Source organism: Lepidochelys kempii, chromosome 3, assembly GCF_965140285.1.
Source record: "Lepidochelys kempii isolate rLepKem1 chromosome 3, rLepKem1.hap1, whole genome shotgun sequence".
Taxonomy (NCBI): domain Eukaryota; kingdom Metazoa; phylum Chordata; order Testudines; family Cheloniidae; genus Lepidochelys; species Lepidochelys kempii.
In genome coordinates, this window is record NC_136382.1 from 178,837,711 (window position 1) to 178,981,889 (window position 144,179).

Consider the following 144,179-nt stretch of genomic DNA (forward strand, 5'->3'; position numbering starts at 1 on the left):
ACTGCTGCAGGGTGTGGTGATCAGAGTCCACTATATGTAGAAACAGAAATTGATAAATCATGGCTCACAATGAAAGCTATTCATTCACTTTACCAATCTCATCATGCTTGACCCTGTTAATAATAACCATATTAATATCAAAAGGTTTTACAAAAAACGCACTAAGGCCTGTTTCTCATTTTACACTTATGAGACAAAAATTCCTAATGCATATGATCTGAAGGGTTTCTCTCTTATGTTGTGTCTGTGAGGAAGATAATTAGGGAAGAGGGCCTTAATACAATTTAGATTACTTCTAAAGAGCATATTTCTTTGTCTTTGGAAGACAGCATTTTGTATGCACCATATTTTCAAATATTTTCCAAGGTAGGTTATACCCATGTTCCTTTCTAAGAAGTCTGTCACTGTCACACTGTGTGACCTTGGACAAGTGACTTCATCTTTCTGCCTCAGATTCCCAAATCTGTAAAATGGGGATAATACTACTTATCCATCTATCTCACAGAGAGCTGTGAGGAATAAGTAGCAATATACCATACCATACTTTAAATGTGTGATACATTATATACATGCTATATATTATTATTACTGGAAAGGAAATGGGTTGGGTCTCTTCCTACAAGAGCATACAGCTACGTTTTAAATGCAAAAACTAATATTAGGGAAAAATAGGGTTGTCAAGCGATTAAAAAAATTAATCACATGATTAACCACACTGTTAATAATAGAATACCATTTATTTAAATAGTTTGGGATATTTTCTACATTTTCAAATATATTGATTTTAATTGAAACACAATACATGTACAGTGCTCACTTTATATTATTATTTTTATTACAAATATTTGCACTGTAAAAATACAAAAGATACTATTTTTCAATTCACCTAATACAAGTACTGTACTGCAATCTCTGTCATGCAGTGATGCACCTTTGTAAGACAGGCATGGGCACCTTGTCCCTCTAGGGCAGTGGTTTTCAAACTGTGGGCCACGACCCAGTACTGAGTCGTGGAATGTAAGGCACTGGGTCGCGGCGGCTCTGGTCAGCACCAGCAGCAGGTCCGGCTCCTAGGTAGGGGGACCACGGGCTCCATGAGCTGCCCCCGCCCCGAGCACCAGCTCTGCACTAGGAGCCGGACCTGCTGCTGGTTGCTTCCAGGACACAGCACAGTCAGCAGTGCCAGGACAGGCAGGAAGCCTGCCTTTGCTCTCCCACTGCGCCGCTGACCAGGAGCTGCCTGAGGTAAGCTCGCGCCCCAATCCCCTGCCTCCCCTTAAACCCAGAGCCCCTTCCTGAACCCCAAACCCTTCATCCCCAGCCCCGAGCCTGCACCCCCAGTCCCCTGCCCCAGCCCAAAGCCCCCTCCCACGACCTGAACCCCTCATTCCTGGCCCCACCCTGCAGCCCTCACCCTCACACCCCAATCCTCTGCCTCAGCCCTGAGCCCCTCCCACACTCCAAACCCCTCATCCCCAGCTCCCTTGGGTGGCGAGCATCAACAATTTTCTTCAACTGGGTCGCAAGAAAAAAAGTTTGAAAACCACTGCCCTAGAGGGACAAGGTGCCCATGCCTGTCTTACAAAGGTGCATCACTGGGCAGACAGGTGACCATGTATGTTTGAAGAAATAGAAGACAAAGCTTACTTTTACAAGACAGCATCTGTATTAGTTTATTTATGATGCAAACTTGCACCCTGTATAAAATTATGTATTTATACACAGGGTATGAGTATGACCCTGTGCATGGTTACTCTTGTAATATGGGCAAAGTACACCCTACTGATAAAGGATATGGGTCACTGGTTTAGATATAAATATTAGAATATACCTCAACATGAGCTTATGATTGCTCTCAAATCTGATTCAAGATCAATGCAGCATGTACTGGTACTCCCATCACCCGGTACATCTGCAGCATGGTGATACTGGCTATGGCCATGTTAGCTTTTGCTGCTGGTTGTTTTGCAGCAGACATTCCCTTCCGTTGCCAACTCTTGTGAGTTTTGCAGCCAGTCTTGCAGTATTAAGCGTTCTTTTAAAAACTCCAGCTCCTGAAGTTTTCGGGAAGTTTTCATTGAAAATAAATGTACATTTCTCATCTTCATGGTTGTGGTGCAACACCTGGAGGGAAAAAAAAGCCTTAAAAAAACCTCAAAAAACCAGAAGTCAAATTAAAAGACCGTAACACTTATTATTTTTTAAACCTCTCTTGATTTTGGAATGCTTGGGCTTGGCACTATGGGCTCCCCCCAGCCAGGGGAGTTGACCCGAGGTCTCCCGGGTCTCAGGAAGTGGGGGTGCCAGGCACGAAAGGATCTCCTGGGCACAAACGGGGGCCCTCGGCTTGCCGGGGGCTGGGCAACACTTGGCGAGAAGGTGGTTCTATGGCAGCAGGGCCGGCGGGACCGCGGGCGGAGAGGGATCGGCGACAACCAGGCTGGGGGCAGGGCCAACCCGAGCGCCCCGGGCGGCTCCCCCGCCCTACGGACCCGGCAAAACCCTCCCTGCGGGAGCCAGCCCCGCCCCCGGCGGTCGCCGCAGGAGGACACGGAGCAGGCCAGGGCTCCTCCCCTTTGATCGCCGCGCGGCCGCGCAGCACAGCGATCGGCGGGAGCGCCGCCCGCCTGGGGATAGGGGCGGGGATAGAACGCGGCACGCGGGCGCCGTGCGTGCCGGCCGCGCGGTGATTGGCGGAGCCGGGCGGGGAGCGGGGAGCGGGGGCGGCGCTGGCGGGAGATTGCAGCATGGCGGCGGCGGCGCCTGTCTCCGCGGGGGAGTCGCTGTGGCCGGAGGGCTCGGGCGCCGAGGGCGGGTTCGTGCGCGCGGTGCTGGCGCTGCCCGACAAGCCCGACACCACCGTGCGCTTCTTCGAGCGCGGCGAGCACTACACGGTGCACGGCGGGGACGCGCTGCTGGCCGCCCGCGAGCTCTTCCGCACCCGCGGCGTCATCCGGCTGCTGGCGGGGGGCCCAGGTACTGGCGGGGTCCGGCGGCGGGGGCCCGGCAGGGCGGCGGTGCGCGGGTCGGGGCGGCAGCCGGCCGGCCGGGGGGTAATCTCGGCTTGGGCCAAGGGCCGGGGCGCAGCCGGGTGGGCGGCCCTGTGCTTGGGGACGCTGGGGTCTCGTGTGTGACTGTAGCTGTAGGTTAGGGTGTGCTGGGCTCAGCAGTAGAGTCTCCCCATGTGGGCGCTGCTCACAGGGTAACTGTGAAAGGACGTGGGGTGGGTGTCCTGCCTAAAGCTTGCCCCCAGCTCAGTCCTGGGCTGTTCTCTGCTGGCCGCACAACTTCTACATACCCACTTGTTACCCGTATGTTGTTACTGTAGCCCTTTGCGTCCCTCCGGCGCCTCGCTGATTACGCGAACGTGCCCCTCTTCTCGTCTGGCGTGGGTTTGTTTTTGGCTCTTAAATGCGCTCCAGAGCCTTCTGATTAGCTGCCAAGGCCCCAGATTTGAACGCGCCTGCTGCTGGTGCATAGGATTCTGGGTCATGGTTGGCATTTGAGGGACTCTCTGTAAGAGAGTGAGCAGAAAGTGTGACCTCAGTTATGGATGCATTTTTAACTATTTAGGAAGCTTCAGCAGGTCCACAAATTTTTGCTGTGTCAGTATTGGGGACTAAACAATCATTACAACAGTGAGGATTTGTTAGTTACCATTATACAGTACTGTAATCATCGGATCACTCTATTTAACTGCATGTTGCCCTATTGCAGAGTAAGCTTCTTTACTGTATCTGCCATATGTTGTTTCTGGTGAATTTATTAAATTGAGTGAAATCTCAGATTACACATTTAGCAAACCACCTATGCAGTGACTCCCATTTAAAAGTACAACCGAGAAATACAGGACTGGATAGATTAGTTGGAGAAGTGAGAGCAATGTGTTGGGGGCTGCCACCTGGGCTGGCTCTAAGCAAGAAATGTATTGATGTTTTGGGTTCAGGAATGAAAATCTCTTGTATGGTTGCTTAAGGGGATAAGACTTGTGGTTTAATTATGTTCAGTTAGGTTTAAAACACTTCTGAAAGATCTTGTGGGCCATGGTTCCAAACCTGTATTCATATTAGACACACACGTTGACATTTGTCATAAATATAAAGGGAAGGGTAAACCCCTTTGAAATCCCTCCTGGCCAGGGGAAAGCTCCTCTCACCTGTAAAGGGTTAAGAAGCTAAAGGTAACCTCGCTGGCACCTGACCAGAATGACCAATGAGGAGGAGACAAGATACTTTCAAAAGCTGGGAGGAGGGAGAGAAACAAAGAGTCTGTGTGTCTGTCTATAGTCTTGTCTTTGTCGGGGATAGACCAGGAATGGAGTCTTAGAACTTTTAGTAAGTAATCTAGCTAGGTACATGTTAGATTATGATTTCTTTAAATGGCTGAGAAAAGAACTGTGCTGAATAGAATAACTATTTCTGTCTGTGTATCTTTTTTGTAACTAAAGGTTTTGCCTAGAGGGGTTCTCTATGTTTTTGAATCTAATTACCCTGTAAGGTATCTACCATCGTGATTTTACAGAGGGGATTTCTTTATTTCTGTTTACTACTATTTTTATTAAAAGTCTTCTTGTAAGAAAACTGAATGCTTTTTCATTGTTCTCAGATCCAAGGGTTTGGGTCTGTGGTCACCTATGCAAATTGGTGAGGCTTTTTATCCAACATTTCCCAGAAAAGGGGGGGTGCAAGTGTTGGGAGGATTGTTCATTGTTCTTAAAATCCAAGGGTCTGGGTCTGTAGTCACCTACGCAAATTGGTGAGGCTTTTTACCAAACCTTGTCCAGGAAGTGGGGTGTAAGGTTTTGGGAAGTATTTTGGGGGGAAAGACATGTCCAAACAGCTCTTCCCCAGTAACCAGTATTAGTTTGGTGGTGGTAGCGGCCAATCCAAGGACAAAGGGTGGAATATTTTATACCTTGGGGAAGTTTTGACCTAAGCTGGTAAAGAGAAGCTTAGGAGGTTTTTCATGCAGGTCCCCACATCTATACCCTAGAGTTCAGAGTGGGGGAGGAACCTTGACAACATTTAAAAGTCTAAGCACTTGTTTTAGACCAATAAGTGGTTATTTATAGGTCTCAAGTATCAGGGGGTAGCCCTGTTAGTCTGTATCCACAAAAACAACAAGGAGTCCGATGGCACCTTACAGATTAACAGATTTATTTGGGCATAAGCTTTCGTGGGCTAGAACCCGCTTCATCGGATGTATTTATAGGTCTCTGAGTTGCTGTAACTTGTGCTCACTGGGTATTTCCCCAGTGGACCGCGGGTCAGCTAGGAATAGCCAGAGTATGACACGCTCCCCCTAGCCTTGCACCCAGGGTTGTGGGAAGGGAGATGTTGAAACTTGTTGCGCTGGCTCTACGCATGCTTGGAATTTCCCTAATCTTAGGTATTTGTGGGTGGTTCCAGTTCCCCTAGGTCTGCAAAGTAAGTGTAATGGGACAGACTTTCCCCTAAATTATTATGTGGCACCTGACCTGTTCGAAATAAAATGTTTGGCTCCAAGCTAAGAAGGTTGGATACCACTGCTTTAGGTGTTTAACTTTAGATACCCAAGCAAGAAAACTTTGTCCTAAATTCATGTAAGCACTCCTCTTTGCCTTTCCCATAATCCTAGGGTGATAGGACACTTGGAATTAAATCGTTCCTAATCTGTCCAGCCAATTGTGTAGTGCAGTGTTACACCATGATTGGCAATATTTTTAATGTCCCTCCCCCCCCAAATTGTAATAACTAACCAACATGCTCTGAGGCATAGTGCAGTCCAGGTACTGTTGTCTCTAGTGGCTGTAACTGTGAATTCCCGTTTGTGAATTGCATTAGGCTGTTTGCCAAGTAATGCCTTTCAGCAATGAATTTAGCATGTTAATTATATAGTGCATATTTTTTTTTCCGTTTCCTCACTGTGTAACTTATATTGTGAGCATCTAGATAAGCCCAAAGAGAATGATATCCAGAAAAATACTGCAATGTGAGAGGCAAACTTAGGCCATGTCTACACTGACAGTTTTTTTTACTGAAAGTTTGGTTGATGATCAAAAATGTGCTAAAAGAAAATCATTGTTGAATGTTCACACTGTCTTCCTCTGTCAGCAGAGCGCATCCACACTTGGGGCAGTAGCATCAACAGTGAGAGTAATGCACTATGGGTAGCTATCCCACAGTTCAGTTGTCCGCCTTCTGCCGCTAGGTCTTGTGGAAAGGCGGAGTGGATCGCAGCACATCATGAGTCTGGGCTCAGTGTCCCATGATGCACTGCTTTCCATCCCAGCATTCCATGTGCTTCTGTCTTTGGCTCAAGGCATTTTTCAGTGTTGCTTGTTTTCTGCTCGCTCTGCCACCTGTCTGAAAGAATGGATCCTGCACTGCTATCAGATGCTCTTCTAGCTGTCAGTAGCACATTGCGAACGGCAGTGCAGTTAATTCGTGAAGTTCCAATCTGAGCAGGATTCATGGTTGCCTGACCTGCTGTGTGCCATGAATAGAAGCAATACACATAACTTTTGGCATTCACGGAAACACTGAACACGTGGACTGTCGCTTTTGGGCATGGGAACCCAGCACTGAGTGGCGGGATGGCATCGTTATGCAAGTCTGGGATGACTGCAGAACTTTTGGGTGAGGAAAGTCACCTTCCTGGAACTGTGTGCTGAGTTCGCCCCAGCCCTGTGGCGCAGGGATACCCAAATGAGAGCTGCTCTCAGTGGAGAAGCGCATGGTGATCAGTGTGTGGAAGCTAGCGACTCCAGATTGCTACCAGTTGTTTGCAAATCAATTTGGAGTTGGGCAGTCAACCGTTGGGGCTGCGTTAACAGGAGTGTGCAAGGCCATTAATTGCATCCTGCTATGAAAGACCGTGACTCTTGGCATGTGAAATAGCAGATGGCTTTCCCTAATTGTGGAGGAGCAATAGATGGTGCACACTTTCCAGTTTTGGTGTTGGATCATATTAAAGAAGTTCTGTATTAAAATCACAAATGAGTTTGATTCCCCATAGTTTAAATTCCAGGGTATTATTAATTAAGAGGTCTCTTGGTTTTTGGTACTGTTTCTCTCCCTCTGTGTGAAACTTGCAAGCTGCTAGTTGCCTTAGTACATTTTAAGACAGAGTCTGTTCTCAAAGCAATTCACACAGAGAGAGACTCAAAGCAATACTCTGTAACAACAGAAACAGCACCCAGAGACTCCCTGCCCTTTTGTTGTATTAACAATTGTGATTAAAATAGAGATAGAGGATGTATGTGGATGGATGCTTGGTGTGGATAATAACTGAACGATCAGGGAGGTGCCAGCCTAAGAATCCAGTGTCCATCGGCTGAAGAAGGCGTCAAGTGAAAATAATGAGAGGACCCCCTGGAGGGCAGACTGGAATCCACCCAACAGCCTCAAGAATGGGAGAACCAAAGAACAAGATAACATCTGGCAGCATGGAGCCGTCAGGAACGTGCTATCTGCTGATTGATTCAGCAACAGCATGATGAAGCAATTCCCATAGACTGGCATAGGAAGAAATTCCTATAAAAATGGACTCTAGAAAGCGAGAACTTTGGGGTCTGATTCTGCAAACCAACTTCCAGGAGCATCAGATGAGCATCTGACAAGGCCTTGCTCCCTCCTCATGTCCAGGTCACCTGGCCAGTGGCTTGGCATGAGCAACTCTAAGGCTGGTAACTATGATAACAACCTTGCAGAACCTGTGTGTGTGTGTGTGTATGAATGAATGTGTGAATAAATATGAGACTGAATGGAATGTTATAGCTATAACTGCTTACTATGATTCTTTCTGTATTCACAATACATGTGGTATTTTGCCTTTTCCTCTTTAATAAGATCCTGCTGGTTTTTAATTTATTGGTATAACATTGGCACCATACAACCTTGTGACGGAGTACATCAATAGTAAGGGGTACTTCTCCGTGGTGTTGCAGGCACTTGTGGATCACTGTGGGCGTTTCACTAACCTCAATACGGGGTGGTCTGGAAAGGTGCATGATGCATGTATCTTTGGGAGCACCAGCCTGTACAGAAAGTAGCAAAATGGGGCTTTCTTTCCAGACAAGAAGATTACAGTAGATGTTGAAATGCCCATAGTGATTCTGGGAGACCTGGCATACCCCTTAATGCCATGGCTCATGAAGCCTTACATGGGAAACCTAAAGAGCAATAAGGAGCGATTCAACAATAGGTTCAGTAGCTGCAGGATGACCCTGGAATGCGTATTTGGCAGATTAAAGGCATGCTGGCGATGCCTTTATGGCAAGTTAGACCTCAATGAGGATAATATTTCCACGATCGTAGTTGCGTGTTGCACGTTGCCCAATATTTGTGATGGTAAGGGGAAAAAGTTTGCTCAAGGGTGGACTGCTGCTTTTGAGCAGCCAGATACTAGGGCTATTAGAAGGGCTCACAACAGGAGACAGTTCAAATCAGGAAGGCTTTGAGGCAACACTTCGAAGATGAGAATCAGTAATGTATGTTGCTATGCTCTGGACTACAATGCTTAATGAAATCAAGTTTTGCAAGGAGGAACTTGTGATTTTTTGTGGCCTATGATTCAATATAAACTAATGATTTAACTGCTTGCTTGCTTGTTGCTGCCATGTGTTATCACAATTTGCAGGAAACAGAGTTCATATTAAAAAAAAAAACCCTTCGCTTTTCTTGTACAAAAAAATACAGCACCACCCGCACCCACGCCCACAATTGCTGTGGGGAGAGGAGGTATCAGAGGAGGGCCGACTTTCAGAGCTGTGCATAAGTCCAGCTGTCATTTGAAAAGATGTCTGGGGGGTGGAGTGAGCGGGAAAGCAAGAAGTCCTAGACAACGGAAAGGAATTCACGGGTGGAGTTTGGGGAAGTCATGGGAAAGAGTTCTGAATATGCTGGTGGGGAGGACAGACAGGCATCTGCTCAGTTTGGAGCATTATGAAGGATGGTAGCATCTTGGTTTGTTTCTCCATAACTTTTATCATCCTCTCTATTGCATCCCTGTTGTAAGCCTCATATTCTTTTCTGTCCTGCTTTTTGTTCTGTTTTTGCTTTTGTCCTCTTTTCTGTCCTCCACTGCCTGTGTTCCCTGTTTTTTGCATCTGAGCATTGCATGACCTCCTGGAATGTCTCTTCTTTGCTCCATCTTGGGTGCTTTCTTATCTGTTGGAGGTGCTCTGCTGGTGTGTACAGGGTGCCTTCGAAGGCCACATCTGCAGAAGCACAAAGAACAATACACAGAAGCATGATTAAGTACATGCAGAGGATTGAAACAGTACAGTAAAATACACCTCTACTAACACACAAATCACTTCCTCACTGACCAGCATGGTGAGTTTATCCCAGGAGGAGGTACGTTCTACATCAAGAGAAAATGGGTTCTACATCAAGAGAAAAGAGTCCATGGGGCCGGACGAGTTGCATCCGAGAGTGCTGAAGGAATTGGCGGCTGTGATTGCAGAGCCACTGGCCATTATCTTTGAAAACTCGTGGCGAACCGGGGAAGTCCCGGATGACTGGAAAAAGGCTAATGTAGTGCCAATCTTTAAAAAAGGGAAGAAGGAAGATCCTGGGAACTACAGGCCAGTCAGCCTCACCTCAGTCCCTGGAAAAATCATGGAGCAGGTCCTCAAAGAATCAATCCTGAAGCACTTGCATGAGAGGAAAGTGATCAGGAACAGCCAGCATGGATTCACCAAGGGAAGGTCATGCCTGACTAATCTAATCGCCTTTTATGATGAGATTACTGGTTCTGTGGATGAAGGGAAAGCAGTGGATGTATTGTTTCTTGACTTTAGCAAAGCTTTTGACACGGTCTCCCATAGTATTCTTGTCAGCAAGTTAAGGAAGTATGGGCTGGATGAATGCACTATAAGGTGGGTAGAAAGCTGGCTAAATTGTCGGGCTCAACGGGTAGTGATCAATGGCTCCATGTCTAGTTGGCAGCCGGTATCAAGTGGAGTGCCCCAAGGGTCGGTCCTGGGGCCGGTTTTATTCAATATCTTCATAAATGATCTGGAGGATGGTGTGGATTGCACTCTCAGCAAATTTGCGGATGATACTAAACTGGGAGGAGTGGTAGATACGCTGGAGGGGAGGGATAGGATACAGAAGGACCTAGACCAATTGGAAGATTGGGCCAAAAGGAATCTGATGAGGTCAATAAGGATAAGTGCAGGGTCCTGCACTTAGGACGGAAGAACCCAATGCACAGCTACAGACTAGGGACCGAATGGCTAGGCAGCAGTTCTGCAGAAAAGGACCTAGGGGTGACAGTGGACGAGAAGCTGGATACGAGTCAGCAGTGTGCCCTTGTTGCCAAGAAGGCCAATGGCATTTTGGGATGTATAAGTAGGGGCATAGCGAGCAGATCGAGGGACGTGATCGTTCCCCTCTATTCGACATTGGTGAGGCCTCATCTGGAGTACTGTGTCCAGTTTTGGGCCCCACACTTCAAGAAGGATGTGGATAAATTGGAGAGAGTCCAGCGAAGGGCAACAAAAATGATTAGGGGACTGGAACACATGAGTTATGAGGAGAGGCTGAGGGAACTGGGATTGTTTAGCCTGCAGAAGAGAAGAATGAGGGGGGATTTGATAGCTGCTTTCAACTACCTGAAAGGGGGTTCCAAAGAGGATGGCTCTAGACTGTTCTCAATGGTAGCAGTTGACAGAACGAGGAGTAATGGTCTCAAGTTGCAGTGGGGGAGGTTTAGATTGGATATTAGGAAAAACTTTTTCACTAAGAGGGTGGTGAAACACTGGAATGCCTTACCTAGGGAGGTGGTAGAATCTCCTTCCTTAGAGGTTTTTAAGGTCAGGCTTGACAAAGCCCTGGCTGGGATGATTTAACTGGGAATTGGTCCTGCTTTGAGCAGGGGGTTGGACTAGACGACCTTCTGGGGTCCCTTCCAACCCTGATATTCTATGATTCTATGATTCTATGAAAATCAATATGAAAGGGTCGCAGTGCAGTTGACTAGGGACAATATTCTAAATTTTGCACCCTTTTCCACAGATGGGGGTCATTGTAGCAGATATCTCACTCCTGAGAGTGAGCAAGCGTGCATCTACTACACACTTGCAGATTCCGTCCCAGTCCCTATGCCGTTTGCCTGTGTGCTGCTTTGGTCCCTGCAAGTGTTTGCAGAATGGCGTGGGAAAGTTTCCTTCAATGGGGGAAGGAACACAGAAGCTCTGCCAAGGAACCTTTGGCAGAGGATTGGCGAGTACATCCAGAAAAGTTTCCTAGAGATCTCTGGAGGATTCCCATGAAATCTCAGTGTGCATCAGCACCTTGTTCTGCCATACTGCTTAGCTGCACAGGGGAATGTCCAGCACACAGAAACACAGCCAGCCTTCTACATTTCTATGCCCTCAACCCACCTCTGCACTTCACAAAGCAAAACCACTTACCAGGGGTCTCGTCTCCTCTCATCCATGGGGCTACTGGTGGTGGAGGTGGGGTCGCCGCTGAAGATAGCATCCAACTCCCTATAAAAATGGCAGGTCTGGGGCTCAGCGCCGGGGCGGTGTTCTGCTTCCCTCGCCTTCTGGTACATGTGCCTCAGCTCCTTGGTCATTGCTCTACATTGTAGCATGTCCCAATCATAGCTCTTTTTTGCCCAAGCTTCATGAAATCTGCCAATGGGTATTGAAATTCCTATGGCTGGAGCGCAGTTGGGACTGCACAGCTGCCTCTCCCCAGATCCAGCGGCTCCGCAGTGGTCCAAGTGGGAGAGCGTCTGCTGTGTGGAACAAGGTCAGTTGGGAAGATGTGACGTGAGCTCTCCAGGCCGAGCGAACAGCATGTTGAATTTCAAAAATTCCCGGGGCTTTAAAGGAGAGGAGGGGTGGACAGTTGCTTGCCTGGCTGTAGGGCAGCAGTGTTGGAACCGCTGACCAGAGCGGTTGGGATGGGCATTGTGGGACAACCTCTCGAGGCCAATTACAGCAATAAAATAGTGTGGTGTCTATACAGGCACTTTGGTGTCAAAACTTTTGTGTAAAAAGCCCTATGACTCTCTTTGAGGTGGTTCTATTTTGTTGCTGACAGTGACATTGCAGTGTGTAAACCTCTACTGTTTCATTGCCAAAAGCTGCCTTTTGCTGACAAAACTGTGCATTGTAGACCAGGCCTTAGTATAAAGAAAAGGAGTACTTGTGGCACCTTAGAGACTAACCAATTTATTTGAGCATAAGCTTTCGTGAGCTACAGCTCACTTCATCGTATTGTGCTTGATCAGGAATTGCTTTAAATACAGTAACTCCTCATTTAAAGTCGTCCCGGTTAACATTGTTTCGTTGTTACGTTACTGATCGATTAGGGAACATGCTCATTTAAAGTTGTGCAATGCTCCACTATTATGTTGTTTGGCTGCCTGCTTTCTCCGCAGCTGGCAGCCTCCCTACGCCCCCCGCCCCAGTGCCTCCTACCCACCGGCAGATCCCGTGGATCAGCGCCTTCCCATTCCTCCCCTGCCTACGGCCCGTAGCAGTCAGCTGGCTTGCGGCATTGAGGAGAAAGGGGCGAGGCTGGAGGAGCAAGAACTTGGTGCGCAGGCTCCCACTCCCTCCCCTGCCTCCTGAACACCGCAAATCAGCTGATTGCCCTTGGCAGGAGGGAGGGGGGAGGAGCGAGGACGCGGCTTGCGGAGTAAAGGTGGGGGGAAAGAAGAGGCGGGTTAAGGGTATGGGTTTGGGCGAAGGGGTGGAGTGGCCGGGCCGAGGTTTGAGTCCTCCGCCCCTGGTGCTTGCAGAGTAGGGAAAGCTGCTGCTGCGCAACGTGCTTCTCTTAGCCCACAGCACCTTCAGCCTCCTTGCCCTGCCTCATTGTCTCCAGTACCAGTGGACTGTACCTGTGCGGGGTAAAGTAGGTGCACCTCCCAACTGTGGTACTGTACGTACAATAAGTTTGTAAACACCCAGCACATGCACACTACCCCCCCACCCCAGCGATTCACTGGCCCAATGGCCCTGCTCGGGAATAGGGCTCTACACCAAGTGCTTGCGACGCCACCGGCTGCCTGCAAAGCAGCTGCGGGCGGTGCACAGCAGAGGCCCTGCCTTGCTGTCTTGCTACAGAGTAAATCATGTTTTATCTGCTCCCCCCCCTTCGCTGGAGGGAGGCAAGAACACAGGGGGCGGCAGCCCGCCCAAAGCAAGTTCCAGGAGTAGCATTCCAGCTCCTGCTTCGCTGGAGCAAGGGGGAGAAGTGGCGCAGAGATGCACAGAACCTGGCCCTGCTCCCATGAAAGTCTGTGAAATGCACAGGAGCTTCGCCATTCACTTGGAAAAAAAAAAAAAGGGGTGGGGGGTGGGGGGGAAGCAAAACAATCATCTCTAATGTGTTTTTTCGAGTTCAGCAAGAGGAGCAGCCGGACAATCCACCTTCTTCCACTCTCTGACTCCACCACCTCAACCACGCTTCATACTCGGCAATGATGATTGTAGTATTAAATTGCTTGTTTAAAATGTATCTAATGCCTTTTGTCTGGCAAAAAAAAATTTCCCTGGAACCTAACCCCCCCCTATTTACATTAATTCTTATGGGGAAATTGGATTCGCTTAACATCGTTTCACTTAAAGTCACATTTTTCAGGAACATCACTACAATGTTAAGTGAGGAGTTACTCTACAGTGTAATGTTACTAGTTCACATTCAGTAAAATAAATCTGAATGGCACGGTCACAATAGTGATAGTAATTTTTCCCTCAATTGTGTCAAGAGGGAAAACATTGTTCTGTAATACATGCTAAACTTTGATTTTTTTTTATTTGCACTGTAAAGACTTATTGAGCTTGACAGTGTATTACAAATTTTAAAGCTCATAAAGGTTCAAATCCAGAAGATATTAAACATGCATGCATGCATTTATATTCTTCCTTAGTTCCAGGTTTAAACTGAACCAAAACTTAACTCTTGAGTATCAGCTACAGTATTCAAATGTCCTAAAGTATAACTTTTATTTTGAATGAAGGTCACATGTAAAACTTCATTCACACATTCTTCATGTGCTGCAGATGGTCACCTCTTTTAACTACTTTAAAACCAGACTGAACAAAATACTAAACATCATGCTGTATGAGCAATCCTGCGTTGGCAGAGAGAGAGCTTAACAGCGTGTGTTTCCATTTCCTCTGATTCTAATGTAACTCATTTGTATGGCTATTGGTTGAGTTCTGAATGAAGAAAACAATCTAAAATCCTGCTATAGTTGTAAGATTTGTAGGATAAGTGGGTGGTATACTTATTAAAGATATAAAAGGGAGAGAAAAGCTTCCAATTTGGTGGACTTAAGAGTAAAACCAAGAATTTTGTCAGCTACACATAGTTTCCTTAGGGTAGTGGGTTTTATGGTGATGTATAGGGGGGTTTTTTGAATTAATGTGCATGCTCTTAACTCTTTTATTTTATTTTATTTTTTATTGTGGCAGAATTCAGGTCACTATATAGCAGGAGGCCGCCCCTTGAATTAATGTGGACAACAGAGTTTTTCATGAGTTATCATTGGTAGTACTCCCCTGAAGAGAAAACTGTAGCTTGTTTCCACTCTCCTTGCTCAGAAAAACTATTGTGTAGTGCGAAAGACAAACTAGAAAATCTGAGGGTAAAACCCATATCAAGAGGGAAAAGTAGATCAATTTTATAGATTAGTGAAAATTTTTGAAATTGACTCGATTGCTTTCTGGGTCAATCAAGTTTTCTACAGAATCTGGAGCTGTTCTTAACACTTGGAAATCCGCATACTCTTTACAACGAAGTGAGATGTTTTTATTTTGGTTCTTGGAATTTGTGTGTGCTTCTTCCTTGCTTGTCAAAATAATACTGTATCCTCTAAAGGTTATTACATTTATCCTTTGCAGAGCTCTCAATTACAGAATGTATGTAAGAAAACCAATACTACATTTACCTTACAAATATTTTATTCACTTTTCCTCTTCCTGTAGGAAATCAGAAACTCGAGAGTGTTGTGCTTAGTAAAATGAACTTCGAATCTTTTCTGAGAGATTTACTTCTGGTTCGTCAGTACAGAGTTGAAATTTACAAGAACAAAGCAGGAAGTAAATCTACCAAAGAGAATGACTGGTATTTGGCATACAAGGTACAATTTTCTATCTCCATATGATTGAAGTGGAAAAAATGCAGATGTTTACTATGCTTCTATTCATCCAGTTTCAAACTTCCTTACAGACTTTCAGTGCCTCCAGTTGGCCACATGATTGGCGGGGGGAGGGGAGGTATGTCCATATTTTTCCGTATGTCGCAGCATTTCCCCGCTACTCCAGGGTGGGTGGATCCTGCACTGCAGGTGTGCCATATGATGCTCTGGGGGAGCTTCAGGACAACTGACTTACTGTATAGCTGGAGGTTTAAATTCATATTTTTTTTCTGCAAGTATAGTCTTAATAGTTTGAAAAGTTAGAACCCTGTCTATTTTATGTACTGTGAGCATGCAGTATTTCATTTGTCCCTTTGTGCCTTTAAAAAAAAAAAAGCATGTATATACAGCATATTATATTACTATGTTTTACAGCATCAAAAATCACTACACTACAGGTGCCAAAATGTTTCTATCCTCACGCCCCAAAGACAACATTGTATTAATCACATTTAGGCTTTCTTTGCAACCATTAGGACAAGAAATTTTTTTAAACCAAAAGCTAAAACTGTAGAATCTGAATGTCCTGTTGTCCACAAATTACAGGCTGGGTGTTTTGACACTTCTCGATTAGAGTAACATAATTTGAGACTAGAAAGGTAGTTCAAATTAATCTTAGTTTGAATGTAGTGTTGTAGTTGTGTTGGTCCCAGGATAGTAGAGAAACAAGGTGGGTAAGGTAATGTCTTTTATTGGACCAACTTCTGTTGGTGAGATGCAAGGTTTTGAGCTTACACGGAGCCTGGAAGAGATCTAAAGAAAAGCTCTGTGTATATTCAGAAGCTTGTGGCTCTCACTAACAGAAGTTGGTCCGGGTAAAAGATATTACCTCACTCCCGTTATCTTATTTTAAAAGCAGTTTCAGATTTCAGGATAGTTTGGGAATCCAGTTGCATTGGGAATGAATTTTATTGGATACAAATTTATGTAGTTAATTATCATATTTGCTTTTATTTCTATTTCAGATGATTTTAAAGTTTGAGAAATCCTAGAACACTGATTTCTCTGAAATGCAAAAAAAAACCCAATTTGTTCTACTAACCTGGACAGTGTTTGTTCTGCAAAAGATTAGAAAAAAAAATTGTAGGGCTGTTCTAAGTTTTCTTTCTCAAATAGGGTTCTCCAGGTAACCTTGCCCAGTTTGAGGAAATTCTCTTTGGCAATAATGACATGTCGACTGCCATTGGTGTTGTGGGTGTTAAGCTATATACTGCTGATGGACAAAGAATAGTTGGAGTTGGGTATGTTGACACTACGCTCAGGAAGCTGGGTGTCTGTGAGTTTCCAGATAACGATCAGTTCTCAAACCTTGAAGCTCTGCTGGTTCAAATTGGACCTAAGGAATGTGTGCTACCAGGAGGAGAGACTTCTGGAGATATGGGAAAACTGCGACACGTAAGTGGGGTGAATATGTGGACTGACTGATTTACATTTGTATTATTTGAGAATGGGAAGAAAAAGCTCTGAAATAAGTTGTGAACTAAGATAGATAAAGGCTAAGAAATGAACAGGATTAATATATTAACTTGAGGGAATTCTGGATGATATATACATCGCTTGTTGATTAAAACATGTAATCAACAACAAAAGATACTGTTAATCCTTGTCTATGCTTTCGAGTTAGATCTACGCAAGGCAGCTCAAGTCAACCTAATTCTAAGTGTCTACACTAAAATGTTGCTCCTGCTGATATAATGCCCACTGTGCCAACTTAATAATTCCACCTACACAAGAGGTGTAGTGGTTAGGTTGACATAGTTAGGTCGACGCAGTGTCTGTATAGACACTGTGTTGCTTACGTGGACTGTTGCCCCACACTGACAGTTAAATTGGTGTAAGCACTCCTGGTGGGGACATGCACCACTAACACAAGGAGTGTAGTGGGGACGTGCAAAAGTCTGTACTTCTGAGGGAATTTTGCTCCCACTCCCAAAAAATTCTGCACGTTTTATTTGTCAATAAATAAATGTGGCTCCAGCATGGCAGTCGGGAGTACAGGCACCTGGCTGCACAGAGGTGGGAGATCATCCTACAGGATCCAAGTATGGGGGAATCCATGTGTGGGGTGAGAGAGTTCTGTGTGGGGGGGAAAATGTGGATGTGGGCAGCTTGGTGGGAGGTGTGGGTGCCAGGGGGATCTGGATGCACAGGGGCTTGTTGGGGGGGGGGGGGGGGGGCTTGTGGGGATGAGACTCGGTGGTGGGGGGGGGGGGGGTCCAAGTGTGTGAGGCTCGGTGGAAGGGTTCTGGGTGCAGGGATGTGAGGCTCGACAAGGGTATGGATATGGATGAGGGGTCCACATGCACAGGGGTTGGGCGGACAGGGGCGTAGCTCCCTGCAACGTGACCCCTCCCCTGCAACTGAGGAAGGATGGGGGCAGGAAGTGGGGGGTGGGGTATGGAGCTTCCTGCAGCTGGGGAGGTTTCTGGGGGTGGGTCTGACCCAGCCTTGGCAGCTCCTTGCAGGGGAAGAGGAAGTCCTGTCCTCCTCCAGCCCAGCTGGGACTAGCAGCTCAGCCTGTTGCAGGGTAGGAGCCACAAGCCGAGGTTACCCCAGACCTGCAGTGATTGACATCTCCACCGGCTGCTCTGGGTCCCGAGAATGACGCTCCCTCACTGCTGAGGGAGGAGTGGGGGTTGCGTGACTGCTCTTTTGGCTTCCCTTTGCTTCTCTGTCAGAAAGCCATTTCTCTGTGGGGAAGCAAAGAAATCTTCAGGGGACATGAATTCTGCATGCACGCAGTGGCATAGAATTCCCCCAGGAATAAAAAGTGATTTAATTACTGCAGTGGCTGTATGGTAACGTAATTTAGGTCAACATAATTTTGTAATGTAGACATACCCTTAAAGTAAACACCTATCTTACTTCTCTCTGTATAGTCTAACAATTGAATACAGATTAACAACTTGTCTTTGAGACTACTCTCAGTAGTTCACTTTCGCTCTCTTGAGAACTGGAAATGACTTACTAAACTTATACACAACAGATCATTCAAAGAGGAGGAATCATGATTACAGACCGAAAAAAGGCTGAATTCACAACAAAAGATATTGTGCAGGATCTCAACCGCTTGCTAAAATCAAAAAAGGAAGAGCAAGTGACTAGTGCAACATTACCAGAGATAGAAAAACAGGTGAGTAACTTGTAGCTGCTGTAGATAGAGTAGCGACTGATAATACATATTTTTTTAAAAATGGAACACTGTCAGTTGTCGACTGACCACTCTGCTTTTACTGTATTCCTTTCTTCCTGACTTTGTTTGTTAATCGGACTGCAAACTCTTCAGGACACAGACTGCCTTTCTGTTTGTCCAATATCTGGCATATTTGAGCACCACCAAAATGTGAACAATACTTTTTAAATGAGATATAGCAATAGTGTATAATTTTGATTTCACTGTACTGGTGTCATGGCTTTCGTGATGCCAAATGTTTAGAGGGGAAGGTTGAAGTCTGTAAGATTCTTTTAAACCTTTCCCTGACTACTGAAACTACATCACCTTGTAGTTGATACTTTAATGGACACTTTTTAAAGGAAAACCCACTATTACTAGGGACTACTAAAGCATAAATTAAAAGTAACTTTAAATTTGCCATGGTGCATTTACATTTCTGTACATAAGGTGGTTATGGAATCCTACTCTTCTGCATGGGTTTATAAGTGGTTTTAGGTACTTATTCCTATGGTCTGAAACTTATCATAGAGACCTCTAAATTAATGCTCTCTGTTTTGGTTCCCCATGGAATAGAATCCCATTTTAAGGTCCTGATGTGACATTCAAAGCTCTTTAAGAAATTGGGCATAGCTACCTGACAGCACGTGTGCCCTCACGCTGACTTGCATAACACTTACTCTCAAGGAAACAGTCACGTTTTTATAGGAGGAAGCTTGTGATTGTAGGAGAGGGCACCTTCCCAAGAGTTGGAATTAGACTATAGAATTCTATCCCAGAAGGAATAGGAGTGACTGCAGGCCTTGTGCCTTCTTAACTAATTGAAAATCTCATTTCTATGACTTAATGTTCCTTAAATCTTTAATTACACATTTAGGTTAGTCATAGCAAATGGAATCGGCCAGCCAGTCCAGTTTCTGCATGGCTGACCTCTGCATATGTGAGAACATCCTGTGTTTTTTGTGCTGTGGCAACTGTGCAGTGACCTTTCTAGGCAAAAATCTCATGGGAGGGCCAACTTGCTTGTCACAGCTAGGCACCATAGACTATAATGCAGGTTAGGAATGGTAAGGATGGTAAGGAGTAAAATTCTGCATGGGTTACTTAATTTGTTTGTGACTTTTTGCAATAGGTCACAAGTGGGAGAGGTGGTGGTCTCATGTTCCATTAATGGCTTCTTCAACTTTATGGCATCTACGTGATGGGTCTTGGGGTCCCCAGCCCTGAGAGTCACCTTGTTACCCTCCTGCCTCTTTACATAGCATCCATACATACAGTTCACAATAAGTTTAGTTATCAGTGTGATTCTGGCTTTCATTTAATTTTACATGACCTCATATCTGGATAAGTACCATGAAAGTGGTGTGCTAGGTGTAGTGAGTTTGTCAGGCCTCTTAAGAGTTACTGTTACAGAACAGTGAACACTTTGCCTGTTGGCACTGAGGGTTTCCTAGGGTCACCGTTCATGTGTTAGGAAAAGGTATGGTTACTTCTGCGGCTTGAACAGCCTCAAGAGAGACAGAAGGATAGTTCTTTTTGGGTGGCTCAGGGAGTAAGCATGTATGATGGTACCATGGGAGCAGCAGTAACAGCTTCTTCCATAGTACTTCAGTGAAAACAGATGCAGACTTTAAACACCTGTATAAGCATATGCAGTATTAAGCAGTTTCTCCCAAAAATATTCCATTCCCCTTTAGTCTCATTTGGATTTGAGATGGGAGCCAGGGATAGTACCTTTATCTCCTACCTAACTACTTCAAGATACTCTGCTTTCGAAAGCTGGATGCACATGCAAAGGATACTTACTTACTTGCCAATCGTTCTTCTCAAGAAGTTTAATCCTGTACTTTATTTCCTAATTTTTTTATGGTTTGTTGGCAAACAGCCATAACAAATGTAAAAATTTTTTTTGTTTCTGAATATTTTGAACATATATTTAGCGCATGCTGTATTTATATACTAAAATACTTCGTATTTTGTAATTTCTAAGGTTCCTGGTAACCAGTTCTGTGGAAATGCATGAGACACATAGGCTTTATCTTCACATCTACTGGATTTTGTAACTCAGCAGAGGTTTGATGACCCTGAGTGTAACCCAAGTTCCCAGGGCATTATGAATTCCTGTTTTAGACTAAAGTCTCATCAGATAATCAGAATTTTTGTTTGCTTTTTGATATTTTTTTTACGTTGACGTGGCTCTGAGATGCTACTTTTGGATATTGTCATTCTATAAAAGCATCTGTTGTCAGAACTAGTTTGTTTTACTGTAACACACCTTTGTAACTTTAGGTTGCGATTTCATCCTTGTCGGCCGTTATCAAGTATTTAGAGCTCTTATTGGATGAATCTAACTTTGGACAATTTGAATTGACTAGCTTTGACCTCAGTCAATATATGATACTGGATAATGCAGCTGTTCGAGCCCTTAACCTTTTCCAGGTAAGAAACAAACATGTATTTAAACTAATGAACTTGCTTCCAGTTTAATTCACAAAAGTATACACTTTGCTACTTGCAAATACAGACTACCCCAAAAATCCTTTATAGCGGTGGTGATGCATAATTGGAGATTCTGATTTCTGGTTTCTATTTTTTTGTGTGTTTGGCCACTCTGATGCTGTGTAATTTCCTTGAAAAAAGCAAGCAGAGTGGGGGACTTTATCTAACCCCCCCCCCCCCCCCCCCCAGAAATTCCCAGCAGGCAGAGCCAGAGGGGTTCCCATCTCCAGTGTCTGCAGCTTAGTATTTTCGGTCTCATTTATTTGCATGCAGAATCCTACCTTACACTGGGGGGCTGAGGGAGGAAGGGGCTTGTCACAGTGCTCCTCTTATTGAGCAGGAAGTGATGCAAGATGCAGCTGAAAGCAGTCAGTAAACAGATTCCTCTGAAAGTTCTGCCAAAGAAACCTTGACATATTTAAATGGGCACTGTCAGCGTAGCCTTTTTAAAAACAAACGGCCGAATGTCGCTTTTGGTGTATTTGCTGACTATGCCCACAGAGAAATAGTTCAAACACTGGTGTATATACTGATTTCACCTGTTGTATTTTTTTCATACCAGATTCTGCTTAGTGCTCCTTGGCCTGAGTTACAAAGTATATGCATTTTGGGGCCCATGGAAGAAGCCCAGGGAGTAGAGTACTACTTCCCCACTCCACAAAGGAGAGACTCCTGGAGATTCCAGGGAATAAAGAACTCAGATCTGGCACCTAGGCTTGCTAGCTCAGGGAAAAAGGAGAAGCCTGAACATTTTTGCTGCCTTCTCCTGCTATACCCAAGAGTTTAGGGAGGGGAACCTCTGCTCCATTCCCTTCTCCAACTTTATGCAGGAGTTCTTGGGATTGGCACCCTCTAAACTCCTCTCCTTCCTGAGTTCCTGCCTGGGAGACTGGGACAGATGTAATTTTCTGACTAGATTCTTGGCATTGGGAGGACTCTTCCCATCTAATTTTAATCATTTGAAGATGGGCTTTTATTTAAGGGAGGTGTTGCATAGAGCAAGCTCAAAATATAGTCCTAAAAGTCCCCAATGCAGGGGATCAAAAAGTAGCTTAGTAAAATGGCACCTTGTTTACACAATAGATCTACTGACTTTAAAATGCAAATTCGCTGAAGTGGAATGTTTCACCAAATCTATTACAGATTTCACAAAAGTCTTGTTGAAACAGGTAGGTTTCTATTGGAAACTTGCTGGTGTTCCAGAGACCCTGCTGGGGCTGGCACTCAAGGTTTCTGAGCTCCCGTTTTCAAGCCTGGGCTTCCAGGGTCCCTGCTGTGGAGCTGGGAGCTTTGATTCCTAGAATCAGGTTCCAGAGCCACAGGTTTTGGGACAGCCCCTGCCATACAGACTACACCAGGGTCAGGCATTCTCAGGGCTTCCAGCTGGCCCAGGAGATTGGAAGTGCTGGGGTCACCAGCCTGAGGCAGTCTGTATGGTGGGGCTGCCTCTGTGCAGCAGACCCTGGGAATTGGTCCTATGACCTCCAGGCTCACAGTTTAGTGTCAGGGACCCTGGGTGACCGGAGAATCCTGGCTCAAACAGGGAGCCCATCAGGCCCAAGAGCTCCAGGGCTTATTGCAGTGGAATCCTTGTGAGTTTCATATCTAGGATTCAGTGAATGACAACATAGGGGCTTGGCTACACTTGCAAGTTAGAGCGCATTAAATCAGCCCCAAGTGCACTAACGCCTGAGGTGTCCACACAGGCAAGGCACCTAGAGCGCCTGGACTCTGCAGCTGGAGCACCCCTGGTAATCCTCCTGCACAAGAATCATAGAGCTTGTTGTGTCCTGGCTGAAATGCCGGGGTGTCAGTGTGGATGACATGTTGCATTACTGCACTGCGATTGGCCTCCGGGAACATCCCATAATCCCTTGAAGTCAAGTGGCCATTCTGGTCATTGTTTTGAACTTGGCTGCAGGCATGTGGATATCCCCTTTCAAAGCTCTGTTTCTGACAGCTGGCATGCTTATCTGCTCCGGGACACATAGCAAACCATTACTATGGAATTCTGCTGCTGCAGAGGGGTGGTGTGTGTGGGGGGCGGTCTGATGTTGATTTTCCCCCTGCTGCTGGAGCACACCATATTTTGGTCATTCCAAAATAAAATTTTGATCTCTGGCTTGCCTAAAAATTTCAGTAACTTTGCTTTAATTCCAGATTGGAACAAAAACAAATTCTGAAACAACTTCTCCCTAACCGAACACCCTGAGTTCTAGCCAGCTTTACTTGCTATATTCCTTATTTCTGTTAGCATTGCAGAGCAATATATCTTTCAGAGAACAAGATGGATTTTTTTGTCTTTTGCATCATAGTTGGTGTTAACCAAACTCCCAACTGTAGAATATTGTGACCACCCAAAACACGCAGCTTGTCATACAGATTTGCTTTTGAATTTGCAGAATGTCAGAGGAGTTGCCTCTCGTAAACCAAGCAGATTTGATTTGAAAATCACCTAGACACACAAAACAAGAATCTTGGCTATGACAGTTTTCAGATTAAAAATGTGTTTTAAATACAATTTAGCTATTTCTAAGACTTAACTTGTAAGTGATACATTAGCTATAACTTCAGAACCAGAGTAATTACAGGGTGAAAACAAAGCAGTTCAGACAGCAAAATGAAGGACTTGACTGCTTTGTTTTTTTCCTCTCTGTACTTACATCAGGGGAGCATCTTCAGTCAGTTTTTCATGGGATCTTTCTTTTACCCATGGTGCTCAAAGCTTTGTCCTGGTTCTCGCTGCTGTAATTAGTACAATGCAACATCTTGAGCTAGGATTGACAGGGTGTGTCTAAGTAGGTAAAATGAGCTGGAAACAGCTCTCTCCAAAGACAGTGGATGTGGCTCAATAAACAGCCTATGCATTTGCTGCCTTATGGGTAAGGCACTTCCTAATCTGTCCTTGGGTTGCCAGCCTGGGAACAAAGAGGTCTGCCACATGGCACTACTGCTTGAATGTCAGGCTTTTCTCTCTTGACTAGTGTTTCATCTAAATAGAAAATCTGTTATGAAGTCTGCTCTTACATGCTTTACAATTTGAGTCAATCGCTCTGTGAGGCAGGAAGTTTCTGACTGATAGCGCAGCTGATGTCATGTAGTTCCACATGGTGCCTGAGCCATACAATTGTAATGTGGATTGGCGAGTGCAGAAAAATAAAGTTTGCTAGGAAACTTTTGAAGAGATGCAAAACCAAATATCTGTTCTACTGTCCGTCAGTTGGCTAGGTATGTATTTTTAAACAAACGCTTTAGCTATTACATACAATAGAGTAAATGTTTCATATACGTGAAGTGCCAGTGACTGTTATATAAAGTATTTTGGAGTTGGCATGACAAATTTTAAAATAGTGTTAGGTCTTGGGTCTGCTTGCACTCAGCTTGATATTTCATTGTCGTATACAGTTCTCCGATATCTTGACTGTGGCTATTGTACTCTGCCAAAATAAGATTCTCACTTTCATTTTAAACTGATATTCTACCTTGCTGAATTCCATTTCTCTCTTCTGGACACTTTCTGCATTACTATAGTGTGTCTCTCTCTGATAGTGAAATCAGATCTGAGACTGGATTTCCATTTGAAGCCGTTTGATTTTAATTATAGGTGAGGGTGAGAGAGAAGAGATCAAAACTACAAACCCCTCCACCCAAGCTGAGACTTGAAGGCCTTGAAGCAGATGTATCAGCTATTTTTGAGTGTTAAATGTGTCTGCGAATTTCCTGCTGGCTGAATTTTGTATAGCTCATTTAAAAATATAAAGCTGTGCGGGTGCACACGGCAGGTCTGCAGTTAATATCTAACCAAGGACTGAAGATAGTGTACTATAATCTGAACAGACCTGGTTTAAAGGTTGTAGTGTATAGTACCACAAAGTGCCGTTATTCTGCTAAATTTCATTGGGTCAGAAATGTAAAACTAGAAAACTCAAATGTTCTACCAAGCTGCAGTCATCGGTTTTTTTTTTTGCCATATCCTCTATTTTTAAAATAATTTCTACATTTTTATTTCCAGAGTTCTGTTGAAAATGCCAACAGTACACAATCATTGGTTGGGTTATTAAATAAGTGCAAAACTCCTCAAGGACAAAGACTGATTAATCAGTGGATCAAACAGCCACTTACGGACAAGAACAGAATAGAAGAAAGGTAAACATACATATTGGTATGCATCTGATCACTTCACTGCAAATCCTTACACTATAGATAGGAGTCTGGTCATGCTTTTTTTTAGCAAATATATTATTTAGCCATATATTTATCAGAAACAGCTGTTCAAGGTTACAGTGTTGACTTTCTATTGGAAAATAGACTAACGAGCACTTAGAGATTTCTGTAGAGGATAATGTAAATTTGTTTACAGAATGTGTTAGGTGGTGCATTATACTTGGAGCAAAGGGCTTTTTTTCTCTAATCGATTTATATCTAATAGAAGGATTAATGTATCAGGTCACAGAGTAACAGCCGTGTTAGTCTGTATTCGCAAAAAGAAAAGGAGGACTTGTGGCACCTTCGAGACTAACCAATTTATTTGAGCATAAGCTTTCGTGAGCTGTAGCTCACGAAAGCTTATGCTCAAATAAATTGGTTAGTCTCTAAGGTGCCACAAGTCCTCCTTTTCTTTTTGTGTATCAGGTCACTAAGCTAAACCCTCCCAGTTATAATCGTTTATACTTAACCATATATCACAAGTTACAGGGGCGTGGAGCCACAGTAGGCTTTACAGTTTTGAACACTTGAGACTCAGGCTATGTAAATGCAGCAGCCACTTTCTGATTCTTATCTAAAAGTAAACTATACACAGCATGAATACTCCGGTCTCCCAGCCTATTCTGAAAATGCCTCCACTGTGTTAACAGAACATTTAGACACCTGAGTGATCACTTATATAGGATAGCACATCTAGATCACACCATTAGGAATGTTACCTTCTGAGTGGAGGGACTTGTCCACCTTTTATAGACGCTTACTATGCAGATCAAATACTCCACACACATAAATAGTCCGTTCTGTCTTGGGGCTTTATGCTGCAGCCCATCGCCATAGTATCTGAGTGCCTTTTATGTAAAATCAATAATAGTACCCCAAGGATTTTGATACTTCATAGAGCTTTTGGCACACTCCCACTCAGTGTGAATGGTTAGGTAGCTTTTATTTCCTCCTAGACATACAGGTTGAAGGTCAGAGGATGTGTTTGAAAAGTAACTTGTTTGCCTTGTGACATCTTGGTCATAATCTTTCTATAAGCAAACAAATGAAATTTTTGACACTTCCTAAAATAACTGAGTTATCCTTTCATGTTCTCAGATGGATAGCAGGTTTGTGGGTATATATGTACATTTTAAAATTATATTGCAAAGCACAGAAATGGAGGCCAGGAAATTCTGATTTTAACTTTGAAATGGCCCCAAAGGCTGGCTTTCATATGGTGCCTTGCCGATATTGCTTGACATACTTATATAAAACACTGTATATGCTGCAATTAGGGCTGTTGATTAATCGCAGGTAACTCACAAAAATAACTCAAAAAATTAATCACAAATTAAAAAAATTAATTGCTATTAATCGCACTGTTAAACAATAGAATACCAATTGACATTTATTAAATATTTTTGGATGTTTTTCTACATTTTCAGATACATTGATTTCAGTTACAACACAGTATACAAAGTGTACCCTGCTCACTTTATATTTATTTGATTACAAATATTTGCACTGTAAAAATTATAAACAAAAGATATTATTTTTCAGTTCACTTCATACAAGTATTGTAAGTTGCACTTTCACAATAAAGAGAGTGCACTAGGAATGTAGATTTTTTTGTTTTGTTTGTTTGTTACATAACTGCACTCAAAAACAAAGCAACATGAAATTTAGAGCCTACATTTTTTGTCCAGCCAATTGCTAAGACAAGTTTGTTTACATTTATGGGAGATAATGCTGCCCACTTCTTATTTACAATGTCACCAGAAAGTGAGAACAGGCGTGGGACTTTTGTAGCCAGCATTGCAAGGTATTTACATACCAGATATGCTAAATATTCGTAGGCCTCTTCATGCTTCAGCCATCATTCCACAGGACATGCTTCCATGATGATGATACTTGTTAATTAAATTTGTGACTGATCTCGGGGGAGAATTGTATGTCTCCAGCTCTGTTTTACCCGCATTCTGCCATATATTTCCTATTATAGTAGTCTCGGATGATGACTTAGCACATATTCATTTTAAGAACACTTTCGCTGCAAATGTGACAAAACGCAAGAAGGTACCAACGTAAGATTTCTAAAGATAGCTACAGCACTCAACCCATGGTTTAAGAATCTGAAGTGCCTTCCAAAATCTGAGAGGGATGAGGTGTGGAGCATGCTTTCACAAGTCTTAAGAGCCACACTCCGATGCGGAAACTATAGAACCCGAACCATCAAAAATGAAAATCAGCTTTCTGCTGGTGGCATCTGACTCAGATGGTGAAAATGAACATGCATCAGGCCGCATTGCTTTGGATTGTTATTGAGCAGAACCTGTCATTGGCATGTCCTCTTCAGTGGTGGATGAAGCGTGAAGGGACATATGAATCTTTAGCGCATCTGGCATGTAAATAACTTGTAACACTGGCCACAACAGTGCCATGCAAACTCCTCTTCTCGCTTTCAGGTGACATTGCGAAGAAGGTGCGGGCAGCATTATCTCCTGCAAAAGTAAACAAACTTGTTTCACTGAGCGATTGGCTGAACAAGAAATAGGACTGAGTGGACTTGTAGGCTCTAAATAAAGTTTTATATTTTGTTTTTGAATGTTTTTTTTGGACATAATTTTACATTTGTAACTTCAACTTCCGTGATAAAGAGATTGCACTACAGTACTTGTATTAGGAGAATTGAAAAATACTATTTTTGTTTTTTACAGTGCAAATATTTAATCAAAAATATAAAGTGAGCGCTGTACATTTTGTATTCTGTGTTGTAATTGAAATCAGTATATTTGAAAATGTAGAAAACATCCACAAATATTTATTTAAGTGGTATTCTATTATTAACAGTGTGATTAATCACGTTTAATTTTTTTAATTGCTTGACCATCCTAGCTGCAATGTCTTTGGAACAAGGGGTAGTATAACTACATGGAGTAGTATAAGAATGAAAGTTCTAAGAACTCTTATTTTAATAGGAGAAGTCAGACCTCCAGTGTATGCTGTCTAGGAACTTGCTTAAAGCAAGCCTCCTTCATAAAAATGTTATATTAAATATCTGTCTGAAATATTTGTCCCTAAGTTGCTTGAACGTCAGATGATTTTCATAGACTATCTGCATGAATTTTGGATTGTACCTGTAGCTGAAACCTCATTTTTTATTTTGGCCAGTTGCAAACCAAGATCCATTTTGACCCTTTGGATTTGTGTCCTTTTTAAGAATGGTGGTGCCAGTCACAGTTCCATAGCTAAGGTTGAATTCCATTTTGCACTGAAAGAGGCTAAATTCTTTTTCTGTCTGAAAGTCTTTCCCACAGTCACGCTGAGTACAGAATGACTTTTTTTCTGATAATATACAAGCAAATAGTTGAGTTAAAATTTGATATTCTAAGAAATTTAGCATCTATGGGAATCTCTTCTTTGCCTGAGTGACTCTGATGTAGTGGTTCTCAACCCTTGGGCTGCTTGTGCCCCAGTCAGCAAACAGCTGTGGCCCATGTGACATTCTCAGGGCCATACAGATAGTGTGTGTGTGTGTATGTGTGTGTATATAAAAAAAATTGTGTGGATGCAGCCCCACATAACACACAGAGAGCTACATATGCAGCCCACAATGGTAAATAGGATGAGTCATACAAAGATACTAAGAGCTAATACATAACTGATTATAGTGTGTAACATTACTAACTATAAAAATAGCCTGTGAAAGTCCTTGCTGTTTGGCAGACATTTGAAATCCCGAGAAACTAGAAATTCTGCTGACTGAAAAGTAGAGGTCGCTGTATCATGCTTCTTGGTGAGCTCTCATACATGGTATATTTGGCTCATTCCTTGAGTCTGGGGTGCATCCACATCTTTCTGAAATATCTCACTGTATAATTTCTGTTCATCTTTCTTAAACAAAAATGTTGATTCCACTGACCTATTCAGTCCTACATGTGTATTGTCTTATTGTGGTAGTCTCTGGGACCTGATCTGGGCCCTATTGTGCTAAGCATTGTACAAACACATAAGTGTCCCTACCTTGAAGAGTTTAGTCTAAATATACTGTAGAATTATGCACTTTAACATTAGTTACCTGGCTGGATTATTCTGAGATGCTTCTAAATTTTGCTTTGCTGTCTCTGCTGTTTACCTTGGTTAGGGAAATTAATCCCCGCTCTTGCAGCCTCAAACTATTGTTAATCTGACTACTAGATGTTGAAACTTTATACCACTCAGGGAGATTTGGATGATGAAATCAAGGGGTTCGGGTAGAATTTCCTTGTTCACTGAGCTTCTAGTGATTCATTCAAGACCTTTTCTAGACTAAAAAGGTTTTAAAAAAAACTCTGCTAAGCTAATGGGTTTTATTTAAGGGTTTAAAAACTTGTTGCTACCTAGTGCAATGGGTTTTAACACCTTTCAAAGTATTTTAACTAGTCAGGGTAACGCTAATGGTTTTATTAAGATACTCTGTAGTAGTTTCTCTTAAACTTTCTCTCAGAACAGGAAAATATAATTTATCCCTGCAAAGTATTGACAGTTATCACTGTGGCTAGCAGAAGTGTTAGTGTAATGATGCTCTGGAACAGTTGTCAGTCAAGGTTGAAGTTGGGACCTTTCAGTTTTTGTTTGAGATCAGCCTTCAGTGTTGAGGTTGAAAGGTATTAGCCTGCATCTACACCATGGAAAAAAATCCTGGTTAGGTTGGAGGTAGCAAACTCTGACCTAAACTTAGACCCCTTTTGAATTTGGACAAACTGTGAAAGTGCACCTAATGGCTACAGGGAAGTTTCCAACATATAGATTGATCAATGGACGTTTCACATCAGAACGTGACTTGTGATTGGTTTACAGGACAAGCTACTATAAATAGTGCAGGTGAAATGAGCGGTCATTTTACTGACATGAATAGGACTTGCTGGCTTTTGCAATAAGCCTCTAGTTTAAAATATAGATATACATTTTTATCTGATGACAGGGTGACATAGTAGCACTTAAAACTGTTTGAGCATTTGCATTATAAACCCCTTTTCAAGAATGCTTAATACAGTAACTCCTCACTTAACGTCATCCCAGTTAACGTTGTTTTGTTGTTACGTGGCTGATCAGGGAGAGAACATGCTCGTTTAAAGTTGCACAATGCTATTTATAATGTTGTTTGGCAGCCACCTGCTTTGTCCACTGCTTGCAGGAAGATCAGCCCCTTGGAGCTAGCTGGTGGGGGCTTGGAACCAGCCTGGACCAGCAGCCCCCACTATCGGCTCCCCTAAGTTCCCTGTGCGGCAGCCGCCAAGCAGGCTATCAATTGCCGGGCAGTTCAGCTGTCCCTCCCCTCCACTACCGTGTGCTGCTCCTGCCCTCTGCCTTGGAGCTGCTCCCGGGAGCCTCCTGCTTGCTGTGCGGGAGGTGGGGGGAGGGAGAGGGGTGTTAATGTCAGGGTGTCCCCCTCCCCCTGCTCCTGTACCTCATCTCCACAGAGTGGGCTTGGGGGGGGAGGGGGGACACGATACAGCTCAGGACCGAGGGAGCTTGCTTGCAGCAGCTGCTGTCTCAACTTGCTGATGTACTTAAAAAGGCAGTGTACTTAAAGTGGGGTCAGTGTACTTAAAGGGGCAATGTGCAACACACACACTCTGTCTCTCTCTGTCTCTTCCTCCCCCCACAGGGTGTATGTCTCTGTCTCTCTGTCATGCTGTATCTCCTACATTCCTGCTGCCTTGTAGAGTATGAGGCTACATTAATAGCAATGAGTTAACCCTTGAGGGCTCAGCTGAGTGCTAGTTCATCATTTAGCAGTAACGCATTCCTTGGGAAATATCCCACCCTCTTCCACTCTGACTCCACCACCTCAACTAAGCTTCGCAATCATCATTCCTGTGTACAGTATTGAATTGTTTGTTTACAACTGTGTGTGTGTGTGTGTGAGTGTGAGAGAGAGAGATGTCAAAGTAGTGTTTTTTGGGAACATAACTACAACGTTAAGCGAGGAGTTACTGTATTCTAAAAGTTGCTTCTGGGTCACTTACATTTTCATAAACTTTGGTTTTAGAAGCAAAAACCAACTAAAGACATGGACTTCAAGTGTTTTTAAAAAAACAACAAAAAATCCTACTAAACAAAAGCTTCATCAGCCCAGCACAAACAGATCAAACTAGTCACTTTTATGACTGTCCTCTACAAATCACTGATTTTAATTTTTGCATGTGCTACACATGGATTTAACTTTTTTAAATGATTGTCAAGTGATTTTACCTGTATTAATTTGGTTGGGCTGTAATATTCTAGGGAATAAACAAGTAACTTTGAACAGAGACTCCTTCTAAAACCAGTAGTTTGTGCCCAAGGGAGACGTATCAGTGTTTGGGTTGGATATGTTCCTGAAAGCTGTTTGCTTATCCACACTTATCCAAACTACTTTGGTCCAGAAATTAGATAGCCAATCTGATCTAATTTAGGTGGGAAACGCTGTTAATTTATCCAAATAGACTTGACCATCCTTAGTATGACCCTCAGCACTTCTAATTTTGTTATGCTTTCAATAGTATTTTCATGAAAGATGTAAATGGAACATTTTAAACATTTAGTATTTTTGATTGTGCACCAAAACAAATAAATGAAACTTTAGCTTAAAGCCCCAAACTCTGAGTTAAAGTGTAAATTGTCTGACCTGTCCTCTTGTTTGATATTTTGTACAAAAGTAAATAGGGTTGAATTGTCTTTTTCTTAAAAAGCCTGATAGCTTAAATAGGTACTACAACATGCCCATACCCAACCAATATTGAAGAATAAGTAGACTTTCATTGAGATTTCCTGTTCTAGCATTGCTCAGTACATGCCACCACTTCAGTAGCAGGTAAAAGCTAATAGAACTGTATGAAACTAATGGGCTTCGTTTCAGAAATTCAAGGAAACCTTTCTTTTCTCTTTTTCCACCCACACTGTTCTGCACCTGAGTCTGAGGTTCAAAGAAAATAAAACAGGAACTTGGCTGAAACGGTCAGGTTTTTGTCTGGCTTTTAGGCTTTGTTATAAAAATTTCACACCTCTTTAATAGACTAGGGACATCATACTGCCCCTCTTCTTTTGTTCTCAGCCTTCCAAGGTTAAGGTATAATAACTTTAAAAAAAAATGGAGGCTTTGCTTAAGATTTGTTTCTGACAAATCAGGAACTAAAACAGACTTTGAACGCCCCTGCCCTCTCTTTCTTAAATGACAAAAGTCTCCAGTTAACCTTTTAAAGGCTGAATGACTTAACTGTGTGTTCAAATAGTAAACAGTAATCATTCAAAGATAATTGCTTTTTGTCATGGTGTCCTTCTTGATTAGAAATTTGAGCTCATTCACTTAATGTAAAGGCATAGGAGCCCTGCATAGTTTATAGATTATTGCAACTGCTCTACTTAATCAAACACTGGATGAAAGTTTGACTATCCTAAACAACTAGAGTTGCCAGTTACTAGGGCACTGACAAGTAGTTGAATCTAGATTACTTTTAATTTTTATAAGTCCTGATAGAAACATTTTCATTAAATCTATGGACCAGAAAACCATTCTCCTCTAGGATTTGCAATATATATATGGAAACATTGTGCTAGTGCAGTAAAACCAGAATCTGATCTGGTTAGTTTGTTCTTAAATTGTACAAGCTCAGTGAAGTGCAAAGAGTAAAAATCAAAGGAACACAATTATCTTTGGAGAAGTAAATTTAGATGATTAAAATTCAATTCTAAAAGTCTAAAGTGCTTTGCTTAGTAATACAGGTTTCAGTGACACTTCTTTGCAAACCTGTTTCTCTAAACTGTCCCAGCAGTTTGAAGAATCTGTAGTTATGATTTTGTTAGGCTTTAGTATTTAACAAAATGAAAACTGGCACAAATCACCAGGAATCCTAGAAAAGTATGATACTGAGAACCAGTTTCAGCCAGTTCAGGATTTTTCTCGAAGAGTTAAGGGTGGGGCAGTTTCAATATGTGAAATGATAAACTGGCTAGTTACTGTACAGTACTTTGCTGCTTGTTCTTTATTGTAATTATGGAGAATAAAAATAGTCTCCGCTGTTTTGTCCTATGAAAAATGTTGCTTTTAAAACGGCTAATAGGCTTGGTTTTTTTTGTTGTCTTTCTGTCATGAACATATTTAGGTTTCAGTGGACAGGCAAACGTCATTTAGGTGTTTCCTTTAACAGGAAACTGTCTTCCCGTCAATAACTCTCATGCACGACTAAGAGTTTCTTGTATATGAATTGTTTGGTATTCAGTGGTCAGGATTCAATGTGAAACTGAAGGCTCTTCGTTTGAATCCTAAGTATGATGACGACGATCTCTCTGCTTTGACGCTGTTCAGCAGTACTGCTTGCAGCAGTCCGAACTAGTTGGTGGTGTCATAAACTAACTGAGTTATATAATTCAGGGTTAAACTCATTTTATATTATTGTACCTGGTTCATAGTATAGTGGGGGCAGTTTACATTTCCATGGTAATTTATACAAATTTTCAGTGATAAAGACTGAACAACTGTTGTTCCGTCAAGAACTATTTTTATTGTTTAAATTAGACATTACTCCTGGGGGGATTCTGTGCCCAAAAAAATCAAAATTCTGCATATTTTATTTGTCAAAATGTAATATAATCACACCAGTTTCAATTGTTTTGAAAATTTATTTAAACTACGATACAGAAAAAAATTCACAATAAGTATTTAGCATTTCCTAAACACATGAAAGTTAAGTTACAAACATTTGGTAACTAATACTCTGCATTCCAGTTATAGTCCTGGATTTTCATTTAAATTACAGAATATCAAACAGCACAGGGAAAAAAAAACAAGTAGAATGTCATTTTAAATTGCTCAGACTTTCACACATGAGTCATAGTTTTGATGCTCATTGTCCTGGACCTGGCTGGGTACCTTGGGGAGTGCTTGGTTTTGATTGTCCTGACATTTTGACTGCTTGGTAAATATTTTATTTGCCCTTTTTTTTTTTAATTTATTAAATGGATCTGTAAATTAAATCCTGAGCTGTAATCTCACCCCATTGTGCCACTTTGGCACAGGAAAAAAGTGATAAAGCTCATAGATCTTCCTATCTGACAGGTTTCAGAGTAACAGCCGTGTTAGTCTGTATTCGCAAAAAGAAAAGGAGTACTTGTGGCACCTTAGAGACTAACCAATTTATTTGAGCATGAGCTTTCGTGAGAAAACCTGTATTTGTGCTGGAAATGGCCCACCTTGATTTTCATACACATTGTGAGGAGAGCAGTCACTTTGAATAAGCTATTACCAGCAGGAGAGTGAGTTTGTGTGTGTGGTTTTTGGAGGGGGGTGGAGGGGTGAGAGAACCTGGATTTGTGCTGGAAATGGCCCACCTTGATTATCATACACATTTTAAAGAGAGTGGTCACTTTGGATGGGCTATTACCAGCAGGAGAGTGAGTTTGTGTGGGGGGCGGGCGGAGGGTGAGAGAACCTGGATTTCTGCTGGAAATGGACCAACTTGATGATCACTTTAGATAGGCTATTACCAGCAGGAGAGTGGGGTGGGAGGAGGTATTGTTTCATGGTCTCTGTGTATATAATGTCTTCTGCAGTTTCCACAGTATGCATCCGATGAAGTGAGCTGTAGCTCACGAAAGCTCATGCTCAGATAAATTGGTTAGTCTCTAAGGTGCCACAAGTACTCCTTTTCTTCTTCCTATCTGAGTATTCCCTTGCTGTCATTTATAGTAAGGCTCCTTTACATCTCTCTGGCAATGTAGGGGCCTTAAAAGTTTTACAGGTTTTATGCTCCTAGGAGAATTGACTGAGAATGGGAATAGCTAACTAACAATAGGAACGTTAACAATGTTACTACACAGGCAGGCTGCTACATTTCTGCCTACCTTGTGCATAATAAAGTTATTTAAGAAATACTTTATTATAGTAGTCTGGAAACCCAGATAAACAAAAATTTTCAATACCTTTTCTTCCCATCCTCTACTCTCAGTAAGAAATTAGTTTTATTGAAGACTTTTTGGAGAAAGAAGGGTTGGAATGAAAGTTTCATTTCCATAAAAACCAGATATCTAAGTGCCTAATATAAAATAATTTTCTAAATCTTGCAATTTAAATGTCAATACAACAATATAAGGAGCCTGGGGGATTACAGTGGATGAGAAGATGGATAAATTGTTGGATATGTTGTTGCCAAGAAGCCAATTGGGCTGAATTAGTACTTGCAGTGGCGAAGGTCTAGGTTGGATATTAGGAAACACTATTTCACTAGGATGGTGGTGAAGCACCTAAGGAGGTGATGGAACCTCCATCCTTAGAGGTTTTTAAGGCGGGCTTGACAAAGCCCTGGCTGGGATGATTTAGTTGGTGTTGATCCTGCTTCGAGCAAGGGATTGGACTCGATGACCTCCTGAGGTCTCTTCCAACCCTAATGTTCTATGGTGGTAAAGTACTGGAATTGGAAAGTAGCCCAACAAGTAGAGCCCTGTGCGATTGGCGATCCGCAAAAATGATCCACAGATATCCGCATCTGCTGATGCTGTTATCTGCGCATATAAAGCGGATATCTGTGGATTTCCAGGGCTCTACCAACAAGAATGTTCTGAAATTTGTTTGCTTTGTATCGTATCATTGGAGGATACAGGGTTGATGTCGGAAATGTCTGGTTTTTACATGTTGATAAAGAAACTGTGATTTAAATATGTTCTTGCTTATTGAGATGTCAGAAATCAAGCTTACTGTTCAAATGTGTAGAGGAGCCTATCACTGTGAACCAAGAAGTTAGCTGCTTCTTTCTCCTCCCATAACTTTCATTCTCTTATCCGCCAAAAAATATCATTTGGTTAGGGCCCTACCAAATTCATGGTCCATTTTGATCAATTTCACAGTCATAGGACTGTGAAATTTCAGGGTTTCAGATATTTACATCTGGGGCGGGGCGGTCACGGTATTGTCACCATTCTGCATTGCTGTTGACGGAGGTGCTGTTTTCAGAGCAGGGTAGCTGGAGAGCAGCAGGCAGCGCAGACCCAAGGGTCACATGGTCGGGGGTGGGGGGCAGGGCTAACCTTATGTGTGGGCGAATGCCCTGGGTTCAGGTGGTGGTGTGGTCCCTCCCCACACACAGCCAGCTCAAGGCCCTTTTACCCCCCAAGCGCTGGACCAGGAGCTGGGTGCCAGAACCTTTGTAAAAGTTCGGGGGGGAGGACACCGGTGCTGGAACTGGGAGGGCTGGGGGACATGCCCCCCACTTTTAAGCATGGGTATAGTTTGGGAGTGCGGGGGCAGGGTTGTCCTCCCAAACTGCAAGCCTCAGGCTGGCACAGAGTAGTGCCAACAGGAGCTGCGCTGTGTGGCAGCGTTGTCCCTCCAGTTGGCAAGCCTCGGGTAGGTATGGATTGGAGCCTGCAGGGGCTGTGCTTTGTGCTGGGGGAGCCGCACAAGGCAGCACCTGCCTGAGGCTTGCAGTTTGGTGGGGGTGAGAGGCAGTGTTACCCTCCCTGAACTACACCCATGTTAAAAAAGTGGGGGGAACTTGGCCCCCCGTCCACCTGGTTCTGGTGCTATCAGCTGGGGGCGCTCCAGCAATAGTTTGATGCCTCCTGGAAGGAAGAAACATCACACTAGCCTGCAGATTTCCCCCCTTTCCAGCCAGAGTTCAGTTCTATTGTCTACTTGTTTGGACCTTCCTGTACAGCCACCTTGTTTACAAGCTGCTCCAGAGTGTTTGCCTGTTGTGGCTACCACTGGCCTCCTTGCCAGCGACGGGCTGTTTCTGACCCCAGCTCCCAAGCTTGTTAGGGTTTCTCACCACAGCCAGTTCCAAAACTGCTGCCTCCAGCCTGCTCTGACATAGCCTCGCTGTGTTTCTGTCCTCCTGGGCCAGGTATACCCAGGTCCTCTCTTGCCTCTGGCTCTATTCTATTTTTCTGTGCTGGAAGGATTATGAAGCTCTCTGCTGGTAGGAGTTAACACAATGCCCAGTAAGGAGCTGGCATGTTCATAACAATTCGATACTTGCAGTAAGCTATGTTAGAAGGGTATATTCTGTCAGTGAAATAGTCTGTTACCTTGGTTTAAATAAAGATTTAAAATATCTAGGTTTAGCATTTATCCATTGTAATAAATCATATATTCTATGTAAATGGCAAATTTAGCCTGTGTGTGTATCTTTGTTCATCAGCTTGTAAATGAGCTATCTGGTGTAATTTGAAGCATTTTTAGCCTAGAGACTAACACCTGCATTTAATGAAAAACTTTCATGAAAAAACTTTCTGAATTTTTTCTGATAGAGAGGGCACATAGTTAAACTGTATCTAATGACTAATGGCAGCGGTATTGCATGTGTCTTTAATGCTGTATTTCATTAGCTGAAAATTAATATTTAACACTGTTATCCTGCATTTATGATTTTGTTATTGTAGGATTACGTTAGCTAGTTCTTGGTGGTATTGACACTTGGCAGTAACTAGTTGGAGGGTGGACCTGAATAAAGCACGTGTTCTTCTACAAGCCTTTTTATTTGAGGAGTGGAGGAGGAGAATATTGTTTTCTTCCTCCTTTAGTGCATCCTTTTTTTCCAGATTAGTTCAGGTCTGTCTTTCTATTAAAAAAATTACTTTATCTGGAAAATTTTTCAAACCTTCCAGCATTTATCACAATTCCCATTCCTCCAGCTTTTGAGATGAGAAAGTGAATCACCTTCAGATTATAGTCACAGAAGCTACAGTGGATGGGCTGGAGTTAGTGATTTTTGCAGTGTTGCAAACCCGTAGTTTCAAACTCCACACCTAAAATAGCATACTTTAAACATCCAATTCCTGATTTATTAGTGCATATGTTTTCTTTGTTCTGTTACCTTGCTTTGTTTTTCAAAATTGTTTTCTGTAAGCTCGTTAAGTCGTCTTTCCTTGACTTTTCTTACATCATACTAGTGGCATTCCCTGAAAATTGCATACTACAAAAGCACTGGGAATTTGTCATGAACTGGGGAAATAGTGGTGACCTTGTAGTAAGTAACATGCTAAACTAGGAATGCAAGTTCTGAAGAATTTTATCTCACTTAAGACAGTTTCCTTCAAAGCTTTGAGCAAGTGTGTGGGGAGCGGGGAATGGCAGGAGAATTTTGTGGGGAGAACTTAGATGGCCTAGAAAGCTTCTAGGAAAATTGTGGAGTCCTAGATTGCACAAATTGTTCTGTGGTAATGCCTCTAGAAGGGAACTTTATTTACCAAAGTGGCTGAGCAAGCCTACTGTAGGATGTAAGACTACCTATCCTCCCACAGTCATTTGTATCTACATGTATACATTCACACAAAATATGGGCCAACACATTAAAGAGCTTTAGAGTGAACTGAGAAACTGCTCTGTACAAGCTCAGCCCTTAAGGATGCACAACGTGAGAGACTAAACTTCATACACTTTTTCTTTTACTTGCATAAGTATTTACATGTCAGTCTAGAGACACAATATAATAACTTTATCTTTAGTGGTGGATTCTGTTAGTGCATACTGAAGAATTTTGTCAGCACTAATGAAATTTGGTTTTAACTTTGTAAAGTCTTAGAGGCAACATTTTGATATCCTAAATTGACCACGTAGAGTGTATTTAGAAAACAGTATTTTCAGTTGTTGGTATAAAAAACTTAAAATAAGTAATCTTAGTAGAGAACTAATACTCAAGTGTTTCACCTTCAAAGTACTCAAATAGCTAATTGATACTATATTGTAAATACTGCATGAGGCTGATATTTTACCTTTTATGTAAATGGCAATGTTGCCCTCTGCTGGAGATTCCAAACGCCATCAGAAATTAGAGACACGTATTTCAAAGCACAAAACTTTAGATAATATTTAAGGACTGACTGTAGCAGCATAGGTGATGCATAGGAGTGCTTCCCTCTGGCTTGAAATGGTTTCTATCATATACAGGGTTTACAGTTTGGTTCAGTGGCTCTCAGCACCCTCACTATACAAATTGTTCCAGCACCCTGTGTAGCAGTGGTGTCACAGAATAATGGTGTAAAATCTATTGGCATCATGCAACAAATTGTAATGATTTTTCTTGTATTGTTGCTTTTCATACTTTTTTTTTTCTTTGTAGAAAATAGCTTCTACATACAGGTCTAAGATTGTCAGTGTTTTGTTACAACTTGTATTTACAAAAAATCCTTTGCAGGTCATCATTTAAGATCAAATGATTACTGATTTGGGATATTAAGCAATCTTTTAAGATTTGTGCGTTGGTTTTAAAGTGTATGGGACAGGAATGAAGCCTCCCACAGCCATAATAACATGATCAAGTCCCCATTTATGTATGATTGATACCATCAATATCACAATTCAAATTGTATAGTGAAAGTAACATTTCCAGGTAATTTTGACCTGTTCCAAGTAAAAATATAGGTATACAGAGTACATTCACAGTTCAGTTGGGGGTAAGGGAGCAAAGAAGGAAGTGAAATGGCTTGATTCAACTTCAGGTCCCAATCTGGTATAAAGAGCAATACTGATCAGAAGTATAGTTTCCGATCATCGAAACACCTTAGCAGCCACTAACTAAGAAACCTTTTGGTTAGAGAGAACACATTTTTACAGAGTGCAACATTGACCAATAAGAGAAGTTAAGATTTGGCAGATCTGCCCATAGTGGGGGCTATCCTAGGTTGTAACAATATGGCAGGATAACGAAGCTTACTAGTTTAAAAAATGTTCTGTCATCTGAAACAAAAGTGTTAACCTTTAAGTTGCATGTGTTCATGCTGAAAATGCTCCCATAGGAGGGCTATTTTATGTATTACATACAAATTTGACATCAAATAAGGACTAGGAATACTAGTCTTTCCTCAGATGCTGGGAAAGGGAAAACATACTGAAGAGGAGTAGTGATCGCTTGACTTTACTCCTGAGTTTTTTCAGAAGGACACGAAACTGTATGAAATGAAAGTTGGGAGTGCTGGAGGAAATGGTCAGGAATGGGGAGCAGTAGCAATAGGAGGGAATGGGTAGATGGCTGACAGGATGGGAGATAAAAAAGGGAAGGAGGAGGATCCTGGGAACTGCAGGCCAGTCAGCCTAACCTCAGTCCCTGGAAAAATCATGGAGCAGGTCCTCAAGGAATCAATTCTGAAGCACTTAGATGAGAGGAAAATGATCAGGAACAGTCAGCATGGATTCACCAAGGGCAAGTCATGCCTGACTAATCTAATTGCCTTCTATGACGAGAAAACTGGTTCTGTAGATGAAGGGAAAGCAGTGGACGTGTTGTTCCTTGACTTTAGCAAAGCTTTTGACGCTGTCTCCCACAGTATTCTTGCCAGCAAGTTAAAGTATGGGCTGGATGAATGGACTATAAGGTGGATAGAAAGCTGGCTAGATTGTTGGGCTCAACAGGTAGCGATCAATGGCTCCATGTCTAGTTGGCAGCCGGTATCAAGTGGAGTGCCCCAAGGGTCAGTCCTGGGGCCGGTTTTGTTCAATATCTTCATAAATAATCTGGAGGATGGTGTGGATTGCACCCTCAGCAAGTTTGCAGATGACACTAAACTGGGAGGAGAGGTAGATACACTGGAGGGTAGGGATAGGATACAGAGGGAGCTAGACAAATTGGAGGATTGGGCCAAAAGAAATCTGATGAGGTTCAACAAGAACAAGTGCAGAGTCCTGCACTTAGGACAGAAGAATCCCATGCACCGCTACAGACTAGGGACCGAATGGCTCGGCAGCAGTTCTGCAGAAAAGGACCTAGGGGTTACAGTGGACGAGAAGCTGGATCTGAGTCAACAGTGTGCCCTTGTTGCCAAGAAGACCAATGGCATTTTGGGATGTATATGTAGGGGCATTGCCAGCAGATAGAGGGATGTAATCATTCCCCTCTATTCGACACTGGTGAGGCCTCATCTGGAGTACTGTGTCCAGTTTTGGGCCCACACTACAAGAAGGATGTGGAAAAATTGGAAAGAGTCCAGCGGAGGGCAACAAAAATGATTAGGGGACTGGAACACATGAGTTATGAGGAGAGGCTGAGGGAACTGGGATTGTTTAGTCTACGGAAGAGAAGAATGAGGGGGGATTTGATAGCTGCTTTCAGCTACCTGAAAGGGGGTTCCAAAGAGGATGGCTCTAGACTGTTCTCAGTGGTAGCAGATGACAGGACAAGGAGTAATGGTCTCAAGTTGCAGTGGGGGAGATTTAGTATGGATATTAGGAAAAACTTTTTCACTAGGAGGGTGGTGAAACACTGGATTGCGTTACCTAGGGAGGTGGTGGAATCTCCTTCCTTAGAAGTTTTTAAGGTCAGGCTTGACAAAGCCCTGGCTGGGATGATTTAGTCGGGGATCGGTCCTGCTTTGAGCAGGGGGTTGGACTAGATGACCTCCTGAGGTCCCTTCCAACCCTGATATTCTAAGATTCTTTGCAATTCTGCTTCATAGATTAAAACAGACTACTCAAATTTTACCTGGAAGCTTATTAGAATCCTGAGCAGATCCCAGAGCACGGGAAAGAGGTGCATCTGACAACTCCACTTAATAGATGGGCTGTAGCATTCTGCACAAGTTTCATTTTCCAAATATTCCCAAAGTGGAGCCCTGTGTAGCGTGTATTACAGCAATCTGTGTATTGGTTCATCTCTCCTTTGGGAGATAGGGCCGAAAGGAGAGGGCTGTGTGTTGCTCCTCATATTCCTTTCAGTAATTCCAATCAAGTGCTCCTGTGAAAGAGGCAGGGCTGCTGTGTGTCTGAAATGTTTGTAAATGTGCCATTTGTCTAGAAATCTGCTCCCCCCCCCCCATTACACATCTGTGCACTTTAGATTCTCATGTTTTTTTAAATTTAACTGTTGGGATGATAATGGACAAAATGGCCTGGAATGGACTATTCTCAGTAAGTGTTGCTTTGTGCTGTTAAAACACTTGCAGTATGTTGACCCCAGTCCACCCAGCAAACTGACTACAGTTTAATGGCAGATAAAACTATCCTAGTGTATAGTCTGCCGATACATTGAAGTTTGTAAAACACATTGGGTTCTCCCAGGATGAAAGGTGCTTTATACATGTAAGCTTGGTGTATATTGTTTGTTCAGAAGTTTAACAATTGGGCATGGGTTCAATCTCTGTACTGGTTTTTCAGTTTGTAGAGTGATTAAATAGCAAAGTAAAACAGCCAAGATGTTTTGTAAGACTATATTTACGTCAATTTCTGGATGACTCGCAAAAAAATTGGTTGGGTGCAGGTGCAGTGAGTCCATGGAATAGTTTGTGATATTTGCTGACAGCTCAGCAGAAATGCAATGTTCTGAGGTAAGTCATCTTTGAAAGAACTAGCTTATGACAAAGTCATGCCAGTATAAAGAAGAACCCTCATTCAGTCTGCCATACTTATTATTAACATGAGAGCTAAAAGTATTAATCACTTAATTGAAAAGGTGTAAAAAAAACCGTAAATCCACAATGCCAGTCGTGTATTTAAAGATATTATCCTATTGCCTTCTTAGCTTTGAATGAACTAATCTTTAAGCTAGTTGAATACATTGCAATGAAGAAAATATTCCCTTTACACCTGCAAAAGAGGCTACTACTATCGAACACTTCAAAAAACCTGAGCTCTATCTGCTTGGCCAGTGACCTCAGAAAGTTCAGTGGTTTGACTTTCTTCAGACCTTAGCAGCAAACATGTATGGCTTATTTTTGATGTGTTGAAATTGTTTTAATAGATTATAATTTAGGTCTTAACATAGGTTGCCATAATTTCAAATATAATTTTAAATAGGCTTATTTTTTAAAAAGAGTTAAATTTAAATCAGACTTTTACTTTAAAAAATCTGATGTGATTTTCTTTTTTTAAATCACCAGTTTTTATCTACCCTGGTCAAGCCTATTAATGACCGTTGGGCATTTTTTTTACCAGACACTTCCACACGTGCTGCTTTTTACATTCACGCAGAAAACCACAGTATCTATTACTACAGATATATCTTTATTTCTGTAAGGCAGTCTTTTTAACCTTGTGATTCTGTAATTTGGTTTGCATACATATCAGTCTTGCTTAATGCTTTCTTGTCAACTTAAGAAACCTTATCAAACTGTAAAAGCTTAGAAATTGTGTTGAAAGGTATGCCTGTTACGTCAGGATTGAGTCTGATACCATCAACATTGTAATTAAAAAAGGCCCATTGGCATAGCAACAGAGGAAGCAATCTGTGTGTGTAGGGAGAAGCTTGCAGACCTCCTCTCAATAGAGACAAGACATGGAAATAAGCATATTGAATTCATCATGTCTTTTCATGGTGTTCTGTGTTTAAATTAGTCATGATTTTGTAGTGGTACATCAGAGTGGTGGTTTGTAGGAACAGGGGTGAAATGGTAGCAGTTGAGTTGTGCCAAAAAAGTGGAGATACTGATTTCCTTTAGAGATCTACAAGATTAGTACCTATTGATATTCAAAATAGAAAGAATTAATTTGGACTAGTGAGAGGAAAAAACTGAGAAAGAATGGTGCTGAAAGCCCTTTCTAAATTCAGGGAGAATGACTTTAGTCCATAACCTTAACTAAAGAAAACTGATGTGACTTGAAGGTTGTATTTAAAAAACAAACAAACAAAAAAACATTCTCCTGGTTTTTTTTACTAATGACAAATAAACCACGAGCTAGGTACCAATGCAGGACATGAATTCTCTGTTTAGTACCTTTTCCTGTTAAATCAAAATTGTTTCCCCAGTTCTGTGGTGAGAAGCATGCTTTCACCTGCCCTCCCCCTCTGAGGTCTGGTCTGCACTACAAAGTTAAGTCAACGCAAAGTGGTTTATGGCAACCTAATGATAGTCATAGACTTTTTAAGGTCAGAAGGGACCATTATGATAGTCTAATCCGAACTCCTGTACAATGCAGGCCACAGAATCTCACCCCCCCACTCCTGTAATAAACCCCTAACCTATGTCTGAGCTATTGGAGTCCTCAAATCATGGTTTAAGGACTTCAGCATCTACACTACAATGTTTCTCCCGCTGATGTAAGTCTCCTGCTACATCGACTTACCACCACTTAATGCTTAAGTCAACATAGATAGATCACCGCAGTGGTTGTGAAGACACTGTGTTGCTTGCATCGACTTAAGTGGCCTTCAGGAGGCTTCCCACAATGCTCCATTGCGACCACTCTGCTCACTGTTTTGAGCTCTGCTGCCCAGCGGCCAAGTGTGCAGAAACGAGCCCCATCCCTTTTAAGGCCTACACATTTTTAAAATTCCATGCACTGTTTGTTCAACATGGAGAGCTCACCTAGCAACTGTCGAGCATGCCAGCTACAAACTCCACATGCGAACCTGCCTGGAGCGTACCAGAGGTGGTGGATCTTCCGCATCTGTGGGGAGAAGAGGCTGTGCAGGCACAGTTCAGATCCAGTTGTAGAAATGTGGACATCTATGAGCAGATCGCTTGGCGCATGGGGGAGAAGGGCTACAAGAGGGACCCACAGCAGTGCAGCATGAAAGCCAGGGAGCTGCAGCCGGCATGTCAGAAGGCCAGGGAGGCAAGCAGTCGCTCTGGGATGGTGCTGCAGACATGCCGTTGTTACAAGGAGTTACATGCTATCCTCTGTGATGACCCCGCCATCACTCCCAAGACCTCTGCGGAGACATTGGAGGAGTCAGAATCACGGGCCACCACACTCAAACCTGAGGACATGAATGGGGGACAGGCGACCAGGGAATCCAGTGTCATGGCAAGTCAGGAGCTGTTCTTAACCCCAGAGCAGTCCAGCTAGTTGCAACACTCCAGCATAGGCGAGCATGATGCCAGGGAAGGAACTTCTGGTAAGTACGTGGTTTGCACTGATATTTCGGGGACACATCTTCTCATTTACTAGTTTTTTATTTATTACAAGAGGTAGTGAAATAGCCACTCTACCTCCGCTGGTTACCTGCTTCTCATTGTCTGGCACAATTAGGCAGAGGTGGCCCTGTGAAATATTTTGTTTGTGTGCACCATGATGTCTCCTGAATCATCCAGAGAGATCTTAAGGAGACTTCCCTGGAGGTACTCAGCATTCCATTGCCAAAGGTTCTGTGGAAGGCTGCCTTATTTCTGCCACTGCGGTAGGACATTTTCCCATGCAACTCGGCAATTAATTTGGCAGGCATCATTGCAGCGCACAGGCTAGCAGCATACAGACCTGGTCTGAAACTGGACACGTGCAGCAGCTGTTCCCTTTTTGCCTCCATTACCCTCAGGAGTGAGATCAGCGAAAGTTACATCAGCCTGTGGGGAATGGTGCCAGTAATCAGTTCAGTTGTCTGAACCTCAAACACTAGTGCTCTTCTGGCTGCTCCTCTCTCCACCCCCGCACCATAGTCACCATGGCTGGGATAGCCATCACAGTCCGTGAATACCTGATCGAAGTGAAAATGTACTGCTTTAAACTTGCATGGATTAGGGAGTGATTTCAGTATAGCAGGTCTTCCATATACCTTGACTATGCACTCACAATGGCACCTCTATGCATTCTCTTTTGCCACTGCAAATGTGGCCTTCCCCTCTCCTTCAACACTAGTGAAGCGACTGAGCCAGATAAGAAGAGAACTCGGGATGACAAGTCTCTGGAGCAGCGGACACTGAGCAGAGGATGTGGAGGATCACACTCTGATTAAATAGACAGGGACATTGAGGACAGAAGAAAAGCTCAGAAGGAGTGATGTGCAGCAGGAGATGATAGTGCTTCTGAAAAAGCAAACAGACATGCTGAGGAGTCTGGTTGACCTTCAGGTGCAAAAAATTCAAGCTCACCTCCCTCTGCAGCCTGTCAAATTGTATTCCAGCACCATCCTATAGGGATGGAGATGTGTGTGTGTGTGTGTATGTATATATATATATATATATTTATTTTTACTGAGGTGTAACTTGGTGAGTAGATTGCACCAGTGCCTTTTTAAATGGCCAAAGGCACTTTCAACAGTCATTCTGCACCTGCTGAGCCTGATGTTGAAGTGCTCCTTGCTGCTCTCGAGGTGTCTGGCTTCATGAGCCATGGAAGTAAGGGGTAGGCTGTGTCTCCCAGGATCATTATTGGCATTTCAACATCTCCAGTGATTTTTGTGGTCCAGAAAGTCAGTCCCTGCTTGTGGCTTTCTGAACATGTTCTTAAAGATGTGTGTCATGCACCTTCCTGGACCATCCTGCATTTGTCTGTAAAATGTCCCCACTGATCCACCAGTGCTTTCAACACCATAGAAAAGTAGCCTTTCTGTTGATGTACGCGGTGGCAAGATGGTCTGGTGCCAAGATAGAGATATGCATGCTATCTATCACCCCACTGCAGTTTAGGAATCCACTATGTCTTGCATGTTGCCCAGAGTCACAGGCCTTCTTAGCAGAAGGCAATTAATGGCTCTGCATACTTGTGTCACAGCAACCCCCATGGTGGATGTCGCAATGCCAAATTGATTGTCAACTGATTGATAAGTCTGGCATCACAAGCTTCCACAGATCAATCACCACTTGCTTCTCCACCATCAGGGCAGCTCTCATTTTGGGGTGTCTGCACTTGAGGGCTGGGGCGAGTTCTGCACACAGCTCCAGGAAAGTGGTCTTGCACAACTGAAAGTTCTGCAATCACTGCTCCTCATTCCATACATGCTTCACAATGGGATCCCATCAGTCAATGCTTGTTTCTCAAGATCAGAGCCGATGCGCCACCATTTTCAGCTGCTCTGCGATTGCCAGCAGCAACCAGGAATTGTTTCTTTCCATGGCTTCCAGCAAGGCTACTTGAAAGGAATTGTCATATTCTGCATAGTGGCTCTGGAAATGCTGCAGGATGAGGTGCATTGTGTTCTCAATGCTCACCACAATAGTGTAGAGCTGTGCAGGATCTGTGCTTCTCTAGGGATGGCAGATGTGCAGGTTTGGTCGGCTTTTGAAAAGAGGCATGAAATATTATGGGGCATAGATAAACTTAGGGAAGGGGAAAAGTGCATCGTGGGTCATTCATGCCATGTTCCCAGTCACCCCTGCATGAATGTTCTGCCCCCAGGAGGCATTGCAAACACTTCCCAAAACATCCTGCGCTAGATTGTGGTGAGTTGCACAGTGGGATATCTGCCCACAGGGCACTGCACTCTGCATTGATGCAAGCACTGCTAATGAGAAAGCAAACTGCTGACACAAGGAGTGTAGTGTGGACATGCACAACCGACTGAATTACTGTGGCAGCTGTATGCCGACATAACTTAAGTTGACTTAATTTTGTAATGTAGGCATACCCTTAGTGGGAGACCATATGTCCTACTTTCCACTTTTCCAGTGTGCCTGAACACTGTTCTCATCTGGATCAGAGTAATGTCCATCCACTTGAACAATCTATCCTAAAATGTAGATCTTTATTGAAATCCAGAAATTTTCACTTAAAAATGTTGGCTGTGGAACCTTTGTGTGGGGGCAGTGCTGCTCTTTTGGATGTACGCTGTTTGGTCTTTACCCAGGAGCAGATTGAGGCAATCCAAGACCCTAGACACACCTGCCCCCATGCAATGGCCCTGCCTCCATTAGGAGTAACAGTGGCAGAATTTCCCCTCCCCGCTTTTCCAAGAGGCTGGGGCAGCAGCATGGGGATCCCTTCTTCCCCCTGGGAATAGTAGTAGGGAATCAAGGCCACCCTTTGCCCCTCCCTGTACTTACACCAGCTGCTGGGTCTGCTGGAGACGAAGATAAGACCTAATGTAGGGGGCAGATCTGCCTACTATGGGGTTCTTACATCATGCTCTTTAGCAGGGGTGGCCAACCTGTGCTTGAGAAGGAGCCAGAATTTGCCAGTGTACATTGCCAAAGAGCAACAGTATTATGTCAGCAGTTCCCCCCACCCCGCCTGCCAGCTGCCCCGCTGATCAGCACCTCCCCTCCATCCCTGTGCCTCCCGCAGCATGCAGAAGGCTCTGGAGGGCAAGGAGAAGAGTGAGGGCGTGGCAGGCTCGGGGGAAAGGGGTGGGAAGGGACAGGGCCTAGGGGAAAGAGGTGAAGTGGGGGCAGGTTCTGTGGCAGAGGCAGGGGTTGACCAGTAGAGCATTGGAGAGTCGGCACCTCTAGCTCCAGCCCTGGAGTCGGTGCCGATGCCAGGAGCCGCATGTTAACTTCTGAAGAGCCGCATGCATCTCTGGAGCCACAGGTTGCCCACCCCTGCTGTTTAGTATCTGTATTAGCCGCTATCAGACAGGATATTGGACTACATGGACCTTTGGTCTGATCCAGTCTGGGGTATCCTGTGTTCCGAAGAGTAATTCAAGTAGGAGAAAAGTCTTGTAGCATTGTGTAGTGGTTTATAACATGGGCATGTTTTCACTTGTGACGCTGTAGGATAAAATAGCCAAATTAGTTTTCAGTTTGGACTTAAGCAGGAATTTTTTACCTCTTGTAAAAGGACAGATTAATGTATCCATCTCATACCCTCACTTGTATCCTTAACAGTGGTTTTTATGAAGAAAAGCTCAGCATTAAGCTAAAGCTGAGACAGTTTCCAGATTAATGCATATGAAAATGTTTGTTTTGAGTTCTGTCTACTCAGACTTTATCATTATAGCACAGAGGTGGGCAAACTACGGTCTGTGGGCCGCTCCTGCCCGGCCCCTGAGCCCCCGGCCCCTCCCCCGCAGCCTCACTCACTGCACCGCCGGTGCAATGCTCTGGGCGGCGCAGCGGGGCTGCAGAGCCCAGCCTGATCCAGTGCTCTGTGCTGCACGGTAAGGGAGCAGGGCAGGTTGGATAAAGGTCATGGGAGTTCGGGGGGGGTGGTGGTCAGGGAATGGACAGGGTTTGGGGCAGTCAGAGGGTGGGGATTAGGGGGGTTGCATGGGGGCAGGGGTCCCTGGGGGGTCAGTCAGGAAGGAGGGGGGGCAGAATGGGGTGGTGGTGGGCAGTCAGGGGCAGGAGTCCCGGGGGGGGGGGGGCAGAATGGGTGCAGGAGTCCCAGGGGGGCAGTCAGGAATGAGAGGAGGGATTGGATGGGGCGGGGGGGGGGGCGGGGAGTCGGGGCAGAGGTTCCAGGGGCGGTCAGGGGACAGAGAGAAGGGGTAGTTGGATGGGGCAGGGGTCCCCGGTTGGGGGAGGGCCGCCTGTCAGGGAACAGGGGGGGCTGGATGGGGCAGGAGTCCCTGGGGGGGCTGTCAGGGGGTGAGAAGCAAGGGGGGGATAAGGGGGAGGGCTGGCCCACAGCCCCCTCCCCTAACTGGTCCTCCATACAATTTTTGAAACCCGATGCAGGCCAAAAAGTTTGCCCTACCCTGTTATAGCAAGTCAGGTTAATTCTTAGAGTAGTGACAGATTTAACAGAGAGACCTTAATGGCTCCCAGTCTACTTCCCAGAGACTGTCTCTGGCTATGTGCTTCAGTTTTTAACCTGGGGGGGGGGGTGGAAATGACCATGTAATTAACTGGTTTATTTCTAAATAAAAAACGTGAACGAACTTCCCCCGACACACCCCTTTCCAGGATATCTAAGAGCTTGTCCTCATTTAAAATCTAGTGGCCTAGATCTTAAGTCATTGCAAATTTATGAAGAGTAATAGTTGAGTCAAGAAATAGAAATGAAGGTTAAGAGTTATTCCTTAAAATGGCTCGTTGATTTTGTTCAGTATAACACTTTGGCTTTATAGGAACACTCTGAATAGAACGCTTCGTACAGCACACAAATATCTGCATTGAAATTTTCAAATATAAAAATTAGCGATGTCAAGTGATAAATATTAATCATGCGATTAAAAAAGTTAATCACAATTAATTACATGATTAATCACACTGTTAAGCAATGATAGAATACCATTTATTTACATATTTTTGGATGTTTTCTACATTTTCAAATATATTGATTTCAGTTACCACACAGAATACAAAGTGTACAGTCCTCACTTTATATTTATTGTTGATGACATATTTGCACTGTAAAAACAAATTGTATTTTTCAGTTCACCTAATACAAATACTGTAGTGCAATCTCTTTATCATGAAAGCTGAACTTACAAATGTAGAATTATGTACAAAAATACCCTGCATTCAATAAAACAATGTAAAACTTTAGAGCCTACAAGTCCAGTCAGTCCTACTTCTTGTTCAGCCAATCACTCAGAGATAATGCTGCCTGCTTCTTCTTTACAGTGTGACCTGAAAGCGAGAACAGGTGTTCGCATGACACTGTAGCTGGCATCACAAGATATTTACATGCTAAATGCGCTAAAGATTCATATGTCCCTTCATGCTTCAACCACCATTCCAGAGGACATGCATCCATGCTGATGATGGGTTCTGCTCAATAACAATCCAAAGCAGTGTGAACTGACACATGTTCATTTTCATCATCTGAGTCAGATGCCACCAGCAGAAGGCTGATTTTCTTTTTTGGTGGTTTGGATTCTGTAGTTTCTGCATCGGGGTGTTGCTCTTCATAGCCCTGGTCTACACTGGGGGGATCGATGTAAGTTACGCAACTTCAGCTATGTGAATAACGTAGCTGAAGTCTACATACTTAGACCTACTCACCGCAGCGTCTTCACTGCGGTGAGTCGACTGCTGCCGCTCTCCTGTTGACTCCAGTACTCCACTGCCACGAGAGGAGCAGGCGGAGTTGACGGGAGAGCGCTCGGGTGTCGATTTATCGTGTCTAGACTAGATGCTATAAATCGACCCCTGCTGGATCAATCGCTGCCCACTGATCCGGCGGGTAGTATAGACATACCCTAAGACTTGTGAAAGCATGCTCCATACCTCGTCCCTCTTGGATTTTGGATGGCACTTCAAATTCTTAAATCCTGGGTCAAGTACTGTAGCTATGTTTAGAAATCTCACATTTGATATCTTCTTTGCATTTTGTCAAATTTGTAGCGAAAGTGTTCTTAAAACTAACAACATGTGCTGCGTCATCATCCGAGACTGCTATAACATGAAATATATGGCAGAATGCAGGTAAAACAGAGCAGGACACACAGTTCTCCCCCAAGGGGTTCAATCACAAATTTAATTAACACATTATTTTTTTAATGAGTGTCTTCCACATGGAAGCATGACCTCTGGAACGATGGCTGAAGCACGTGAAACTTAAGAATCTTTAGCTCATCTGGGACATAAATATCTTGCAACACCAGCTACAATAGTGCCATGCGAATGCCTGTTCTCACTTTCAGGTGACATTGTAATTAAGTGGGCAGCATTATCTCCGGTAAATATAAACAAATGTGTTTCTCTTAGCGATTGGTTGAACAAGAAGTAGGACTGAGTGGAGTTGTAGGCTCTAAAGTTTTACATTGTTTTGTTTTTGAGTGCAGTTATGTAACAAAAAAAACCCTATATTTGTAAGTTACACTTTCATGACAGAGAGATTCCACTACAGTACTTGTATGAGGCGAATTGAAAAATCTTATTTCTTTTATCATTTTTACAGTGCAAATATTTGTAATAGAAAATATAAAGTGGGCCCTACAACACAGAATACAAAGTGTACAATTGAAATTGATACATTTGAAAATGTAGAAAAACATCCAAAAATATTTAATACATTTCAATTGGTATTCTATTGTTTAACAGTGTGATTAATCATGATTAATTTTTTGAGTTAATTGCGTGAGTTAACTGCGATTAATCGACAGCCCTAGTAAACACCTATATTCCCTGGACCTTGGGTTTTCCAGCAGCTCTTGCTCGAGAAGCTAAGCTTTATTTAAGAAAGTGACGTTTCTAATACTGCTAGCTGCAAAGATATCTATTAATGTGTAATTCAAACCATTATAGTCTGTTGCAAGCCTGCAAAACAATAGCAGTAATACAGTGAAAGTTCTGTTCCTTTCTCCTCCCACGTGCCTCCTAAAGCAGCACTAATGCTGAAGTCTAGTCACTGGCCACTTACATGTTGATATGATTTAACAAGAAGCTCGGACAGCTGTGTTATGTTTCAATAGCGGGTCCCTATAAGTAGTTCAACTCTCTCCTCTTACGTAATTATAAATAAAACGTTACATAGCTCAAACATATTAGAGCAAAGAATTATACCTAACATTATTAATGTGACCAATGAATAGTTCAGTGTGCAGGGAGGAAAAATAGTTTTTTTTTTTCATTGCAAATGCAAGAATATACAAAGTATGGAAAGATGTTAACGGGGAGTGACAAGTACTACAGTAAAAACTATTCTCAGAAGGAACTCATAGATACTATATTACCTTGTGTAGAAAAATATAACTCAGTACTCCATCACTTGTCATGAAGATGGCAGAACCTCTACTGTGGCTTTACAGCCCATTAAGAATATTTTACATATTTTTACAAAATTTCAAAAAGGGGGGGGGGGAAAGGAGGAGGACCTGGTTTTTGGAATTTCATTTTCTTGTTCCCAGATATTGTGCTGATAAGAGGATGGAAAACACTTAGTTACCTTGCTGATTTTCCAACGGTCTTGTATGAGTACATGTTAATTGGTCACACTTTAAATGAAGACTACTGTGACAATAACAGACTTGTCAGTGGACATGCTAACTTTACACAGTTAAAGTGTGTGTCAGACTAAAATTCTTTTTATATGAATGCAGTTAAGCTATTATGAAATTAAATCGCCAAAAAAACAGCTCTTTTGCGGATTAAGGTTCTGTAAAATCTTTGAAACACTGACAGTAATTTGGGAAAGTAAATAATGTTGGTTGAGTAATTAAACTACAAAGGTGAAGTTAGTAATGATCTTCCAGTTGCTCTCCATTTTAATTTAACTGAAAAGGATTTCCCAAAAAGGGGATTGTATCTTTGTTTTACTGCTTTGTTTTATGAAGAAGGCTTAAGTTTTGTTTTGTGTTCAAAGTGGCTTTTCCCCTGCTTATTAGAAATATTAGGAATGACAAGTCTTGTCTTCCCTAATTTTGCTGGAGGACTACTTTTGTGTTTTTGTGGGAGTAAGGGTTGATCTCAGGTGTATTGTGAGCTTTCTCACCTTTATTGCAGAGGGGAAATCATAGGACTGGAAGGGACCATGAGAGGTCATCTAGTCCAGTCCACTGCCCTCATGGCAGGACTAAGTATTATCTAGGCCATCCCTGACAGGTGTTTGTCTAACCTGCTCTTAAAAAGATCCAATGGTGGAGATTCTACAACCTCATTGGGGGATGTATTCTACTGCTTAACCACCCTGACAGGAAGTTTTTCCTGATGTCCAACCTAAACCGCCGTTACTACAATTTAAGCCCATTGCTGATTGTCCTATCCTCAGAGGTTAAATGAGAACAATTTTTTTTCCTCCTCGTTGTAAAGACCTTTTATGTACATGAAAAACTGTTGTTATGTTCAGGGGTGTTTGAACTTCTAAAGAGATCCCCTCTTTCAAACATTTACTAGATATTGAATTGTACTTTTTTTTTTAAGCAGTTTGGACTAAAAAAAAAAAAACTCACTTGCTTAGCCTTGTCTTATGTAATGTCATAATTTCACTAGTTCTGCCACCAAACGAGTGTTGGTATTGGGTGTAACTAAACTAAAAGAGCCTTCTACACTTCCATTTTTGCAGTTCAGTAAAGCTTTCCATTATGACCTACTAATAACAAAGGCTTGCCAATTTGCAATAATTCTTCTTTTGATCTTTTATGTAGGTTAAATTTGGTTGAGGCCTTTGTGGTAGACACAGAGCTACGGCAGTGCCTTCAAGAAGAGCTTCTACGTCGTTTTCCAGATCTCAACCGGCTAGCCAAGAAATTTCAAAGACAAGTAGCAACCCTGCAGGACTGTTACCGAATGTATCAAGCTATTAACCAACTACCTAATGTTGTACAAGCACTGGAAAAACATGAAGGTAACATGCCTCCCGCCTCTTTTATACATGTTTTATGTCTTGTGACATACTGATATTGGCAAGAAGTAGAGAATGGATTTCAAAAGACGACTGTGGTAGCCTGTTTTGATGAAGGGAGTAAAACTGAAAGGGAACTTGAAGTGTGTTATAATTCTAGAACATCAGAGATACTTTTCAGATGAATTTAGCAAGTGAATAGAAAATAAAATGTCTCAAATGGTGTAGTATCCCTTTTGCAAAAACACTTTATAACTGATAGGTAGCCAAGATGGAAAGTTCAATCCTGTCTGCTAGGGAGAAATATCCCATAAGCCAGTCTGTCTTTAGAATTCTCTCTTGAAATCGAAAAATAAATAAAAGAATGTAAGTTTTCTTCTTTGAAAGTAACGCTGTAGTTAATTTATTGTTGACTTTTTTGAAGGAAATATTTTAGTTGTAGAATGCAGTAACTCTTTAATAGTCTGTGTTTAAATCCAAAAATCAGCTTCCCAGGAACTGAAAATGTTAGTGGAATAACTGGTAACACTTTTTTTTTTTTTGCTTTCTGTTAAAAATTAGTGAGGCAACATGGTAAAGCTTTCCCACATCTTAAAGCAATAACAGCTGGGTAGGCAGTCTCTTTGATTTTTATTAGAATGGAATCTTTTATTACTTCAGGCAGAAAATATGGCTACTTATAGGGCATAATGAATAAGAGAAAAATGAAATTGAGTATTTCTATCTGATTTTAGCTGAAGGTGTTCAGTACCCATAAACAAAAATAGGTTTCTCTTTCTTGATAAATTGTTGTACTGTGTGAAAAGGGAAGGAGAATACCATAAAATAAGGTATATTGTCACAATTGTGGAAAATGGGCTTCCAGATCTGAGCCTAGCATGCAGTGTAAAATGTAATCCATTGTAAACCTCTGTACAAGCATAGAAAATCCATATTGCTACTAAAAAATTAAAATCTGATTATATAGAGCACCATATATAAAGGTAGGTTTTGGCTCAGAATCTCACTAAAAATGTCCTTGTTACGGAACAAGGCCTTACAAAATGGTGGTAAAGTCCTTGTAATATGTATATTAATGCATACTGTAGAGGTGAAAGAGGTGTTTTGTTTTTCAGAAATGCTGAACACCAAGTAATTTGATCCCCAAAATTACTAAAAATCTGTAGTCTGGAAAAAGGAGAAATAGTGGGCCAAATCTTAATTGCCTCTATTGATGCCAGTTAAGGGATGTGGCCCCAACTGTTTTAATCTCCTGGAGGTCTTACCATGTCTTATGGGATACCATGACTAAGACAAGTAAAATGCTCACAATTAATAAGTGAGTATTTTAATAAAGAAAGGAATAAAACCAAAACACAAGTAAGCAGTAAACAGTGGGTCCAGAAGAGTTACAATTTCTCCTGTATGTCTCTCTGTAGAGAATTTTCAACAGAGATTACACCGTTGAGTGGGTCTGCCCTGGTGGGGACATCCTTCTCTCGGTAAATTTAAGACCACAGTATATTATTCCACAAATCAGTTGAGTCCTATCTTAGTTTATCTTAGAAAACAGTTGACAGAAAGCAAAGTTTCCTAGGAGTTCCTTTAATTAGCTTGAATATCTCATTTAATAAAATAAAATAAGCAACCAAAAACAAGCATCTGAGCTATTATTCTCCAAGTAATATGTGTATGAAAGTAACTGTTTTTACCAAATTTTAGGAGATACTTAAACAAGTTTGTAATAAACTAAAATTACCATAATAAATTATATTTTTTATTAATAAAATCATTTTTGATCAAAATTTAGGCTTCTTATCCTCCACAGTACATGCACAGATCAAATTGGGGGCGGGGGGAATAATTCATGATCTCTTCTACAAGGTCTGTCCACAACCCAAGTACTGCCAAAACTCGATACTGGATTTGTGGTCTTGGCCCCCTCTGGCAAAGATCTTTCACTTAAAGCATGTGTGTATTAAGATGAACAAGTAATGCTTGTTAACTTGTTTTAAAATAATATTAAGCCAATTTAAAACTCTGCTAACGTCACATCAGTTTAGATTGTATTTAGTTTACACCCCATAACGAGATTTTTCCTCTAAATTAGAGGCGCTGTACTTGAGCCTTATATTCACTTGCAAGGTACTGTAGCAAAATATACTCTCAATGTACTATGCAAGAACTAAAGATGGAACTAAATATTGTTCAGCACTATCCAGCCTAAAACTGTTGCTCTGGCTGAATTTACCCGTTGTGGTGCCACCTCTTCCAGGCTCTTCAGGCACTTACTCCTTATTCTAAGGATTTATTCCTACCTCTGGGTGTAACCTCAAAGTCAGTGTTGACCTTACTTAGCAGCCTGCACTTGCCCTTTCTCCCTGGGATGGAGTGTGCCTTTGCCTAGACTATCTGTCAGATGTAGCTTTCATCCGCTTTGAATACTGTAGTTCTGTGCATTCTGTCACTGTTTTATTTTTGTTTTTCACTATTGGCTTTTTCTTTGAATCAACAGTATTACTCTGACATCATTACAGGTGAAAATCCATACATATGAAATGAACTGAGGAGCAAATTATATGGCAAACTCCCAAAACTACAAGGAGTCCAGTGGCACCTTAAAGACTAACCGATTTATTAGGGCATAAGCTTTTGTGGGCTATAACCCACTTCATCGGATGTATGGAGTGAAAATTACAGATGAAGGCATTATTATACTGACACATGAAGAGAAGGGAGTTGCCTCACAAGTGGAGAACCAGTGTTGACTGGGCCAATTCAATCAGGGTGGATGTAGTCCACTCCCAATAATAGATGAAGAGAGGTCAATTCCAGGAGAGGCAAAGCTGCTTTTGTAATGAGCCAGCCACTCCCAATCTCTATTCAGGCCCAAATTAATGGTGTTAAATTTGCAAATGAATTTTAGTTCTGCTGTTTCTCTTTGAAGTCTGTTTCTGAAGTTTTTTTGTTCAAGTACAGCTACTTTTAAATCTGTTATAGAATGTCCAGGAAGATTGAAGTGTTCTCCTACTGGCTTTTGTGTGTTACCATTCCTGATGTCCGATGTGTGTCTGTTTATTCTTTTACGTAGGGACTGTCCGGTTTGGCCAATGTACATGGCAGAGGGGCATTGTTGGTACATGGTGGCATATATCACATTAGTAGATGTGCAGGTGAATGATGGTGTGGTTGGGTCCTATGATGGTGTCACTAGGGGAGATATGAGGACAGAGAAAGCAATGAGGTTTGCTACAGGGATTGGTTCCTGTGTTAGTGTTTCTGTGGTGTGGTGTGTAGTTGCTAGTGAGTATTTGCTTCAGGTTGGGGGGCTGTCTGTAAGCGAGGACTGGTCTGCCTCCCAAGGTCTGGAAGAGTGAGGGATCGTTTTCCAGGATAGGTTGTAGATCATTGATAATGTGCTGGAGAGGTTTTAGCTGTGGGCTGTACGTGATGGCCAGTGGTGTTCTGTTGTTTTTCCTTGTTGGGCCTGTCCTGTAGTAGGTGATTTCTGGGTACCCATCTCTCTCTGTCAATCTGTTTCCTCACTTCCCCAGGTGGGTATTGTAGTTTTAAGAATGCTTGATAAAGATCTTATAGGTGTTTGCCTCTGTCTGAGGGATTGGAGCAAATTTGGTTGTATTTTAGGGCTTGGCTGTAGACAGTGGATCCTGTGATGTGTCCTGGATGGAAGCTGGCATGTAGGTAAGTATAGCAGTCAGTAGGTTTCCAGTATAGGGTGGTGGTTATGTGGCCATCACTTATTTGCACTGTAGTGTCCAAGAAGTGGATCTCTTGTGTGGACTGGTCCAGGCTGAGGTTGATGGTGGGATGGAAATTGTTGAAATCATGGTGGAATTCCTCAAGGGCTTCTTTTCCATGGGTCCAGATGGTGGTGATGTCCTCAATGTAGCGCAAGTAGAGTAGGGGCATTAGGGGATGAGAGCTGAGGAAGCGTTGTTCTAAGTTAGCCATAAAAATGTTGGCAAACTGTGGGGCCATGCGGGTACCCATAGCAGTGCCGCTGACTTGAAGGTATAAGTTGTCCCCAAATCTGAAATGGTTGTAAGTGAGGACAAAGTCACAAAGCTCAGCCGCCAGGTGTGCCGTGGCCTCATCAAAGATACTGTTCCTGACAGCTTGTAGTCCATCTTCATATGGAATATTGGTGTAAAGAACTTCTACATCCATGGTGGCCAGGATGTTGTTTTCAGGAAGATCACCAATGTACTGTAGTTTCCTCAGGAAGTCGGTGGTGTCTCAAAGATAGCTAAGAGTGCTGGTAGCATAGAGTCTGAGGAGAGAGTCCAAATAGCCAGATAATCCTGCTGTAAGAGTGTCAATGCCTGAGATGATTGTGCAAAAAGTTTCTGATTGTTTTATATGAGAGTGACAGTGATAGGATATTTCATTTATTTGCAGCATACCTAAATGATCATTTGTAGTAGGTGACCTTGTTCTAATTTTTCTCACTACTCGGCTGCCCTTGCTGAAAAATATTGGTATGGGCCTAATGATTGCGGATAGGTGTGATTTTGTTATGATGTTGTCATTCAGTCTTGATCTGATTATTTTCCTATCCATTTGTTTATTGAGACCGGAAGAGCTTTTACCTCATTGAGAGATTTGACTCATTGTCAAACTTTCAAACAGTTTCTGGTAAGTTTGAGAATCTGACACATTTCAGGACTTTGTTTCCTGATTAATGATTCTTGGGAAATATATCAACCATATCATTAAGTTGGCATCAGTGACTACTTTTCCCTGGAGGATTTCTTTATATTGCTGGTCTTACTTTTATGAATTATGTAAGTTATTAGTAAAAATGCTGTTTCTAGCAGCAAAAAATTTAATTTATAATATTTCTTGATTTGAGATGCAAAGTGCTCTTACCTTTCAACTTTCTGTGTAGTAATGCAGTATTTTTAATTTTGAGTTAATAGGTATAATAAAACCTTTTACTACAGTAAATTGAAAATCGTGGCAATTGTGAAATAGTAGTTTAATTTAAAAAGATGAGAGCAGAGGTGGGTGTTGCAATGGGTTAATTCCTTTCCTTTTCACCTTTGGAGATGTTATAGGTCAATTCTTCTCTTCCTCTGTATGTGCACAGCTTACTTTAATAACAATGGGAATTACATGCAGAGAATATGTTGATAGGGTGATAAAATGAATGGCCTTTGAAATGAAGCTGTAAATGCAACAGTGTGACAAATGGAGTTGAATTTGGAGCTTCTTGATAAAGCTTAAAGAAAAGGAGTATTTGTGGCACCTTAGAGACTAACAAATTTATTTGAGCATAAGCTGTCGTGAGCTACAGCTCACTTCATCGGATTCTATCATTGATTCATTAATATGGTGCATTATGCGTATAAAGCAGTGATTCTCAAACTTTTGTACTGATGACCCCTTTCAAATAGCAAGCCTCTGAGTGCGAGCCCCCCCCCCCCCTTATAAATTAAAAGCACTTTTAAAAATATATTTAACACCATTATAAATGCTGGATGCAAAGCGGGGTTTGGGGTGGAGGCTGGCAGCTCGTGACCCCCCCCCCCATGTAATAACCTCGCGACCCCCAGTTTGAGAACCCCTGATATAAAGAGTGTGCATATGAAAACTCAGTGTTCACTGTGTCTTAAGCCTTGTATCACCGTGCCTTAGATTTAAGTAACAAAACTAGAATGAAAATGAATTTTCATTTAAACTAATTTTAAAAGTATCTGTTTTGATATGATTCATATGCAAAAGAAATCCAGTATTTTCTTAATCTTAAATTTGACTTTTTTTGTGAATTTATATATTTTTTGCATTTAGACTTTTGGAAAACATGTTCATCTAAATTCATTATTTAAGTTGTATCATTAAACTTCCTTCATTCTTTTAAAGAAGGTGAATTTTTACTGCTACTTAATTACTATAATTTATCAAGTAGTCAGGTATATATGAGATTATTGCACTGTATGTGCCCCAGCTCTGTTAATCAGTGCATGAATAACTGATGAGTCCACTTTCAGAGAAGAGAAATTATTTGACTCTATTTATCTAATCCCTGCCACCTCCTTAGTGCAGCCCGTTTTTCCAAATTAGTTCATAGAATCATAGAATATCAGGGTTGGAAGGGACCCCTGAAGGTCATCTAGTCCAACCCCCTGCTCGAAGCAGGACCAATTCCCAGTTAAATCATCCCAGCCAGGGCTTTGTCAAGCCTGACCTTAAAAACCTCCAAGGAAGGAGATTCTACCACCTCCCTAGGTAACGCATTCCAGTGTTTCACCACCCTCTTAGTGAAAAAGTTTTTCCTAATATCCAATCTAAACCTCCCCCACTGCAACTTGAGACCATTACTCCTCGTTCTGTCATCTGCTACCATTGAGAACAGTCTAGAGCCATCCTCTTTGGAACCCCCTTTCAGGTAGTTGAAAGCAGCTATCAAATCCCCCCTCATTCTTCTCTTCTGCAGGCTAAACAATCCCAGCTCCCTCAGCCTCTTCTCATAAGTCATGTGTTCTAGACCCCTAATCATTTTTGTTGCCCTTCGCTGGACTCTCTCCAATTTATCCACATCCTTCTTGTAGTGTGGGGCCCAAAACTGGACACAGTACTCCAGATGAGGCCTCACCAATGTCGAATAGAGGGGAACAATCACGTCCCTCGATCTGCTCGCTATGCCCCTATTTATACATCCCAAAATGCCATTGGCCTTCTTGGCAACAAGGGCACACTGCTGACTCGTATCCAGCTTCTCGTCCACTGTCACCCCTTGGTCCTTTTCCGCAGAACTGCTGCCTAGCCATTCGGTCCCTAGTCTGTAGCGGTGCATTGGATTCTTCCATCCTAAGTGCAGGACCCTGCACTTATCCTTATTGAACCTCATCAGATTTCTTTTGGCCCAATCCTCCAATTTGTCTAGGTCCTTCTGTATCCTATCCCTCCCCTCCAGCGTATCTACCACTCCTCCCAGTTTAGTATCATCCGCAAATTTGCTGAGAGTGTAATCTACACCATCCTCCAGATCATTTATGAAGATATTGAACAAAACCGGCCCCAGGACCGACCCTTGGGGCACTCCACTTGATACCGGCTGCCAACTAGACATGGAGCCATTGATCACTACCCGTTGAGCCCGACAATCTAGCCAGCTTTCTACCCACCTTATAGTGCATTCATCCAGCCCATACTTCCTTAACTTGCTGACAAGAATACTGTGGGAGACTGTGTCAAAAGGTTTCAGAGTAACAGCCGTGTTAGTCTGAATTCGCAAAAAGAAAAGGAGGACTTGTGGCACCTTAGAGACTAACCAATTTATTAGAGCATAAGCTTTCGTGAGCTACAGCTCACTTCTTCAGATGCATATCGTGGAAACTGCAGCAGGCTTTATATATACACAGAGAATATGAAACAATACCTATTCCCACCCCACTGTCCTGCTGGTAATAGCTTATCTAAAGTGATTTCCAGCACAAATCCAGGTTTTTTCACCCTCCACCCCCCCACACAAATTCACTCTCCTGCTGGTGATAGCCCATCCAAAGTGATAACTCTTTACACAATGTGCATGACAATTAAGCTGGGCTATTTCCTGCATAAATCCAGGTTCTCACATCCCCCCCACCCCCATACACACACAAACTCACTCTCCTGCTGGTAATAGCTCATCCAAACTGACCACTCTTCAAGTTAGAAACAGATTGATAGAGCCAGAAGAGTTCCCAGAAGTTACCTACTACAGGACAGGCCTAACAAAGAAAATAACAGAACGCCACTAGCCGTCACCTTCAGCCCCCAACTAAAACCCCTCCAACGCATTATTAAGGATCTACAACCTATCCTAAAGGATGACCCAACACTCTCACAAATCTTGGGAGACAGGCCAGTCCTTGCCTACAGACAGCCCCGCAACCTGAAGCAAATACTCACCAACAACCACATACCACACAACAGAACCACTAACCCAGGAACTTATCCTTGCAACAAAGCCCGTTGCCAACTGTGCCCACATATCTATTCAGGGGACACCATCACAGGGCCTAATAACATCAGCCACACTATCAGAGGCTCGTTCACCTGCACATCCACCAATGTGATATATGCCATCATGTGCCAGCAATGCCCCTCTGCCATGTACATTGGTCAAACTGGACAGTCTCTACGTAAAAGAATAAATGGACACAAATCAGATGTCAAGAATTATAACATTCATAAACCAGTCGGAGAACACTTCAATCTCTCTGGTCACGCGATCACAGACATGAAGGTCGCTATCTTAAAACAAAAAAACTTCAAATCCAGACTCCAGCGAGAAACTGCTGAATTGGAATTCATTTGCAAATTGGATACTATTAATTTAGGCTTAAATAGAGACTTGGAGTGGCTAAGTCATTATGCAAGGTAGCCTGTTTCCTCTTGTTTTTTCCTAACCCCCACCCCCCCCAGATGTTCTGGTTTAACTTGGATTTTAACTTGAAGAGTGGTCAGTTTGGATGAGCTATTACCAGCAGGAGAGTGAGTTTGTGTGTGTATGGGGGTGGGGGGGATGTGAGAACCTGGATTTATGCAGGAAATAGCCCAGCTTAATTGTCATGCACATTGTGTAAAGAGTTATCAGTTTGGATGGGCTATCACCAGCAGGAGAGTGAATTTGTGTGGGGGGGTGGAGGGTGAAAAAACCTGGATTTGTGCTGGAAATCACTTTAGATAAGCTATTACCAGCAGGACAGTGGGGTGGGAATAGGTATTGTTTCATATTCTCTGTGTATATATAAAGCCTGCTGCAGTTTCCACGATATGCATCTGAAGAAGTGAGCTGTAGCTCACGAAAGCTTATGCTCTAATAAATTGGTTAGTCTCTAAGGTGCCACAAGTCCTCCTTTTCTTTTTGTGTCAAAAGCTTTGCTAAAGTCAAGAAACAATACATCCACTGCTTTCCCTTCATCCACAGAACCAGTAATCTCATCATAAAAGGCGATTAGATTAGTCAGGCATGACCTTCCCTTGGTGAATCCATGCTGGCTGTCTTCAGGTTTGTCTTCCGAGTTTTCTCTTACATATTAGATTATTTTTTTTAATCACAATTCATGTTCCTTCAGCTCTTGGGAATGAGAAACGTAATTGCCTCCATATTAGTCATACTGTAGGTGGACTGGAATTTGTGACTTTGCAATGTCACATAAATCCACAATTTTAAACTCCACACCTGAAATAGTAGCACACTTCATACTTCCAATTTATTGGTACGTATTTCTTTTCTCTGTTCTGCTGTGCTCCCTTGCATTGTTCTTCAAAGTTATTTTCCAGAGACTCGTTAGATTTAAAATGACTGTCTTCCGTTTCGGCAGCTTCAGCAGTCTGCTAATGAAAGGATTTAATCTTTTACTCAGGAATAGATATTGATCAATTTTTTAAATAAAAAAAAATTTAAGCAAAAATAAATCCAGAAGAGAAAAGGAGAACAAAAAACCCAGCTTTCCCTTGGTCAGTTATGAAACTCTAGGATTGAAAGCAGAATAGCTTAATCTCTGAGCCCATTCTATTCTTGGCCTGCCAGTGAGAGTTGTGTTAGTGATGGTACTTGATGTAGCTGTATGCACACTGAGACCAACAACTTATGTTGCTTAGCCCATTAAATAGCCTTCAGATGGAAATGACAGGTCACAAGGTACTTGATATAGAATAAAGAAAAGGAGGACTTGTGGCACCTTAGAGACTAACAAATTTATTTGAGCATAAGCTTTCATGAGCTACAGCTCACTTCATTGGATGCATTCGATGAAGTGAGCTGTAGCTCACGAAAGCTTATGCTCAAATAAATTTGTTAGTCTCTAAGGTGCCACAAGTCCTCCTTTTCTTTTTGCGAATACAGACTAACATGGCTGCTACTCTGAAACTTGATATAGAATGGAGTTCATGATTTAGGATTGAAAGGCTCTATAATGCTGATAGTGATCACCTGAACTGTCTAGTCCCCTAGCTTGTGCATTTTTTTTAGCCTTTGCTGGCCTGGGTTGCGGGGAGAGTCTTTATGTTTAAAAAAAAAAAAAAAAAGTGTTAAACACGACTTGGCACCTAGATTACACAATGTCTCACTCCTTTTTAAAAAAGTATAAGAAGCAAATATTTACTACTGCTTCAAAGACTTGTGCATTATTAAATAATACAATTTGTGAAAAAGGTTAGGATGGCATTCTAGCATTTTGAAACCTAGACCATTTAAAATTTTGGCATGTTTTAAGCAGAATCCTGACAGTGGAGGTCTGCAGAGCTCATTAAGTTAACAGAAAATGGTGAGAACTTTGCTGATGTTCACCTTCCTGCTTCAGCATGTGCTTTGTGATGCTAAAGTCCAGCAGTCTTTTGGAGCCTGAGAATATTTTTGGAATAGTAACTTTTAAGAAAAGTTCCCCTGCAAGTTGAGGAGCCTGACGGTCTTAGCTTTCCCTTTGCAAGTCCTGCACTGCTGAGCGTTGGAGATGCATGAAGGCAGAAAAAACAGGGATTGGAGTGCACTAAGACACTGTCTACTATCTCAGTTCATGCCACTGTTATAGGCAGAAGTAGATGCAGAGAATATGCTCCCATTTTTCCTTACTGGAAGTGAGCTGCTGCTGCTGTTCTGCACTGTGCACCAGTTTGGAGGAGGGAGGGGAATTAAAAGGAAAACTTCAGGCAAGTCTTGAAGATAATTTCTGTAGACAATTCCCAGGGAGGTCTCCAAGTCACGGATCAAATACAATTCAGTACACAAAATCAATAAATCCTTAGATGCACTCCATTATGCTAAAAGCTGTCCAACACCTAATGGGATCTGGAGTGTTCAAACCAGGGAACAAACACTGAAGAAGTGTGTATGTTTCTTCCCCCCAGTATGGTTCCAAAGAAATCAGGAGATGAGAGAGTGGTGTTGAGTTTTATGGAAATGAAATAATTTACCTCTCCAGATACCTGAGGACAAAAAGATGGGTTGTGGTTCATGTCAGTTCATACCTAAAAAACCTTTAAAATAAATAAATAAATAAAAAAAAATTCCAGATTCTAGAATTGAGAGAGAGGGCATCAAAACAGAGCCAGTAGCCCACTCTTTTCAAATGGAGGGTGTTCCAGTCAAGTGTTTCAGATGTTGGCAACTGGAGTACTATTATAGGGGAGGGATGATTGTGGATAAACATGTCCTAGACCTAGACCATTTAGGCAGTAGTCAGTTACTTCTCAGTGGTTAATATTGGTGAGGTGAGGCGAGGGGTGAGTGTGAAAGTGAAATGGAGGGGAAGAGACAAGGGTTTCTCTAAACAGGTTGGTAAGGAAATGCGAAGTTCTGGTAATAGCCAGTACATAGTACTATCTTTACATGTTAATGCAGAGGGCAAACTATGGCCTGCGGGCCACATCCGGCCCGCGGGACCCTCCTGCCTGGCCCCTGAGCTCCCAGACCGGGAGGCTAGCCCCTGACCCCTCCTCTACTGTTCCCCCCTCCCCTGCAGCCTCAGCTCACTGCACTGCTGGCTCAATGCTCTGGGCAGCGTGGCTGCGAGCTCCTGGGGCAGCGCAGCTGCAGAGCCGCAGCCTAACCCAGCGCTCTGTGCTGTGAGGTGGTGTGGCTGGCTCCAGCCCGGCGGCACGGCTGCCTGTCCTGGTGCTCTGGGCGGCAAGGCTATAGCGCCGCCAGCAACCAGTGCTCCAGGCAGCATGGTAAGGGGGCGGGGGGGGGGGGGGGGGGGGGATAGAGGGCAGAGGAGTTTGGGGTGGTGGTCAGGGGGAGGGGGAGTGGACAGGGGTTGGGGCTGTCAGAGGGCAGGGAACAGGGGGAGTTGAATGGTGGCAGGAGTCCCGGGGGGTGGGGGGCACAGTCAGGAAGGAGAGGGGGGTTGAATGGGGCAGCCTCCCCTAACCGGCCCTCCATACAATTTCAGAAACCTGATGCAGCCCTCAGGCCGAAAAGTTTGCCCGCCCCATGTTAACGCATTGAGGTTACTTGTGAACATGAAAGGTGTAGATTATGTTCAGAAGTAAACCTCATAACCTTATAATTCTATACTTAATCAGCTGCTGCAGTGTTACAGCCTTTGATTCATTTTGAAGAATTCTATGATAATTCCTATTATTAGTAATACTGATGTAACTTTAGCTGCTATGATTAAATTATACCTCATGGTTGCAAAAATGTAAACATTTATTTACTGATATGAAGTGTTTGCAGTTGGCTATTGTATAGGCTCACCGTTGCAGCTCAGAAAATATGCTGGTTTCACAGAACACAGTCTGCAAGTGCTAACAATAAATCTGGAGTCTTATGTTTTTGTTTTTCATTGCTTATGGATTATTTTATACTTTGAAAATTCTATACACTTTTGTGTGAGATGTGGAATCTTCTCGTATGACTATTGTATTCAGTGTTAGGTCATGTATACAGGACATACATATAGAAAAATAGATGATATGTTTTACAATTCAGGTTTTTTTAATGTTTAATGAATTGGCTTCCCATTTGAAATTAGTATTAGCAGATGTAAAGATCTGATGCAGAGTGAAGAAGAGATATTTTAACAGTATTTCCCAGTGATGCCCAAGGTCTGAGTTACAACTTGTAATGTCGGAAGTTTCCTAACTTGTGGGATTTTATTTTTAATACAAACAATTCACATGGGGCAAAGATAATAGAAGTTTTCAAATAATTTCAATTAATACATCTTAAAAATTGGTAACTCTAGAGGTTAAAATCTCAGCAAAAGCAGTTTTCAAATTTCTGCATCCCCCAGCAACGCTGCGTTGTATTGAGATGGCTGATGATCACTTTACCTATGCTATGCAGCACTCAATGCAGTTTATTTAGATCACTTTGGATATGAATAAAGTGCATGTAATAGCACCAAATGATTCTCTAGAGCATTGGTTCTCTACCTATTTACCATTGTGGGCCACATATGGAGCTGTCTGTGTTACGTGGGCCACATCCACACACTATATATATATATATATATATATATATACACACACTACCTGTATGGCCCTGAGGATGTCGCATGGGCCGCAGCTATGTGCTGACTGGGCCGCAAGCGGGCCGTAGGTTGAGAACCACTTGTCTAGTGAGAGGCAAATGGTTAGTCTCCACCCTAGGAATGAGGTAGATAAGCTAAAAGTAGGAAGAATTTCTGAAGTAAGTGCAGTCTGTGAAATAACTGTTGTCACATCTCAGTGAAAACTAACAACTCATTAGTTGTGTACTGGTGCTATTTTGCTTCAGGCTGGTAAGTTCAACTGAATATTTAGAGAAATAATGACTATCACATTTTTTTTCTTTGACAGGAGCACACCAGATGTTGTTGCTGGCAGTATTTGTAATGCCTCTCAACGATCTCAACTCTGACTTCTCCAAGTTTCAGGAAATGATAGAAACAACTTTAGACATGAACAAGGTATGGGATAGTATCAGGGGGCAGCCGTGTTAGTCTGTATCCACAAAAACAACAAGGAGTCCGGTGGCACCTTAAAGACTAACAGATTTATTTGAGCATAAGCTTTCGTGGGTAAAAACCTCAGAACTGGAGCCGGAGGAAGCTCCCGGAGGTGGAGGTGAGTCTGATCTTCCACGTGCTGCTGGGAGTGTCCCAACCAGAGGCTCCTAGCTGCTAGTCCCCACAGGTTGGGGAGGGACAGGACTTGCTCTTCTCCTGCACAGCCCCTTTCAGGGCGGGGAGATCAGACCCACTTCTGGGTACCTCCACAGGCTGCAGGAAGCTCCACAGCTGGGCAGCAGCCCCAGAGCTTCCTGGAGCTGGAGGAGGTTCCCGGAGGTGGAGGTGGATCTGATCTCCCCCTTGCTACTGAGAACACCCCATCCAGGGGCTCTTAGCTGCTAGTCTTGGCCTCACTTCTGCCCTGCCTCTAGAAGTGGATCAGAACTCCCCGTCGAGAGCGCCTGTGCAGGGGATGGACAAGTTCTGTCCCTCCCCAGCGCGGACTAGGACCGAGGAGCCCCCGGCTGGGGTGCTCCCAGTAGCATGGGGAGATTGGATTTCATGGGGAAGGGAATATTTAATGGTACATAATAAATTTTTCATGGCTGTGAAATTGGTAGGGCCCTGGAGATGACGTAGAGGTTTTTCATTGAACTCAAATAATAGGAAAATGCTGGAAGAATTGCAAATTGGGGTTTTGGAAATAAAATATAAAATGTTTAAATAAACCACTTTATTGCATGAATGTGCTTACTTGCTTGAAATCCAAAGCCTGCAGCATTGCTTCTCATCCTCAGAGCAATAGCCAGCTCTAAGAGTGTAAAGATCAATTTAAAAAAGTTAGAAATTTCTTTCTTTTTCCATTTTAAAAACACTTTCACCCTAAATTCACGTAGAAGAGAATATTTCCAGGGGTAACTACTCCCGCCAGGTAACATGGCACACTTGAGCAAGCTGTACAAGAACTTTTTTCAAATAGAATAGCTGATTATATAAAGTCTGTTTTTAGACAAGTTTACACAGCTGTGTTTCCATACTCATATGTGGCGGACTGCCAGGTTGATCTGCCTACACTTCCAATTTATTTGTTTTTGTTTTGTATTTTGCAGTGGTACTGTAACTTTCCAAACTGAAGCTAATTTACTTATTTTTAGTTCCCTGTTCAAGTTTGCAGCAGCTTATTCAGAGGCAGTGGTTGGTTACTTCCCAAATTAAAGATATATTAGAGGGGTTTGAATTTGTAAACATGACTAAATAGATTTTGGTTCACCCCATCTGATCCATATATGTTCCTTTAAATAGTTATAGAAACATGTTTCTCTGCTTCCTGAACTAGTGCTTAATTTCTGCAAAAAAAAATTCCCACCGAAGATGTATTCTTCTGCTAAATTGTGTACAGATGCTACTTTGGATGACTAGAGCTATTCTGATGCTATACATTCAAATTCCTGCTACTGATTTAGCATTTGTTAGGGTTTTAGATGCGCAATTTTTCTAAAATAAAGCTACCTAAATCTTCTGTTGATAGTATTACAAGTTACTTAGATTGTAAGCTCTTCTGGCACAGTAGAGTCCTCGTCCATAAATTGGGCTCCTAGGTGCTACAAATAATAAATACATGCTTGCACATGGGAGCCTATCCTAAATACTGAGGTTGAGATTTTCAAAACTATGTAAGAAATTTGTCATTCAAGTTAATGGGGGATTTTGTCTAAATCCCCTAAAATGCTTTGAAAATTCACCTCTGGTATTTAAAGTACCAAGGCTAATATGGGAGAGAATAACTGAATTTGTATTTTGTGTATTGGAACAAATTTTGAAAGAGAAAATAGCTAAGGACAAAGACGTAAATGGTAATTGGGATAAAATACAACGTGGTTTTACAAAAGGTAGAATCATGCAAGAACAGCCTGACCTCCTTTTTTGAGAAGATAATTGATTTTTTTAGACAAACAAAATGCAATAGATCTAATCTACCTGGATTTCAATAACATATTTGATACAGTTCCACATGGGAAATTATTATTTAAATTGGAGAAGATGGGGATTAATATGAGAATTGAAAGGTGGATAAGGAACTGGTTAAAGGGGAGACTACAACAGTTCATACTGAAAGGTGAACTGTCAGGCTGGAGGGAGGTTACTAGTAGAGTTCCTCAGGGATCAGTCTTGAGACCAAACTTATTTAACATTTTATTAATGACCTTGGCACAAAAAGTGGGAGGGTACTAATAAAATTTGCAGATGACACAAATTTGGGAGGCATTGCCAATACAGAGGAGGACCAGAATATCATACAAGAAGATTTAACATCCTTGAAAACTGGAGAAATGGGATGAAGTTTAGTACTGCAAAGTACAAGGTTATGCACTTAAGGACTAACAACAAGAAGTTTTGCTGTCAGTTGAAAGAGACAGGAGGAGGAGAAAGATCTAGTATTGGCTGGTCACAGGATGACTGGGCTGCCAGTGTGATGTGGTTGTGAAAAAGGCTAATGCAGTCCTAGGATGTATGCAAGGTATTTCCAGTAGAGACAGGGGAGTGTTAGTACCATTATGCAAGGCACTGGTGAGACCTCATCTAGAATACTGTGTGCAGTTCTGGTCTCCAGTCTTTAAGAAAGATGTATTTAGACTGGAAGAGGTGCAGAGAAGGGCCACTAGGATGATAAAAGGAACAGAAAACCTATCTTATGAGAGAAGACTCAAAGAGCTTGGCTTTTTTAGCTTAACCAAAAGAAGGCTGAGGGGACACAGATTGCTCTCTATAAATACACCAGAGGGATAAATACTAGGGCGGGAGGAGAGGAATTATTTAAATTAAGTGCCAGTGTGGACACAAGACAAATGCATATAAACTGGCCATCAGCAAGTTTAGTCTTGAAATTAGACAAAGGTTTGTAACCCTCAGAGGAGTGAACTTCTGGAAGACCCTACCAAGGGGAGCAGTGGGGCAAAAAACCTAACTGACTTCAGGACGGAGACTGATAAGTTTATGGAGGGGATGGTATGGTGAGGCTGCCTACAATGGCATATAGCTGATACATGACTTCTAGCAGCAAATATCTCCAGTGGCTGGTGATGGAACTAAATGGGAAGAGTGACTGTTAAGATAATTCTCTCCCTGTTGTCTAGCTGGTAGGTCTTGCCCACATGCTCAGAGTTTAACTGATCACCATATTTGGGGTGGGAAAGGAATTTCCCCCTAGATCAGATTGGCAGACACCCTGGCAGTTTTTCATCTTCCTCCGCAGCGTGGACCATGGTGTCACTTGCAGGTTTAAACTAGTGTAAATGGTGGATTCTCTGTAACTTAAGTCTTTAAATCATGATTTGAGGACTTCAGTAACTCAGCCAGAGGTTATGGGTCTATTGTAGGAGCAGCTGGGTAAGGTTCTGTGGCCTTCAGCGTGCAGGAGGTCAGACTAAATGATCATCATGGTCCCTTCTGGCCTTAAAGTCTATGAATCTATGAATATTCATAACTCTTATGGACTCCTGTGGAATGTTATATGTGAGGACGTATCTGGAAGAGACACATCTGTAAGCCCCTGCCTGTGCCACTCTGTCTCATGTCTTATACTTAGATTGTAAGTCCCTTGGGGCAGGGACCATTGTGTTTGTACAACATGGCACAGTGGGGTCCTGGTTCATGACTAGGGTCCAAAGGCACTATGGTAATGCAAATAATAAATAAAGCAAATGTTTTACTCTAGTACTAGGATATGTATTTTAATTGTTTTGAGGTAAAATAAAATACAAATGACAAATTGACAATACTGACAGAAAAAAAATGACTGGTAAAGCCTCATTAATAGATGGGTGTTGATTAATGGTCAGTCTTTCAGACTGTAGTGTCCAGCAAATGTTCGGTCTCTTTATGCCCACAACATCAGGAAGATTATCCTTATCATGAGAATGAAAGACTGTAAGAACACATGACAGTGACATCAGAAACATTCACAAATAACTACCCAACTGTTTTATTAATAATTTTGTTATGCAGCTAAACAGTGCCACAAGCACTGAAATATGACAGCGGATAGAAACAATGCAAAGTGTTTAGCCCTATGACTGCTATCGCTCACATCTCCTGCCCAGGAACCCCAGAGTGTCAGTCATTACTTTCTCCTCATCATCTGTAGTGGTCGTCCTAGCGTCTCCTGGTGCGTTCCCCATCCCCACTTCCACCCCCGCACATAGGTTAGGCAATATCTTTTATCCTGAGTTACCCTACTAAGGTTATATACCGTTTCCAACCCCTTTTTCCTTATCCATACTTCCACACCCCACTAATTTAGGGATCTCCCATTTCTCTTTGGCTGTAGGCCCTGTGTTGCAACATTGGTTAATGTTTTGTATTCCAACTCTATATCCTAAATATACTTTACCTTCTATTCTTGGGTATATTGGAAATGTACAGTTCATTCACTAATATCAAAATTGCAGTAAGATTATCACCTCTTGAGCAACTGTATAAGCAAAAGAAGGAAGTTAACAAGTTTCTGCCACACATTTGGCTTTAAAGATCGTTGCAATTCTGACTTTCTGAAGAGGCCAATGAAGTTTTCCTAAATGGTATTAAATATTGTTTGTCCTGTAGCCTGAATACTGTGTGACTTCTACATCTGTTTACTGACCAATAATTGTCAATAACAATTGTTCTGCATTTCTTAAGTCTGAAACTGTTTTTCCACAGAGACTTGTGTAGAACCACTAATTGGCCCTTGTGAAGTGTTTCTAAATCCCATAGTTTTGGTGCTGTCAGGGAACCTGTTCCAGGACTCGTAATTCTAGCATGTGACCAGTTCATGATACTTTTCTCTACTGCTGTAATGTCAAGTACACGTAGCATTATTTGATTGAATCAAGTGTGCATCGCTAATATGTTGCCTCTGTGGCAAATAATTGATCCAGATATAAAAGTTAACTTTCCTTCCCAGCATAGAGAAGCTTTTTCTTATGAAGAAAAAAAACAACCTGTATTAACTTTGGTTAAACTGTTACATAACTTCATTGTAAGATACCGTAGATCACAGGTCTAAGATTTTTGGCAAAACTTTCTATTTTATGTCAGATCACTGAGGAAGACTTGAAAGATGCAATTCAATAAAGACGAGTGCAAAGTACTTCACTTAAGAAGGAAAAACCAAATGCACAATTATAAAATGGAGAATAGCTAGATGGTAGTACTACAGGAGAGGATCTGGGTGTTACAATGAATCACAAAATAAATGAGTCAAGTGTGATGCTGTTGCAAAAAAGGCTTGTATTCTGGAATACGTTAACAGGAATGTTGTATGTAAGACACAGGGCGCAATTGTCCTCAGCTGGAGTACTGTGTCCAGTTCTGAGCTCCATACTTCAGGAAAAATGCAGTCAAACTGGAAAGAATCCCGAGGAGAGCAACAGAAATGATTTTAAAAAAAGGTTAGTTTTTCAAATCTTATGAGGTAAGGTTCAGAAAAGTGAACATGTTTAGTCTTCAGAAAAAAAGACTGATTGGGAGGGACTTGATAAGTCTTCAAATATGTTAAGGGCTGTTACTAATAGTTTGGTGATCAATTGTTCTCCATGTTCACTGAAGGTAGTACAAGAAATATTGGCCTTAGTCTGCAGCAAGCAAGATTTAAATTGGACGTTAAGAAAAACTTTCTAACTGTAAGTGTAGTTAAGTTCTGGAATATGGTTCCAAGGGAGGTTGTAGAATCTCCATCAGTGGAGTGTTTTAAGAACAGGTTAGACAGACACCTGTCGGGGTTGGTATACATTTACTTGGTCCTGCTTCAATGCAGGGGGCTGGATGTGAGGACTTCTCTAAGTCTCTTCCAACCCAACGCTTCTGATTCTGAGAGAGAAAACCCTGACCTTTTGGTCTGTTTCTGAAAGTAAGTGGCAATAATCAGTTGCGATTATTGTAGACTATGTTCAACAGTCCTGAAAATTCAGAGTTGACATCTTCATGTCCTTTCACTAAAATAGGTCCTATGCATTTCTGTAACGGTAATCTTTGAAGTGTAAAATAGCAAACATGATTCATAGATGTCACTAATTTCCCCAGGTGGTTAGTACTATATATTAATATTCTGTTCACAATATATTTTTTCAGTCATTTCAGGAAAAGCTTTTATTACTGATAATTAAGGCTGCAAGTCTGTCACGGAAGTCACAGATTCCATGACTTTCTGGTACCTCCGGGGCTTCTGCAGAGGCCGGTGTGGCTGACCCGGGCGCCGCGTGAGCAACTCAGGAAGCCCTTAGGTCAGCTGCACCAGTCGCTGCTCAGGCAGTCTTGGGCCACCACACCTCCCTCACCCCCAGCAGCAGCAGGAGTTTGGGTGTGGGAGGGGGCTCAGGGCTGGGGCAGGAGGTTGGGGAGGGGGTGGGGGCTCTGGGTGGTGCTTACCTTGCAGGGACGGGGGGCTCCCTGGGAGCGGCAACATGTCCTTCGGCTCCTAGGTAAAGGTATGGCCAGGCAGCTCCGTGCGCTGCCGCCGCCCCTACAACTCCCATTGGCTGTGGTTCCCGTCCAATGGGAGCTGCGGAGCCAGCACTCAGGGTGGAGGCAGCATGCAGAGCTCCCTGGCTGCGCCTGCGCCTAGGGACATGTCGCCACTTCCGGGGAGCCGTGTGGAGCCAGGTAGGGAGCCTGCCAGCCCTGCTAAACACCCTCCCCCCTTCCCCCCCCCAAGCAGTAGTGGGGGTCCCAGGCTGCACGCTGCTGCCCAGCACCATGGCGCCCCTGGTCTGCCCTGCCCCCGAGCACCCAAGGGTTTTTTTCATCTGTGTGCCGTTTTGATGGTATAGCTTAATAATTGGCTTTCACTCTTTGTTTGAAGGAAGACAGGTCGATTGACAAAAATCCTAGAATTTACAATATATGCTAATAGAGATTTATAACCTTACACTAGTTGGAGACCATCTGTTGATTTAGTTTTATGCCTTGGGACATCTTCTGTTCTTTTCCAACAACTGTGCTAAGCTCTTACCCTTCAAATCACATTCCAACTTGATGTAAATGTTTTTATTGCACTTCTGCTAAACAAAATAATGAATTGGATATTTGTAGTAGCACCTTATAAAATGCACTATGTGGGATTTGTTTTCAAGTCATAGGAGTTAATTAAAATGGTGGTTGATTTGCCAGCTGTGGTTGTACTGGAACAATAACCTTTCCTCAGTATGAGCATTAAAATTTATGCCTTCCGGCTTTGCATTTTGTTAGGTTTTTATAGGATTTAACTATAATGGCTGAGTCTAATAGAGAATAAGGTATGACAGAATTACAAGGTGTCATAGCAACCAAGTTTTATCAGTAATCCATTCAGAGTAAGCTTTCTGGGGTAGGTATCAAAGAACACTATTTGAAAAGCAGCATATATATTTGCAGTCCTAATAATGACTTATTCACTTAAATAGCTGTAATAAATATTGGTAACTGGATAACTCTTTTTCCATTCCTGTATTTGATTAGTTATCACTTTTTTCCATAGGCTTGATGCTCTGTACGTGTACAAAGAGTGTATTAGACTACAGCATTGCCTAGAGGGGTCCAAATGGAATAGATTTTAATTAGTAATGGGTAAATATATGTACCTACTTAAGTGTTTGCAGCATTTGAGCTGTATCTTATTTATTATCCACCCATGTACATTTTAACATAGCCAAATGTGTCGGAGTATTTATTAATATACACCAGCAGTCCTGAGAAAACTAAATCTTGGCAAGCTGAAAAAAGGGCTTTTTTGGGTGGGAGGGGGGGTGAGATGGGAGGGGGCTAGCTAGTTCTTCTCTTGTTTAGTCAGCACTGAGTTAGGAGATTTGCATTCAGTCTAATGCCCTGGTAAGTGAATGCATGTGGATTAAAACAATGTGACAGAGATACATATGGCTTAAAATGGAACAACTCATGGCTATTTGATCTAGACTTTGCTGATGACATTGCTCTTATCAGTGAAGATGCCAACGGACTACAAAAATGCACAAACCAAGTAAAAAGTAATGGAGAAAGGTTTGAGATACGATGCAAAAAAATGAAAAGTCATATTAATGGGGACTACAGGGATAGAAATCAAAATTGAAGAGAAAACGGAAAAGGTGGACAGTTTTACGGATCTTGGAAGTACCATCAGCCAATATGGTACTAGTTCCGCAGAAATAAGAAGAAACTGGAAGGCAAATGCTGCATTTGGAAGACTCAAAAACATCTCCCTCAAGACAAAACTGAATGTGAACAAAGCAATTGTTATCGCCATCACAACATATAGCAGTGAGACATGGCAATTTACCAAGAAAGATATGCAAAAGCTGGATGCATTTAATCACAAATGTCTGAGAAGAATATTGGGAATAACATACAGAGATAAGAAGACAAATGAAGTCAGAAAAATTAGTGGACAAGGCACCCTCTCACAAATCATCTACAGAAGACATTAGTGGTTGGGACATGTGCTGAAAATGGAAAAAGCGGTCACCAAATACTGCCCTTGAATGGAAGCCAGAAAATGCAAGAAGAAAGAGAGGAAAACTTTGAATAACATGGAAAGGAACAATTCTGAACAACATCAAGCACCTCAACATGAAATGGGAAGATTTGGAGAGAAGGGCAGTTGACTGGCAAGGATGGCAAATGTGGGTAGCCCAATGTGCAAAAGCAGAAGATGGTCTAAGGGAATGCCCTGGTATGTGTTTGATACAGCAATCTGTCCGTTCATGACTGTTGTTCATCTACTGTTCCATGCCCGGAATGGAAATCAAAATCTTTGATCTGTTATGGCAGATTCCATTGAAACTAACTGCATGTTTGTACTCCTTAATCTCCGAAGCCAGGTGGACATTTGGCTATACTGGAATAGGAGAATCCTTTATTTTAGAATTCAGTATCCATTTCAACAATGAAAAAATCATTGATGTGCTCTTAAAGCTGAAAATGTGTGCATGGTGATGGTGGCTGACTTTTTATTCCTGCTCTTATGTGAAGCCCAGGAGAGAATAAATCCAGTCCTTCAGTGTTTTCCTAGGTTCTGGTGGATTTTTCCATAGTCATATGGCAGAATGTTGCCATAAAAAAGCATTTTAATGTCTGAAAACTATTGGGATTCACAATTCCACATGTTCTTTCTAAAATTTCTCACACCAGATTGGCAGCTGCACATGGAATGAAGAGAGACTTGGTGAAGGAGAAGAGAATAGCTTCTGTGTTGGGCAACTTTTCTAAATACAGTTAGGGCTACAGTTTGTAAAAAAAATTAAAGTTTAAACTTTCCAATGTTCTATTTTGGGATAATAGATTGATTATTTTATTATTCTGAAAAGTTTTATCCGGAATGGCAGATATGATTGATTGGTTTTTTTGCTTGTTTGGTTGGTTTTTTTACCAAATAGTTTAGGAACTCCTTTGTGTGTGTTTGTTAATAAGCTGCATCATCTAGTAAGTTCAATTTTCACAGTTAAGGTTTATAAAACATTAAATATTAGCTTAATCAGCTTACCTTGGAGAATGTGGTCAAATGTAACAGTTCTGTTTCAGCATCTGCTAGTGAAGGATAGTTGAGTATAGTCTTCAAATACTTGAAAGTGGCACAGGTGATAACAGATCTGTTTACAGGAGTTGGAGTAAGCAATCAATTTGCTGGCTCCTACAGACTCTTACTGGAAGCAGTGCAAACTGGGATACACACTTCTAGGTGTCTATGGATATAAATGCTGAAAACTTATTTTCATGTTTTGCCTTTTTGTGATTACTGGCTTTGGAGCAGAAGGGGGGAACTGGATTTGGTTTGAAATGGAACATGGGAGTCTTTCAACCTTCAATTTGTGAGTCTGTGTGTAGTCCTAGTTGGCAGGGAACGAGAATCTGTAGCTCCTCATAGCTGTTTGGTCTGTGTGAAATTAGTTTCTGTGATGTGGCTCCTGTTCTTGTAGGTGAATGGATCGGTCTTCTTGATATGTCAGGCAGGTGATAGTCAATCCAGATGCAGGATTTTTTTCACCAAGTTCAATGCAGGAAAGCTTTCTTGGTGCACAGCTTTCAGATCTGGGGGTGGAAAAACTATAGTCAGGATAGTGTAGGCTACCTGTCCAGTAGTTTTGCTTGAGCACTATTGTTAGGTAAGGAGAGAGAAATGTGCATGCTTTTGTAGTGGGTGGTCCTGTTTAACTGCAGGACCAGCCAAGGTCAGAGAGACTAAGCTGACTAAATGGATCTTTGATCTTTGAACTTTGAAAGCTCACTTTCTTCTTTAAGCTTCTTGGGTCTCTTGCTTTCGACAGGCTCCTTTATTCTGTTAGTGTGAGCACTGACCTCAGTGCTGTAATACTTGCAGTGCAATGCATTCTCTTCGTTCCTGTCTTTACTTTTCTTGGAAATTTCTAAGCACTGATTTTCTTGTTGGTATTCAGGCATAGATTTGTGTTTTCGCCCCATGTTTACCTTTTTACCTCATCTTTATCTGTGGAGGATTTCTGGTTTGAATTCAGTACTGCGCTAAATGGATACAAAAAAATAGCCGAGCAGTGAGCCTATTGTAGTGCAGTATTAATATTGTTTGTTTGATTTTCCAGCCACCACTTTGTGTGTGTTCTGTGTATTATGTTGGAACTGCTTGAATCACAGAGCTGCAGGACACAAGAAGCAGTGTTTAACAAAAATAAGTACCTGAAAAAAACATTGAGTGGATTGATAAACAGGTGTAAATCAGTAAAAACCGAATTCCTTTAATAAAAAAACGGGTAATTTTTCCGTGAAAATAGGTAAAAACTGAAAATGCAGAACACTACATATCCCTAAAGAGGTAACTGTAAACCCAGAGTTCCCATGAGGCTGGAGTTCTGGGAAAAGGTGTATTTAAGCTATGGGGAAGTCTGATGAGACCACACTAGTCCCAGGGGCTAGGCAGTTGAAGCACAGGGTGCCAGGTCTCAGGAGGGACACTCTAGCATGGGATAATGCTTAGAATGTGTTTAGATTCAAAAAGCTTAGTGTACATGGGACCCAGTGACAAACACAGCAGCCTGCAGAGTGTCCAGCCAGATGGGGAGCGCTACCAGGCTTTGTATGTGATTCAGCTAAACTCTCACCAGCTAAGAATATAATCTGACACAAACAATACTGAATTATGAAATGTTGAACAAAATCTATTAAACCAAATCAAACTAAATGACTAATGTAAAAACATTGAACATCTGCATAACAAATGTATGCAGCAATCAAAATAGTTGTATTCATTCTCATTCTTCTTTTCGTAGGTGGAAAATCATGAATTCCTTGTGAAGGCTTCTTTTGATCCTAATCTGACAGAGTTGAGAGAGAAGATGAACAAACTAGAGGAGAGCATGCAGTCTCTTCTAAAGACTGCAGCCAGAGAACTAGGTACGGTGGGGTAAAACTCTCTTTAATACTTTCTTCATAAAGTGCTTTGAGCTCTACTGACCATTTAAGAGTAAGGTATTTTTATCTTTAGTTTAATTATTTAATTATTTGTTAGACTGCTGGATGATTTTAATGGTGTTATTTAGTATGGTACATGGAGAGTAACAAGCAGCTTTATGTCCAAATTGCTTTTTGTGAAAGATGGTGTTTCAGAACGTTTACCCAGTTGCTGCATACCTATTACAGGGTTGTACAGAGTTTATTTACTGTAACTGTGTCTAGCCTTCTCCACTGATTTTATTTTTATTAAGATCCTTGGGGAATGTGTATTCAAATATCCTGTCCTTATCTATTCTTATGGGTGTCCATTCTGGAAATGCCCATTTCTGTGGTATGAAGGTGCATATAAAATGGAATACAGAATTCTACTGAGCAGAATTAAAGATTTAAAGACTACAATTTCTTGTGTGTACAGTCAGTGCAAATCTCACACTGATCAATAATTAAATGATCTCTTTTAATGAAAATAAAGTGGTAAGAAACTGACAAAATAAATTAATCTAAATTAGTTTTATATTTACATCATGGTTTTGCTCATGTGTCCCTGCTGCTTCTTCTGGAGGTTCCAGATGTACCCTACACACACACTGCTATCAGAATATTCAGTTTTTCTTTATAGATCATCTAGTTAGTCGACTACTTGAGTGAATGAAACTCTGCTTAGTTTGCTGTTTTCCAAAAATGGAACTAAACTTATTTCTGGCTACTTTGATTGGTTTTTGGGACACAAGTAAACCAAACTTGTTTTTACTTTGTGCTTCTAAACAAAATACCTGGATGAAAGGGAGCAAAAGACTTGATTGGCTAGGAGTGGAACTGGGGTTTCCACCTCCAGAAGCATGTATCAATTGAGATAAGCAGTTCTTTTAATACAAATGAGCGTAGCTCTATATGAGGGCTTCTCAAACTTCATTGCACCGTGACCCCTTTCTGACAACAAAAGTTACTACAGAACCCTATGAGGGGGAACTGAAGTCTGAGCCTGCCCGAGCCCCACCCCCTTAGAATCATAGAATATCAGGGTTGGAAGGGACCTCAGGAGGTCATCTAGTCCAACCCCCTGCTCAAAGCCGGACCAATCCCCAATTAAATCATCCCAGCCAGGGCTTTGTCAAGCCTGACCTTAAAAACGTCTAAGGAAGGAGATTCTACCACCTCCCTAGGTAACGCATTCCAGCGTTTCACCACCCTCCTAGTGAAAAAGTTTTTCCTAATATCCAACCTAAACCTCCCCCACTGCAACCTTGGGCGGAGAGGGCGCAAAGCCAAAACCCAGGGGCTTCAGCCCTAGGCAGGGGTCCTGTAACCTGAGCCCCACCACTTAGTGCTGAAGCCCTCAGGCTTCGGCTTTGAGGCTCAGACTTCGGCTTCAGCCCCAGGCCCCAGCAAGTCCTAAGCCAGCCCTGGTGACCCCATTCAAATGGGTTCGCGACCCACTTTGGGTTCCTGACCCACAGTTTGAGAACCGCTGTTCTATACTGATAGTTGTATAGACAATACTTGTAATTTGCTTTGTACACATCATATTAAGTCTTAGTTGAATATGGAGGGAGAAGGAGGAGTGAGAAAAATTGTTAATTGTTAAAAATTAATCCTCTTAATTGCTGAGGATAGGACAAGAAGCAATGGGCTTAAATTGCAGCCAGGAAGGTTTAGGTTGGATATTAGGGAAAAACTTCCTAGCTGTCAGGGTGGTTAAGCGCTGGAATAATTTGCCTTGGGAGGTTGTGGAATCTCCATCATTGGGGATTTTTAAGAGCAGGTTGGACAAACACCTGTCAGGGATGGTCTAGATAATACTTAGTCCTGCCATGAGTGCAGGGGACTGGACTAGATGGCCTCTTGAGGTTCCTTCCAGTCCTATGATTCTATGATGTGATGCTTATTTTGTATCCAGCAGCAGGATGGAGCTTTGAGTTAGATAAATGTGCCATTTGATGGTTTACTGAATTAATGGTGGAGGTGAGCAATACATTTCCGTATAAAGTTCAGATGTTTCCTGTCTGTAGCACCAAAGACAAGAACATTGAACATGGCGTGCCCAATATAATTTAAATGGCAACCCAGTTGACAGGCAGCATTCAGAGAATAGGGATAATATGGTGACATGTATTTCTAATGGTGAAATCATTCATTTCTCTTTTCTTTCCCCACCTTCCTCCTACTGAAAAGGCTTGGAAGCTGGCAAGAACATCAAACTGGACTCCAATTCACAGTTAGGACATTACTTCCGAATTACCTGCCGGGAAGAAAAAGTTCTCCGGAACAATGCAAAATATAAGATCTTAGATACCCAGAAGAATGGTGTGAAATTCACAAACAGGTATTTGGCAAACAGAATTAATCTTTTCAGTTGTTTGTTTTGAGATGCTAATTCATCCCTTTTTGTGTAGACCTATGGGGGTCGTCTTTCAGAAAAATACTGTTCGCATATTACTCCTGGGGGAATTCTGCACCACTGCGCAATGCAGAATTTTGCATTAACTTGCATGCAGAATCCTCCCCCCCCCCCCTCCCCGAAATGGTTTGCAGTCCTGCTAGCCACCACTAGGGGCAGCTGGACCTGGCAGTGTCTAGCTCGCACATAGAAGACACCACGGGGGAGGAGGGGGCGGGAGGTAGAGGGTTCCTGGCAGCTGCAGTTCCAAGCACGCCCTGAGGGAAGGAGACAGTGAGCAAGCCTGGGACCCAGCACCAGACTGTTTCTCCCTCTGTATCCCTGGGCTCTGGGCGGGAGAGGGGGCGGGGGTATCTGGGCAAGGGGGGGCCCCGTGGCAGGGGTTGGGGGGAGAGGATACAGGTATCTGGGCCAGGGAGCGTGGCTGGGCTCTGCGGGGAGGGGGGGGAGTGGGTTTGGGTGTATTGGCTGGGGGGGGCCCTGTGGCTGGATTGGGGGGGAGGGGTTGTGGCTGTCTAGCCCCCCCATCTGGGCTCTGGATGGGGGTGGAATGGGGAAGAGAAACAGGAACTGGGTTGTCATAGGGGTTTCTTTAACTCTCTACTCCTGGGGGAATTTTTGCCTGTCTGTATTGTTATAGACGTACTTGCCGACAGGTATTTTGAAATAAATTACCAAAGTAATTGAAACTGGTGTGATTATGCAGTGTTATTTTGACAACATCTGCAGAATTTTTAATTTTTTGTTGCAGAATGCCCCCAGGAGTAGCCTATTTACATATTGAATTGCTTGGTTTCCCCCTCTTCTGTGTAATCATTCTGCTCACAGACTGAAATGTTGTTGAGATAGGCGTGAGGGAAGGGATGCTGGTGCAGGCATGGCTGTCACGACCACACGTTCCCCTTGTATCCTGCTATAGATTTTTGCTGCTTTGATTTCAGTCCATTTCTCTTGGATGATTTGGCTGCAATTGACCATAGTAACAGCTGCAGTGAAGGCATTCTTGCAGGCTGTTGTAGAAAACAGCAAATTCTAGTTATCCCTGAATTTTATATGCTGCTATTTGAGGTAATCGTTTCTGTCCTCTAGTGTATTTTGCTTAATTAATTTTCTTGCATCTTGGCCTTTCCAAATATGCTGGCTTAGTTTTTGTACATTTGTGTAGATGATCAAAACAAGAATGAGGAAATAAACATTAATTTGATTGAAAGATTACAATGATCTTCAAAACATCCCTAAAATGTAAAGCAGTTATCTTTTGTGCTCTTAGTTGTTCTAAATCTTGTTTCATTTCACAATCCAAAATTGATGTTAAATACTGTTAATCAGCTATTGAAGATGCTAAATTTAACAAGGGAAAAGAATCCCTTAGAAAAACTGAACTTTTTTGTAACATTTTTGTTGTGCATAAAGGCACCCAGATAGACTGAGGTGACAGTCATGGAGCTGAATCTCCTCTATTCATAGAATAGGCATAGTCGCAGTGCGTGCTTTCCTATACGGCCCCATAGAACCTAACCTGGAGAGCGGAGATTAAAAGGTAGCTTAGAGTTGTATGTAGATATATATTTGTTTGAACATCATGTTGTGAAGCTGCTTGGAGTGGCTCAGAGCATGAGCACCAACCTCAGGGCAGACTGTTGAGGAGGAGGGCACACATCCCAAATTGATTGAGAGTTCTATACTTAGATTTCACCAACGAATTACCAAGTGTGAATTCCTCAGGCACTGCGGTAGCCTTAACATGGAGTCAGACAGTTCCCTTAGGTACTCCAGTCTATCTTGCCTCCCAGATAAGCTTGCTGTTGTGATAGATGGTCCCTTATATCAAAAATCAAATATTCAGGTTACTCTCAGTCCCAAAGGACCAGGCACTTAGCCCAGGTCAGTTGTACTTTAGGTCCTACTCCAAGGACGACAATTGTAGCTAATTCTATAATAAATTAACTAAAAATGTATTAACGAAGAAAAAGAAATAAGTTATTTACAAGGTTAGAGCAAGTAAACATACCCTTTGGAACCTAAGATTAACTCATTTGTGTGTGTATTGGAAGCTGCTACAATATGCAAGCTCTATAAGTCCTTTAGGGTTAACCCAGGCCAAGCACTGGGGATCCCTTGTGTATGCTTAGAAATCTTGCACCTTCCAAGTCCAGGCAGTGAAGAGATGCGGTTTGTTCCTGTCAGGGATTTTTATTCCCTTCCCGCAGAGTTCAAGCTGATTTGACAAGTCCCCATGCACATCTCCTCTTCATAGGTGTGGGGGGGAGCAATCAATGAAGTCTTGTCCTTTGATGTTCCACAATGATTTGTCTGGTGTCTGTGGGCCTTCTTTTGTTGGACAGGAAATAATACTTCCTGTGGTGAACTAGTATTTAGCACATGCTAGTGCTTCTCTCTTGACCCTGGGGGTTTACAGTTTCAGAGCAAACACGTAAATATTACCTTATAACATGGGATGCAGATATGTGAGATTACTGCCTGCATCAATTTACAAGCATTTCATAAAGTCTAACACTAAACATGTTTTCATAAACCTAATACCTGTTGTAACAATGCTAACATACAGGTGAGCCAGACTGGTTTTCAGCTATGCATTTGTGAATGTTCAATTGAAGCCTAGGGGCCTTGGAATGAGCTGTCTCCTGATCTGCCAGCATCACACATCCATCTGAATCCACCTTATCTGAAGACTATGAATTGTTCATAATGTGCAGTAGCTACTTGAGACTTTATGAATGAAAAAAGTAGACTTCTCATAGTATACATTGCTTTCTTCAACTGTGCACAGCTCTAATATGGACCTCTCTACGTGTTTGGACAAATCAGTTTGCTCAGTGTCAGGTTTTCCCCCATCAGATCTTCCACACATCACAGTTCATTATAGAGTAGCCAAAGTTCAGTTCTGCTTCTGTCCTTTTAAAAAATAAATCCATTCTCATCACACACACACATAGCAAACAGGTACATTGCTAGATTTTAAAAATAGCAGTGTACAGATACATTAAACTGCTGCTTAGGGTCACAGCAGTGATCTTCTGTTGGACTGTAGTCTAAACTCTGATCCATTTGTTCAGACCAACATAACCTTAGATGTTCTGCATCTTGATTTTTGGATTGTCCTCCCCAAGTTGAACACCCAGGACAATATCTTGCCATTAACTGAAAAAACAAAAAGTGATGTATTGTAGCAAATGGTAGTACAGACTGAGAGAACATCAACTTGAAATATTGTGATTTTGTTCACAGTAAATTGAGCTCCTTCAATGAAGACTACGTAAGAAGCAGAGAAGAGTATGAAGAGGCTCAGGAAGCCATTGTTAAAGAAATCATTAATATTGCTTCAGGTAAATAGGGCTCTGTTAACAAATGAAATGAGCTGAAATGTTTGGAGAACTTACTATAATCTTTCTTTTTTTTCCTGTATACACAATGATCTATTGTTTGCAGTTGGTTTCAAGCTCGAGTCCCTTAACTCCCAAATTGTTTGAAAATGGATTGGTCACCTATTCAGGTGGCCAAAATGTTTAACACTCCTGGATGAAGAGTTATAGCTTACCTGGAAGCGTAGTTTCATGCAAAGCAATTCTTAAATCTTTAGGGGACAAATTAAAAAGCTCGTGGACATAAATCCCAAATCTAGGGGGGAAGAAAAAAATTCTGCTAAGCAAGCTTTATTTAAATGAGCCACTAGCCCAGTAAGGAAAGAGCTGACAGTTCTGCATCTTTAAGCCAAAGAATAGTAAAGAAAATTGTAGAAAGCAACACAGTATAAGTGTCCTGTGTCTTTATGAATACTTTCTTGACTGCTTTAAGTCGATCAAAGAAATGCTGGTAATTATTTATGTGAAGCACTGCTCCTAAGAACTGGCTTTGCAGTGGGTTTTGAATAATAATTGGCAAACTTGCAAGTGCATAAAAGGGAGAATGAGTAACGAGGAAAAAAGCTGCTGATAGGAGGCAAAAATGTTAGGTGCAGAGGGATAAATAATCAATTAGCATTGCAGCACCCACGTGTGTTTCACACTCTCTGTAGAACTACAGTAGGTGCATGTGTGTGTGTGTGTGGCAACCGTCACGTACTTGAGACCAGTCTGTTGCAGCAGCCTTGTCCTAATGTTTTTTCTTTCTTTAGCTTGTCTCTCACAGCAAATGTATTTTGGGAATAGATAGTTAAGCACAGATATGATGCTGAAACAGAAATGGAAATTACTCAAGATTTCTCATTCTGCCACATAAACTGTTCCGGATTATAGGAACTGTAGGTCCTATTCTGTATCTGGGTACCATAATTAAAGAAATACAAAATGTTTAGAAGACGACTGAATCTCTTGCTCTCCACTGAAGTTTTATATTACATTTTGTTTACTTATATCTGGAGTTAAAGGCAGCAAAATCCCCCATAATGATTTTTTTGCATAAAGCTTGTTTAACTTTTATTCTCAATTTCTGTTGTATTCATTTGCTTAACTATAGTCAGTTGCAGTGGCCGCTTGCATACACTACTATGTATAGAATTCACTCACACATTGCAAAGCCAGCATTCGTTTGGCTTGATTGGATCGTATTTTCATAGTTTGCATCATGCAGTAGCTATTCGTTATGTCTTTTGCTTTAATATACATGGTGCAGCTGCGTGAAAGCAAATTAGGAGGTTTGTAAAAATGGCATCTTCTACAATAAACATCCAGCAGACATAAAAGTAGGTCTCTCTTGACTCATTTGAAGACTTCACTGGTGTGTTAACACAAGCCCACAGATGTATAATCCTATATTTAAACATAATTTTTCTGTCTTCCTTCAGTGGAGGCAATACAATAAAGAAACTTTCTACAGTCTGGATTGGGTATACGATTCTTAATTGGAAGTGATCTTTTAAAAAAAAGCCTTCATGCTGTTCTGTACCCTGCTGTTCAATGAGATGTCAGTGGAGCTAGTTAAAACCCAATGAGAGAGTTCTAATTTCCCAGTGAAGATTGCCTGGTAGAATGTTCTGGAATGAAATTTTTTTGCACTGCACTAGTCACTTCTTTTGACATGTTATACCACTTGTAAATATTAAAGTAATTACAGGTTTGTAGTTCAATCACTATAAACACCCCCAACAAACATTTAATGCTATTAACACAGGTTATAGAATTTAAATAACTGCACAGTATGTGTTCTCACTCGACCTTGTTTTCGCGACACATCCAAATAGTGGTCATCAGAGATTGTGTGGGAGGAAAATATTTCCAGCTACATTGTCATTCTGACCATCTATTTTTCCATATTAAAATAAGCTTCCCCCCTTCTCTAATGCCAGTAAGAGGCAATTAGTAATGGTCATGCCTCCTCCCTATTATAGACTGAGAGCATCTTATCTTTGTGGCCCAAGTGGAGGAATCGCATCATGACGTCTTAACTCTCGCTTCAAATATGGTGTGTGGTGATTTGTCACTTAAGCAGCCAAGTACGCATTTGTATTATCACATACAATTCATTCAGTTCAGATTTGTCACTATCATCTGCAATAGGTGGTCTGCAAAATGAATGGAGTTATTTATCAAAAATGTCTTCATTATTGGTTTCCATATTTGCTTTAAAGCAAAATTTAATTAAAAAAACATGGATTTTGTGACCAGATCATAGTAATTGAGTGGAAAGTATGTGAAAGATAAGTTGAACTCTGATTTGAGATTTTCCATGCAGCTTTATTGTAAATTGCAGTCTTTTGTTTTTCATAGTGTCCACAAAATGCTGTTTGCTGCACAAACACAAAAGGAGGGACAGTCCCTGCCCTAAAGAACTTACCCTATTTTAGTTCAAATTTATGTTAAAAGTTCCCTTGTTTTTTATTTCTATAAATATAAATTCAGTACAGTTATAGATTAATTGTTCTGCTTTTCTTAAAACAGGATATGTAGAGCCAATACAGACAATGAATGATGTGATAGCTCAGTTAGATGCTGTCGTCAGTTTTGCTCATGTATCAAATGGAGCACCTGTGCCATACGTACGTCCGGCCATTCTGGAAAAGGGACAAGGAAGGATTCTGTTGAAAGGTTCCAGACACCCTTGCATTGAAGTTCAAGATGACATAGCATTCATCCCCAATGATGTTAACTTTGAGAAGGGCAAGCAGATGTTCCATATTATTACTGGTAAAAACTAATTTATATGCAATATTTTCAGTTTTCATTTAAACTCAAGAAGCAATGTCAATTTTGCAGTATTTCTTGTGGAAGATGTTTTTAAAAAATAAGTCTGTCAAAACCATTCAGTGCTTTATAGGTGGGGGGGGGGAGGGGAAAGAGTGGGGAAAGAGACCATTTAGTAATTTACTTATACCAGTGTTGGCATTTGGGGTAGGTTTTGAAAAAAAGATGAGACTGGCTTTTATAGGCCAGTTTCAGCACTGCTTTATTTTTGTGATGGTTATGGTTAATAAGCATGTGTTTTAGAACAAAAAGTGGCCATGATGTACTTATAAAATGTTTCCTTCTGTGCTGGGTACTTCATACACATGGACTCAGCAGTCTTCAAAATGACTAGTCTGCATGATTTTAGTAGAGGTGCGCTTGTGGGAATGCTGGTCATGGCATTTGGGGTATGGTAACATTTAAACAGGATTGTTAGGGTAGAGGAGAGAGAGGTCACACAAGATATTTATAAATAAATACTAGAACATTATTAAATCCCATAGCACTTTAAAAGACCGTGTATGTGTTCACGATTTCTGTGGAGTTGCCATATGCTTGAGTCAGAGTTATAAGTTAACACTTAAGGGAATGTTAAATTTCTCTGTTAAATTAATGTACAGTGGACTACTTTAAAAGGTAGTATGACTTAATAAATTAGTGATATAATAAACTCTTGTTTTGGTAACAAATTATAAGGTGAAATCATTCTTAACACCAACAGCATGATTGCCACTGTACATACATGGAGGAAACCGTGGTTTCTGCCTTGAAAGATCCCAGGATCTAACTTGAAATGCATCATAATTCATTGCATTATATTGCCATTCTTGTTATGATGATTAGATAGGTCATTCTACTTGAAAATTTTGTCTACAGTCCTTGTTCAGAAGTTGTTGCTAATGTGACTTATCAGTGGAGATGTATAAACGTCACATTAATAGTGTAAGTGTGGATTACTTTACAGGCAGGCTTTACAGGAGCAATATATTTTAGTATGTCCAGTAGACAGTGTAGTTTCTATACAGTGTATAGATGTGTAGTTTGTCTAAAAAGTATTTACACTGTATATATATATGTACATTTCCTGTAAAAGTTCATCTTTAATATGAATAATCTGCTATACCTTCATACTCTTCTGTTATCAGAGTGGATAAAAATTGATGATTTAAAAAGTGTGTATGGGTGGGGGTTGGGGGGGAATGTAAATTAAACAGTTCTATTTTTAAAATCTGTTTAAATTTGAAGTTGACAACCGATGTTAAGGCCTAAACTTACTATAAACTCTTACAAACATGCACATAAAGAAGTGCTGCAGCAATGAGCCCTCCTCAGATTTTGGTTTGTTTGTCTAGCAGGCGCAGAGAATGTTTTTCTTCATTTGGAGGAGTTAATTCGAAGATGAGAAACTGACTGGATGTTGAAAAATCAGGAGAGCCTGTTTTCCTCTTCCAGTCTACTAATAAAAATTAGGTGGGGGAGGATGAGGTCTGTTAATTCTGAAAACTTGAGGGACATGGAGCCAGATTTTCAAAGGTGTGTGTGTGTGTGTGTGTATATATAGGCACCTAAAGATGCAGATAGATGTCGAGTAGGATTTTCAAAAGCTCCGGAGCAAGTTAGATGACCAGAAACAATCACCAATTCACTAACTACAGTTGATGTTTCCTTCGTTTAATAAATCATTTTTTAAAATAGTTTTATATGGAGCAGATTGTGGAGGAAATAATTGATCTTGTAACTTAAAACAGACTGCATTCATTGTTGAAAGGAAACACTATCAAGACTGATGAGCATAAAATTAAACCCTTCTACCTTTGCTTTAGTTTACAGGTATGTATGTGTGCTTCAGATTGTTGCTCATATTCTTGAGAAGTTGGGTTAAAAAAAATCTTCTTTAGGAAGAACTGCAGTCAAGTATTTGCAGTTGCAAGCAAGTCCATCCATGAAGTTGTGCTACTTGTTGCAGCTGTTGGTTATATAGGGAGGAAGAAGTTTTTAAAATATCAGTTTTAGGTTAAATTTAGCTTCAGACCCATTAAGCTGAAGAATCCCTTAAAGCTATACATAATGTACCAAGGAGAGGAAGCTAACTTATTAATTTCTTGTCAAAATTCATTTCTTAGGCCCTAACATGGGAGGGAAATCAACATACATTCGTCAGGCTGGAGTGATAGTTCTTATGGCCCAAATTGGGTGCTTTGTACCATGTGACTCAGCAGAAGTGACTATTGTGGATTGTATTCTGGCTCGGGTAGGAGCAGGAGACAGTCAGTTGAAAGGTGTCTCAACTTTCATGGCGGAAATGTTAGAAACTGCTTCAATTCTTCGGTAAGAGTTGTACCTGCGTTGTTTCATCAAAGCGGGAGGAGGCTACTTCAAAGGATTTCTTTATATTGTACCATTTTTGTTTCTATTACTTAGAAAATATCTAATCTATCACCATAGATACTGGTGCTCCTAGATAAGGACAGCCTAAGTGTTATACTTAATGAGTGCTCATCTTCATTCACACATTGTCATGAGTCTGATAAACATGTCACTTGCATAATCTCATTTCTTTTTCTGTGTGTGTACACAATTAGCTATTTGCACTTGGCATTAGACTAAATTTTGAATTTCAGAGCACTTACACTATCTAAACTTTGAAAAAATGTTTTTATTTTTAGGACAGCATCTGAAAATTCCTTAATAATCATTGACGAGTTGGGAAGAGGAACTTCAACATATGATGGATTTGGATTGGCATGGGCTATTTCAGAATATATCGCCAGCAAAATTTGTGCCTTTTGTATGTTTGCCACACATTTTCATGAACTGACAGCACTTGCTAACCAAGTGCCAACTGTGAATAATTTACATGTTACAGCACTAACCACTGATGAGATGCTGACTATGCTTTATCGTGTCAAGAAAGGTAAGATCTTTTAAATGGTGAACAAGATAAAACTATCAGATGCCGTGGGAGAAGAAGAGGGAGCCTTTCCTGCAAAAAGACCTGAAACTACCTTTCCTATTCTGATACTAGGTCTCAAGCTGTTCTTAGCCATCACTAATGATTTGGTCCATTTCTCTCTGAAATCGGATACCTACAGAGAGCTGCATCTCTGGGTGAATACAGATGAAAATCAGTATATTTTGTAATGAAATGAGTTGTTTTGATCCCCAGACATAGTTCTACAACACAAATTAAAGCTTTTTGTCTTGTTTTTAATATTGGATTATCAAAAGGAGAAACCCTTCCCAAATTTCACAGCTCTGCATTTTTCTAATTAACATACTACCTATAACTACTCTGGCATATTTCATGCCTTATAATTTTGTTTTAGAGCAAACAATTGGAACCTATTTCTACAGGGAGGATAGGTGTTTAGAGTTTAGCAGAACAGTTCAGTAAGATAGTAAAAAGAAATAAAACCGTAAGCTCCAGATACATATATCTTAATTAACAAATGGTTCAATGTGTGGAGGCGTAATCACTGAAGATATTGGCTAACTTATTTCTGCAACAATTCATATCTAGGAAAAAGGTTTTGCCCTTTTTAAAAGGAACTGGCAAATGAAGTTGCAAGCCCAAAAGCAAGGATTTTTAATGAATCCATAAACTCGGGTACTGTATCACTGGAGAATGCAAATATAGTACCTATATTTAAGACAGGAGGAAAAAATTAATTCAGGAAACTACAGGACCGAAAGTTTCACCTCAATTGTATGCAAGGCCTTAGAACAAATTTTGAAAGAGAAAAATAATTGAAGACCTACAGCTAAACAGTAATTGAGGTAAAATACAACATGTTTTTTATTAAAGTTAGATTGTGCCCAACCAACCTGATCTTTCTTTGAGAAGATAACTGATTTTCTAGACAAAGGAAATGCAGTAGATTGAATCTACCTGGATTTCAGTAAAGCATCTGATAGTTCCATAATTAAAGTGAATGTGAGAATCAAAAGAGGAGTAAGGAACTGGTTAAAGGGGAGACTAAAATGGGTCATGCTGAAAGGTGAACTGCCAGGCTGAAGAGAGATTACTAGTGGAGTTCCTCAAGGATCAGTCTTGGCACCAATCTTCTTTAATATTTTCAGTTACGATCTTAGCATAAGAAGTAGGAATGTGCTAATAAAATTTGCACATGACACAGAGTTGGAAGGTATTGCCAATACGGAGGAGGACCACAATATCCTTCAAGGAGATTTGGATGACCTTGAAAACTGGAGCAATAGATATGGGATGAAATTTAATAGTTCAGAGTGCAAGGTCATACACTTAAGGACTAACAACAAGAATTTTTGCTATAAACTAGAGACTTATCAGTTGGAAATGACACAGGAGAAGAAAGACCTGGGTGTATTGGTAAATCACAGCTGTGAAAAATTGGTTTCAGAGTAGCAGCCATGTTAGTCTGTAAAACCTTTTGTAATGATAATCAAGGTGGGCCATTTCCAGCAGTTGACAAGAACGTCAGATGTTCTTCTCCCCCCCCCCCCCCTCCAACCCGCTCTCCTGCTGGTATTAGCTCATCTTAAGTGATCACTCTCCTTACAGTGTGTATGATAACACCCATTGTTTCATGTTCTCTGTGTATATAAATCTCCCCACTGTATTTTCCACTGAATGCTTCCGATGAAGTGAGCTGTAGCTTACAAAAGCTTATGCTCAAATAAATTTGTTAGTCTCTAAGGTGCCACAAGTACTCCTTTTCTTTTAGCTGTGAAAAAGGCTAATATAATCCTAGGATGCATCAGGCGAGGTATTTCCAGTAGAGAGAGGGAAGAGTTATTACCATTGTAGAAGGTACTGATAAGACCTCATGTGCAATGATGTGTGCAGTTCTGTTTTCCATTGTTTAAAAAAGATTAATTCAAACTGGAACAAGTTCAGAGAAGGGCTGCTAGGATGATTGGAGGAATTGAGAACCCTACTTACAAGAGGAGACTTAAGGAGTTTGGCTTTATTAGCCTAACAATACAAAGGCTATGGGGAGATCTGATTATCCCTCTGATGTATGTATAGAGAGAAAACACCAAGTAGGGAGAGGAGTTATTTAAATTAACAGCCAATCTTGGCACAAGAACAAATGGAAATAAATTGGCTATCAACAAGATGGGAAGGGCTCTGAGGGCTAGTCTACACTAGCAACGCTAAAGTGCTGCTTTGTGGCGCACTGTTTACGAGGGGCATTATTTACACTGGCGCGTTACAGCGCTGAAACTTCCTGTGCTCGGAGGTGTTTTTTCACACCCCTGAGCGAGAAAGTTGCAGCACTGTAAATTGCCAGTGTAGACAAGCCATGAGTTACTACTGAGAATTCTTTCTTAGGTCTCTGGCTGGTGGGTCTCACCCACAAACTCAGAGTCTAACTGATCACCATATTTGGAATTTGGAAAGAATTTTTTCCTAGGTCAGATTTGCAGAGACCCTGGAGGATTTTTGTCTTCCTTACCAATGTGAGGCATGGGTCACTTGCTGGTTTGAACTAGAATAGTGGCGTCTCTGAGTTGAAGTCTTTTAATCAAGTTTTGAGGGCCTGAGGGGGTAGAGATAGCTCAGTGGTTTGAGCATTGGCCTGCTAAACCCAGGGTTGTGAGTTCAATCCTTGAGGGGGCCATTTAGGGATCTGGGGCATAAATTAGGGGTTGGTCCTGCTTTGAGCAGGGGGTTGGACTGGATGACCTCCTGAAGTCCTTTCCAACCCTGATATTCTATGATTCTGTGAGTAACTCTGCAAGAGGTTAGGGGCCTATTACAGGAGTGAGTGGATGAGGTTCTATGGTCTGCGATGTGCAGGAGGCTCAGACTAGATAATCATGATGGTTCCTGTGGGCCTTAAAGTCTGAGATTAAAGGAATATGCCATGATGTACCAGCCATCAAAATGTATACAAATAAACCTCCAAGTTCCTTCATAGCTTTGTGTGTGTGTTTTTGGACTTATATCTTGGCATAGCTAATTATATGCTGCAGAGCTCCATACCAAAATGCTTGGGTGAAATTGAGGAAAGAAAAATGTTTTAAAGCAATTACAAATAGTACTAACAGACTGAAGACAAACATTATTGTAACTTAAAGGAATGTTATCTACTTCCTTTGCACTATTCTATGCAGGGATGTAAGCAAATAACACATTTCCTAGGATGTTATCAAACATAAACTAAGTGGTTGTAAGTCAAGAAATATTGGGAGGACCTAAATCATATCACTCCCTTCTCAAAAAGAGAAATATTGCAGGGCTTGTTTTTATGATCTGTTAGTCATTGTAAATACTTTTTCCTGAGAGTTGACTTTATTTATTTTTCTCCAGGTGTCTGTGATCAGAGTTTTGGAATACATGTAGCAGAGCTTGCTGCTTTTCCAAAGCATGTAATAGAGAGTGCAAAAGAGAAGGCTCTGGAGCTAGAGGAGTTCCAAACTATTGGAAAACCTGAGGAATCTGAAGGAGAACCAGCAGCTAAGAGATGCTACAGAGAAAAAGAGGTTTGTTAACATAGGCCAAATAAAACCTGTGTCAGCTAGTCACACTGACAACTTTTTTCAGTGAATAATGGTTATACACAAACAATACATGATTTTGAATAAAAAGATGGTGACTGGCAAAAGCCTTTCATCCTTTCTGTGAACAAACAGGTTGCAGAATTGTATTTTGCTATATTTAGCCACTGTTTAAGTGGGCTAGAAAAATGTCAGACTCTGAGAATGTCATCTTCTCTAGTGTTGTCAGTTTACAGCTCCCCTCCAGGGAGATACATGAAGCCTTTAGAAAGCAGTGGGTGGAGTTGCATGCATGTCTTCTCGCTGAGCAGAACAGTAGGGGACTGAAGGCATATATGGGACCATGGCTCCAACTATCCTTCAGTTTTTTCTTTCTCCCATGGGCTGGAGGCCAGAATTGGTTTGTTTTTTGGGGGTGGGGGGCTTTGTGTGCGCCTTTGGTTGTAATTTAGTTTATATGTCAATTAATAGCTCTTGCATTTGTTAGGTTTGTAGTTTGCATGGCTCTGCAGTTGACGCACTGTCTTTGTCCTGTTACGTGAGGGTTCATCTGTACTAATTTCTTCAACCTCAGACAGGCCTGTTCAGTATAGCTGATGCCAGTAAAAAGTTAGGTTCATATTGTTTTCTAAGTATTAAGAGAATGTGGAATCGGTCAGCGCTATGCTTGGCTGATGTGGCAACTCATGGTGTTAGATGCCATAAGGTGGTCGAGGGACATCTACATGAACATATCACAGGACATCAGCAATACCAGGAGGGATAAGCTGGAGTTCTGATGAGAAGCACAGTTGGGAAAGTAACTGAAATACTTCCTTCGTGGATTGTATTTTCTAAATAGACAATGTACCCTAAATTCTCTATTACTGAGGGACAATCTTCACTCATTAATATATATTGCTTTCCACAATGAAAACTCTCGACAACTTTTCATGAGTGATAGAATCTGAATACTGGGGTACAATATCTAAACTGTATTGTTAAAATTCACCTAAATGTGGGTTATTGCTGATTATGCACTATATATGTATCTTATCTATATGTATCTTATGACTTTTAAAACAAACTTTGTATGTGTGGATAATCTAAGCACTTATACCCAGATGTACAGACACTAAATTTTTTTAACATTAATGTCAAAGATTAGCATACCAGGTGTGTGCTATGCAAAATGAAAGTCATCATTCTTTGAGTGCTTGTTCATCTCCATTCCATTGGAGGTGTATGTTCTCGCCACATGCTCTGGTGCCAGAAGATTTTCCCTCAGTGGTAACCATAGGGGACTAGCTCTGGCATCCTTTGGAGTGGACGACATATGCGCCTGTATAAGGGGTGCCGCTGCCCCCCCCAACCCGCCCCCTTCAGTTCCTTCTTACCGCCAGGGACGGTTCTGCAACGTCCCCTTGCCTCAGCAAGTTTTTGACTATTCCAGTGTGCTTTCTAGTATTTTTTGCTATATATAGTTGTTGAGAGTAGTTTCCAGTGTAGTTCTTATTAGTTCCCTTAATGTAAGTATAGAAAAAGTTAGTCCCCAATGGGACTTAGCCCAGAGATGGGGCATGCCCCAGTCTCCAGGCTTCAAGCATGGTGAGCATTAATAAAACCTGTGACCATCTGCGATCCTCACCAAAGCTGTCTGAAGTGCTTGGGGGGAACCTACATAAGTGACAAGTGTCGCATTTGTAAAAATTTTAAGCCACGAACCAAAAAGGAGCGGGACGTTCGGCTTCGAGTGCTCCTTATGGAGTGGGCCCTCACACCGGCCTCCAAGCTGGCCAGACTGGACTCTGCTCCAAGCACCTCTGCATCAGTGGGGAGCACCCCACTGTCCCCATCACCAGTGCTTGCTAAGAAGCAGAAGAAACACACTGGGAGAGAGCGGCCTCCCATGTCCCATAAAGGAGAAAGCTGGAGCCGAGCAATGACCCACGTGGGGCAGCTCATCCCCGCCGGAGCACAGCCAGGTTTCAGCATCACCATCTGATCTGTCGAGCCCCCTCTGGTGCCCGCCCGCCACCCCGGGAAGTGGAAGAGGCACCCAGCACCTGGCAGTGTCGTCCACGCTGGAGCCTTTCAAGCTGCTTAAGGACATATTGTCCCTTTTGGTGCCACCAACACCTGCGAGAGAAGTTGCCTGCTTGAGAGGCAAGCCCTGTGGCCCTTGCAACAATCCCCATGTCCGCAGCACCGCTCCCCAGCACCATTGTAGGCGGCATTCCTCCAGCAGTCTCCAGAACTGCGCTATCGTCCCTCCAACACAAGCTGGCTGGCCTGGCAGAGCTCCCGGCACTGCTCTCCGTAATACCACTGTTGATCACCAGCTATCTGTCGCAGACCTCCTGAGGCGTGCTGCCAGTCCCCAGAGACCCAGCACAGGTCTCCTGAGCATCCGCGTCATTCTCCAGACTCGCGGCACCGATCCCCTGAGTCTCGATGCCGGTCCCCAGAGTCACGCCACCGGTCTCCGGATCGATGGTACGCATCTCCAGAGGCCTGACACTGGTCTCTGGAATCAAGACAAAGATCTTCACATACCCAGTCACCGGAGCCATGGCGCCGTTCCCAGAGTGAGGCATCAATCACCGGGCTACCATCCCTGATCCGCCGAGCGCCATCACCAGAGGCATGGCACCGAGCTCTGACATCCCAGCACCAGTCCCCAAGGGAAGAGCACGGAGACAGCCAGCATGGAAAGGGCAAGGAGGCGGCAGCGGTACCACTCTGGTCCTCGGGACGAGTCTCTTCCTCCTCAGACTTGGAAGGCAAGGAGGTCACAGTGTGCCCAGGCCCACATCACCCACCAATGGCATTGGGATTTCCCCCGGGACTGCCAGTAAAAGTGTGGCCTCAGGGCCAGTGGCTGGCTCTGTGGCAGTTCTGAAATCCGTGGGGGTTCCCTCAGATATCAGAGCATGTGCAGCAGTCGGTCTCAGGGACATCTGAGAAGCAATCGGTGACAGTCTCCCGTTCACCCCCAGACTCAAAAGAGGAGTTGGAGCAGGGTGCCCAGGGCCAGCCAGCCTCGGCCGAGGCTCCCCCAGCAGGGGAAATGGAGGTGGTCGACTCCCCTGTGCCCGCCTCCTTATCCTCTTCACCTGATGAGGCAGTGGTGGGGCCCTCCCACGTGGTTCTCCAGGAGGGTGTCAAAGCTCACCACGAGCTACTTAAGAGTGGCAGCGAATCTAAGGCTGGATGCCAAGGTATTGTCAGAACCCTCCGACACCCTATTTGACACATTGAGCACAGCAGCCCCTTTTAATGTGGCCCTGCCCATCCCCGAGGTTGTGGTAAAGTTAATCAAGGTTTTGTGGCAAACTCCCTCCTCCCTGCGCCCCATCTCCAAGCACATGGGGAGAAAATATGTCCTGGTTAAAGGCTTCCAATACCTTTACACCCACCCTCCCTGAGCTCGTTGGTCACATGCACTGCCAATGAGCATGAAGGCAGAGGCAACCCAGTTCAACCCCTAAGAACAAAGATGCAAAGAGGCTCGATTTGTTGGGCAGAAAGGTTTATTCAACTACCAGCCTCCAATTGCAAGTGGCCAACCGCCAAGCCTTGCTTGGAAGATATGATTATAACATTTGGCAATCCATGGCCAAGTTTGTGGACTCATTGCCAAAGGGCTGGAAGCAGGAGATCCTGGCCATTCTCGAGGAGGGCAAGACAGTGGTGAGGGCTGCCCTCCAAGCAGCCTCAGACATGGCAGACTGTGCAGCCAGGACATGGTTTTGGCCATGGCCAAGAGAAAGGCGTCTTAGCTACAGTTACCCAGGCTCTTGGTGGAGGTTCAGTAGTCAATCCAGGACCTCCCCTACGATGGCCTGGTGCTGTTGTCAGACCAAACAGACGACAGATTGCACGGTCTAAAAGATTTCAGCGCTACACTGTGCTCCCTGGGTCTTTGCACGCCCACGCCTGCAAGGATGTGGTTCAGACCACAGCAGACCCAGAGATTCGGGAGCAAGTGCAGGTCGGAGCCCTACCACAAGAAGGGTAATGGCTATAAGCACTGTCAGGGCCAACTGCCGACCACCTCTGCTCAGTCGGGTTCTACCCACCACTAGCTGGATAGCAAGCAGGCCTTTTGAGGGTGTGCCCCAGGGCGACTTGAAGATCGATAGGGACAAAGTGTGAATCATTATGATCGCCCCGGCTTGACCTTGCCACGTTGGTTCGGCACACTCATGGACCTAGCGGTAGCAGCCCTATGAACTCTTCCCAACTGTCCAGGACCTGCTCTTTCAGGATTGCAGATGGTTACTGCACCCAAACCTTGCCTCTCCCCACCTCATAGCATGGATGCTGTGTGGCTAAATCTTGAGGAACAAGCTTGCTGTAGTCAGGTCCAGCAAGTTCTCTTGGAAAGCAGAAGACCCTCCACCAGAGCAACTTACCTGGTGAAGTGGAAGTGCTTCTCCTGTTGGGTGTCAGACCAGAATATCTCTCTGGTCCAATCATCTCTACAATCCATCCTGAATTACCCCCTTCACTTAAAGCACCAGGGCCTCACCTTTTCATCCATCAAGGTGCACTTGGCACATTGGCCTTCCACCCTCACATCCAGGGTAGATCAGTATTCTCACACAAGATGATGATCAGATTCCTGAAAGGCCTTGCAAGACTTTTCCCGCCAGTCTGGAATCTGGTTTCCCAATGGGATCTCAGCCTGGTCCTCTCCAAGCTCACTAGCCCTCCCATTGAGCCTCTGGCTTCCTGCTCTCTTTTGCACCTGTCATGGAAGGTCACATTCTATTGGCGAGGTGAGTCTCTGAGATTAAAGCTCTTACATCGGAGCTCCCATATACAGTACTCTGCAAGGTACAACTGCGTCCCCATCCAGCCTTCCTGCTAAAGGTAGTGTCACAATTCCATGTTAACCAGGATATCTTTGTCCCAGTGTTCTGTCCAAAGCCTCACACATCCAACGAAGAGAGGCGTCTGCATACCCTAGATGTCAGGCGTACCCTGGCTTTTCTACCTGGAGTGCACCAAGTCCTTCCGCAGATCCACTCAGCTCTTCATTGTGCTGACTGACAGGATGAAGGGCCTCCTGGTGTCTTCTCAGAGGGTTTCAACCTGAATCACTGCCTGCATCTGTACTTGCTTCGAGATAGCACAGGCTGTGCCTGCACCGATAGTGATGGCTCATTCAACAAGAGCTCAGGCATCGCAGGCCACTTTCCTGGCACATATCCCTATCCAGGGCATCTGCAGAGCTGCAACGCGGTCGTCAGTACACACCTTCACGATGCACTGTGCCATTACCCACCAAGCCAGAGACGATGCTGGCTTTGGCAGAGCTGTGTTGCAATTGACACGTCCATGAACTGCTATCCCCTTCTGGAGGTACTGCTTGGGAGTCACCTACAATGGTATGGACATGAGCAAGCACCCGAAGAAAAATATGGCTATTCAACTTTCGTAACTGTTCAAGATGCGTTGCTCAAGTCCATTCTAATACCTACCCTCCTTCCTCTCTGTTGGAGTTCCAGCAAGAAGGAACTGAAGAGGGGGGAGGGGTGGCGCCCCTTATACTGGTGCATAAGCGTGCAACTTCAGAGGGTGCCAGAGCTGGTCCCCTACAGATCCCACTGAGGGAAAAACTTCCAGCACCAGCACATGTGGGGAGCGCACACACCTACAACGGAATGAACATGAGCAACGTATCTTGAAGAACAACAGTTAGGAAAGGTGAGTAACTGTTTTTTTCCCTGGGGAGGTGTGTAGCATATACCCATTTAGACTCTTGTTCTTTGAGTAAACTTACTGTTGTTGGTGAGAGCACTACTGGTTAATCTGCTTAAAGACTTAGCTATTTGGACTCTGGAACTTCAGTGTTTTATAGATGTTCTGAAGCAGTCTTTAGGTTCAAAGACAGTAAGAGAATTTGGGCTGAGATTTTTCCTCTTCCTCATCAGATGAAGAAAAGGCATGAGTGTTCCCTCTTGGTCTTACCCAGACTCTGGGAGGAGGTTGAGGAGGTGCTGATCTGAGAGCAATCTCAGATATCAAGGGAAGCTGATTCAGACACTGCCATGGTTCCAGTGGTCTGTTGCCTTTGTCAGCACCAATTGATCATTCAGTACTAGATGCTGCCATTGATCATGGAAATGAGCTGCCAATTAAAATTGTTCTTCTTAATCTTTGTTCTTCCTTTTCCCCCTCTAATAGGCTTAAGCAAGGTTTCATTCCCCAGAATGCCTCCTAGTAATAGGCAACAGGAGGCTTTCTTATAAACAGTCTCTAGTTGGCTTCTCTGCCATTCTGGGAGTCCTTGTGCCAATAATGATCCCATATTGCCTTTTCACCAAGGGTGCCAGTAATGGATCCACCTTATCCTAGTTACATTGGTGCATGTAAATCTAACCTAGGTCTCCTAGGTTTGTGACATATGGAGATGAATCTGAGGAAACCATCTCCTTATATTGGTGCACATAACAAAATTCATGTGGTGGGGATGGGGCTGAGGGGTTCGGAGTGTGGGAAGGGTCTCAGGGCTGGGACAGAGGGTTGGGGTGTGGGGGGATGAGGGCTCTGGCTGGGGGTGCAGGCTCTGGGGTGGGGTTGGGGATGAAGGGTTTGTGGTGTGGGAGGGGGCTCAGGTCTGGGTGCAGGGGGTGAGGGCTCCATCTAGGAGTGAAGACTGGGGTGGGGCCAGGGATGAGGGGTTTAGGGTGCAGGCTGCTCCAGGGCTGCAGTGGGGAGACAGGACTCCCCTCAGCCCTATCTCATCACAGCGTCTCGAGGCCAGGGAGAGGCGCCTCTCCCCAGCCGTGGCAGCTCCAGCGGGGCTGGGCTGGGCCCAGGGAGGGGCTCCTCTCCCCCAGACATGGAAAGACCGGGGCAGGTCTGCAGTGGGGCTGGCGGGGAGGGGCTCTTCTCCCCGCTGCAGCCATGAGCTCCTGCACAGGGCTTAATAGGCAGCTGCGCGCGGCTGCGCAGCTTAGAGGGAACTTAGCCAGTAGCTGTAGTTCTTCAGATAGACTTAGTCCAAACCCACATTCCTTCCTATAAATCTTTTTATAAATCCTAATAAATGCATGGTCTTGTTATGGAGTCCTGAGGAAGTGGAAGGATCTGAGGGATGGTTGGGGCAACAGTTCCATACAGTACTGTACTCCGAAGTCTGAATGTTGCTCCCTGTGAGGGAGCATACACACAGCCCTGTGGTCGTGGCCCAGTAGGATTCCAGGGGGGTTTCCAGAGTACGTACATACACATCTCAAGAGTATGTAATCTGTAGTCTACTCAACTTAGGTTACTTTTTACCAGTAACTGTTCTTTTGTTGCATCTTAATCAAGGTCAGGGTAAAATAATCTGCAAAATTGTTTGTCTGAGTTCAAATGATGTCATCTCTTAATCGGATGTAAATTAAATTGCTATAACCGACTGTAGCAAACCTCTCAAAGTAGGGGGAAATGTTTCATTCTTAGGTGTTTTTTAAAAATACTCTTAAGGTTATACCATACAGTGTCACTTCAGAAAGAGACGCAGTAGTACTGCATATTTTCAGCTGTTTTGTCTGTGTTAACTTACCAGATGTATTAACATCACTTCTAGAGGCAGACACATGCTATAATATCTGCAAGTCCTTTAGACTGATGAAGGTTCCCCACTGGATGTGCTTTGCATAAGCACTTCATGCTAGAAAATCACAATTATAGGAGCCATGGGATTAAGCAGGTTATTGGATTGGAGTCGCACAGTGCAATAGAGGCTTATGCAGAATCTTGTACTCTTGACATATTATGTTACCAACACAGCGATATTGAATACTAGTAAAAAATTTGGTGCTCTTAATGTTTGGTTTTATTGCACACCACTTCAATTTAAAAAAGTTCTGCTCATTGGTTTCCTTAAAGTCAAATGCATAAAGCTTTTCTATTTTCATGTGTTCCCCTTGGTGACTGCCAGTCTCTGGTTGCTTGGTAACAACTTGTCCTTTCCTTTGTTTTTAAAAACATGTTTCTATTTGCAGTTTAGCTTCATAATAGCTGTATAGGTATTCCAGCTGTTGCCGATCAAATATATTGGAATAGTCTCTATGTTCATCTAATGCACAGCTCTAGAGCTAAACTATGGACTGGGATTTAAATATGAAACACACACAGTAGATCCAGCCTTTCAAACTAGCAGGTTTTTAAATCTACAGGTCTTTACATGGACAGTTACTAACCTCTAACCATTTTTGTTTGTCAACAAAAGATTTCTACCCATCGTTCAGAAGGTGAAAGCACTCTTATTGCTCTGCTACTAATTGCTCTACTAATTACTCTACTAAATCCTTTACTTCAGGAAAACTTCTGACACTTAATGAAATTCTGTTCTTGATGCTTCCTTGGTGGGATTGGGGAGAGAATGATCTTAAAGGTGAAATACGCTTTCATTTTTCTTTCAGGAAGGTGAAAAAATAATTCAGGAATTCCTTTGTAAAGTGAAAGCATTGCCCTTGAGAGACATGTCAGAGGAAGACATCAGAACCAAACTGAAACAATTGAAAGCTGAAGTGTTGGCAAAGAACAACGGTTTTGTGAATGAAATTGTTTCCCGAACAAAAGTTACTCCATGAAAAAAGCTAAAATGACACTGCTTGAATTGTTTCAAGTCACAAGAGCTATCATTTTCTTGTCTTGTATGTTTTATGCTTTGTGAGGTTTTGTACTCACTACTGAAGCAACACTTTCTCTTGACTTGTAATTACTTTTTAAAATGAGTACCTATTGTACCTGCGTAATAGTTTAGTTACTGCTATTTTCAATAAAATCCATTTCTCGAATATCAGGGAAGTGTGAATAAAAGAAAGCCGTAGATTTTTTTTCCAGAAAGTCAAACTACATGTAACTTTTACCATGCTGTGTTAGTTAAGAAAACGGTCAGTTCTAGTGCAAAATCTACAGCTGCCCTCTACTGCGGTTATTTTTCATTGTCATCACTGATGCTTTACTCACTGGTCCAAAAGAGTACCCGGGATAATTGCAGTTTTAACAGGGCTGTATTAGTGATGTCTTTTAGAAAAACATTTGATAAGGAATCTTAGCTAATGATTAAACATTTAACTGGTTCTGACTATACTCTCTTTAAATGCAAGGGATTGTTTATGCTCGCTTGAGCCAGATGTAGTACAGGCTAGTGCACTTTCCATTCCGGTGCTAACTCTTCATTGTACAGAGACTGCCAGTCATGTGGTGGGTTGTAATGTGAACAAACAGGAACTAGGATGATGCCACCAATTTACTTTCTTTTGAGAGTTAAATAAGCCCAAGTCCCCAGAAGGGAGAAAGCGAATTCATTTTACCTGATCTACTTAACATGCTTCATGGGGGGGGCCCTGTCTTATGTATGCAATTATTTGAATTGAAAGAGGACACAACTGTCCTGTGCATATGCTATTACTGCCTCTTACATACTGTGTATCAGCTAGTGTGCTTCAATTCAGAGTGCCGTAATCTCCCTGTGTTGGCAAGCCCTGAAGCACATCAAGGTACAAGTTTGCCTGCACCACTTGCCTAACTCTTAAGACCTTGCTTGTTGGCTATATCATAGAATATTAGGGTTGGAAGAGACCTCAGTAGGTCATCTTGTCCAATCCCTACTCAAAACAGGACCAACGCCAACTAGATCATCCCAGCCAGGGCCTTAAAAACCTCTAAGGATGGAGATTCCATCATCTCCCTAGGTAACCCATTCCAGTGCTTCACCACCCTCCTAGTGAAATAGTGTTTCCTAATATCCAACCTAGGCCTCCCCCACTGCAATTTGAGACCACTGCTCCTTGTTCTGTCACGTGCCACCACTGAGAAAAGCCAAGTTGCATCCTCTTTAGCAGCCTTTGATTACCTGAAGGGAGGGGTCTATCAAATTCCCCCTTACTCTTCTCTTCTGCAGACTAAATAACGCCAGTTCCCAGATATTTGTTGCTTTATATCTAAAACTGGCAGTCTGACAAGCTTTATTTAAAAAAAAAATGTCTGGCTTTGGGATTATAAGATATATATGCTGAAGGTGACAGACATGACTCTTTGATATATGCTCTAGCAGAGATTAAACCAGAATATGTGTTAAGGATGTTGATAGAAGCGTGCTGTTGAAAAACTAATTGTGTGTGTCTGAGCTATACACTTATTGGAGTACAGTACATATAATTTTATTACTGCAATGTTTGTTTCTAAAAGGGTTATACTAAACTTGAGAAGTTGATCATTTTTACTTTTAATTCAGTAGAAGTTGGAAAATAAGCATATTATACCCTAGCAGATGTAGGAAAATGTTAATTCGATGCAGAGATTTTATGTACATTGGACTCTGCCACAATACCTTATTTTTGTTTTAATTTAGAATGCAGTATACTTTGTTCCTATTAAACATTGTAAGAAAAAATATCTTAAGTATAGTACTTATATACAGTATTATATAGTGTCTGTAAAGTAACTAGATTGTCAGTCAGAATAGAATTGTATAAAGCAGTGCAGAGTACTGCAATACAAGTCAATTTTCTTAATACACAAACATTCTTATAGATACTTGGGAATCTATTTAAATTACTATAGAAATTCATGGGAAGTCACAGGGTTTGAATTAGATCAACCTGTTTCACTATATCTAAAGAAAGCTAGCAGTCCTTTGAAGACTGTAAGTGACATACACCTATTACAAGCCTAGGGAAATGAGTTACTAGTATATTTGCTTATGTGAAGATTACATGCTTGAGTCAATCTCTTAGTGAAAATGTTGTCATGCTGTTTATGGTCCTTGTGACTGTTAATCTATGCATGCTTTCCTCCTCAACCATGAAAGAGGAGTTTTACTTCTGCAGCATGCCTGCTCAGCTCCACCGTTGTGTTACATGGGCACTCCACAGGATTTCATCTTGGAATCTAGTGGGCAGGGTACAAGAACCATCTTGGTTCCTCCCATATTCTGCCCTCCAAATCCCACAAGAAAGGAAGGTGTAAGCAAATACAACTTGAGGCTGTATTAATGTACACTGCTTTTCTGTGTGCACTTGAAACATCCGCTTTGAGGGGCACCAGCAGCAGCTGTGCCAAGGGAACCCCCAGAGGACAGCTCCTTCTGGAGCCAATGCTGTCCAAAGTTATGAGAAAGAGAAGTATAGTCAGGAGGTCTGTGTCAAGATCAGGAATTATACTCAAGAGCATGGGCCACTTCTGCGGATGCTCCATTGCAACCTGTGGATTAAAGGTGGGGAAATCCCTGAATGCTTCTGCAGGATGGAGGAACCCTCCAACAGACCTGTGAGTAGGAAATTGTGAGTTGAACTTTGCAAAGTTTCCTCCCATCATGCAGGTTGTTCCTCTGAAGGGGAAAAGGGTGCCATTTGTTTTAATTTAAATCAGTGACCCTCCGACTGAGGCTCAAGAGCTGCAAGTGGCTCTTTAATGTATCTCCTGCGGCTCATTGCAGCATTTACTAAAACAGTGTGTGACTTAATTATTAACCAATTTAAGTTATCCTGAGCTTTTACTATGTTAACGAATTGTTGTTAATAAAATACTTGTCCTTTTGCTATGAGAATGAATATATATGACTGACCAAGTATTTTATTAACGACAATTGGTTAATAGTAAATATAAATAGTAAATGAAACAATGAATACTCTCAAAAGAGCCACAGTAGTGTGAAATGTTTATTGCTAACCTGGTTCCTGAACCACTGAGGTCTGAGCATCACTGAATTAAATCTAGCTTCTTTTTTTTCAGAAACATGTCCGTAATGACAAGAACTGTGCCAGGAACACATCTTAAATGAAACAGGAACTGTGTCAAGAATGCAAAGATGATCAAAGCTTCAGAACTAAATTGTGCCATTATCAAGAAAGCTTGAGGCCACGTCCTGTCAGTCTTGAGTCAAGATGTAATTTTCTTTTTTGCTCATTCACACCAGTGTTCTCAAAAAGCTTGGCACTGAATACCTTCTGCATATTCAGTATCAGTTTGTAATCTGTGCAGTTGCTTTTCATTTAGAAGGCTGTTGAGGAAGAAATAGCTTTTGGTAAAAGGAAAGGTCATATTACCAAACACTACTAAAATTCATTTCTTTGGAAAATGCCATTTTCTCCCTGATTACTTTAGCATCTGTTCACAAAATAGAATGGAAGAGCAGTGTAGTGTATGTGCATGAGTGCAACATCTATTCAGTATACATATGAAATACTTGTTTTATTTTTCTATTGCATTCATAGGCAAATGAGACGTAGCTTAAGACAACTGAAAAGAGCTAGAACAATCTGATACAATGGTAGGGAGAATTCAGTGATCAGATAAACAAGTTAATGAATTAAAATAAAATCAGCCTATCAGTTCTGAAACTCCAGTTCTCATGTGACCAGTAACCTAGCTGTAGTGTTTGCCTTTAAGCTATTTAAGACTAATATGTATAGAATAACACTGATCTGAATGTCCAGTTGCAACTGCATGTTCACCTCTAACAACTGATAAATGACTTTAAAATCTGATTTTTGTTGTATGTTGTAACTTAAATGTTTATGGAATTTAAGATGGAGTACAAATATCCTAGCTAAATGTGTAATTTAACTCCTTGTCCATTGAATATAATTGAATGCACTGTCATCAACTTGTGAAACTAATGACATTTTTATGCTGTTTAAATATTCTCAAACAGTGTTAATGAGCTCTTTCTTTATTCAGTAATTCACCCCCTGAGTACGTGTATGAGAAGATTTAGACCACCAATCACACTTGGTCAAAACATCTAGGGAGATAAAAAGATACAGTAGATAGTGTGCACAAGAAAATCACAGTAAATAATTGCACTCTATATTATAGCTTTGGCTTGACAATTGAATTGGGACACCAGTGTGACCTAAAAAGTCTGCTTTTACCACCACAAACTAGTCAGGGGCCAGCTGCTTGAGAGGACATATGAACAGGGCGTCTTCAGCATAGGGTAACACTGCTCATGTAATACAGTAACTCCTCGCCTGAGATTGAAGTTATGTTCCTGAAAAATGCTACTTTAAGTGAAATGATGTTAAGCAAATCCAATTTTCCCATAAGAATGTAAATGGGGGGAGGGAGGTTCCAGTGAATTTTTTTTTTTGCCAGATACATGTGTATATATACATACACAGTTTTAAACAATTTAATACTGTACTGTGAAGCTTGGTTTAGGTGGTGAAGTCAGAGGGTGGAAGAGGGTGGGATATTTCCCAGGGAATGCCTTAGCACTTGGCTGAGCCCTCAAGGGTTAACACGTTCATGTAGCCTCACAGTCCATGTGGTAGCATGAATGGAGGGAGGAGACCCAGCATGGCAGAGAGACACCCACCCGCCTTGTGTGTGTGTGTGAGAGAGAGAGAGAGATGCATATTGCCCCTTTAAGTACACTGACCCCACTCTAAGTACACTGCCTTTTGAAGTAGATCAGTAAGTTGAGACAGCAGCTGCAGCCAGCAAGCTCCCTCTTTCCTGAGCCCTGTCATATCCCACCGTGCTCTGTGGAGATGGGGTACAGGAGGAGGGGGACACCCTGATATTAACACCCATCTCCCTCCACCCCCCGCACAGCAAGCAGGAGGCTCCTGGGAGCAGCTCCAAGGCAGAGGGCAGGAGCAGCAGAGGGCAGGAGCACCACACGGCAGCACGGGGAGGGATAGCTGAACTGTGTTGCAATTGGTAGCCTGCTGGGTGGCTGCTGCACAGGGAACTTAGGGGAGCTGATGGGGGGGGGGGGCTGCCAGCCCACCCTGGTTCCAAGCCCCCACCAGTGAGCTGCAACAGGCTGCTCTTCCTGCAAGCAGTGGACAAGCAGGTGGCTGCCAAACATTATAAATGAGCATTGTGCAACTTTAAATGAGCATGTTCTCTCCCTGGTCAGCAACGTAACAACATTAATGGGGATGACATTAAGTGAGGAGTTACTGTACACAAGAATTAGGACTGTCAAGCAATTAAATTAATCCTGTGATTAAACAAAAATAGAATACCATTTATTTAAATTCTTGATGTTTTCTACATTTTCAAATATATTGATTTCAATTAGAACACAGAATACAAAGGGTACAGTGCTCACTTTGCATTTATTTTTGATTGCAACCTAATACAAGTACTGTAGTGCAATCTCTTTATAATGAAAGTTGAACTTACAAATGTAGAATTATGTACAAAAAATAAGTGCATTCAAGAATAAAACAACGTAAAACTTTAGAACCTACACGTCCACTCAGTCCTACTTCAGCCAATCACTCGGACAAACAAGTTTGATTATTTGCAGGAGATAATGCTGCCCATGTCTTGTTTACAATGGCACCTGAAAGTGAGAACAGGTGTTTTCATGGCAGTGTTGTAGCTGGCATCACAAGATATTTACATGCCAGATGCGCTAATGATTCATATGTCCCTTCATGCTTCAACCACCATTCCAGAAGGCGTGTCCATGCTGATGATGGGTTTTCTCGATAACCATCCAAAGCAGAGTGGACGGATGCATGTTCATTTTCATCATCTGAGTCAGATACCACCAGCAGAAGGTTGATTTTCTTTTTTGATTTTTGGTGGTTTGGGTTCTGTAGTTTCCGCATTGGAGCATGGCTCTTAATAATACATATGAAAGCATTCTCTGCACTTCATCCCGCTCAGATTTTGGAAGGCATTTCAGATTCTTAAACCTTGTGTCGAGTGCTGTATCTATCCTTAGAAATCTCACATTGGTACTGTGACATTGCACTCTATATGATTTTATAAAAATATGCTAATGAATGTGAATATAATGTAACTGGGATATGCTTCATGCAAAAGGTCTCATGTAAGGTATCTTTACAAAGCTTATAGTCTACTGAATGTGTTCATCCTAGTTGTATGAATGTATCATTCTTGTATCTGAAACTAGAACTATAAAACATAACTGAGGGCCTATTGTAATTATGCAAAGCGTGGGCCATTAATGGTGGTTTGGAATCTTGATGGCACCCATTAACCAGGACAATGGACTGTAGATGGCTCTGTTTTACTTGTAAGTTTTCCTGTATAGGTGTGTGCTGGCAAGTGAGTAATGAAGTCTCACAGTGACATGTGATCATGTCACCTGAACTGGAATCCATCTTTAACCTGGTGCTTGTCCATTGTGAAGGAGGGGTGGGAACCCAGAGAGGGACAAAGGATTCCCACCTTATGCAAAAGATATATAAGTGGGTGGAACAGAACAAAGGAGGCTGCAATCATGAGAAGTCCCCTAGCTACCACCTGAGCTAGATCAAGGGCTGTACCGGGGAAAGGATTGTGCCAGACTAGGAAGGAGTCCAGTCTGTGGTAGAAGCTTATTGAAACATCTGAGGGTGAGATTTTATCTGTATTCAGTTTTCTTACTGTATTAGACACAGACTTGCATATTCTATTTTATTTTGCTTGGTAATTCACTTTATTCTGTTTGTTACTACTTGGAACCACTTAAATCCTACGTTCTGAATTTAATAAAATCACTTTTTACTTGTTAATTAACCCAGAGTATGTATTAATACCAAACAGCTGTGCATATCTGTCTATCAGTATTATAGAGGGCGGGCAATTTATGAGTTTACCCTGTATAGCTTTATACAGGGTAAAACAGATTTATTTGGGGTTTGGACCCCACTGGGAGTTGGGCATCAGTGTTAAAGACAGGAACACTTCTTAAGCTGCTTTCAGTTTAAGCCTACGGCTGTTAGGGGACGTGGTTCAGACTTGGGTCTGGCTCAAACCAGGCAGAGCACTGAAGTTCCCAGGTGGGAGCGTAGAGAAAGCAGGGGCAGAAGTAGTCTTGGCACATCAGTTGGCAGCCCCAGGGGGTTCCTGTGATCCAACCTGGCACAGGTACCTTCTTTGCATTTTGTCAAATCTGCTGTGAAAGTGTTCTTAAAATGAATATGTGCTGGGTCATCATCCAAGACTGCTATAACATGAAATATATGGCAGAATGTGGGTAAAACAGAACAGGAGACATACAATTCTCCCCCAAGGAGTTCAGTCAGAAATTTAATTAATGCATTTTTTGTTTTTTTAAACGAGCATCATCAGCATGGAAGCATGTCCTCTGGAGTGGTGGCTGAAGCATGAAGGAGCATATGAATATTTAGAATATCCGGCATGTAAATACCTTGCAATGCCAGCTACAAAAGTGCCACGCCGAACGCCTATTCACACTTTAGAATAAGAAGCAGTCAGTAGTATCTCCTGTAAATCTAAACAAGCTTGTTTGTCGTAGTAATTGGTTGAACAAGAAGTAGGACTGAGTGGACTTGTAGGCTCTAAAGTTTTACATTGTTTTGTTTTTGAGTGCAGTTATGTAACCAAATAAATACATTTGTAAGTTACACTTTCAAGATAAAGAGATTGCACTACAGTACTTGTATGAAGTGAATTGAAAAACAGTATTTCTTTTATCATTTTTACAGTACAAATATTTGTAATAAAAATATAAAGTGAGTACTGTACACTTTGTATTCTGTGTTGTAATAGAAATCAATATATTTGAAAATGTAGAAAAACATCCAAAAATATTTAATACATTTCAATTTATATTCTATTGTTTAACAGTGAGATTAATCGTGATTATTTTTTTAATCAGTTAATCGTGTAAGTTAACTGTGATTAATTGACAGCCCTAATAAGAATGCATTGTATTTAACTTCCTATGGCAGCACAGGCTGAAGTTTGGTTTCCCTGGGGCAGTATCTTGTTTAGGAAATCATGTATATTTGAATCTTGGAGGTGGGGGGGGGGGGAGGCGGAGAGGGAAAAGTAAGAACAGGATAAAATTGGACAAGGGCATGAGGCAACCACCAGCTAGGGTTTTGCCAACTGTCTGATCACACAAACCCAAACACCCTTGCCCTCTCCCCCTCCCCACTCACCCCTTTCCACCCTCCCTCTGTCGCTCACTATCCCCCACCCTCACTCACTTTCCCTGGGCATGGGGTTGGGAAGTGGGTTCTGGACTGGAGCCAAGCAGTTTGGAGTGTGGGAGGGGGCTCTGGGCTGAGCCTGGGGCAGGGGGTTGGTGTGCAGGAGCGGGTTTGGGGTGCTGGCTGTGGGAGTGGGCTCAGGGCTGGGGTGCAGGCTCTGGGATGGAGTTTGGGTGCAGGAGGGGGTGAAGACTGCGAGCTGCAGCCAGGCAGCACTTACCTTGGGCATCTCCCAGTCAGCGACGCAGCAGAGCTAAGGCAGGCTCCCTGCTTGCCCTGGCCCCATGCCACTCCCAGAAGCGGCCAGCATGGCCCTGTGGCCCCTAGGGGCAGCCAGGGGTCTGCATGTGCTGTCCCTGCCCCAAGCGCCATCTCCACAGCTCCCATTGGCCACAGTTCCCAGCCTTGGGGCAGGGGCAACATGTAAACTTCCTCTCCCGCCCCTCTGCAGGGGCCACAGGGATGTGCTGGAAGCTTCCAAGAGCAGCGTGGGGCCAGGGCAGATAGGAAGCCTGCCTTAGCCCTGCAACACCACCAGACTTTCAGTGGCCTAAAATCTCCCTGTTTGGCTTCAGTAGCCTCTGGGAGATAGAGCTTGATTCCGGGAGACTCCTGGTCAAACCAGGAGGATTGGCAACCCACCCAGCAACGCAATTCAAGTATTAATTCACAAGTTGTTTCAGAGCTTCTGCGAGGTGCAAATCATTTTGTGTTCTCTAGGAGCTTGATATGCTTTAACCATAAGAGTTGGTGCATAGCAGTGAGAACCCTGCATCTTCGGCTTTGTCTACACTGCAGGGTTTTGTCGCCAAAAGGCAGTTTTTGGTAACGAAAGGGTGGAGGTTTACACGCTGCAATGCCACTTTTGGCAACAAAACTCTTCAGTTTCAGCGACAAAATAAAACCACCTCGACATGGGTGGTGGGTACCATAGGCCAGAGGAGGCTGAGCTTCTCCAAACAGCCTGGCGTGGCCCTGCCCATGCTCTGCCCCCCAGGAGTGCCTTGACTCTCTCCTGTCTCAGGTTGGGGCTGAGGCCTGACAGCCTGCTGCCTGGACTCAGGGATGCTGGGGTTGGTGCCTGCCTGCCTGGCGCTCTGGAGCTGGGGTCGGGGACACTGTGTCGGCAGTGCTGCCTGCCTCACACTCCAGGGCTGGGGTCAGAGGCACTGGGGTGACTGGGGGCTGAGAGGCTGGCAGCTGCGGTAGGGGTGCTCTGGGCTCGGGGGGGGAGGGAGGAGAGGGAAAAGTAAGAACAGGATAAAAATTGACAAATAGGATAAAAACAGGATAAAAATGGTTGCATTAGGCAACCACCAGCTAGGGTTGCCAACTGTCTAATCACACAAACCCAAACACACTCCCGCATAGAATCATAGAATATCAGGGTTGGAAGGGACCTCAGGAGGTCATCTAGTCCAACCCCCTGCTCAAAGCAGGACCGATCCCCGACTAAATCATCCCAGCCAGGGCTTTGTCAAGCCTGACCTTAAAAACTTCTAAGGAAGGAGATTCCACCACTTCCCTAGGTAACGCATTCCAGTGTTTCACCACCCTCCTAGTGAAAAAGTTTTTCCTAATATCCAACCTAAATCTCCCCCACTGCAACTTGAGACCATTACTCCTTGTTCTGACATCTGCTACCACTGAGAACAGTCTAGAGCCATCCTCTTTGGAACCCCCTTTCAGGTAGTTGAAAGCAGCTATCAAATCCTCCCTCATTCTTCTCTTCTGAAGACTAAACATCCCCAGTTCCCTCAGCCTCTCCTCATAACTCATGTGTTCCAGTCCCCTAATAATTTTTGTTGCCCTCCGCTGGGCTCTTTCCAATTTTTCCACATCCTTCTTGTAGTGGGGGACCCAAAACTGGACACACTACTCCACATTAGGCCTCACCAATGTCGAATAGAGGGGAACGATCACGTCCCTCGATCTGCTGGCAATGCCCCTACTTATACATCCCAAAATGCCATTGGCCTTCTTGGCAACAAGGGCACACTGTTGACTCATATCCAACTTCTCGTCCACTGTAACCCCTAGGTCCTTTTCTGCAGAACTGCTGCCGAGCCATTCGGTCCCTAGTCTGTAGCGGTGCATTGGATTCTTCCGTCCTAAGTGCAGGACTCTGCACTTGTCCTTGTTGAACCTCATCAGATTTCTTTTGGCCCAATCCTCCAATTTGTCTAGGTCCCTCTGTATCCTATCCCTACCCTTCAGCATATCTACTCCTCCCAGTTCAGTGTCATCTGCAAACTTGCTGAGGGTGCAATCCACACCATACTCCAGATCATTTATGAAGATATTGAACAAAACCGGCCCCAGGACCGACCCCTTTTTGTGCCGAGGTCAGTAATAAAAAGATTAAATAAGATTCTTCCCAAAACAGATCCCTGAGGAACTCCACTTGTAACCTCCTTCCAGCCTGACAGTTCATCTTTCAGTATGACCCCCTGTAGTCTCCTGTTTAACCAATTCCTTATCCACCTTTCAATTTTCATATTGAGCCCCATCTTTTCCAATTTAACTAATAATTCCCCATGTGGCACCATATCAAACGCCTTACTGAAATCAAGGTAAATTAGATCCACTGCATTTCCTTTGTCGAAAAAATCTGTTACTTTCTCAAAGAAGGAGATCAGGTTGGTTTGGCACGATCTACCTTTTGTAAAACTATGTTGTATTTTGTCCCATTGACCTCAATGTCCTTAACTACTTTCTCCTTCAAATTTTTTTCCAAGACCTTGCATACTACAGATGTCGAACTAGCAGGCCTGTAGTTACCCAGATCACTTCTTTTTCCTTTCTTAAAAATAGGAACTATGTTAGCAATTCTCCAGTCAGACGGTACAACCCCTGAGTTTACAGATTCATTAAAAATTCTTGCTAATGGGCTATAATTTCATGTGCCAATTCCTTTAATATTCTTGGATGAAGATTAGCGATGTACCCTCTCACTGTGCAAGGCTATGCTGTGACCAATGCTCAAGCAACCGATGGGGTTGCAGGAATCTAAGTCAGACCGTTACTAACCCACCAAATCCACTGGTAACCTGACGAAGCTGCAGCAATTGTAACTGAAACCCCCAAAACTAGACCTTCTGGATGGCTGGTGAAAAGTGAAAAACCCACATGGCTATTTTCCAGTTTTCCAAAGGTGAAAAATCCATTGCAGACACCAAAACTGGCAGTCAGCCTAGCATCACTAGAGACCCAGCTACTAGATTAAGGGTGAGAAAAGTGGGACTGAAATTAAACCCACAATGACTACCCCACCCAGGCAGCAAACTCCATTAACTCCTCCTCTTGCGGTCTCCCCAACTGGGAGCCAATCACCTGGCCACAGCAACACCACCCTGTTCAATGGTGGTGGCGGCAGCAGCAATGCATGGGATAGACCCCAGGTGCAGCTGGTGGCCCCTCTCCCACCCATGCTCTGCAGCACAACAAAGGAAAGGAAAGAGAGAAGCCCCCATGCACTGAAGGCAAGTGGTAGGGAAGGAACAGAGAGGGGACCTGTGGAACATTGACTGTGCTGCTCCCAGCTGAGATCCTTCCACTACCTTTGCTCACCTCTCCGCTTCTACTCCCATCACAGCCACACCCTAGCTGGTAGTGTGAGCATTTCTAACAAACTGGCTTAAATATTTCTAACTCCAAAATTAATGCTTTTGAGTCATCTTTGCAATGTTTTCTCACTCCCATGCTGTTTCCTGCTTTCTTTTAGTTCTAACAAATGAGCAATAGCAGGCAATTGCTTGATACTCACTCAATATAGTAGGAGCTACACAATAATTAACATGTTCCATTGTAGAATTGCTATTGTGTGTATCACGCTGACTGAAACATGCTCTCTCCCCTGATTTTATGTCAATTGTTTATTTTTATTTTAGCTCTCATAATGGCAGCATCTACGGCACTTGCATAACTAACTAACTTAAATAATTAAGATTCATTATAAAATGTAGCTTGGCTTTTCAAAGCAGCTGGGAACTGTGCACATCGAATAAACGAAGGTCATGATCCTGCACATCTGCATACACCCAGAGGTCTGTCTGAGTGGAATCCCTTTCTGGAGTGGAGTCTAAAATTGCATATTCTTCTATGTTTAAAGCCTCCTACAACCTAAAGTTGAAAGAACCCAGAAGGGTTTTACTTAACCTGTATACATGCTGTATGTACATCTCCCTTTGATGTTAAAGGGTGTTTAATGCATAGATCAGGGAGAAAAAGTGTGTGCTTATGGTTTAAAACTATTGGTGTGTGACGGCAGAGCTAGAGTCAATTCCTGGCTTTACTGCAACCTTCTAGTGTGACTTTGAGCAAGTTACTTAATCACTCATGCCTCAAGATCCATCAGTAAAATGGGAACAATAATATTTCCCTACCTCATGAAGGTATTGTGGGAATAATTCACTACAGTTAGGTGCTCAGATACTGATGATGTTATGAGTGCATAGGCAGAACAAGCCCCAAGGGTGCGCTGCACGTAATGAGTAGAAATAATGCATAAGGGAGTGACACTAAATGATTAAATGCTTTGAGATATTTTCACAGCGATTGCTTTGATAGCAATTTGGTCTGTATTTTCTACATATCACTACGTGGAGACACAGGATTTGGTAATCACTTCTGTTTATGTAAGTATGCGATGGATTTATTGAGTACTATAACTTTTCATAGCCCTTAACACATGAAAGTCATGAACGTAGCTCTGTGTACTTGGATAAACTCAGGTTTCAGAGTAACAGCCGTGTTAGTCTGTATTCGCAAAAAGAAAAGGAGTAGTTGTGGCACCTTAGAGACTAACCAATTTATTTGAGCATGAGCTTTCGTGAGCTACAGCTCACTTCATCGGATGCATACCGTGGAAACTGCAGCAGACTTTATATATACACAGAGAATATGAAACAATACCTCCTCCCACCCCACTGTCCTGCTGGTAACAGCTTATCTAAAGTGATCATCAGGCAACCTGATAAGCTGTTACAAGCAGGACAGTGGGGTGGGAGGAGGTATTGTTTCATATTCTCTGTGTGTATATAAAGTCTGCTGCAGTTTCCACGGCATGCATCCGATGAAGTGAGCTGTAGCTCACGAAAGCTCATGCTCAAATAAATTGGTTAGTCTCTAAGGTGCCACAACTACTCCTTTTCTTTTTGGATAAACTCAGTGATATTTACAATACACATCTGTCGTTGTTTATTTTCAGTGTAGTAGCACATAGGTGCCAGGTGTTGTACAAACCAAGACAAAAAGATGGTCCCTGCCCCAAAGAGTTTATAGTCTACGCAAGGACTGCTGTCATCCGTCATTTGTAGTGAAGACACTAATTGTTAGCTGCTTTTGGACAACTAGGATTTTAGCTACCAGTGCAGTTGGTAATACAAGTCAATTCATTGCTTTTGGGTTGCTGTGTAAGGTGTAGCTGATGTGTTAGCAAGTACAGTAAATCACTGTAATAAAAGGGAATGGGCCATGTGATTGGGTCAGGTGTATAACCTCTAGTTAACCAGCATGGGGTTTAACTGGAGACTAAGCCCAATTAGGCCATGGGGTGGCACCTGGAGGTGTGTGCATAACTGGTGATCAAACTCAGCAGGGCCCTCTTAACAGTGGGAGCAGAGAGGAAAAAGAGACCTGGGAGAAGACCCAGATGAAAAGTAACTGGGTGTTTCTTTTCTTGGACTAAAGGCTGAGAGAAGCTAGGGAGGCCTGAAACTTTGGTGAGCTAGAAAGCAGCCTGGGTGCCTAGGGCACTGAAGCCTGGCGGCAGAGGTAGGTTGTCCTGAACCAGGGGGAAGCCAGAGGCAGTGAAGCCCAAAGGGTAGTGATGCTAAAGTGAAAGGGGCATTTGGATTGAAGTTCAGAAGGCTGTGAAATGGCCCATGAGGAGGGGAGATTCTAAGGAAGAAGCTCTGAAATAAGAGCAAGGAATGACTTTGAAGGCATAAGGCTGATGCACTTCTTCCTCAAGGCTTCTTGCTGGAAGCTGAACATGTCAGGGAAGGCTGCTGGGAACAGGGTAGATCCCAAGTATGGGCAGTTAAAAGGCAAAGGCTGCTTAAAATGGCGATTCTCACTACAGCAAGCCCAAAAGGTGGCTCAGTCAGGAGCTGAGACTGAGGAAGTACCAAGACAGTGGGAGGTGAGGGGTTCTTGCCATGGCAAGTCCAAGACTGGCTGTGATGAAGTACTTGCTGTTCAGTGGGAGTAGCAGTACTAGAGTGGAGATTTCTTCGAGTGATCTACAGTGATCCCATGGGTCTTAGTAACCCTGAAGATTGGTTATTATTCTGTGGATTCGGGACTGGAGTACCTCAGGAGTGTAATACTAAGAAGTGACCTGGCCAGAGGGTCGAGCTGGGAGGCAAGGCAGCCCACTGTAGGCGCAGAGCGACTGTGAACAGGAGGTGTGAGACTAGGGTTGCCAACTGCCTAACCACACAAACCCAAATGCCCCTGCCCGGCTCACTCCATCCCCCTTGCTCCGTCACTCACTCTGCCCCACTCTCACCAGCCTGGGGCAGGGGTACAGGAGGGAGTGTGGGCTCTGGGCTCGGGCCAAGGGATTCAGAGTGTGGAAGGGGACTCCGGTCTGAGCATGGGGCAGAGGGTTGGGGTGTGGGATGCAAGCTCTGGGAGGGAGTTTGGATACTGGAGGGAGCTCAGGGCTGGGGCGGCAGGTGTGGGGAGGGGGTGAGAGGCGCGGGCTCTCTCCAGGTATTGCTCCCTTTGGGCAGCTTCCGGTCAGTGGCGTAGCGGGGCTGAGGCAGGCTCCTCGACTCCACGACGCTCCTGGCTGGCAAGCCCCGAGAGGGGGAGGGGCTCCGCGTGCTGCCCCTGCCTGCAGGCACCACCCCTCAGCTCATATTAGCTGCAGTTCCCAGCCAATGGGAGCTGTGGAAGTCGGGGCGGAGGCAGCATGTGGGGGGGAGGGCCATTGCCCCTCTCAACAGAGGTGAGGCATGGGGAGGGGTCACGTGCTACTCCCCCATTTCTGCGAGCACCGAGCTGCCTTCTAGGGCTTGCACTGCCCGGGGCCGGGGGGCTCTGTCCTCCCCCCCACACACCTTCCCCCTGCTCCCCATAGCATGTTTCAGCTCTCGGGGGGCAAGACGGAGAAGCTTTCCCCCCTGCACTCTAGGCTGCTGCCTCAGCAGCTGGATGCCACCTCCTCCTGGGTCCTAGTACCCCCCAACTTCCTGTACAATGATCAGGTCCCATGGGAGGGGCAGGGCAAGGGGGTGGGGTGGGGCTGGGGGGGACAGAGGGGGAGACAAATAGGGCAGGGGGAAGAGAAAGGGATCGGATGGGGCAGGGGACAGTGGGGAGAGGAAGGGGTGAGGAAGAGAAGGGGATATGGGAATGGATAAGGAGAAGCAGGAGCCTGGCATGTGGCATCCCCTCGGTGGCAGCAGCAGCACCAGAGCAGGGACATCACTTCAGCAGCTGGTGCCGGAGTGGCCTCCAGGAGCAGCTGGGGCTGCCCCGATAAGATGGCCTGTCCCCCCCAGCACTGGCCGCCCAGGTACCACTCCAGGTGGAGAGAGAGGTTTGTCCAACCTGCTCTTAAAAATCCCCAGTGATGGAGATTCCAGAACCTCCCTAGGCAATTTATTCCAGTGCTTAACCACTCTGAGAATTACAAAGTTTTTCCGAAAGTCCAACCTAAACCGCCCTTGCTGCAATTTTAGCCCTTTGCTTCTTGTTCTATCCTCAAAGGTTAAGAAGAACAATTTTTCTCCCTCCTCCTTATAACAACCTTTTATGTACTTGAAAACTGTTATGTCTCCTCTCAGTCTTCTCTTCTCCAGACTAAACAAACCCAATTTTTTCAATCTTCCCTCCTAGGTCATGTTTTCTAGACCTTTCATAATTTTTGTTGCTTTTCTCTGGACTTTCTCCAATTTGTCCACATCTTTCCTGAAATGTGGCACCCAGAACTGGACACAAGACTCCAGTTGAGGCCTAATCGTAGCGGAGTAGAGTGTAAGATTTACTTCTTGTGTCTTGCTTACAGTACTCCTGCTAATACATCCCAGAATGATGTTTGCTTTTTTTGCAACAGCGTTACACTGTTGACTCATATTTAGCTTGTGATCCACTATAATCCCCAGATCCCTTTCCACAGTACTCCTTCCTAAGCAGTCATTTCCCATTTTGTATGTGTGCAACTGATTGTTCCTTCCTAAGTGGAGTACTTTGCATTTGTCCTTATTGAATTTCATCCTGTTTACTTCAGGCCATTTCTCCAGTTTGTCCAGATCATTTTAAATTTTAAGCCTATCCTCCAAAGCACTTGCAACATCTCCCAGCTTGGTATCATCCACAAACTTTATAAGTGTACTCTCTATGCCATTATCTAAATCATTGATGAAGATATTGAACAGAACCAGACACAGAACAAATCCCTGCGGGACCCCACTCATTATGCCCTTCGAGCATGACTGTTAACCACTGATAACTACTGTTTGGGAACAATTTTCCAACCTGTTATGCACCCACCTTATAATAGCTCCATCTAGGTTGTATTTCCCTAGCTTGTTTATGAGAAGGTCATGCGAGACAGTATCAAAAGCCTTACTAAAGTCAAGCTATACCACATCTACCACTTCCCCCACATCCACAAGGCTTGTTACCTTTTTTTGACAGGGTATCAGGTTGTTTTGACACCATTTGTTCTTGACAAATCCATGCTTACTTATTTATCCCCTTATTATCTTCTAAGTGTTTGCAAATTGATTGCTTAATTATTTGCTCCATTATCTTTCCGGGTACAGAAGTTAAGATGACTGGTCTGTAGTTCCCTGGGTTTTCCTTATTTCACTTTTTATATATGGGCACTATATTTGCTCTTTTCCAGTCTTCTGGAATGTCTCCCATCTTCCATGACTTTTCAAATATAATTGCTAATGGCTCAGATATCTCCTCAGTCAGCTCCTTGAGTATTCTAGGATGCATTTCATCAGGCCCTGTTGATTTGAAGACATCTAACTTGTCTAAGTAATTTTTGACTTGTTCTTTCCCTATTTAGATTCTGATCCTACCTCATTTTCACTGGTGTTCGCTATGTTAGATGTCCAATCACCACCAACCTTCTTGGTGAAAACCAAAACAAAGAAGTCATTAAGCACCTCTGCCATTTCCACATTTTCTGTTATTGTTTTTCCCCCCTCATTGAGTAACGGGCCAGCTCTGTCCTTGGTCTTCCTCTTGCTTCAAATTTATTTGTAGAATGTTTTCTTGTTTCCTTTTATGTCCCCAGCTAGTCTAATCTCGTAATTTTTATCTAAATTTATTTATTTAAATAAATTTGTATATTTAAATATTTATCTTCTGGATGGAAATGAAATGGGGTTGGGAATCTTAAACTAAGACTGACTAAATGTAGCTTTAGCTCTTACAGACGGAATGTTGATCTGCATCATTTTGTTAGGATATAGATATTCAGGCCTGTCTGTAAAGGCCTATACGCTAAGAATTTAGGTGTATTCTTATCACTTGGCTAGTGATAGAGGTATAAAAGAAAGAATCAAAATCACTGTCTGCTGGTGTAAGGGCCTTCTCTTACTGTGACAGTCTGAGGCCCTGTTCTTAGGCTAAGGCCTTTGGCTAAGCAGCAGAGGCAGCCATAAGCTGGGAAGCGACCGGTCACCTCCTCACATTCCAAACTAGTCACATTGAAATAAGGTGCTATTGGGCTGTTAGGCACTATCAGGACAGGATTGTATTCCTATCACCTCCAGAGAAAGGGAAGTGCCTAGAAAATGTAAAAGGAAACTTAGTTTGATAGCATCCTGTCTGGCAAGAACTCACTTATCAATAGCTGGGATGTGAAATCCTCACTTCTGTATTGTTTTGTCATTATAGTTCCCACTTTGCTGTTGTTTGTCTGTATAATCTCTGTCTGGTTCTGTGATTGTTCCTGTCTGCTGTATAATTAATTTTGCTGGGTGTAAACTAATTGAGGTGGTGGGATATAATTGGTTACATAATCATGTTACAATATGTTAGGATTGGTTAGTTAAATTTCAGGAAAATGATTGGTTAAGGTATAGCTAAGCAGAACTCAAGTTTTACTATATAATCTGTAGTCAATGAGGAAGTGACTGGGGTGTGGGTGGGGGTGGGCATGTGGGTGTGTGAGAAGGGAATGGGGGTAAGAAAATTGGAATCATGTTTTGCTAAAGGGGGAAATGGGAACAGGGAATGGGAGTAAGGAAGTTGGAATCATGCTTGGCTAAGGGCAGGAATCGGAACAGGGACACAGGTGTAAGGCTCTGTGGTGTCAGAGCTGGGAAGGAGGATGCTAAGGAAGGAAACTGGAATCATGCTTGCTGGAAGTTCACCCCAATAAACATAGAATTGTTTGCACCTTTGGACTTCGGGTATTGTTGCTCTCTGTTCATGTGAGAAGGACCAGGGAAGTAAGTGGGTGAAGGAATAAGCCCCCTAACACATTTAATTAAATTTTATGTATTGAGCCATCTAATCCCTATTTCTTGGAGGTAATTGAAGCAATGAAATTCATTCTACTGAATTCCAAAGATGTTCATTGTATTGGAATATCTATCAAATGTAAAGGTGCTCTGTATGCTATACTAACTCCTCCTTGACACTGCAGCAGGCAAGGAGAAATGGTATTTGTTACTAACCATCATGTAATTAAACAGCTGGTTATGTGGAAATGAATGTCTGCATGTGTGTGTTTAAAAACAAAACAGACATGGAGCCTAGAAAGCTGAAGAATGATGTGTTGCACATATATTACAGTGTTGGTGTAACCTTAACTAAACACTGGCTGAGTTGTGCTCAGTGTAGGAGAGCAATTTTGTGTTCCCAGTGCCCCAGGGCTGCTGGGGTCAAATTCCATTGAGGCTAACTGACAGCTAGCTACAATGACTCTGAAGGGGCTGTCATTCTGGTCAAGCACTGCTGAAGCACAGTGCTTTCTTGCCATGTCTCTTCCCTGTCTAGAATACTCCATAGAGCCAGTTATTTTCAACCCAGAGATTCCCCAGCACTGAGGATATCCCTAGCTGGTCACTTAGAACAGCTATAATGCTGCATTGCTCTAATAGAATGGCACATGGCTGTCTTATCAGGGAGGAGAATCTAGCCCGCTGCTTTAAAGCAAAGAAAGTTTTAGTTGTTGATCAAGCTCTTGTCCCTAGGCTGTCTGGGATCAATGCAGAGATACTGGGATTAAACAGCAAAGCAAAAAATTTTATAAAGTCAAACAAATTATCTGGATGTGGTGAATTAGGGGCTTAGGAGTACCATGTTTTATGAATATTATATGCCCCTCAGATTACCTGAGTCATATTAATCAACCTGACTGCCAGGAGTCAAATGAAAGGAGGGTGGTAAGGCAAAATCAACTGGAAATGAAGAGACGAGACACAATCCTGGAGGAAACCATGGAAAAGCTGTTTTGAGGAGTATCCCCTACCTGGCTCCACCAGGGCCAGAACAGTTTACTCTTCCCAAGTTTGAGTCTAGCATCAGAGGGAATCCTAGAACTACAATGTCCTGGGCTCAGAACAGAGGATGGGGAGTGGGTTGTCAGCAGATGGAAGCTGACACCCAGATTGATGGAGGGAGCATGCTGCAAGCAGGACAGGTAGGCTCTCTCAACTCTGAGATGGGAATAAGCTGGACCTCCCAGAACTCTGGATAGAGAAGTTAAACTGAGGTAAGGAAGTCTGCCTCTAGGTCTCTAGTTGTGGTAACCCATTTTCCTAAAGGCCATGTACCTGTGCGTAACAAATAAAATGTGCTTTGTTTCAAAGACTTTGTTTCCATACGACTGCAAAGATTTGCTGTCATAGGTACCCAAAGGGAAACACTTGTGTCAAAACTGAGTTGGACATGTCATTAATATGGTTGGGACGGGGGGGATCCCAGAGATTTAGTCTCAAAGGGTGCATCGACAGTGGGGAGGAGGGATAAAAAACCAAAAGCCTATGGCAGTGAGTCTCAGAGCCCAGGTCAACTGACTCAGGCTTCCACTTTGGGGCTAAAAATAGCAGTGAAGGCTTTCCCGCTTGGGCTGGAGGCTGGACTCATGCCACCAGGCTCCTTGCAGCTACCTCCCTGAATTGCTTCCTACCATGCCTGTCAGCAGGCCTCTCCCACAGCCTCTGTAAATTCACCCTTCTCTCAGGGGCAGGACTCCCCTGGAATCCACCAATAAATCCCAAACCAAGAGTATAAAGTTAAGCCAACTTTTGCCTTCCTCAGGCTTGACCTTTCATGTCTCTTAAGATCCTTTGCTCTGTTCCTCAGTTGAGCACTCCTAGGGCTCTCTCCCTGACATCCAGATCCTGCCATTATAATCAGGGCTCCTTACCACTGGAACCTGCTTCATACCAGTGGTTGCTCTGTCTCCCTCCTAGCCTCTTGCCAGCCTCTCTACTCAGGTGAGGAACCAAGGACCAATTCTTCCCCTAGGCTTCCTCCTTGATCTTTCCCTAGTCTCTCTGTTCTAGTCCCAGAGTGACTGCAACATTTCTCCCTGCAGCTTCTTACTCTGCATTTCCTCTCTTTATTAGAGACACCCAGCTTCTTCCCCAGCTATAATTAAGACAGGCTAATCCTCCATGTACAGGCAGGCCCACATTGACCCTTTCATTGCCTGGGTGCGGTACATACCCATCCCAGGAGGACATTCGCTAAACATCCACAGCTTCCTCTTTGTGCTTCCTTTACCAACCCCAAATCTAGTTAGCTCCCTTCTGCTAAGGTAGGAGAGAGTTGAGGTCCAAATTCCCATGTTAACCTTTAACCCAAAAGAGAGCAATCCCCATTTACAACTTTGAGCATTTGAGTATATTGGTGGTCTTGGTTCAACACAGGTTTTTTTTATATATAAGCCATATATTCAGTGAGTAGCAGTAGGTGGTGTGTCCAGTTCACACTATGATGTACATGTCCTAGATCAGTGGTTCTCAAAGCCGGTCCGCCGCTTGTTCAGGGAAAGCCCCTGGCGGGCCGGACCAGTATGTTTACTGCCACGTCCGCAGGTTCGGCCGATCGCAGCTCCCACTGGCTGCGGTTCGCCACTCCAGGCTAATGGGGGCTGCGGGAAGCGGCACGGGCCAAGGGATGTGCTGGCCGCCCTTCCCGCAGCCCCCATTGGCCTGGAGTGGCGAACCGCGGCCAGTGGGAGCTGCGATCCCTAGACACTGAGATTACTGCATGTCTCTTGATCTGCATTATTTAGTGTAAGAATACAAATCAGACTATAGTTATGGGCAATTGTTTGCTTTGGATATAATGAAATCAGATGGACTGACAGCTGAACTAGAACTGTGTCTCCTTTGTAGAAGACAGATTTTTAAAAATATAGATATACTATTGAGAGACATTCCTATGGGACTCACCACCATACTATGTGGGCCCCACATAACCATTTATCAAGGTAGGGGAGTATTGTTATTGCCATTGTAAAGATGGTACAGAGACAAAAGCCTATTTCCCTACATTTTCTGAATGTATCTAATAATTGTGGGTACCTGACATGAGAGATCCAGGGCCAGATTAAGGTATAAGATAACTAAACTACAGTTTAGGGCCTTGCAATATGAGGGGCCTCTAAAGAAGAAAAAACTGACTCCATGTCAAATTTTACCAAAATCGATTGATAAATAAAGGAGATATAGGAAAAAGAAGATTCTCTCTAAATATAGACATTGTTGTTCAAATATGACAAAAATGTACACATCTGACTATACAAATACCCTTACCCTACCCTTACCCTTCACTAATTATTTATTATTGACAGGTGGGAGGCCGGGGCTGAGAAAAAACGCCAATAATTGCACTTGTAAAATTAGTATTTCTATGAGGATGATAGGGAAAAAAACCCAGAAAACGACCCTATAATCATGTAAAGCTACGCTGCTGTCTTTTTTCTATGCTTATCTGTCCTTTCTACTTTGTTTATGGATAGAAAGAATGTGAACTGTGTGTAACCTGCACTCCCTGCTTTTGGGAAGAGAATTCCTTATACAGATAAGCCTCCATGCTCGTACCTACCCCAGAACTTCAAACAGACTGGGTTAACCAGTTCGAACTGGAAGAGATATCACAATGTATGTTGAACCAAGCTATAAAAGCTCATCCCTGTTCTTTGTTCGGGGCTTCACCATTTTCCTCTGAAAAGGAATTGGTGAGCCCTTCAGCTGTCGTATTTGCTAGCAATAAAGTGCCTCACTTTATCAAAGAGCCAAGACTCTGTGTTTTGTTTGGCTAATACAGAAGTCCAGGGAAGGCTACCCTCCTAACCCTAGACGGGAGGGGAACCCTTTTTCCCTAACAAGGAAGTCTGCTATAAATCTCCTAAAGCAGTGTTTTCTTGGCCAGCTGCTACTAGTAAAATTTTGACTGTGCCTTCATAACTTATTTAAATAAATAAATAATCTCACTGCTGATAAAATCGGGAAAAATATGAGGTCGGAGACGGCAGTGTCGTGAAGCCATCCTGCAAGCTCATACTCTTATGGGTCTCATCCTAGGAGTGACATCATAGTATAGTGTCCCCCTTGGCTGATAATAGCTGGAAGGCAGCCATATTTTGTTTATGGTCCAGCACGCTCAATTGTATAGTGCCTTCCCTCCTGTTTTTCTTCATTTTCTTAAGTGTTAGTGTGTTCTTTCTTCTTTTGATCTGTACATATATACAATTGTTGTTTTAGTGTGCACACCACTTTCTGCTTCATGCACTGTCCATGCTTCACATGATTGAGTTTGCAGGTGATCATCTTACGGACTTGGATCTAGTGGATCTTGAGGAGGATAAATTTGTGTTGGCTTCCCTCCGTCAGTTTCGGGAACCTTCACAGTAAATATCAGAGAGTGCTGTCAAAAGGATAAATAGAGGGTTTTGAGAGAAGTGAAGGAACATATACATATGTATCAAAATATTCTGAGTAATTGGTGAGCAAGTTATTTCAAGCTATGTGCATATATGGTTTAAAGCCTATAATAGTCATTATATTTGCTTGAATATAGGCTAGTTTTTCCTCACTTTCTCAATGCCTGTTTAGAAATTACCAGTCTTTTTCTGGTAAATTCTTTCTTTCTCTTTCACGCATATAGCTTGTTGTCACTCTGTGTGTCCAAGATGTTTACTTGAAATTAACTAATGGTCCTGAGGGCGAAAGAGGATAGAGAAGCGAACGCGAAGAGAGATGTCTGCCTAGAAAATGCTGAAAGAAAAGCTATCTGCCCTAAGCATTCTGTGCATTGAAAGTGACAAACTCCGTAGCTTATCATTTGAGCTTTGACTTCGCGCTCCAAAAATCACAAAAGAAAATATTTTAAATTTCAGTGTTAAAATTAATGTGATGTGCAACCAGACATACTGCAGGTTCTACTGCTTTCATTAAGTAAGCCGGTGTGGGTAACAGTAACTGCTTTTGTGTTGCTGTAGATATCTACTAATTCAGAAATCAGATGAAAATGTTAATTTTGAAACTATTTTATAATGCAAACAAGCATATTGCAAGACATTTGTTTTACTTAGATTGTTCTATTTTTACAACTTTGCCTTGGTATGTATGCAATTATAAAGGTTTTGTGTTTATTTTTCAATGACCTTTCCATGAAAATAATAATTTTTTTTTTATGGTATGGGACCTCTTACACTTGGCATATTTTAGGCATATCATAATCCAGCCCTGCCAGGATGTGATTTTCAGAAGCACGAGCACCCACAACTCTGGTTTAGTCAAAGCGAGCTGAATTCACTGCACCTCTTGCCACCCCGGGATGTGGTAGCCATACCACTACTAAAGCAGCGGGCAGCTCTCTCTGGTAAGCGGAATGCCCTGGAAACGCGAAAGGTGAATTTATTTTATCAATGGAGATATCCGTTAATGCCATTTGAGGATCTGGTCCTAAATTTCCAAAGAGCCTTTTAAGCTGTGCCTGCAAACTTTATGAATTTGCACAAATAAATAACCATATTTATGTGTTAAATAAACCTTCTAACCTGCCAATGCAGGATTTTTCAGGGGCATTTTAGGAACTCTTTGAAAAATTGGGCCCTTGTTCAGTGATATATATTACAAGTATAGACTCTGTCGGTTTGTCCCTTTGGGGGTGTAGAGTAAAAGCCTGCTTACAGTGTATCCTTTCCCAGTTTGTACGGTTTCATTAGTCACAATCAAGTCAACATGTGCCTGGGAAATGTAAACCAATGTAGTTTTCGAGTTATTTAACATTAGACATTTCGCAGTAGGCAAATTACAATGAGAAGTTCAAACACCTTCTCAGCAAACTCCTGTAGTTGCTGGTCTTCACCTCTGCAACTCCCCATGTAAGAAAATAGTGCCTCAAATGGATTTTCATGTTTGTTTGTGGTTTTTAGTGGCTTGACCCAAAACAATTTTTTTTATAACTTTTCGGTTTGGCTATTGAACCCAGAAAAATCCAGTTATTTTCACAGTTCTACTTAGAGTCCCCAAAACCTTAGCAGCATTGATAGATCTATTTATGTCGGGAAAAGAGAGATGGGCGTGCCAAGTTAGACAGCTGGTGAACACCTTGTGCTGCCACCTGTCCTGGTGGAAGCTGATTTGCTCAGGATATTGTGATAGACACGTGTCTTTTTCTGAAATACTTCTATAGGTCTGGCCCAGCTCCCATTAAAGTAAACAGAAAGCCTGCTGTTGATGTCAGTGGAAGCAGGACCAGGCTCACAGTGTTCGGTATGGCAAGATGGTCATTGAGGGCACTCAGCATCTCCCAAAACTGGGCCCCTCTTCTGTAAACCGGGGCTTTCACCCACTTCACTTCAGTAGGAACAGAAGCAGGCACTAACCTGGCACAATCACAGTTTCAGATAAAGTAAGCATGAGCCAGCAGGTGCTTACTGAAAAGGTGATGAAGTTGCTACAGTTCGTTGTCAAGAATAAACTTCCAGGGAGTGATTGAACATACAGGTTAGTGGTATGTGTCATAACTCTGAATCGGAAGCTATGGAGGTTTGGAACATAAATATAGGTGGAAAGCCCTACCAAAACCTGTACCAGCAAACATTTAGGTAGCTGTATATTCTGGAAGTTTAGGAATACACTGTGCATCTACTCCATGATGTTCCTATACAACTGCAAGAATAGAGATTAGGCAATGTGAACCCACTTTGTCCCCTAAAATAAAACTAACTGTCCCAAAAAGTATTTCATTTTCTTGCATTGTACTGAATACCATTAAAAATGGACACAAGCAGAGTTCTTTCTAAGTAATACGAACAAAATCTCTTGCCCTAATTCAGCATTGCAAAATGCATTAGGGAACTGGAAACACTGGATTAGTTGGCCCAAGTAGAGCAGTAGATATCCAACTGGCAGTGCTCATCTTGCTGTGTCGTCATCACCACGTTTACCTGTGCCATTCAAAATGCTATTCTCTTATCTTCACAAGTGCCTCTATGTTTTCTTCCGTGCAATCCCTTATGCTTGTTGAAAAACTCCACATCACAATCCAGACAGACTTGTCCTTAAAACTTGCAGTGCAGTAATTCCTGCAAAAAGCCACAGGCTGCTTATGACTCAGGTGAGGAGTTGACTCCTGTCTATTCTGCAAAATTTGTTTAGTGAGCTGGTACCTTGACCTCCCACTCACTGACCCCTCCATGTGTCTGCTTCATTTGCTTGTTATACCTTGTCATAAACCTAGACTGAGAGCTCTTTATGGCAGCAATCATCTTATTCTCTGTTGTCTGTGCAGGGCCGAGCACAATGGGGCTCTGATCTTTGATAGGGGACTGTGAGTGCTACTGTAATACAATTAAATGATGATCTTCTCTCTGGGCTGGATTCTGCTCCCCTGGAAGTCCGTGACAAAACTCCTATTGACGCGAAGAGTGCAGCCTGGAGTCCTAAAAGCTCCAAGCTGCACTTCCTATTTTAAGTTGTGATTATGTGAATAGTAAATACTGAAGCCGAGCAAGGGGAGACATTGCATTCTTGTTGAAGAAGAATGGAAGAGAATTATGCAGGGAGGTGGAGATAGTGGAAAGTGCCTGAATGTGAATCTTTGGCAGGGGCTGTGGAGTTCTTCCCCATGTTTTTGCCTCCCTCCCACATCTGTCTTTTTAGCTCTCCTGTTATCTTTTCTCTTTCTAGCTCCCTTCTGCCAGTCTTCTTTCTTTACCATATTCCATCATTGATCCCCTGCTCCACTCCTTTGAGAGGTAAGCTAGCAATGCAAGCAGCAGCCATGTCAGTGAAAATGTTTAAAGTCTCCCAGTGGCCCCTCCGCATATGAATCAGTTTTTCTGACAGGGCTGTTGCAGCTGCCAGTAAGGCAGAACAGCAGGAATGCACAATTTCATTCTGCTCTATTTAGGGCCTTATGCCATGCAGAGTTTTTCCCTGGAATTGAAATTAGGGAGTGGGTGTTGGAATATTCATGGGGGGTGAGGGCTGACGAGGGTTGAGACCGTGACTGTGAAGGTGGGCTGTATGGCACCATAGTAAAAACTTTATAAATGTTTCACAACCATTTTATTAGATCTAACTCATGTTTTAAAATCATCACAAAAATTAAAGTTGGCTACTCAAGCCTACTATGAAGCACTCTTCTTGGTTTCTTGTTGTAATTTTGCACTCTTTTTGGTGTCTTCTTGTGTGTCCGTTACTTCCGGTCCTTCATGATATGCTCATGATCAGGAGAAGGCGACTTCTTTCAGGACACAAAATTCTTTCTTTCAGAACACAATATATACAGGAAGGGTGGGCTCCACCTAAACCAAAGTGGATCCAGACTGCTGGCACTTAACATTAAAAAGGTTGCAGAGCAGTTTTTAAATTAAGAGTTGGGGGGAAAGCCGATTCCTGCAGAGGCGCACGTGGATCGGACAGAGACTTCTCTTAGAGGAGAATCTATTGATAGAGAGGAGAGGATGGAAGAGGATAAAGTATGGGCCAGATCAGACAAGAAACATTCACAAATAAGAATCTGACACATCAGAAAAGGGCAGACAAATAAACAGAGACAAGTTTTTAAAGTGCTTGCACACAAATGCTAGAAGTCTAAATAATAAGATGGGTGAACTAGAGTGCCTCATGTTAAAGGAGGATATTGATATAATAGGCATCATAGAAACCTGGTGGAGGGAGGACAATCAATGGGACACAATCATTCCAGGGTACAAAATATAACGGAAGGACAGAACAGGTTGTGCAGAGGGGAGAGGGAGGAGTGGCACTATATGTGAAAGAAAATATAGAATCAAATGAAATAAAAATCTTAAATGAATCCACATGTTCCATAAAATCTCTATGGATAGTAATTCCATGCTCTAATAAGGATATAACAGTAGGGATCTATTATTGACCACCTGACCAGGACGGTGATAGTGATGATGAAATGCTAAGGGAGATTAGAGAGGCTATCAAAATAAAAAACTCAATAATAGTGGGGGATTTCAATTATCCCCACATTGACTGGGTACATGTCACCTCAGGATGAAATGCAGAGACAAAATTTCTGGATCCTTTAAATGGCTGCTTCTTGGAGCAGCTGGTACAGGAACCCACAAGGGGAGAGGCAACTCTCGATCTAGTCCTGAGTGAAAAGCAGGATCTGGTCCAAGAGGTAACTGTAACCGGACCGCTTGGAAATAGTGACCATAATGTAATAACAGTTAACATTCCTGTGGTGGGAAGAACACCTCAACAGCCCAACACTGTGGAATTTAATTTCAGAAAGGGGAACTATGCAAAAATGAGGAGGTTAAACAGAAATTAAAAGGTACAGTGACTAGAGTGAAATCCCTGCAAGCTGCATGGACGCTTTTCAAAGACACCATAATAGAGGCTCAACTTAAAAGTATACCCCAAATTAAAAAACACAGTAAAAAGTAAAAAAGAGCCACCGTGGCTTAACAACCATTTAAATGAAGAGGTAAGAGATAAAAAAGGCATCTTTTAAAAAGTGGAAGTCAAATCCTAGTGAGGTAAATAGAAAGGAGCATAAACACTGCCAAATTAAATGTAAAAATGTAATAAGAAAAGCCAAAAAGGAGTTTGAAGAACAGCTAGCCAAAAACTCAAAAGGTAATAACAAAATGTTTAAGTACATCAGAAGCAGGAAGCCGGCTAAACAACCAGTGGGGCCCCTGGACAATTGAGATACAAAAGGAGCACTTAAAGACGATAAAGTCATTGCGGAGAAACTAAATGAACTATTTGCTTCAGTTTTCATGGCTGAGGATGTTAGGGAGATTCCCAAACCTGAGCCATCTTTTGTAGGTGACAAACCTGAGGAATTGTCACAGATTGAAGTGTCACTAGAGGAGGTTTTGGAATTAATTGAGAAACTTAATAGTAACAAGTCACGGGGACCAGACGGCATTCACCCAAGAGTTCTGAAAGAACTCAAATGTGAAATTGCGGAACTATTAACTATGGTTTGTAACCTGTCCTTTAAATCAGCTATTGTACCCAATGACTGGAAGATAGCTAATGTAATGCCAATAATTAAGAAGGGCTCTAGAGATGATCCTGACAATTACAGACCGGTAAGTCTAACATCAGTACCGGGGGAAATTAGTTGAAACAATAGTAAAGAATAAAATTGTCGGACACATAGACGAACATAAATTGTTGCGCAAAAGTCAACATGGTTTCTGTAAAGGGAGATCATGTCTTACTAATCTATTTGAGTTCTTTGAGGGGGTCAACAAACATGTGGACAAGGGGGATCCAGTGGACATAGTGTACTTAGATTTCCAGAAAGCCTTTGACAAGGTCCCTCACCAAATGCTCTTATGTAAATTAAGTTGTCATGGGATAAGAGGGAAGATCCTTTCATGGACTGAGAACAGGTTAAAAGACAGGGAACAAAGGGTAGGAATAAATGGTAAATTTTCAGAATGGAGAGGGGTAACTAGTGGTGTTCCCCCAAGGGTCAGTCCTAGGACCAATGTGATTCAACTTATTCATAAATGATCTGGAGAAAGGGGTAAACAGTGAGGTGCAAAGTTTGCAGATGATACTAAACTGCTCAAGATAGTTAAGGCCGAAGCAGACTGTGAAAAACTTCAAAAAGATCTCACCAAACTAAGTGATTGGGCAACAAAATGGCAAATGAAATTTAATGTGGATAAATGTAAAGTAATGCACATTGGAAAAAATAACCCCAACTATACATACAATATGATGGGGGCTAATTTAGCTACAACTAAGCAGTAGAAAGATCATGGAGTTATTGTGGATAGTTCTCTGAAGACATCCACGCAGTGTGTAGTGGCAGTCAAAAAAGCAAACGGGATGTTAGGAATCATTAAAAAAGGGATAGAGAATAAGAGGGAGAATATCTTATTGCCTTTACATAAATCCATGGTACACCCACATCTTGAACACTGCGTACAGATGTGGTTTCCTCATCTCAAAAAAAGATATACTGGCATTAGAAAAGGTTCAGAAAAGGGCAACTAAAATGATTAGGGGTTTGGAATGGGTCCCATATGAGGAGAGATTAAAGAGGCTAGAACTTTTCAGCTTGGAAAAGAGGAGACTAAGGGCGGATAGGATAGAGGTATATAAAATCATGAGTGGTGTGGAGAAACTGAATAAGGAAAGGTTATTTACTTGTTCCCATAATATCAGAACTAGGGGCCACCAAATGAAATTAATGGGTAGCAGGTTTAAAACAAATAAAAGGAAGTTCTTCTTCACTCAGCACACAGTAAACCTGTGGAACTCCTTGCCTGAGGAGGTTGTGAAGTCTAGGACTATAACAGGGTTTAAAAGAGAACTGGATAAATTCATGGAGGTTAAGTCCATTAATGGCTATTAGCCAGGATGGGTAAGGAATGGTGTCCCTAGCCTTTGTTTGTCAGAGGGTGGAGATGGATGGCAGGAGAGAGATCATTTGATCATTACCTGTTAGGCTAACTCCCTCTGGGGCACCTGGTATTGGCCACTGTCGGTAGACAGGATACTGGGCTGGATGGACCTTTGGTCTGACCCAGTATGGCCGTTCTTATGTTCTCATGTTATGTTCTATTCAATGAGGAAAAAGAATGCTCAACTGTAGCTGTTGTGACTGGGAGTAGCAAGAGATGAATTCCTACTTCTTTCATCCTAGGAAACATAGCACAAAGATTGGGTCGAACCACTTGTGATGATAAAGAAGTTGAAGTTAAATCTTCATTCGTTCGTTGTACGATATTCCATTCTGTGTTCAAAATTCTCTATTCTGTCCAGATCACATAGCAGCCCCATGCTGATAGTGCCTCACTCCACGCAACTGCAGGTGTTTTATAAGACAGGCATCTGAAAAAGCTACATGGAGTTTGAGTAGAATCCAGAAATCGCTATTGTAGATTTGTAAGAATCAAGTCTGTGTACTTTTTCAGCTGGCTCAACAAACACTTCTTGTCCTCTTCACTAAAGGAGTCAATACAAATACCTTTATTAGTCAATTTCTGAACTGAAGTCTTTGCTTCTTCCAGTACATTATCAGTGGATATCTCTGACTGATCCAAGGGCTAGCTTCTGTTCCTAGACAAAGATCTACTATTGTTGTAGCAGATGCCTGGATGACATTGTTTAATGACCTAAGTGGTTTCAACCATAAACTTACAAGAGAGAGAACGGCGATAGTCTTCTCTGAACTTAGTCCACCAGCCTCACTACTTAGATCTGTCCTATCTTGGTGGATACTTTCCAAAGCCAGTAATAATGGTTGCAGTAATTTTAAGACAACAGCCAAGAATCGCTCATGAGAAAGCCAGCAAGTTTTCCCAGTTTGGACTAATTTGAACTTCAATCTCAGTGTTTCTTCTATTTCCAAAATATAAAGTCCTTTTGGACTCTTGCTGAAAAAAAAAAGAGTATAAAAAGCCATTAAATTTATGGCTTCTAAATGTTTTTTGAAGATGCTGGAGCTTGTACTAGCACTGGTTGGAGTAGATGGCCTCTGCAGTGGGTAGAGGAGAGATTAGGGTTACACTTTTCTCTGAGCAAAGCTTGTACTCCACTATGTCTTCAAATGCACAAGCAGCCATCTGTTTGGGGTTCAGTTTACAAGCATTTAGCTCTTCTAAGATGTCACAGATGCAGCTGATGTGTCTTCTATAACCTGAACAACTAGAAAAGGAGGACTTGTGGCACCTTAGAGACTAACCAATTTATTAGAGCATAAGCTTTCGTGAGCTACAGCTCACTTCCTCAGATGCATATCGTGGAAACTGCAGCAGGCTTTATATATACACAGAGAATATGAAACAATACCTATTCCCACCCCACTGTCCTGCTGGTAATAGCTTATCTAAAGTGATTTCCAGCACAAATCCAGGTTTTCTCACCCTCCACCCCCCCACACAAATTCACTCTCCTGCTGGTGATAGCCCATCCAAAGTGACAACTCTTTACACAATGTGCATGACAATCAAGCTGGGCTATTTCCTGCACAAATCCAGGTTCTCACATCCCCCCCACCCCCATACACACACAAACTCACTCTCCTGCTGGTAATAGCTCATCCAAACTGACCACTCTTCAAGTTAAAATCCAAGTTAAACCAGAACATCTGGGGGGGGGGGTAGGAAAAAACAAGAGGAAACAGGCTACCTTGCATAATGACTTAGCCACTCCAAGTCTCTATTTAAGCCTAAATTAATAGTATCCAATTTGCAAATGAATTCCAATTCAGCAGTTTCTCGCTGGAGTCTGGATTTGAAGTTTTTTTGTTTTAAGATAGCGACCTTCATGTCTGTGATCGCGTGACCAGAGAGATTGAAGTGTTCTCCGACTGGTCTATGAATGTTATAATTCTTGACATCTGATTTGTGTCCATTTATTCTTTTACGTAGAGACTGTCCAGTTTGACCAATGTACATGGCAGAGGGGCATTGCTGGCACATGATGGCATATATCACATTGGTGGATGTGCAGGTGAACGAGCCTCTGATAGTGTGGCTGATGTTATTAGGCCCTGTGATGGTGTCCCCTGAATAGATATGTGGGCACAGTTGGCAACGGGCTTTGTTGCAAGGATAAGTTCCTGGGTTAGTGGTTCTGTTGTGTGGTATGTGGTTGTTGGTGAGTATTTGCTTCAGGTTGCGGGGCTGTCTGTAGGCAAGGACTGGCCTGTCTCCCAAGATTTGTGAGAGTGTTGGGTCATCCTTTAGGATAGGTTGTAGATCCTTAATAATGCGTTGGAGGGGTTTTAGTTGGGGGCTGAAGGTGACGGCTAGATATGCATCTGAGGAAGTGAGCTGTAGCTCACGAAAGCTTATGCTCTAATAAATTGGTTAGTCTCTAAGGTGCCACAAGTCCTCCTTTTCTTTTTGCGAATACAGACTAACACGGCTGTTACTCTGAAACCTGAACAACTAGAATGCATTTACTGGCCTACCACCGACATCAAGATAACATACTCAATGACTTGATGCTATCTGCATTGGTGCATTCATCAGGCATATATGCATGTATTTTGAATATGGGGAGAGAGTTCTTCACTTTTTCAGCTGCTGAGTCTTTCACTGTTGCACCTCATGCTCCTAGAGAGTCAGCTGCGTTTTTTCAGAAAGATAGCAAGCATTTGCCAGTCTTGTTCGAAACCAGTGTCCAACTTCAGGATTAACAAGTGACAATGCACTTAACATTGGCCCCAGTTTGTAGCGTGTGGTTTCTCTTGCTTAAATAGAAAGTATGATGCAACATAAACTGAGTTGTGTCTCCAGCATTCTTAACAGCCTCATTAAGTCCTGCTAAAATTTGCTTTGACAGTGACTGGCTTATAAGGCTTTCTGCATGTTGGTGCAGTCTAGAGGCATGGTGTTTTGCAGCCTTTTCATATAGGTTGTCAGTATTGGTTTAGCTGATCAGTCTGGCAAACCAAGCTCCTCCACTTTTACTATATAAAGCCATGCTATGCCCACATCTTGAATACTGCATGCAGTTCTGGTCACCCCATCTCAAAAAAGATATATTGGAATTGGAAAAGGTCCAGAGAAGGGCAACAACAATGATTAGCAAAAGGAAAAGGAGTACTTGTGGCACCTTAGAGACTAACCAATTTATTTGAGCTGTAGCTCACGAAAGCTCATGCTCAAATAAATTGGTTAGTCTCTAAGGTGCCACAAGTACTCCTTTTCTTTTTGTGAATACAGACTAACACGGCTGTTACTCTGAAACCTGCAACCATGATTAGGGGTATGGAACAGATTCCATATGATGAGAGATTAAGAAGACTGGGAACTTTTCAGCTTGGAAAAGAGACGACTAAGAGGGGATATGATAGAGGCTTATAAAATCTTGACTGGTGTGGAGAAAATGACTAAGGAAGTGTTTTTACCCCTTCACTTAACACAAGAACAAGGGGTCACTTAACAAGAACCTGGGTGCCTTGCATGGCCAGCATCCTGTTTTCTGTACAAGGGTGAGTGCCCGTGGGGGCGGTGGGGGGGAACGGGATGGGGAAAGGGGGGTGAGGTGAGGGGAAGAGGCAGTGGGACAGGAAGGCAGATGGGATAGGGCTGGGGAGGGAGATAGGGGCACAGGATAGTGGGGAAGAGAAGGGGATGGGGAATGGCAGGGGGGAGTAGGAGCCTGAGTGCAGTGGCTCCTCAGTGGCATCAGCAGCTGGGGCTCCCCCTTTCAGCCAGCCCATCTCCCCCAGCATTGGCAGCCCACCTCCAGAGGGTACCCCTGTTGAAGGTACCTCAGCCACAGGTACCCCCTTCAGTGCCCTCCAAATATCCCTCCCAGTGCACAGACATCTCTTTGAACACCCCCCAAATATCCCTTTCAGCTCCTCCTCCCTTTCCCCCCGGCAGTGTCCTCCATTTGGGAGCTTAAAATATGGTAACCCTCGGGGTCACTCCATTCTCACAGCCTTGGTTTCTGGAGCTGGTGGGAGCAAGTCTGCCCTGCCAGCAGCCGCCGGCCCCCAATGCTTGGGCTGCACACTGGGTTCATGTGGCTGAGCTCAGAGCTTGGGCTTTGTGACCTTGAGTCCAGAAGCCATGGGACTGGGGCAGGGCAGCCAAGGGGAGCAAAGGGTAGTTCCTCTCTATTCACAGGGAGCATGGGGAGAGTGACCTGGCTGCAGTGGCAGGTCCATGGGCAGCAAGAGTAGTGTGGCCTGGCTGCTGAGAGGCAGAAGCCCAAGGGGGATGAATGCTGCAGGAAGCAGCTCATGGCAGCTAGGCTCCAAGGGCAGATCCTGGCTCCAGGGGATGTTGCCAGCCACTGCCAGGCTCCTTCAGGGCAGAGGCAAGAGCGTATCGGGGTGCAGCTCAGAGCTGTGCCACCTGCCCTGCCTAGGGAGTGCCCGGCCATGCAGAGGCAGCCAGCTTGGGGAACAGGGCAGGGAGGGCTGCTGGGCAGCCAACCAGCACTCTGGCTTCCACAGCACAGAGAGCCAGGAGCCCGAGCAGGCTGGACAGCTCCCACCAGCTTCCGATCTGCCAGCTCTTGGCTGGAGGTGACAGTTTTCAAACTGTGGGGAACATCCCCTTAGAAAGGCACACCCCATGGTTTGAAAATCTCAGTGCTAAATGGGAGTCAGGCGCAAATATTATAGCTCGGCGCGGGTGCTAAAATGCTCAGTTATGGTTCTGACTGTGAAACTTTGTTATTGTGGACAATGGGTGTTAGCACTAGATTGCTACAGAATGAAAGACTCCTGAGGTCCCGCTGTAACCCACTAGTGAGCATGTTCTAGGTTCCCATTTGTGCTGATATCAAGAGGCTGTGAGTTGTTACAGCCCCCAGTTAGTCTTTCCTCTTTAGTTCAGGCTCTAGCCACTAATGGTTTTCAGCTCTGGAGGTCTCTGGTCAGTCCCTGGTGTGTCATCCAGGGCTGTCACATTGCCTGAGGCCCAACTGTACACCTACATGTACTTACACACTCACGCTCACTGTGTTTGGCAGTGTTTGCAGACAGCGCTGGCCTCACACGTTTGTAAAGGAAACACAAAAATTTCCCAAAGATACTAACTTCTTCATTCTCTCTCCTTGTTGCCCCTCCAAGAGGCTTTTCTGCTCCTTGCATCTCCTCCATGTGAGGCTTTTACAAATCTCATCCTTTCCCATCATCTTCCTACTTAAAAAAATGCTTTATTGCCACTTCTCTCACTGTAGCACTTTGGTTTATAAAGGGACACCACACATGAGCACACTGTTCATGTGTTGTGAACAGAGCTGGTCCGAGCAGGAGAAGACCATTCACTAGACCATGCATCTCAAGCTTCATTCTTCCTACAGACTTAGTCTCCACTGACATGTTAGGATTCTTATTTAAACACAAGGGACATAGGGATTGTAACGCTGAGCGTCACACCATCTATCTAGGCACCTAGAAACCACATTGTGGTGCACAAAGCCTGAGTTAGGTGCCTAGACTCCCTCACCCCCCAACCCCCATGCCATCTATTCTATAGGAAGAGATCCACAAAACCCAGCACACTAGGCAGTGAGGTGTCTAAGCTAGCCAATGGGAGATGCTCACCAGAGGGGTATGTGGTAATCCCTTCCCCTCTCTCCCAGATAGTCACCTTCCTGCAGCCCAGATTTAAGCACCTATTGCTGCTTAGTAATCAACAAGTGGGAAACAGTCTCTTGAAGTCAGACAGCTTGGGCACTTTGTGCACAAGTGAGTTAGACACCTGCCTCACTCCACGTAAAATAGCCAGACAAGGAGAAGTTGGTGGTGGTCCGATGCCCACCTTACAACTTTTATCCCAGTGGTTAGAGCACTCAGCTGCGATGTGGGAGACCCAGGGTATGACTACTCTGCCAAAAAAAAAAGACACATGGTAGTGAAACTCAGAGCCCAGGTCAACTGACTTGGGTTCATGCTATGTGGCTAAGCAGTGTAGCCATTTGGGCTTGGGCTTGAGCCATTTAACTGTGGATAAATAAATAGGCATTGGGCCAAAGGTTGAGAGTGATTCTATAGTTTTGGTGATTAGGTCACCTACCTGGGAGGTGGGAGACCCAGGGTCCAGTTTCCCTGCTCCAACCACTTTTTCATTATTTATTCACAGTGGAACAGCTTCAACGGGCCCATATCACAATAGATCAGTGGTTAGAGGATTCTTCTAAGTTGTGGAATACCCCTGCTCAAATCTCTTCTCCCCCTCTTGCCAACAGGGGGAATTGAAGCTGGGTCTCCCACAGCCCAGGTGAGTGTTCTAACCACTAGGCTAAAAGTTGTAAGGTGGGCATCACCATCTTGAGACAGATTTTGAATGGGACCTGATCTGGTAGGTGGGCTGTGAGCACGTCTACCAGATTGGGCCCCACACACAACTGTCTACCCTTGGTTTATGAACTGCTTAGGTGAGAGAGAGGCATCTGGATACGTAGGGGGAGGCAGCAGTGCACAGGTCCAGAGGCAGAAATTTGGATGCTGAGAGAACTTTTACCCTGAAATGTAGGTGCCAAGTGTGTTTACAGAGTTTGGTGGATGGGACGCTCTGCACCACAGGGGAACACCCAGTACCCCCATGTTCATCCTTGTAAAATGATTGTGTGGTATCCAATGCAAAGTTTGTCATGTCAGGTGTCTTCGTAAGGCTCATGAAGCACTGAGCATGGTTGTTATAGTAATTGTTACAGTAAAGTTATAGTAAGGTTATAGGTTATAATGTCATGTATATAGTTATGAGGCTGAAAATATATCCTCATGGCTTAAAATAAGCCCAGGCAAAAACTCTCCAAGAGCAGAGAGGCAGTTCACATCTCATCAGGGCAGGTATGGGACAAACCCAGTCCAGCCTCACAGGAACAAAGGACGCTGGCTGAGGCAGCAACAAAAGAATCTGTTGGACTCTTGAGGGAGTCACGCCCATTCCTTTGGTCAGTTTGGAACTGCGATGAGATAATGCTTACCTGACTCTGAAGAGGGAGTGGGGGCAAAGCCAAGAGGGAAGAAAAGACATGATAAAAGGGAGAGACATTTGCCATGCTCTCTTTCTCTTCCACCTACAGCTACAGACACCAGACGAATGACTGAAGTGCTGATCAAATGGGAAAGCCTAGCTGACGAGCAACCAGCCAGCCTGTGGTGAGAAGCATCTAAGTTTGTAAGGGCACTGAACATGTTAAGATCAGCTTAGAATGCGTTTTGCTTTTATTTCATTTGACCAAATCTGACTTGTTATGTTTTAACTTATAATAACTTAACATCATAGAAGAGATTGGAAGAGACCTCAGGAGGTCATCTGGTCCAATCCCGTGCTCAAAGCAGGACCAACACCAACTAAATCATCCCAGCCAGGGCTTTGTCAAGTCGGGCCTTAAAAACCTCTAAGGATGGAGATTCCACCACCTCCCTAGGTAACCCATTCCAGTGCTTCACCACTATCCTAGTAAAATAGTGTTTCCTAATATCCAACCTAGACCTCCCCCACTGCGACTTGAGACAACTGCTTCTTGTTCTGTCATCTGCCACCACGGAGACCAGCTTAGCTCCATCCTCTTTGAAACCTCCACTTCGGGTAATTGAAGGCTGCTATCAAATCCCACCTCACTCTTCTCTTCTGCAGACTAAATAACCCCAGTTCCCTTAGCCTCTCTTCATAAGTCATGTGCCCCAGCCCCCTAATCATTTTTGTTGCCTTCCGCTGGACTCTCTCCAATTTGTCCACATCCCTTCTGTAGTGGGGGGGAACAAAACTAGATGCAATACTCCACGTGTGGCCTCACCAGTGCCGAATAGAGGGGAATAATCACTTCCCTCAATCTGCTGGCAATGCTCCTACTAATACAGCCCAATATGCCATTGGCCTTCTTGGCAACAAGGGTACACTGCTGACTCATATCCAGCTTCTTGTCCACTGTAATCCCCAGGTCCTTTTCTGCAAAAGTAGAATCTATCTTTATAGTTTAATAAATCTGTTGGTTTATTCTACCTGAAGCAGTGCATTTGGTTTGAAGCATGACTAAGACTCCCCTTGGGATAACAAGCCTGGTACATATCAATTTCTTTGTTAAATTGACAAACTCATATAAGCTTGCTGTGTCCAACAGGCACAACTGGGCATTGCAAGACAAAGGTTCCTAGGGTTGTGTCTGGGACCGGAGATACTGTCTAGTGTCATTTAGTTGCACAATCCAAGGAGCAGCTTACATGCTAGAGGCTGTGCGTGAACAGCCCAGGAGTAGAGGTTCTCACAGCAGAACAGGGTAAGGCTGGCTCCCAGAGTCAAGGATTGGAGTGACCTAACAGATCGCTGGTCCGGATAACACCAGAGGGGAACATCACAGTGGGACTCTTCTGGATCACAGTGGAACCACACCTATGACTTAGGCTCCTAAGTCTGGAGTTTAGGTACCTAAGTACCTTTGTGGATCTGGGCCAAGCAGTACAAACCTCTATAATCAAAATAACATCTTGACGTTCAGTCAATATTGACTGAGTGTTTGGGGACAGACAGAAAAACACTCAAGCCATAAAATATAATTTTGTATTCATGAATTCCCTAGATGGTCCCATCTTACTTAGTAAATTAGTGCATTTTAAATTATATTACCAGTGACGAGATGCAGATATTTCCATGGACCACCTGCAACACTAATGTTCTGTTGTCTTTGCTATTTTCAAAGCTCTCTGAAGAAGAAACCAAATGGAAAAAGAACAAACCCCAAACAATAACTTTTCCTGTTTAGCTTTTAAATTGATTTTTTGAGACTAAGCAGTGTAGTCCAAGATGTAGTCAGATCTTGAGCAGACTTTTAGTTTTACAAAGAAGTATCAAGTAAGCAATGATGAGCCAGGAAGGACAACAGTAAAGTAACCAAAGCAAAAAGGATGAAAAGGAAGATGATATTGATTGTGGGGAGGGGGAAACCAAACAAACTACTGGAATGACGATCTGAGCTGGCTGTAGTAAAATGGAGATAATCACATTGATACAGAATTTGATGGTGAGACCCTCCAGACTTCCCCAGTGCAGGAACTGGAGATGTGGTGCATTTCATATGGTGATAACACAACATCCTGACCATTCTCTGAAAACTAATGCTAACTATTAGTATATTGGCTTGTTTGTCACCCTGAGATAGAATTTTGGGTTTGACTTTTTGATATTCTTATATCTTATACTAACGTGTGAGAACAATGAACAAAGACACTGTGTGTTGCGTTTCCCACAACCAGATGGGGTTTTAGTACAATGAGAAAAGATAAGGGGTAGAGCTAAAGTGTTAGAGGGTATGGTGGGAGTGTTAATATATGAGCATACACTGAAAGGCTGCCTGGCTCCTTTCTCAAGCTAAGGTAAAGCAACCAGTTAGGAGGAGCAAAGGGGATGGTGGAGGCGGGGGGGACATAAAAAACTCCAGAAGTCAAAGAAAGGCCTGGCCTTGGCCAGAACACAACCTCACTCCTTACCTCTCCCATGGGGTACAAAAGAGGTGGGATGAAGACCCAGACCCATGACCCCCAAAAACAGAACATGACCATAAATTGTAAGGAGTGGGACCGCGGGGTGTGCATTGCAGGTATATTTGGGCCTGCTAAGAAAGAGGAGGTGTGAAATGGGGATTAGGGAAGGGGGAACGGGAACACAGGCAAGGCTCTGTGGCGTCAGAGCTGGGAAGGAGGACATGGAGTAAATGCTCTGCTGTGTCAGGGCTGGGAATGGAACACTGGCAAACCGACTCTGCTGGCGTCTAGAGCTATGGATATGTTTGCTTGGAACTAACCCCAATAAACATCACATTGCTTCACTTCGGACTGCTGGTCTTCTGCTTTCTGTCTGCATGACAAAAACTAGGGGAGAGGGTGACGGGAAAGCCCTCTGACACTAACATTTAATGTAGTTTCAGCAATCTCTTTGCTTGAAGGACCACAGTGTCATTCCACTAGCCAGAGCCAGTGCTAGGCATAAGCTGACTAAGCAATTGCTTAGGCTCCGGAGCAGCTCATGGCGCCCCCCCCCCCCATATGCTTTTTATCATATGGTGTGTTGGAGGCCGCAAAAATATTCCTGCTTAAAGCCCTCAATAGGCTAGCACTGCCTCTGCCGCTTGCAACCCCCACACTTACATATACTCCAGTTTGTTCAAAATGCACTTTTAAATGTTCCTTTGAACATTGCATTACTTCTCATCTTTGAAGTAGAAACCTAAAAATAGGATGAACATTAAAAAGGCAACACTTTCGTGTTGGTACTTCCCTTAAAAGTTGTTTCCTGAAGAAATAATCCCCTGATAGCAATGTATGAAGTTACAGAAAATGTATAACTTCAGATGTGTGATAAGGAATGAATCCTGATAAGTTTAAGATCAGAGCCTGTGAGGTGCTGAACTTAATGAGAGTTAAGAGCATTCAGCATCTTGCAGGATCAGGCTTCTAAACAGGAACGATCCTGTTTTCATGTAAATATTGTTGGCAGTGAAGAGCAAAGGATACAAACCAAAGAAATAAAGAAAAGTTGACCTAGAGTAGAATTGCTTCTTCACAAGGGGTATATGTGTTTTTATTATGTTCTTCAACATTGGCAAAAAGTCTTTTGTTCTGCACTCAGGGACTACTGCAGTTTCTGTTTAAAGTCAATGGCCGTGACTGCTAAGGATTCAATAGAACCATGTTCTGATCCTGAATGTTCTCCATTGCAAGTGTACCAAAGATGAGAAGCTCAGGAATTGTCTTCATTTACTGACACTGCCATAGTTGATCTCACGGAAGCTGAGTTGGGCAATAAAGGTTATTTGGCCTGTGCTTATTCCTTTTCCCCTGAGAACTTGTTCTTGGGCATCTCAATGCACATTATAAAGGAGGCATGACTTTGAGTTTATGGTCCCTGAACTAACTTACTCTTTAGACTCTCTTGTGTGTGTCACTGGACCTGATTTATCAAGGGAACACAATTTTTATAGTCACCAGTGTTGTCTGTCCTCTTCCATTGCCCTTGTGTCCATATCTGAACACCTTTTTCTTTCTCCAACTTACACCTCTTGTACTCTCAAGGTCTACCATTGCAGCCTCCATCCTTATTGCTATATTTTTTTCAGTAATTAGAAATTTCTCGGAAGGTTGTCAGTGCCAGTCAGTGGTCAACTCTAGGTGATATAAAGTGCTATTTCTGAAGTCCGGACCCTTCCCCACTAGGCTCTGAGCATGCTGTTTCTATAGCAGCCTGTCAGTACTTTTGACAACTCTAAGGGAAGCTTTGGAATCCCCATTGCTGGAGGTTTTTAAGAACATATTAGATAAATACCAGTCCGGGCTGGTCTAGACATACTTGGTACTATCTCGGGTGGGGTGGGTGGGGAGAAAGGAGCTGGCCTAGATGATGTTTCAAGGTCCTTTACAGCCCTTCATTTCTATGGTTCTGTCATGAGCTGGCTGAAGTCCCTCACCCCAAAAGTATCTGCCAAATTGTTGGCTGTGCCCTAGCTAAAGTTCTTTACTATGGGAGCTATTATTTACTATCAGTCCCTCATTCCATTCAGACATTCTCAGGAAGGAGAAGTTTATCTTGTACTAATTCAGAATGGATGAAGGAGGAATGAAGAATTTAACACTGTGTCCCTATGCTCTGTGCAGACCTACTGCAATCCAAGGCCCAGAGCTTGCAAGGAGCTCTG

At 42.8% G+C, this 144,179-nt stretch overlaps 1 protein-coding gene across 6 annotated transcripts; it reads left to right on the forward strand.

Annotated features, from left to right (window-relative positions):
• The first annotated feature begins 2,724 nt into the window (after positions 1–2,724).
• MSH2 (mutS homolog 2) lies at positions 2,725–109,979 on the forward strand. Of its 6 annotated transcripts, XR_012158275.2 has the most exons (17): positions 2,725–2,976; positions 14,936–15,090; positions 16,264–16,542; positions 18,134–18,280; positions 20,609–20,758; positions 24,831–24,964; positions 53,581–53,780; positions 67,050–67,159; positions 78,448–78,571; positions 80,804–80,954; positions 84,279–84,376; positions 86,927–87,172; positions 89,335–89,539; positions 89,878–90,125; positions 93,507–93,679; positions 102,097–104,950; positions 105,416–109,977. XR_012158275.2 is itself a non-coding variant. In XM_073339150.2 (16 exons), exons 1-16 carry the CDS (start codon positions 2,748–2,750, stop codon positions 102,265–102,267), a joined length of 2,820 nt encoding a protein of 939 aa, XP_073195251.1. In that variant the 5' UTR covers positions 2,725–2,747; the 3' UTR covers positions 102,268–109,977. The 6 variants fall into 6 exon arrangements, 5 of the variants coding, with proteins under 5 accessions (XP_073195251.1, XP_073195252.1, XP_078708419.1 ...); XM_073339150.2 differs by having other exon boundaries at positions 102,097–109,977; XM_073339151.2 differs by lacking the exon at positions 16,264–16,542 and having other exon boundaries at positions 102,097–109,978.
• The last annotated feature ends 34,200 nt before the right edge of the window (positions 109,980–144,179 follow it).

Excerpts from the sequence above, each read along its gene's own strand:
- MSH2 (XM_073339150.2), top strand. The coding sequence starts at position 2,748 with ATGGCGGCGGCGGCGCCTGTCTCCGCGGGGGAGTCGCTGTGGCCGGAG. Across the intron at positions 16,543-18,133 it reads ATATGGGAAAACTGCGACAC|ATCATTCAAAGAGGAGGAAT; the intron begins GTAAGTGGGGTG and ends TATACACAACAG. Across the intron at positions 67,160-78,447 it reads CAACTTTAGACATGAACAAG|GTGGAAAATCATGAATTCCT; the intron begins GTATGGGATAGT and ends TTCTTTTCGTAG.